Raw genomic sequence first — 144,179 nt, 5'->3', positions numbered from 1 at the left:
CCTCTAGCAGGAACGGTCTCTCAGTATCGGACCAGGTGAGAACTAAAGCAGAGGCAAAAGCAGACTTAGAGCTTAGAGAAAGCCTCTTCATCTGCTTGAAGAGTCTAGGATTGGTGTTCTTCTTAGTCAGCGCCACAGTAGGAGATAGAAGAGAGGAAAAATGTGGAATAAATTGCCAGTAATAATTGACGAAGCCCAGAAATCTCTGTATGGCACATAGTCCCACTGGGCGAGGCCACTGAAGTACGGCCAACAGAATGGCAGGATCAATCTGTAGCTCTTTGTCAGAAATGATGTATCCCAAGACTACTTTGATAAAACTTGCATTTCTAGAGCTTGTCCTTTAAGCGCCTAAAAACTTGCCGGATTTGGACCTGATGAGACTGCAGGTCAGGAGAAAACAACAGAATATCATCCTAGTAGACAACAGCACAAGTGTAGAGCAAGTCCCGGAAGATATTGTTGAAAAATTCCTGGATCACTGCTGGTGCATTGCAAAGGGCATTACGAGATACTTGTCATGAGTATTAAAGGCCGTCTTCCACTCATCGCCTTCACTGATGGGGATGAGGTTATATGCCAGCTGCAGATCCAGTTTAGTGAAAAACTTGGCACCCCAAATTCGATCATAAAGTTCAGTGATGAGAGGTAATGGGTAATGAGAGGCAAGCGGTAGTTGATGCATGGGCGGAGGGAGCCATCCTTCTTGGCCACAAAGAAGTATCCAGCACTGGCAGGGGAATAAGACTTGCGGATGAATCCCTTTTGCAAATTCTCCTTGATGTAGGCCGACATAGCAGCAGTTTCAGGCACATATAACGGGTATACCCGAGCTCATGAAGGAGATGTACATGGCAGCAGGTCAATGGGGCAGTCATAGGGACGGTGTGGTGGCAGAATCTCTGCTTGCTTCTCCGAGAAAACATCCACAAAGTCCTTTTATGAAGCTGGAAGACCTGTCAACTGCTTGGAAGAGTCCGGAGATGACATGTCGGGAACTGGATGGAGAGCCATGAGACAGCGAGCGTGGCATTCTGATCCCCAAAGAAGGATTTCCCCAGTCTACTAGTCGAGCACCGGAGAGTGTTGCTGCAGCCACTGAAGAACCAAAAGCACTGAAGACGTAGACCGGGGGAGCACAGATTTTTCTAAAAAATCTGATTCGACCTTAATCGAATCATAACGAATCACGTTAAAAAACAGGTATTTCCTGGCTGCAGAGAGCCTGAAGGGTGTTGTTGAATGTTGTGCCATGCTTAAATATGTATAGGGAGCATGGTTTGGTCTTCAAACAATGCTGTGTTTTAGTATGACACGCACATGGCAACCGCCGCTCTTAGAATCGCTTCACTCTTCATTTCCATGTGCACTTACAGAGGCCAACTACACCAAATAAGCGAAGCGGGAACGCAGCGTGATTAGGTAACGTCTGTGCCAGCTCGAAAGGACTGAGCTGAGGGCCAAAATCCCACTATAACATCACAGAGTGCACTCCTTTTACACTGACATCAGTTGATTCCATAGATTATCTTAGAGTATCCACTCCTGCTTTTGGCTATCAATCCTGAAGCTTTTCATTCCTTCTGGCAGATGAAATGAAGGGGAAAACCAAACAGTGCCAAAGTCATAGAGTGGTGGAGGGTGAAAACAGCATTATGGAAATCACTGGGTGTTCCAGGGAGACAGCGGTCAGTTGGCAGCAGCATGAGTAGGCTGCAGAGTGGCACAATAACACATTATGGAGGTGGCAGAAACATAGTAGGCCACAAAGTGACACAACGATAAGAGTGCAGAGGTGGCGGCAGCAGCATCAGCAGCAGCAACAGGAGGCCACAGGTGGCAGCTACATGGTAGCAGCAACATGGAAAGCCAGAGCGTGGTCCAATGACAGAGTGTGGAGGTTCCGGCGGCAGCAGAAGCAGCAGCAGGAGCCCTAAGGTGGCAGCAACATGGAAAGCCACAGAGTGGCACAATGATATAGTGTGAAGGTGGCATCAATAGGAGTCCAGCAGCAGCAGGGGCCCGCAGGGTGGCTCAATGATAAAGTGTGAAGGTGGCATCAGTAGCAGCAGCAGCAGGAGCCAGCAGAGTGGCACAATGATATAGTGTGAATGGGCATCAGTAGCAGCAGTAGCAGGAGCCCACAGGGTGGCACAATGATACAGTGTGGAGGTGGCATCAGCAGCAGGAGATTGCAGAGTGGCACAATGATATAGTGTGAAGGTGGCTTCAGTAGCAGCAGCAGCAGGAGCCTGCAGAGTGGCACAATGATATAGTGTGGAGATGGCGGACAATTCCAGTCCCTGGTAAAGATGGTAGGAGGCAGATGGTGAAACTGGCAAAAGATGTGTGGCATCAGGCGGGTGAAAGCATCAGAATAGTGACTGAGGCAGGTAGTTAGAACAATGACTCATTTCTCAACGTTTGGAGAAGGCGTCATCGCTGATCTAATCTGATGCATTAGGCATTGATGAGTTGAAATCCTGAGCAAACCAACCCTGATTCATCTTGACATAGGTCTGCCTCTCCACATTACGGGTGGACAAGCGGGTTCTCCTTGGTGTAACGATGGCCCCCGCCACACTGAACCACGCTCTGATGCTCTGATGCCACACTACTGGCCGGGCAGGACAGCTTCTCTACTGCAAATTCCACAAATTTCAGCCACGCATCAAGTTTGGCTGCCCAGTAGTCCAGGGGATCCTGCACCTAAGGTGGTAAAGTGCTGTCCAAGTAGGCCACAACCTGCTGGTGCAGGATCTGCTCCATGTCCTGCTGCTGCTGGCGGCTACCCTCCTCACTAGGCGGGAGAAGGAAGTTGCTCAATAAGGAATCCAGACTTAAGCTGCTGCTGCTGATGGAGCTGCTACTGCTCCTAACCCCCAGCACCCCACAGCAGCTGTGGCAGTAGTACACAAGCGATGACTGCCAGGAATCCCCTGGTCAGACCTGACAGAGGATGGATAATGTCGCACACAGGCAGTGGGCAACTGTGTGCACAGTATTTCTCTAAAGTATGCCAGTTGTTTATCCCTCTCAGCAGCTGGAAAAGTCAGCCATTTTTGACTGGTAGCCAGAGTTCAAAAGGGTGGAAAGCCCAAAGTCATCCCTATGGCGGATGTTGACTATTCGGCTGTCACTAGTTAGGCAAAGCAGCATGCTGTGGGCCATCTAAGCAAGTGACTCTGACGGACTCCCGGCCTCCATCTCCACGGTGCTTCTGGGTCATCTGCCTCGTCTTCTACCTCCTTTGGATGCTCCTGCTCCTCCTCTCTTTCACTTCCACTCACCTGAGTGAAAAAAACACTGATTTCACCAGACTCTGCTTGTGCTCCTATGTCCTCCTCCTCATCCTCCTCCAGTTCAGCCCCCACCGGACTCATGGCATGAAGCAGTGGAATGACGTTATTCATCCCGCAGTCCTGGTGACTGACAAATAACGTGGCCTCTTCAAAGGGCCTGAGCAAACGGCAGGTGTCACGCATGAGCTGCCAATGGCTGACATCAAAGTTACACAGGGGAGTACTACTGTCCGCAAAAAATCATTAATGGCATCAGACTATGTTGGGGTAGGTCGTTCTGATGCTGCAACTGTGCTTGTCTTTGTAAGATTGGCTGAAGTGTCTGCACAGTGTCCTGGCCATTTTTAGAATGCCTTGCAGATGGTTGTAAGACTTCAGAAACTTGTATAACCAGATTGAACACGTGCGCCATGTAGGGCGCATGGACCATTCCTCTTCAGTGCAGCACGGACACCATTTTCCTCCCATTGTCTGTCACCATGGTTCTGATTTTTAGTTGGCGCGGAAAAAGCCACACATTGATTTGTTGTTGCACGACATGGAGCGGTTCCTCCCCTGTGTTACTTTGTCCACCAAGGCAAACCAGGTGTTCCCTGCACTTGTGGTATGATAGAGCAGCACTTGTGGAGACTAATGTGGTGGTGGAGAAGGAGGAGGAGTAGGCGGACACTGGCGCAGGAGCAGCAGTTTGACAACGTGGAGGAGAAAGCGCCTGTCTCTTGTGGAAGTTATTGGTGTGGCTGGGCGGGAAGCACATTCACCCAGTGGGCCGTAAAGGACATATACTGGCCCTGCCCATAGTTACAGCTCCACAAGTCCGCGCTTGCGTGCACCTTTGAAGAAACTGATAGGCTCAAGGACTGGCCCACCTTCTGTTCTACATATTGGTGAAGGACTGGCACAGCCTTTTTGAAAAAAAAATTGCGGCTTGGAACTCTCCACCATGGTTTGGCACAAGCCATTATTTCTCTGAAGGGTGCATAGTCCACAACTTGGAAAGGTAGGGACTGCATTACCAACAACTTCGACAAGAGCACGGTCAGCTTCTGCACCTTAGGATGGCTGGACGCATAGAGCTGTCTCTTTGTAATCGCCTCGCTCAACGACTGCTGGCGTCATGAGTAGCGAGGAGCTGGAAAGTCTGGACCGGGAGATGATGTCAAAGACAAACAGTTCCCTTCGGCAGAGGTGCTGGAGCCTTGACTTGCTGAAACAGAATGTGTGCCACTAGGTGCTGCTGCTGCTATTGCTGCGCCTTAAGTATGGTGGTAATTTTACCACCAACACTCCGCACTGAGCGACTAATAGCGCCGCTGCCTCGCTGAGCCCCTGTGCCACTGCTTACTTGTACCTGCGAGTTGGGATTTGTATCCCACAGATGTTTTGCTCCAGTCCTCACACTGCTGCCACCCTGCTGACTCACAGACACAGTAGCAACTTGCTGCCTGCTCAGCTGACACTCTCTTCGCCTGACGATGATGAATCCCCTGCTACACCCAGCTTCCAAGTGCAATCAGCTACATCATCGTCAATTTGCGTTTCCCGGTCACTGCTTCTCTCCTCACCGGTGTCAGTTTGCACAGCCTGCCTACTGCACAAAGCAGCGGATGTCTGCCCCACCTCTTCACTGCCAAGCAGCTGCTGACTGTCCTAAAACACTTTGTCCTCGCTGAACAGTGGCGCTGAGCCCAGACCACGAGGTAGCTCTCTGGCTGCCGGGAAGGAACAGGACAGAGGCTTGTTGAGGACAGGTGAGGGCCTCTTACCTGCTCCTGGGCCATGCCAACTAATTGTTGTATCTGAGGAAACCATAGACTCTTGGCTGGGGTTGTTAGATGTTATATTTGAGCAATTGGATGACCTAGTCAACCCTTCAACAACCTTTGGGTTGTTGATCAACACACAGCCGCTAGATGACAATGGCAGTTCTGGCCTCACAGAGTCACCCCTGCTGCGATGTCCCCTGACCGTGCTGCCACCTCTGCCTGCTCCATCTGCCACCTTTTTATCTGACATAATAGTTTATAAACTATGTGGATTTCACACGTAAATCTGGCTGTAAACTATAGCCCCTAAAAAGATGTGGCAATGTGCATTATACAGATACCCCACAACTGACACCCACTGAGAGGTCCACAAATCACTACAGCAGCTGCATAATCAAATCAAAATGCAACACACATCAAAAACGCACTGCACTTGCATATGTCTGCATACAATTTCCATTCACGTGAAGTGTGACATAAACCAATGAATACATTGGGGCAGATTTACTTACCCGGTGCAGTCACGATCCAGCGGACACTGATTCGGGTCCAGCCGGAATACACTAAGGTAGTGCGCCCGATGTCCACCAGGTGTCGTTGCTACGCTGAAGTCCGCTGGAGTGTGTCGGAGTTCACGATCCTATCCTGGGTGCAGGTAAGCGCGTGTCAAGCGACACATTTTTTAAAAAAAATTCTGCGTTTTTTACGAATCCGTTGGGTTTTCCGACGGCCACGCCCCCCAATTTCCGTCACATGCATGCATGCCGATGAGCCACAATCTGATTGCATGCGCCAAAAACCCGGGGCAATTCAGGGAAAGACGGCGCAAATCGGTAATATTCGGGTAACCCGGCGAAAAATAGTGATTCGGGCCCTTAGTAAATGACCCCCAATGGGTCACAGTGCAATGCAAGTTCTGCACGTGAAATACACACACAGAGCACTTGCCTAAAAAATGCAAGTATAAAAGGGACCTTATACTGAATTTGCCTCTGTTTTGACTAGGCGAAGACCTGCAGCACAGGTGGCAGAGAATTTGGAGGCAGAGGATAAGGATTTTGAAACTCCACCACTTTGGGAATCTGGCTTCTTCTGTCTTGGTTGGTGTTAAGATGGAAAGCCAAGCTGATGAGGAATAGACTCCTGGACCATCTTCAGCTGCTTTGGAGCCTCTACAGCCCTCTGAGCAGGTGTTGATCCTGTTGAAGCTGTTTTTCCATTACCTGCTCCTCATAAAAGTCAATCAGGAAGGGATGGTCCTTGGCATGTGGTGCAAAAGACGGTTATGAATTATTTGGGGAGCACAGGAGGTCACAATAGTGACTTATCTGCATCCACATGCGACAGGTGCTTGAAGAAAATTTCCCCCTATGTCCGAGCTCCTTTTTCATTACTCTAGATGCCTTCTGCCTGCCACATGATCCTATAATCCTTATTGCCGCATTGCCTCATGGAGCCAGCCTCTGCAACCACCTCCTCCGCCTCAGGCCTACTCTGGGTATTATTTAGGCCCTTTATCCTCACCCCGAATGTACCCTTACCTGCAGCCACAGGTATTATGGGTCTGGAGCTTCCAACCAACATCTTTCCCAGCAGTATGCAGAAAGCCCCCCTATGTATCCAGCATGGCTAGCCCCTGGGGTTCTTTCTACACCTTCACCAGCATTAAGTGCACCTCAATTTCTTGGTGCAAGTGTTGAGGGGCCATAATCTCACTCAGCACCTTTAAAATTTCAAATTTTTAAAATATTTTGTTTGGTAGCTAGAGATGGGCATAATTGATCCGAACGAGTCGGAATTCTTTCCGAATTTCAGGAAAACTTCATTTCGTCACAAATAGGAAGTTTACGGTGATTCATGGGATCAAATGTTTTTTTTTTTTACTTTATTAGCAAAACGGCTGCGAGCACAACGTGTTACACGGGACAGAGAACTCTGGAAAGAAGAAAGGAACACCCTCGATCACATGTGCAGACATGTAAGCCCAATCAGTGACCGGCAGGATTGTGTGATGTCACAGCCCTATAAAAACTGACAGCCATTTTCAATCCCTTCATTTCACACTTCATGTACTGCCTGTAGCATCCAGCTGCTTTTACTCAGTAGCTGATGGAGTGTTTTTTTCTCAAAGTCCAGGTTGTCAGATTTTGGGGTTCTATGTTCCTCAAATTACAATTCTTTTTTGTTGTTAAAGTAGATATCAAGGAATCTGTGTCAAATCCACATAGTTGTTTAACCAATATGTCAGACAGAAAGGTGGCAGGTGGAGCAGGCAGAGGTGGCAGCACAGTAAGTGGACGTCACAGCATTGGTGACTCTGTGAGGCCAGAACTGCTGTTGTCATCTAGCGGCAGTGCGTTGATCAACAACCCAAAGGTTCTGGATTGGTTTACTAGGTCATCCAATTCCTCCCAAATGACATCTGACAACACCAGCCATGAGTCTGTGGGTTCGGCAGATACAACAATTAGTTGGCATGGCCCAGGAGCAGGTAAGAGGCCCTCATCTGTCCTCAACCAGCCTCTGTCCTGTTCATTTCCCTCAGCCAGAGATCTATTAGGTGGTCTGGGCTCAGCACCACTATTCAGCGAGGACAAAGTGTTTTAGGACAGTCAGCAGCTGCTTGGCAGTGAAGAGGTGGGGCAGACATCCGCTGCTTTGTGCAGTAGGTGGTAGTGATAGGAATTCCAGCACTTCTTATTGAGCTGGCTCATTAGGCTCCACTCACTTGGAAGAGCCGGCTCTTCTGGCTTGGGTTAAGCAAGGGCTTCATCATCATCGTCAGGAGAAGAGGGTGTCAGCTTGCGCGTCATATTTTTAAATATGGGCAATTCTCCTCATCCTGCTTCTTGTTTTTTCAGGCCTGCCACAACCCCTGGCCTAGATTGATGAAATCAGGGCTATAACTTTTCAGGAAAGCAATGGCACAGCTTTCATGTTTATCCATCATTAGAAAAAAACATATGTCCCTTCAGTAGTGGAATCTTGTACTGATCTAAGCAGTTCTACTCTGAATGTAACCAATAAAAAAATAGGCAAAGATAATATTTTCAGTGAAATTATAATGAATGATGAATGAATGAATGAATGTATTCGTATTAATGTAAATTCATAATAAATCAATTCTGCATTAATGGAACTTCAAATAAATTTTTTTTAAATTCTGTATTTGAATAACTGGATCTGAAGACCCATAGCACCTTTAGCTACAGTGAGAGGAAGAGTCTTTTTTTTTTTTGATCAGATATTTCTTTCTTTATTTTCAATTTTTTGAAATAACAAGAACAAGAACAACAATACAAGAAAAAACAGTCCCCCCTCCCCACATCCCCGTCCCAGCCAGGGCTACAAATTATTTATGACAGAATCAGCATATATCCCTTACACTCTTAAGTCACCACGCAGGGCTATAAAAGATTAGCACATAAATGCAATAAGCTTGACAACGTACAAAAAGACATATGTTGAATAAACATTTAAAGTGCACCTACCACCACAATTCTACCTATAATGGTAGAACTGGTGGAAGGGGGATGAATGGAACATAAGGATAGCCCTTTTTGGGCTAATCCTTACGTCCCGGCTATCCTTTTGTAAACTTTAATGTCTTTTATATGCTAATTTTTTAAGCGGCTACTGGGACGTGGAGTAGCCGGACATGAGGCTACTAGTCGCGGCTACTCCACGCCCCAGTAGCCTCGTTCCTCCGCCTACCAGGCAATCTTCGGCGTGCAGTTTCTCGTAGCGCAGAACGCCGGGTACTTGGACGCGGGCGCGCAGCTACGAGCATATCAAGGAATGTTACTATTTCCCCTCCCGATGACTGTCTCTGTGACTGGTAGATTAGGGTAGATTAGAAATCTACTAGCACCTTCATTATTCCTGCCGTATCACAATGTATTTGCCCACTATTGTCTTTCATAGCTGATATATGTCCCTTGTTGTGCCTATAGATGCCCCACCCTTTCCCCTTCTTTAAAGAAGTGCTGCTTAACATACATACTCTTCCTATTAGCTACTTCTACCAGATGATTATTTAAAGATGACTGTGCATTCCTCAATCTATTCTGTGTATCCGGGCTTGGGTTCCCAATAAACATTCTTTCTGCTAGCTCCATCTCCTTATGTATCGCCACATCTAGAGCTCAGGACCGCATTTAAGTAACACTAATATTCTTCATTAATATACCTCTTATGTGGCCTTTAAGCACTTCCCACACATTGGACAGAGATTCTGATCCCACATTCTCTTCAGTAAATCTGCTTATCTCAATTTCTAGGCCACTAGTCACACTGAAAACAGACAACTAGAGATGAGCGAGCACTAAAATGCTCGGGTGCTCGTTATTCGAGACAAACTTTTCCAGATGCTCGAGTGCTCGTCTCGAATAACGAGCCCCATTGAAGTCAATGGGAGACCCGAGCATTTTTCAAAGGGACCATGGTTCAGGAATAAAATGTGTTATTTAATTGAAAAAGAATGTCTTCTGATAAGTTAGCAGATGTATGCAAACATCTGCAATCTATTCTTCACTGTTCCGCGCGTATATTATCTCCCGACAAGTTAACAGATGTGAAGAACAGTGAAGAATAGAATAAAAACAGTGAACACAGGATCATTTAAGTGAAAAACGCAGTGAAAAACACAGTGAAGAATAGATTACAGATGTTCGGCACATCTGCTTACTTGTCGGGGTGATACGCTGTCCCGGGATCCGCTCCTCTTCCTCCACTGAAGTCTCCCCGTGCTGCCCGATGTCTCCCCGTGCTGCCCGATGTCTCCCCCGTGCTGACCGATGTCTCCCCGTGCTTCCCGATGTCTCCCCGCGCTGCCCGATGTCTCCCCCGTGCTGCCCGATGTCTCCCCGCGCTGCCCGATGTCTCCCCCGTGCTGCCCGATGTCTCCCCCGTGCTGCCCGATGTCTCCCCCGTGCTGCCCGATGTCTCCCCCGTGCTGCCCGATGTCTCCCCCGTGCTTCCCGATGTCTCCCTGCGCTGCCCGATGTCTCCCCCGTGCTGCCCGATGTCTCCCCGCGCTGCCCGATGTCTCCCCCGTGCTGCCTGATGTCTCCCCGTGCTGCCCGATGTCTCCCCCGTGCTGCCCGATGTCTACCCCGTGCTTCCCGATGTCTCCCCGCGCTGCCCGATGTCTCCCCCGTGCTGCCCGATGTCTCCCTGCTGCCGTTCCGCGCGTATCTTCCGACAAGTAAGCAGATGTGCCGAACATCTGTAATCTATTCTTCACTGTGTTCTTCACTGTCTTTTTCACTTAAATGATCCTGTGTTCACTGTGTTCACTGTTTTTATTCTATTCTTCATTGTTCTTCACTGTGTTTTTTTAATTAAATGCTCGATCTCGAGCAGGGGAAATACTCGTCCGAGCAACGAGCCGTTTCGAGTACCTTAATACTCGAACGAGCATCAAGCTTGGACGAGTATACTCGCTCATCTCTACAGACAACCAGAAGAGGTTAAGACGCCACAATCTATTCACAGCCCTGGGGGCATCATAAATAGACAGTGGAGTCAGTACTGGAGAATGGTCAGATAGGGAGTGAGGAAGGTACTGTACCTCTCCCATTATGGTCATTGCCATCGAATTCCCCAGGACAAGATCTTTGCGAGTAGAGGAGCAGCAGGAGTACTGTCTCTCTTGCGGATGTTGACGCCTCCACACATCTTGGAGATCAACCTCCTGCAGCGGAAGACCAAATGGGGTCATCCCTTGCCCCGGCTGACCTTGACCAATTCTACATCTATCTAGGTCATATTGAGGTATATTGTTAAAGTCCCAGACGATCAAACACGGTATCCCTGGGTATTTAGCGACATATTGTAATATACATTGGAGTAACACACCAGAATATGGGGGGGACATACACAGTCACAAGCAACAAAACACGGGAGCCAACTTTGCAGTACAGGCGTATATATCTCCCTTCGGCATCTACCGTTTTCTCCATACACTGAAAGGGCACGTTTTTATGTACTAGGACACTTACTCCTGTTGCGTATGATGAGTATGTCGCATGACATTCAAACCCCATCCACACCTTATGTAACTGAGACAGCCGATCTGTGATCATATGGGAGGAAGTGTCTTTGGTTTTCCCTTTTTTTTATTCCTATGTTAAAATCAACATGATTAAATTTCATATCAAACAAAATAAAATGGCAAGAAGGTAACAGAATGGACAACACCCTGATAGGGATCACAAATTGACAATTGGAGGTTAACCCTATTGTCAACCAACTGATGGTATCAAACTCCTGGAGTTGGTCTCTCCCATTATTATGGGGTGTAAGTCAGCCACATTCTGCAATTTACAAGAAAGAAGTGGAATGCGGTGCCCTCTTATCATGGTTATGTGAGGAGAACACCTGGAGGGCCAACTTTGGTAGTTTACTAGGTTGCTGATACTGCCATAGGCCAATATGACACAGAGTCTACCAGAAGTACAAGGACACCATTCAAAGGAGAACACTTTGAGAATGGTGAACTGGGTCTGAATATCAGTTACACCATTAACGGGTGTAACATAATTTTTCAAAAATGATATTTAATTAGTTTAATGGTTTTTCTTAAAAGGTTCTGTTTAGAGATGGCCACAAGCACCACATGTTACATGGGGCAAAGAACTCTGGGAAGCAGCTGTCAAATCAACTGTCAAATCAACATAGTTGATGGAGTGATTTTTTTTCTCAAAGTCTAGGGTGTCAGTTTTTTGGGTTCTGTATTCCCCAAGTCTGGAGTCCGTAATTAACCGCAGCTTCCTTCACCTGCCTAGGGAAGAGGGTAGCCGCCACCAGCAGCAGGAAATGGAGCAGACTCTGCACCAGCAGGTGGTGGCCTACTTGGACAGCACTCTACCATCCCAGGTAGATGATCCGCTGCACTACTGGGCAGCCAAACTTGATGTGTGACCGCAACTTGCAAAGTTTCCAGTAGAGAAGCTGTCCTGCCCGTAGTAGTGTGGCATCGAAGCAGGTGATCAGTGCGGCGGGGGCCATCATCATTACCCCAAGGATAACCCGCTTGTCCTTAATATGGAGAGACTGACCTTTGTCAAGATGAATTAGGTTTGGATCGGCCAGGATTTCAACTCATCACTACCTAATGCATCAGAATAGATCAGTCTCCTCCAAACGTTGAGAAATGAACTACCTGCCTCAGGCACTATTCTGATGCTTTCACCCACCTGATGCCACACACATGCTGTCAGTTGCTCCATCTGCCTCCCACCATCTTACCAGGGACTGGAATTGTCACCCACCTCCACACTCTGTCATTGTGCCACTTTTTGACCTCCTGCTGCTGCTGCTGCTGCCGGCACCTCCACTCTGTGGCCTACCAGGTTGGTCCCACCTCCAGCATTTTTCATTGTGCCAATCTCAAACATCCGTCTGCTGCCGCCACCTCCACGCTATGTCATTGTGCCACTCTGTGGCCCACCATGTTGCTGCCACCTCCATAATTTGTCATTTTGCCACTCTGCGACCTGCTCATGCTGCTGTCAACTGACCGCTGTCTCCCTGGAACACACTGTGATTTGCATAATGCTGTTTTCACCCTCCATCGCTCTATGACGTTGCCACTATGTTTGGTTTTCCCCTTCATTTCATCTGTCAGAAGGAAAGAAAAGCCTCAGGATTGATAGCCAAAAGCAGGAGTGGATACAGAACACAGAGGACATGCAAGTATCCCATTTACTGGTCAACTCTGTTTTGGATCAACTTCTGTTTGTTTTTGGCTTTAGCAATACTGATGGATTATTGACCGATTGAAAGCGGAAACTAATGGATGAAAATAAGGGCAAAATGATCAGTGACGTCAATGCAGAATTACTTATGACACCCTCTGCACTCTTTTGGGGGTTTCTACATGTATCCACGTTTAACAGAACAGGTTCTGTCATAATCTATGGAATCATCTGATGTCAGTGTAAAAAGAGTGCACTCTGTGATGTTATAGTGGGATTTTGGCCCTCAGCTCAGTCCTTTCGAGCTGGCACAGACATTACCTTGTCAGGCTGCGTTCCCGCTTCGCTTATTTGGGGAAGTTGGCCTATGTAAGTGCACATGAAAGTGAAGAGTGAAGTGATTCTAAGAGCTGCGGCTGTCATGTGCGTGTAGTACTAAAACACAGGATTGTTTGAAGACCAATCCATGCTCCCTATGCATATTTAAGCATGGCAAAACATTCTACAACACCCTACAGGCTCTCTGCAGCCAGGAAATACCTGGTTTTTAACGGCTGTGGTCCTTCCAGGCGGTTCGCCACTTCCACCCATCTATGTTCCCAGGACCCGAAACATTGCTGATACAACGGATAGGTGGGCATGGCACGCCACCCGGAACTGGTCAGAGTGGAGCTTCCCTACTCCTTAAGGAAACTTACCATTTGATTTCATACATTATGAAGCAAACATACCTTGAGACTGATGTAGCTACACTGATGCAGGATCGTTTCTTGGTTAATCCCTGAGTTGAGTGGTTTTGCTGATAAAACAATTATAACATTCAGGACCTTTGGAAAGCTGGGACAGGCTGGCTGACACATTACAAGAGCTTGAAATTACAAATGGAGGTTAGTCAACCACTAATCAACCTGAGCTGGATCACTCATACACAGCAGCAGGTGGATGGTGCAGCAATTGATTATTCTACCTCCAGGCACAACCCAGGGATTACATCATCCTCTCCTGCAGTGAATAACTAATGTGCTAGACAAGCGCTGAAGGAGCCACAGAAAGGGGACATCTTCATTATTATAATGTTATATCTGTTTTTTTCAGCAAAACCAGTCAGCTCAGGGATTAACCTAGATATGATCCTGCATCAGTGTTGCTACAGCAGTCTCAAGGTATGTTTGCTTCATAATGCATCAAATCGAATGGCAGTTTTTCTTTAAAGAAACAAGGATAAGACTCTGACAGAGTTCGAGATTGGTATTTGAGTTGTACAGTTTTGGAAAATAAATGTTTTTGTTTAAAATAAAAGTTATACAATTATATGAAATGTGCAAGAATACAAGACTTATGAAACTTGTGCCCCCATCACCTGACATTCCTATGCACACGGTCATGTAAAACCTTCTTTATATCATTATTCTTGAGACTGTAGATGATGGGGTTGATCAGAGGAGTGAACACAGTATAGAGCAGGGACAGGATCTTACTGATACTTAAGGTTTTCTCTGTTGTTGGCAAAACATAAACACCGAATAGAGACCAGAAGAATATGGAGACCACAATGAGGTGGGAGCTACAGGTGGAGAAGGCTTTCTGTCTCCCGGTGCTGGATGGGATCCTTAAGATGGTGATTATAATTTTGATATATGAAAATATGATAATTGTTAAAGGGATTAAAATTACAATTATGCTAGAAAGAATTATTTCCATCCGAACAATGTGCGGATCTGAACAGGAAAGTTCTAGTATAGGAATGAAGTCACAGAAGAAGTGGTCAATAATGTTTGGTCCACAAAAGTTTAACATCAATGTTGATAGGATGAAGTTTAAAGTAATGCAAAAACCAACCAAACAGGAGGTGACGACCAATATCACACAACATCTATGGGTCATGATTGAGTTATACCGGAGGGGGTTACAGATGGCCACATATCTGTCATAGGACATCACTCCCAGGAGAAGACATTCAGATGCTTCCAGAGAAGCAAAGAAATACAATTGAGTCATACAGTCACTAAACGCAATGGTTCCTCTCTGATGGAGTAGAACATGAAGCATCTTGGGCACAATAACTGTGGTCAATAAGATGTCAATGAAGGACAGATTTGAGATGAAGAAGTACATGGGAGTGTGGAGGTTCTTGCTGGTGGACACCAGGGTGATGGCCAATAAATTCATCAAAATTGTAAAACAGTAAATTAAAAGAAGGAGAATAAACATTACAATTCTTATTTTGTTACCAGCTTGAAATCCTAACATGATAAATTCTGTGACAACCGTCTTATTGATATTATCTAAGGCCATGTTCACAATGGAAAAACATACATGAAGTTTCTATAGATCCCTGTAGAGATAGAGACTAGTTCACAATTTTTTCTACATTGTATTTGCACCGAAGGACATTTAAAATTATTATAATGAAAAGGCAAATTGAGTAATGAAAATACTATGAGAACACCAGAATCTTCTCTTCTAGATAGTTTGTGTGACGCCGCTCCATTCCTGTAGGTACAACTGTAGGAGTCTGCTCTCCCTCTCCCTTTTTGCTTCTAGTTGGTATCTGGACCCACTAACATTCTGGATGCAACCTGCTCCTGGATCATTAGTTGTACATGTGCGCAGTTTTCAGGCCATTCATCGTGCGTAACATTTCCCATCATTTTACACCCGTTTTTCAAAGGCACCCACCCCCATTGGGACTTGCCCAAACATTGGGTTTCTAATTTGCTGGCCCATGTTTCCGCTAAATTCTAATTCTGTATTTTTGACCTTGACTTTGTTTTGACACTTTGATTGTACTCTCCAGTTTCTGTTTGTTTGTGTATCCTATTTGTGGTGAGGAATTGACCTGACGGGATCAGCCGGCGCCAACCTTTGGCCTGTGCCATTGATTCTCTCTGAATGTTGCCTTCCATGACCTACAGGTTAAACCTAACATTCTGCCTGAACACTTCCTCCTGTCTATGTCAATTCTTTGCCTGACCCCTGTAACTTTTACTAGGATCTTCTGATCCACGGGTCGGCTGCTATCCATATGCTTTATTTAGAACAGTTCCACCTGTAGTCAGAAGCCTTGTTGGGGGAATGACTGGTCCTCTCCTTCTCTAAAGCCTTTAATTTCTGGGAGGTTTTGTCAGATTTTGGTCATTGGTACTACATATGCATACAATCTCAAAGCCAAGGTGAGAGCCATGTTTTTGTGGCTGATTTTCATAGGGATTAGACATCTAAATCAGTTGGTGGAGCGTTGTATATAATCACTAGAGGAGGAGGGGCTTTATTCACTTTGTCTGGCCAAAAATACAGTATTTACTAGAAACTGCTCTGGTACTTACATTCTGTTGAATCCATTTATAAGACATATCAATCATACAATAACAAGTATATACTAATGATATCTCACAGTAATTAGACATACCACACACAATTTCCTACTGTCAAGGTCTTTGTGTCAGTAATTTAAGCTTAATTCGCAAACTGTATATATTCTTATGCACAGAATAAAAATATAAATGGAACTGATGCTAATTTCCTTAATTTTCTGACAAACCCTATGTAACTGGTGCCAAACTTTCCAGTTTTCACTGAGTTTGCAAAAATGTTGTGCTGTTCCAAAGTGACTGAAACTTTCCGGCAGCAGGTTGTCCAGATGACCCTATCAGCCATAGGAAGAACAGTTGGTCGTTCTATGTCTGTGACTTCTAGAATATTGCATCTTTACAACAACATAAACTCATTCAACCCCCAAAAAAGCTAGATACCTTTGAAAGGCAAGTGCAAGAGAGGAATGGATAATGTGGAGAAACTGCATGGGTAATCATTTCAACACTGCATATAGAAAAATTCTGCACTGAACAGGGTAAGGATCTATCTTGTCATATAGGTGCACATTTGGAAAGGGCTGTGCACCAGTTTTGTGTCAGACTTTTTCTAGTGCAAACTGCTATCATGGGTATTTAAGAAGTGCCTGCAGCACAATTGTGTGGCACACAACCCTTTTGTGGCATGGCTGCACTAGGCACCATGTGACACAAATTAAGGGGCGTTTCGGTGTTCAGTCGTACCTTGCACCAGATTTAACATGCAAATTTTGACAAAGTGATTTGCACACTCTATATTAAAGGTTCACTGAAAAAAAAGTGGTGCTTTCATGAATAATGAATCATGAATCATGAATAATGGGCACCAGGAAACATGAATCTGTACTATACACTGGCAAACTGCACATAGTGTAGTTTGCACAGTTCTTAGTAAATGTGCCCCATAGTGTGCACATTTGAGAGCATTTGGACTGAAGGCCCAGTCTAGAGTGATAAAATCTATTTTTAGAAGAATTAAATCAAACGGCTAGACCTCCCTTTGCTGAGGAGCATGTTCTGTGCACAGAGGAGAAGTGATCCATGTGACATTTTAGTGATTAAAGGAAATTTTATTTATTTGGGTTTAATAATAAACATTTTGCTTGTTGACAAGCAGGGGGAAATTTTACCCAAAGTGTGTAGAGAAGTCAGTGAAAGGAGGTGGAGGAAGTGTTATGGTTTGGGGAATGTTTCCTGCAGCAAGAGTGGCTCCTCTCACACAGCTACATGGCAGAGCGCATGCAAGTGTACAGAAAACAGTGAAACAATGAAATGGTCTCAGCTCAGAGTCCTGATCAAAACCTAATTGAAAACTTCTAGTAAATGCTTGGATATAAAAATATGGCTAAGAAGCAACAACAGTCCTAGAACTGTGGAAGAGACTAGAAGAAGAGTGTAGCAGATCTAAGCCGAGCCGTGTGAGAGACTAGTGATGTCCTGTGGCTGGTGCTGAGGTCTTGTGCTCTATCTACTGATTTGTGACTGGTGAAACCTTCGGAAAATGTCATCATAATCTTTTATTGTGCTACAGTCATTTTTTTTTAAGGTTTTATGCTGATACTTTGTTAATTATGTCAAACCCTGTTCTAGTGACCTGGTGACTCCTTTAAAAAAATCAAATCAAACACTCAACAATGGATATTATATTATTTTTGAGAAAATCAAGTGATCAGTCATTGTTCTCTGATTTTGGTCTTATACTTATATTTTTACATTTATATGGTACATAATACATTAAATATGGCTAAAGCTAAGTTGTAAATGACACCAGTATAAACTTACAAATAGTAGTCACACCCTGCATAACACATCTACTGTATAACACAATACTATAGTACTTGGCTTACAGCACAGGACTTACTGAACCTCACCTGGAATATAATATACATAGCACAGTAAACATGTGTGATGTATATGATGCTGCTATCTAGTCCTCCCCATACAGGACACATATAGTGACAACTACTACACCTGGAGGCTTCATGTCCTCATTCCCGGGGCCTCTCTCCTGTCCTGAGGAGTCAGGAATCTCCTCCCGGAGCAGAAAGTGTCAGTATTAGGATATTCCATGTAAGAAGGTCCATGGTGTCAGACACATGATACTGATCCAGAGCCCCGGCGCTGCCCCTATATATACACACATACATATATACACAGACTGATAGGTCTCATCACATCTCAGCAGCTTCTCTCATCTATATCTATTTCCAGACTTTTTTTTCCCCAGACTCAGTGATGTCACTTCTGAAAAGTTCCACAGGAAAAGTAACACTTTCTGTCTGATAAGTTTCATCCACATTCTGTAAGTTTCTTGTAAGAAAACCTGATGAAGCACCACGTGCATAAAACAGCCGCCGTTTCTCTTGCCTTTTTGGGGATGTCCTGACGTCCTCCCTTCCCTTCATGAATTTACTGTTCAACATGTTTGTGAATATAAAAAATACCTTAACTAAATGATAACTTTTTGGTGAGAGCCGTTCTACTGCTTCCTGTTTGTACTGCTCCGATAGGATCCATGCCCGGGTCATTTCAATGAGTCTAATCTTGTCCATTTTGGCTTTGTACTTTGATCCGCTTGACGGTGATAAAATCCTGGCAGTGCTGGACTCACAATCTCATAGGACAGAATTCGGTATGTTAGGCCAGCACCTAGAAGACAAAGGGATCAAGCTCTGGCCACATGTCCAGTTTACCAACTCTCCAAAATTGAGCAGGGAAGATCCCTTGTATATTAGCAAGTGAAATGTCAATAGATAATCATCAACCAAGTGAGTCCCATTCACCTTAGAGCAGCCGTTTACAAGTTGGTCTTATCACTTGGGAGGCGATGGTAGAAGCTTAGACAACCAAAGCAGCAGAGGGAGCCACAGCTGTTTTTATGTGTTTTTTTCTTTATGTTGTCATCCACCGCAGCTCATGTTTTGTTTGCTGGGGCATTGTCATACATGTGGTTCTCAAATTGTTGCTCACTTCAAGGACTAGCACCTTACACATGATTTGTCTTCTGTACATAGCTTTAAAATTTCCACACCAGGGAATGCTCATCCCTCGGCACGGTGGGTGGTGACTGGCCACATCGTGGCTATGGGCTGCCCAATGTGACTTTGCAACCTTCTGCATCTTCTGCTGGCTACCCTGGATTTTGTTACTACTCTCCCTCTTCCTCCGCACCACCACTGCCTATGATCAATGGTCATTCATCCTTATAATCAGGTGCGCCTTATACTCCGGTGTGCCTTATAGTCCGAAAAATACTGTGTACTTTCCAGAGCCTATTTTGGTCATGTTGCCTGTTCTGTTATTACCCCCATTTTTTAGCCCCCTACCCCTTACTTCTCCCATTTTACAATTTTTTTTTATTTGTTTAAATTCGGGTCCCCATTAGTTCAAAGAGGTTTGTGTTTTATTTCTAGTCTGTGACAAAGTCTAGGACCCCAACCTAATTTTCCTCAATTTTCGGATAAACCCGATGAGTCCCAATTTCACCCATCCCAATCATCACTACTAGCAGGATCTCACCTGATTTGAAAAGCTTATTGCCTCTACATCACCTACATGCTAACTTGTCTACACATCATACAGATTACTTATAGCTGAGAACCCTTAAGAAAAGGCGCTGGACTCCAGATTTTCTGAACAAGAAGTAGCACAAATACTTAGTAGACCCCTCCAGATGGATTACACTGAAGGAGACTGGTTATAAGATAGTGAGGAGGTGGCATAGGATTCCCTCTCATTACAATGTTAACCAATGCTGGAGGTGGCACCAGAGTAGAGGTTCATACTTAAATATCTGATGGGGATGCACTGAAATCCGCTCCTTTGCAGTGGAATCATTAATTCAAAGTATTCATTCAGTTGTTGATGCTCCCTCAATAAACAAGCAAATTATTCTGCTAAACCTACTTCCCACTTCTTGGCATAAAAAAATTAAGAAACCAGCGCGGCAACACAATGGGGCAGATTTACTTACCCGGTCCATTCGCGATCCAGCGGCGCATTCTCTGTGGAGGATTCAGGTCTTTCGGCGATTCACTAAGGTAGTTCCCCCGATGTCCACCAGGTGTCACTGCTGCGCTGAAGTCCATCGGAGTTCACTGAAGTTCACCAAGCCAGGCCGGGTGCAGGTAAGTGCGTGTCAAACGACACATTTAAAAAAAAAAAAATACGGCAGTTACTCCGAATCTGACGGGTTTTCTGATGGCCACACCCCCTGATTTGCGTTGCATGCATGCCGGCGCCAGTGCGCCACAATCCGATCGTGTGCGCCAGAATCCCGGGGCAATTCAGTGAAAATTGACGCGAAGCGGTAAAATTAGTGTAACCCGACGTAAAAACGCGATTCAGGCCCTTAGTAAATGACCCCCAATGTATCTAAGAATTTTGGCCCCTTGGGTTGCTACATTGCGCTCCCACCCAGGTGATCCTACTTTTTACTCTACTCTTTAGCTTGTAGTAGATCCAACTCCTCTTCGTTATCACCATTAGTGTTCTCTCAGGGTTGTGAGTATGTTTTTGGTTGTGTATTTTACCTGCCTTGGGTTTTCACACTCTCTTCTGACTTTGAGTGTGTATCCTTTTTATAGCACAAAAAAACTATAATTAATAAAATATAGTCAAGAAAAGCAGTTTAGGTGCTTCCCTTATAGTACTAACCCACAGAATCATTTTATGACAATTTGTATACTGTATGGTAGACTGTGTATATGATTTAATTAAACAAGTGGAAAAAGAGCTGTTTGTTCTTCGCCCCAATGGAAAAGAGTTAATACATTTTTGTCACTAAGCTATTTTTGCTATAAATATTGAACCATTGGAAAAAAACAACTCTGAACACAAAAAAAGCCCAAGTCAGATAATAAAATCAAAAATGATGTCCATTGGAAATTGTACATGAGAAAAAAAAGTGCTTTGTCCTGAAGACCGTTTTACACTGCGTCCTTTAAGGGGTTTTCCCATGTAAACCCCTTACTTGCTGATCAAGTAAGGGCCTAACTTTCTGATCAGTGGGGGTCTCAGTGCTGAGTACACGACAGATCATGAAAACAAGGGGTCCGATAGGGTCCCTGAGACCGCCAAAGATCGCAAAAACGAGGAGTCTGACCAACCCCTCAGCGCTCCATGAGAGTAATGGCGCAAACAGCCATGCATGACTGTTCTGCTCCATTAATCTCTATGGGGCTGCCTTTGACAATTTCCATTGTAGAGATTAATGGAGCAGAAAGGTCATGCATGGCCGTCTGCTCCGTTAGTCTGACAGAGCAGCGAGGGGGCCGACAAAGGTACGTGGGACCCCATCGGACCCCTCGTTTTCGTTATCTGTGGGGATCTCAGCACTGAGACCCCCACTGATCAGCAAGTTAGGCCCTATCCCAGGGCCTAACTTTCGTTCTTGGGAAAACCTCTTTAAGGTTCTTAAAACCTTCCAGGATTCCCCTCTGCAGTTTTTTGATGCAATATACAGAAATGTGACTCATTTCAGCATTGTACCATTAGATGGGTGAGCTGTAGATTATCTAATTTCCTGTTTATGTGGTGCCTATACACCCTGCTGGCTGCGGCTAGTCGTGGGCCCTGTGCCTGGTGCATTTCTGTCATCTGGTACCTAAATAATTCTTTTGTACATTGGATAAAAGGTCCCCTTCCCCTTTAGTTAGCGTGAAATACACAGTATAATATAATTATGGTATGGCTCTAATTGCTCATGGTAAAATATGATATTGGGGTCACCTGCCTTGCTCTAATAGTTTATAGAATAAAGGGGCAGTGAGTTGGGTACTTGACATCCTATTATTCAGTCGTGGAGTCCTTACTCTGGTCTACAATATCTTCTCATGTCACATCTGAGCCATGTAGCAGGTGATAAGTGGGTTCATCAGACAACCAAATTACTGGACCAAAACTCTGGTCGTTCGCCTGTTCTCGATCTGCCTCTTGGTACTGCTGCTCCTCCTGCCAGGTAATAACCATATGCTGACACTGACTGTATTCTGCTGTTTATTGAGGTGGAAGAAGAGTGAAGAAATCAGGCGATACCTTTTTGAGGATAACTGAGTATATTTGATGGTGGAGCTTTCGAGAATACTAGTTCTCTTCGTCAGACATGATGTTATACATGAAACAGAAAATTCACAGCATTTTATACACACTAAACAGTGATCATCAAAGGATATTAAAAAAACCTCTAAAACAACAGATTGATAAAAACAGGGACATCTTATTTACAACAGGATGGCAATAAAAACATTAAAAACCTATGAGGCGAGACACATGAGCCCTGGCTCTTATCTGCCTGTGGCCTCCAGGTCAGAGGTAGGAGGTCATGAAGCTGGCATGGATGTTAAGACCACTTTGCAAGGTGTTGAATCTCCTCATTAATTTATACTCCCATTCTTTCCTTTCCCTCTGTGTCTTAAAATGTCCCATTAAAACAGTAATCTGCAAATCTTCCATAGTGTGGTCCTCTCTGGAGAAATGTGCAGCCACTGGAAGATCTTTCCTTTCATTTTTAATATCAGCTCTGTGTGAGTTCATACGTTGATGGAGTTGATGGAGACCTGTTTCTCCAACATAAAGGCCTGTGGTTGGACACTGCTGACACATGATAAGGTAGACCACATTAGAGGACCTGCAGGAAAAGGTCCCCTTGATCTGATGTACCTGCTGTGATTGGGGTACAGGTACCTGGTCACCTGTGCGGATGTGATGGCACGTTTTACATCTGCTTTGCAGGCAGGTGAGGTACCATTTTCTGATGGGGGTCTCAGGGCACTCCGGACAACCAGTTGTTTCAGGTTTGGTGGTTGTCGGAAGGACAGGAGAGGAGGGACTGGAAATATTTCTTTTAATCTTGTGTCTTTATGCAGAATCGGTTGGAGTTCCTTGGCAATGTGACGCAGGATCTCCAGTTGTGGGCTATAAGTGACTACTAGGGGTACTCTGGCCTCCTGTTGGGTCTCCTTATATTTGAGTAAATCATCTCTGTTGATGGCTGCAGCTTTACCTATTTGGTTATCAGTCACTTTTGGTCTGTAGCCCAACTGGAGAAATTCAGACCTGAGCTCCAGGAGGTGTTTTTCCAGATCTTTTTTGTCTGAACAGATACGGTTGTAGCGTATGGCCTGGCTGTATATGATAGATTGTCTGTAGAGATGAGCGAGCACTAAAATGCTCGAGTGCTCGTTATTCGAGACGAACTTTTCCAGATGCTCGAGTGCTCGTCTCGAATAACGAGCCCCATTGAAGTCAATGGGAGACTCGAGCATTTTTCAAAGGGACCATGGTTCGGGAATAAAATGTGTTAATTAATTGAAAAAGAATGTCTTCTGATAAGTTAGCATATGTATGCAAACATCTGCAATCTATTCTTCACTGTTCCGCGCGTATATTATCTCCCGACAAGTTAACAGATGTGAAGAACAGTGAAGAATAGAATAAAAACAGTGACCACAGGATCATTTAAGTGAAAAACGCAGTGAAAAACACAGTGAAGAATAGATTGCAGATGTTCTGCACATCTGCTTACTTGTCGGGAGATACGCTGTCCCGGGATCCGCTGCTCTTCTTCCACTGAAGTCTCCCCGATGTCTCCGTGCCCCGATGTCTCCGTGCCCCTATGTCTCCGTGCCCATATGTCTCCGTGCCCATATGTCTCCGTGCCCATATGTCTCCGTGCCCCGATGTCTCCGTGCCCATATGTCTCCGTGCCCATATGTCTCCGTGCCCCGATGTCTCCGTGCCCATATGTCTCCGTGCCCCGATGTCTCCGTGCCCATATGTCTCCGTGCCCCGATGTCTTCGTGCCCATATGTCTCCGTGCCCATATGTCTCCGTGCCCATATGTCTCCGTGCCCCGATGTCTCCGTGCCCATATGTCTCCGTGCCCCGATGTCTCCGTGCCCATATGTCTCCGTGCCCCGATGTCTTCGTGCCCATATGTCTCCGTGCCCATATGTCTCCGTGCCCATATGTCTCCGTGCCCCGATGTCTCCGTGCCCATATGTCTCCGTGCCCCGATGTCTCCGTGCCCCGATGTCTCCGTGCCCCGATGTCTCCGTGCCCATATGTCTCCGTGCCCCGATGTCTCCGTGCCCCGATGTCTCCGTGCCCCGATGTCTCCGTGCCCCGATGTCTCCGTGCCCATATGTCTCCGTGCCCCGATGTCTCCGTGCCCCGATGTCTCCGTGCCGCTGCCCGATGTCTCTGTGCTGCTCCCCGGTGTCTCTGTGCTGCTCCCCGGTGTCTCTGTGCTGCTCCCTTGTGTCTCCGTCCTGCTCACCGTGTTCTGCAATGTCTTCTTCACACATATATATTGTTCTTCACATGCTATTTTGTTCGCACCGTTCCGCGCGTATCTTCCGACAAGTAAGCAGATGTGCCGAACATCTGTAATCTATTCTTCACTGTGTTTTTCACTTAAATGATCCTGTGTTCACTGTTTTTATTCTATTCTTCATTGTTCTTCACTGTGTTTTTTTAATTAAATGCTCGATCTCGAGCAGGGGAAATACTCGTCCGAGCAACGAGCCGTCTCGAGTACCTTAATGCTCGAACGAGCATCAAGCTCGGACGAGCATGTTCGCTCATCTCTAATTGTCTGGTATGTTTGGGGTGGAAGCTGCTATTTCTCTGGTAGGCCGTTCTGTCTGTAGGTTTATGGAATATAGATGTGGTTAAGTGGCTGTCTTTAATCTGTATGGTGGTATCCAGAAAGTGTATCTCCTTGTCTGAATAGCTTAGTTTCAGATTGATGGTGGGGTGAAAGTTGTTGTAGCCCTCATGGAATTGAATTAGGGCCTCCTCACCTGCAGTCCAGATGATCAGAATATCATCAATATAACGGAGATAGATCATGGGTTTTGTGGTGCATGTGGATAAGTAAGCACCTTCCAGTTCAGCCATAAAAAGATTGGCATACTGTGGTGCACACCTTGAACCCATCGATGTTCCCATACACTGCAGGTACAGATCCTCTCCAAATGAAAAATAGTTGTGGGTGAGCACAAATTGTATGAGATCTGAGACCAGTTCTGTTGGTAAGTTGTGCTTCTCCATGTGTGCCCGGCATGCTGCCATTCCATATTTATGGGGGATGTTAGTGTATAAAGATTCCACATCCATGGTGGCCAGAATTGTACCATCAGGAAGTGGGCCTACAGTCTTGAGTTTATTTAAAAGGTCAGTAGTGTCCTGGATGTAGCTAGGAGTATTTCTGACCAGGGGTTTAAGGAGATTTTCCACCCAACCTGAGAAACTTTCTGTCAAGGTGCCAATGCCAGAAATAATAGGCCTTCCTGGATTGCCATCTTTGTGTATCTTGGGGAGCATATAGAAACAGCCTGGCCTGGGATCCTCTGGAATGAGAAGGTGGACCTTGTGTTGCATCTCAGTTGAAAACTTCTTGGTCATATCAATAAGTTGCTTCTTGTAGGCCTCTGTTGGATCACTCTCAAGTTTACTATAATGAATGGGGTTAGACAGCTGTCTGTTTGCTTCCTTGATATAGTCAGAAGTATTCATTATGACTATTGCACCCCCTTTGTCTGCAGGTTTTATAATTGAGGTGGAGCAGAGGATCCGCTGTGCTCTCAGTTTGGTCTTGTCAACCAGGTTCAGCTCAAAGCTGCTACACACTTCTGGCCTTTGTTGCACACCACCTTGCTGGGCTTGAGGTTCAGAGCCTGAAACCACTCATCTGTCTGTTCCTCGATCAGTCAACAGATCCCTGGTGTCTCCTGGTCTTTCACCAGATTGATACGTTTTAGCACAGCTTGCTGTGTTGCTAAAAGTGGTGTTGCGGGCGGTGTCCTGACTAAATGAGGAAGCAGGAGAGGAGGAGGTTGAGTGGGAGACAACTGTAGGCAACAATTGATGTCTGGCAATCCTGGGTGGGGCTAGAATCTGAGCCAGAGCCTACTTCCTTGGAACCAGCTGCCACTACATTATCCCAGTGGGCAGTTATAGAGATATAATGTTCCTGCCCGTACTTACTAGTCCACGTGTCAGTTGTGAGGTGAACCTGGGGACTCACAGCATTGTTGTGCAGTGCACATTTGATCATGTCCAACCTGTTGGTGCAGGAGGGAACCACCTCCCGGGAAAAGTGGGAAAAGTAGCGTTGGTTGGGAACATCATAGTGAGCGACAGGCCCCAACAGATCTCTAAAACTGTCCATCTCCACCAGCTTGAATGTGAGCATTTCAAAGGCCAAACATTTGGAAATGGTCATATTCAGGACCAGAGCTGCAATGGGCTAAACTTTCACTTTCTCTCCATGAAAAATGTATAGCACAGCCAAACAAGCCCAGAGAGTGCAAATGCAGTTCAATTTGAGTTAGTGAGTCCTACTCACGGTCAATAAGAAAGAAACGATAAGCAACGAGTCAACAGTTCCTCCTTAGGATTTTTTGGCTGTGCTATGGCTCGGGAAAGTTTTCCAATAATACACAGTTGCTTATGCTGATTATTGCTTGTAGCTGGTATACCGCCTTATCTTAATATCCAAATAAGGTGCGTAGGCTCTTAGCTGCAAATTTCTGCTGAAATATAAAGAAGAGAAATTGTGTTTTGCATGAATATCATGAATTTCCTTCCTCATTCAATTAATTGTTGAAAAACACAAAAGGACAACTGTCCTAACTTATTCTCAACCATCCATAGTCAGTAGAGATTGAGAGTAGTTAGAAGTGTTTGTGAATAGTGTCCTGTACGGCTTTCTTTATATCTTTGTTCCTAAAACTGTATATGATGGGATTTATCAGTGGAGTGAATACAGTATAGAGCAGGGAGAGGATCTTATTAACATCTGAGGATTGTACTTTTGATGGAAGAACATAAACACTGAACACAGTCCAGTAGAATATGGAGACCACAGTGAGGTGGGAGCTGCAGGTGGAGAAGGCTTTCTGTCTACTGATATTAGCTGGGATTCTTAAGATGGCCCGGACAATGTTCACATAAGAAACAACTATTATTATACTGGGGATAATCACAAATGGAATACTTAACAAATACAATTGTAGTTTCATAGGAAATGTGTCAGAACAGGCGAGTTCTTCTAAAGGAACAAGATCACAGAAAACATGGTCAATGATATTCGACCCGCAGAACTTTAACTTTGAGGTTTTAGATGTTTCAATGTAGGCATTGCACAGACTGATCAACCAAGAACTTGCCGACAATCTCATACAGTATCCATTTGTCATGATAGAGGTATAACGGAGGGGGTTACAGATGGCCACATATCTGTCATAGGACATCACCGTCAGGATAAGACACTCAAATGTTTCTGAAACACAGAAGAAATAAAACTGAGTCATACAACCGCTGTAGGGGATGGTGCCCCCATTATTCAGTAGGACATGGAGCATGTTAGGAGCAACAACTGAGATTATCATTATATCACTGATGGACAGCTGTGAGATGAAGAAGTACATGGGAGTGTGGAGGATCCTACTGGTGGACACAAGGGCGATGATCAGGAGGTTCCCACATATTGTCACACAGAATGTTACAAAAATTAGACAGAAGATTGAAATTCTTAATTGTTGGCTGCCCTGAAAACCCAAAAGAATGAACTCCATGATATCAGTCAAATTCTCAACCTAAATTAAGTAGACAAGTTGTAAAGTAATTAGTTCAACTATTATATTGTAGAATATGATAAGACACCGATATAAATCACATTCTCTATACCAGGACACAGGTTGTGTGCCCATTACCTCCCCTAGTGTATAATAGGTGTATAGCGTGCACTTCTGTAATTCTAGGCCTGATATACTGCAGGTCATTATGGGACATTATTATAAAATACAACAATGAAATTACATACATATTTAATTGAAATAATCATGAAATGTTGAGGGTACAAAGATATCAAAAAGTCAAGTAATAATTCAGTTATAACACAGGAGCAGCTCCTCTACAGTACAGATGTACAACATGTGCCATAGATGTGGGTGTGAAAGATCTGGTCTATGGGGGACATTTATCATATGCTGGCGCTCATGGGCATATTCACAGCAGCATATATAAAGAGGGGGTATATTTCTATGCCAGGCTGCAGCCTCCTTCCCCGATACATCAGGAGGCTGCAGCCTGGCATAGAAATAAATGCAGTCTTGGCCCTCGGCTTGGCTGGCCTCACCCCCCCCCCCATTATGCCCCTTCATGCCTCATAGTCGTAAGTGCTAACAATAAGCAATAAGCTAGCATTTGCGATTATTTCAGGACCACCAACGTGGCACAGAGGTCCTGATAAATATGTCCCTATGTGTCAGTCATTATGATAATTTCATGTTTCTTAAATTCTGGGTATGTAATTTCCTCACTTTCGAGGATGGTTCATTAATGAGGCATTGGGGGTCATTTATGTTTAATTTTCTTCCAGTTTTTTCAGTATTTTTTGAGACTTTTTTGGTGCCAAAAAACTCCAGACAAAACCACACTTAAAGGGGTATTCTTGTCTGGGCATTCTCATTCAGTTTGATATATCTTCCATATATAACCATTTCTTCAATTAGATGTTATTAAAAAAAATGTTCCTGTGTGAAGATAATTTCTCATAAATGTAGTAATTTTGTCCCTTAGAAACGAGATGGCTTCCTCGGATACGACCACCTCTGCCTGAGAGATTGCACAAATAAACAAAAAGGTTTTGGTATATGAAATGTCCGGGAGTTACTGTTGTCTTGTGGTAATGATGGCTGAATCCAGGAGGTCAGGGAGGACTCAATAGCACATGTCTGGCCACTGCTGCCAGAGTGTGAGGTGGTCGTAACCGAGGAAGCTATCTCGTTTCTAAGGGACAACATGGCTACATTTATGAGAAATTATCTTCACACAGGAACATTTTTTTAATAACATCCAATTGAAGAAATGTTTATATATGGAAGATTAGTGAAACTGAATGTAAATGCCCAGACGAAACGAGAATACCCCTTTAAGGAAAACTTTAAAAATGAAAAGACAGGAACAAAACAAAACAAACAGAGATAAGATAAATGACCCCCAGTGACTGATAATATTCATAAATAAGTCACAATTTAAAAAAAGATTTGCATTTCACATTTTATTTTGATTTAAGACTGGATCTGGGGGACGCTGTGGATGTTGTATATCTGGACTTTTCAAAGGCATTTGACACTGTGCCGCATAAAAGGTTGGTATATAAAATGAGACTGCTGGGAATAGGGGAAAATCTGTGTATTTGGGTAAGTAATTGGCTTAGTGATAGAAAACAGAGGGTCATCATTAATGGCACATTCTCAGATTGGGTTGACGTTACCAGTGGAGTGCCACAGGGGTCAGTATTGGGGCCATTGTATTAATGACCTTGTAGTGGGTTTACCCAGTCAAGTTTCAATATTTGCAGATAATACTAAGCTCTGTAAAGTAATAAATACTGAGGCCGATAGTTTAGCATTACAGAGGGATTTGTGGAAGCTTGAGGGATGGGCAGAGAAATGGTTGATGAGATTTAATGTAGATAAATGTAAAGTTATGCACTTGGGCCATGGAAACAAAAAGTATAATTATGTTCTAAACAGTTAATTACTTGGTGAAACTGGAGCTGAAAAGGACTTGGGGGTATTGGTGGATGGTAAACGTAATTTTAGTGACCAGAGCCAGGCAGCTGCTGCTTAAGCAAATAAAATTATGGGATGTATCAAGAGAGGAATAGATTCTCATGATAAAGACATAGTTTTGCCCTTATACAAATCCCTGGTCAGACCACACATGGAATATTGTGTACAGTTTTGGGCACCAGTGTATAAAAAGGATATAGTAGAGCTGGAACGGGTGCAGAGGAGAGCAACCAGGATTATTAGGGGAATGGGGGGATTAGAATACAAGGACAGAATACAAAATTTGGGATTATTCAGTTTAGAAAAAAGAAGACTGGGGGAGACCTCATTACAATGTACAAATACCTGAACGGACAGTACAAGGATCTCTCCAAAGATCTTTTTATACCTAGGCCTGTGACCAGGACAAGGGGGCATCCTCTACGCCTAGAGGAGAGGCGATTCTACCATCAACATAGACAAAGGTTCTTTACTGTAAGAGCAGTGACACTATGGAACTCTCTGCTGCAGGAGGTTGTTATGGCCGACTCTATGTACATGTTCAAGAGAGGCCTGGATGACTTTCTGGAGAGAAAAAATATCACGGGTTATGGGGATAAAACATTTATTTAATTCTTAAAGGTTGGACTTGATGGACTTGCGTCTTTTTCCAGCCTTATATACTATGATACTATGATACTATGATCAGAGCCACATTTTATGAATAAAACCCCTCGTATAATTTAGATGGGTAGAATATTGTACTCAAAGGGGTCATGTATCTCTAATAATGCTTTATTTTTCTTTTCTTTTGTGTGCCTTTTTAAGTGCAGAATCGAGCAGCGCACCAGCCGCCTCCAGGATGTGATGCAGGGGCCTGATTTATCTTTGTAGCCCAGATGTTTGTTCAACTTGTGCGACTTTTGGGCTCTGAAATTGTCCCATTATTGTGTCTAATAAATCGCGAAAGAAAGCGTGCTACACCCAGACTTACTTTTGGGAGTAACTATTTGGGACTAAAAAGTTGCACACCACAAAAAATCACAAAAGTGAGACTAAACAAGGGGGAAAAACTTACAATACATTTCAATGATTAAGCAGCCGACCTAAGGAAACCTGAAAAAGTGGCAGCCGAAAAACTATGATACATGTGCCCCAATCTGCTGCTGATGGATCACTCCAGGTACTCACAGGAAAGTCCATGTTCTCAATATTCTTATTTGTGAGCTCAGAAAAGGGAAATCATTTGGAAAATCTATATCAGTTTCTGCATATTCTGTAAAATGACATAATGAGCAGCCAATTCAGTGACAGAGGAGACTCCATAACAAGACGCCTGGCAGATCTATCGTATATATCCGATGGTTTTCCCTCTGTGGAGTTGGTATCTGGGTCTCCTTAGTCTCATTTGCACAGGTCCAAAGAGAAATCTAGAAATGATTCACAGCTTCTCCCCGAGGTTAGCCGATGCATTTCAATACATAATATATATAAAAAAATGAATTAGGCATAAGAAGAGTTTTGTGCATTTTTCAATTGTTTTGGGGTGAATCTTGCTCTCATTTTTATCAGATTCACCATAAATGTTGAGCGATCCAGACTTTCTGTGTCCTTGTTAATCAAGATATCTGTTACCTCAATAATAAGTATAAATAAATAATAAAAAGACCAATATCAATCACAATTTGACCCTCTCAGAACACCATAAAAACTCTCAAGGACAACCCATGGATGACAAATGCAGCAAAATCGCTAATGTTCGTCAATCTTCCCATGAACTCTCTTTTTCAAGACATCGGCCAATACAAAGTTCCAATTGGTTTTGCCAGAATTAACAATTTACTAATCCGTAAAGATGAACAATCTTGGGAAGTCAATAACCTACCCCTCCCTGCCATTCAGGACTACCAATCAGCTCTGGCAGAGTACAGCAAAGCAATTCGACAAAGTGGAAATCCTTTACGAAAAATTTGCTTCAACGCGTATGCAGATTTTCCGGCCATTCATGTTAACTATGTTTTCCTTAAACAGTGGTAACCTGAGGGTGAAGTGGAAATGAAAAGCCTAAGTAGTCTACGTCACAGGTCAGGATATGAGAGCCCCGTGTGATGTCACTGGCAGTCACAGCACATAAGAAGGCCTGCCCCATCTTTGCCGCTTCCTGACTGACAGAGCATGGAGATAGGTTGCTGTAAGGAGGGAGAGCAAAGACTGTAGGACATTCGAAGTATAGGAAGGAGAGATGAGCGAACATACTCGTCCGAGCTTGATGCTAGTTTGAGCATTAGCGTACTCGAAACTGCCATTTTCGCCAGCTCGAGAAAATGGCATCTCCCACCGTTGTGTTTTTTGGCGGCCAGAAACAGAGCCTATCACAAGACAGGAGACTCTGCACTCCACCCAGCATGATGTGGTACCCTTACATGTCGATAGCAGTGGTTGGCTGGCCAGATCAGGTGACCCTGGAATAGACTAGCCGCTGCCCGCGCTGCTCGGATCATTCTCTGTCTGGATGCCGCTAGGGAGAGAGCTGCTGCTGGTCAGGGAAAGCGTTAGGGTGTTCTATTAGAATAGTGTTAGGCAGGAGTGATTCTACAAGAACCCAACAGCCCTTTTTAGGGCTACAATAATGTTTTATTTAACTTTTTTGGGTTTGCCTGTGGCTGGGCTTGCTGTCATTAGTAGTGCAGCTAGTACCATATAGTGAGGAATTTGCTGGGAGACTTGCGACCGTTGTGTTTAGCTCTTAGTGATACACATATCCACCTTAAACACCGAAGTGGGACAATTTATTAGGGGTTTGATTTGAATTAGGCACAGTCTGCTGATTTATTTTTTTTTACGTTTATTTCTTTTTATAACTCAAAGTCATCAGGCACAGCACAAAATCCAGTTGTGTGCTGTCAGTGTAGGTTAGAAACTAGCCATAGCAATAGGATAGCATTGTTTTGTTATAAAAAAATAAATAAATAAAGTTTACAATTTAATTTTGAAAATGTTTAACCCGAGGGCTAGGGGTAGAGGACGAGGGCGTGGACGTGGGCGTGCAACTACTGCAGGGGTCAGAGGCCGTGATCCTGGGCGGGGTGAGACACCACCTGCTGATGAGGGAGCAGGAGAACGCCGCAGAGCTACACGGTTCATCATGTCTCAAGTTACTGGGACTCGTGGTAGAGCACTGTTGAGGCCAGAACAGTGCAAAGAGGTGATGTCGTGGATTGCGGACAATGCTTCTAGCCATTTGTCCACCAGTCAGTCTTCCACGCAGTCCACCCATGCCACCGAAATCAGCACTCCTCCAGCTCCTCCACCTCAGCCTCCTTACCCCCAGTCTGCCCCCTCCCAGCAAAATTTAGCATTTGAACCGGCATACTCTGAGGAACTGTTTTCTGGACCCTTCCCACAGTCACAAACCACTTGTCCGGTTGCTGCTGAGCTATTTTCCGATGCCCATGTTTTCAACCGGTCGCAGTCTGTGGGTGATGATGACATTATTGACGTAGTGGAAGAAGTGTGTAAAGAGGTGTCGGACGATGAGGACACACGGTTGTCAGACAGTGGTGAAGTTGTTGTCAGGGCAGGAAGTCCGAGGGGGGAGCAGACTGAGGGATCGGAGGATGATGAGGTGACAGACCCAAGCTGGGTTGATAGGCCGGGTGAACACAGTGCTTCTGAGACGGAGGCGAGTCCTATAGCAGAACAGGTTGGAAGAGGGAGTGGTGGGGCCAGACGGAGAGTCAGGGCCAGAGCTGGTGCATCAGCGCCAAATGTTTCACGTAGTCAAGCTTCCGTGGCGAGGGCTAGATTTACTGAAGTCTGGAGGTTCTTTAAAGAAACACCGGATGCCACCTGTGCCAAACCAGGATCAGCAGGGGTTTCACCACTACTAGCTTAACTACCACCAGTATGCGCAGGCATATGAATGCATGGCACCAAGCCCGTTAGCCTCCGGCCAGGCACACCACTGCTCCTTCCCCTGTGTCATCTGCTAATCAGCCCCCTGACCAGGACCCCGGCCCAAACAGCTCCCGTGCGAAAACCCCATCTTCGCCTCCACGATCCTCCATAGCATCCACCAGCGTTCAGCTTTATATACCCCAGACGTTGGAGCGCAAAAGGAAGTATAGTGCAACCCACCCACACGCCCAAGCCCTCAACATCCACATCTCCAAACTGCTAGCCTGGAGATGCTGCCCTATAGGCTGGTAGAGACCGAGGCCTTTCGAAACCTCCTGGCGGTGGCTGCCCCTCGGTATTCGGTCCCCTGCCGCCACTACTTTTCCTGATGTGCCGTCCCAGCCCTGCACAAGCACGTGTCAGACAACATCATCCGTGCCCTGACCAACGCCGTTTCTGACAAGGTCCACCTGACCACGGACACATGGACGAGTGCTGCCGGGCAGGGCCACTATATATCGCTGACAGCACATTGGGTTAACTTGGTGGTGGCTTGGACCTAGTCTGACCCTGGGGCTGGTCATGTACTGCCAACGCCGAGGATTGCGGGGCCTACCTCGGTCCAGGTCTCAAAGGCCTACTATGCCTCCTCCTCCTCCCACCCCTCCTCCACCTCCTCCTCCGAATTACCATCCGTGGGTATGGCGCCATCAGTCGGTAGCTCTAGGCAAGCAGCAGTGCCATCGCTAAGCGACAGCAGGCGGTGCTCAAACTGCTGAGCCTAGGCGATAAAAGGCACACCGCCCAAGAGCTATTACCAGGCATCACGGCGCAGACTGATTTGTGGCTGGCACCGCTGAACCTGAAGCCAGGCATGGTTGTGTGTGACAACAGCCGTTACCTGGTGGCGGCTCTGCAACTCGGCAGACTGACACATGTGCCATACCTGGCCCATGTGTTAAATCTGATAGTTCAGCGTTTCCTCAAGACATACCCCAATCTGTCTGATTTGCATACGAAGGTGCGCCGCATCTGTGCGCATTTCAGGAAGTCCAGCACAGATGCTGCCACTCACAGGGCAGCGCAGCGCTGCCTCCAACTGCCCGCTCACCGACTGTTGTGCGACATGCCCACGTGGTGGAATTCAACATTAACCATGTTATCCAGAGTTTACCAGCAGCGCAGAGCGATTGTAGACTGCCAGATGTCAACTTCCACCAGAACTGGTAGTCAGGTCAGTCAGCTTCCTCAAGTCTACAATGAGGAGTGGACGTGGATGTCTGATATCTGTCAGGTGCTGAGTAACTTTAAAGAGTCAACACAGATGGTCAGTGGCGATGCCGCCATCATCAGCCTCACCAACCCGCTGCTTGGCCTGTTGAAAAACTCTCTGGTCAGCATGAAGTCAGAAGCTTTGTGCTCGTCACAAGAGACGGGGGAAGAAGATTCCCTTGTTGATAGCCAAAGCACCCTTAGGTCTGTTTCTCAGTGCATATCGGAGGAGGTGTAGGAGGATGAGGAGGAAGAGGAGGAAAATGTTGGCGAGACAGAAGAGGGGACCATTGTTCAGTCCTTCACTGTTCAGCGTGTATGGGCAGAAGAAGAGGAGTTGGAGGAGTTGGAGGAGGAGGAAATGGACATTCAGGCCAGTGAGGGGAGTGAATTCTTGTGCGTTGGGACTCTGGCGCATATGGCAGATTTCATGCTAGGCTGCCTATCCCGTGACCCTCGCGTTCAAAGAATTTATTCCAGCACCGATTACTGGGTATTCACTCTCCTGGACCCACAGTACAAGCAAAATCTTTCCTCTCTCATCCCTGGAGTGTGAGAATGCATGAATACCAGAAGGCCCTGGTGCACAAGCTGAAACAGTATTTCCCTTCTGACAGCGCTAGCGGCAGAGGGCGTACTTCTGCGGGACAAGTAGCGAGGGAGAGTAGGCGAGCAGGCAGCTTGTCCAGCACTGGCAGGGGTACGCTTTACAAGGCCTTTGCCAGTTTTATGTCACCCCAGCAAGACACTGTCACCTGTCCCCAGTCTCGGCAGAGTAGGGCTGATCTTTACAGAAAGATGGTGAGGGAGTACGTAGCTGACCATACCATCGTCCTAAATGATCTCACAGCTCCCTACAACTACTGGGTTTCAAAGCTGGACATGTGGCACGAACTGGCGCTGTACGCCTTGGAGACACTTGCCTGCCCTGCCGCTAGCGTGTTGTCCGAGCAGGTTTTCAGTGCAGCTGGTGGCATCATCACCGATAAGCGTACACACCTGTCGACTGACAGCGCTGACAGGCTGACGCTTATCAAGATGAATAAAGCCTGGATTTCTCAGGATTTCCATTCTCCACCAGGTGAAAGAAGCTCAACCTGAATAATGTATGCACTCCTTCCCCTCATTGTCCTCCTTCTCCTCCTCTTTGTACACTAAAGCAGAGGAAACCAGCTATTTTTTGCTGGCTCTAGCTATAGTACTTTATGTATTTAATTTTTCTGGAGGGCCACCTACCCGGTCCTCTGTTTTAAACATGCAGGCACACAATCTATTTAATTTTTCTGGAGGGCCACCTACCTGTTCCTCTGGTTTGAAAACTTTTTTGGACTGCCACATACAGGAACTCAATTTATTAAATTTTTCTGGAGGACCACCTACCTGCTCCTCTGGTTTGAAAACTTTTTTGGACTGCCACATACAGGCACTATCCAAATTAAATATTCTCCATAGCAACCTCCACACGTTGTCTCCATTGCTACCTCCACACGTCATCACCATAGCTGCCTCCAACAGTTGTCCATATAGCTGCCTCCATACATGGTCCCCTTATCAAACGAGCTGTGTCAGGCAGAATTTTGGGTTGTTTTCATGGCTTCCACATCAAACTTGTTAACTTTGTCGCCACCCTGCTGTGTAATCCTCAAAATATACTGGCAAACTTTTATCATTTACCGATATTATTTCAGCTCTTCTTGCGCATCTGTTTACATTCCCCTCACCCGCCATAACCCAAACTTATAAGAATACTACTACATTTGATCTTATACAAAAGGTTCTTAGAAGTGCTGTTTGGGGAGTAGCCGAGAGACAGGTGCTTGGATAGGCGAAAGCTCGCCTGGCAGCGGAGCGCCAGCTCCATCCCAAGATCCAACTAACATAGTTTTAACTGCAGCACCTTTAATCTACTACTACTTCACTGCCTCCATACATGGTCCCCTTATCAAACGAGCTGTGTCAGGCAGAATTTTCACGTGTTTCCCAAGATACATAGTGGAGCTCGGCCCATCTGTCGCCGCCATGCTGGAGACCTGAAGTTGCAATCATAGCAGCACAATATGGATGCCCCATACTGTCGCGCTTAATCATGGAACCATTTCCGAAAAAAACAATTAAAAATAGAACCACTATGCTATTCCATTATTCCTAGGTGAAATATTCAAACGAGCCCGCCTTTTTTGAAAATTATAATTTTTTCAAAGTAAACGCTTCTGGCCCCCAGGCCCATTTTGGGTGGGGAGGAGCCGAGAGACAGGGGCTTGGACAGGCGAAAGCTCGCCTGGCAGCGGACCGCCAGCTCCATCCCAAGATTAGGCAGTCTCAGAGGCATCCATGCATGCTGCCCCTGCTGTTTCCTGTCCATTTTGCCTCCACAATCCTCCACAGCGTCCACCAATGTCTCCATGCGCAACTTTCAACTCTCTATACCCCAGACGCTGGAGCACGTGAGAATCTGCAGCACATCATCCCCTTATCAAACGAGCTGTGTCAGGCAGAATTTTCAGGTGTTTCACCAGATATATAGTGGAACTTGGCCCATCTGTCGCCGCCATGCTGGAGACCTGAAGTTGCAATCATAGCAGCGCAATATGAATGCCCCATACTGTCGCTCTTAATCATGGAAGTCGTCTCCATGGCTGCCTCCACATGTCGTTCCCTTATCAAAAGAGCTGTGTCAGGCTCATTTTTCGGGTGTTTCACCAGATACGTTATGGAACTTGGTCACTATGTCGCCACCATGCTGTGTTATCGACTAAATATACCGTCAACCTTTTGTTGACATAGGAAATCATTTCAGCGCTTCTTGCTCACCTCCTTTGGTTCCTCTGCATGCCGTCATTTATAGTGTCAGGGTCAATTATTGGATGTTTTAGATGCTATCTAGCCTCATTCTGTCACTCTGTCATGGCCATGCTGTTGCCCATCATTTTGGCATAATGGTGCGATTAAGCAGCCTCAGAGGCATCCATGCATGCTGCCCCTGCTGTTTCCTGTCCATTTCCGTGGTGTTTTCATCCTTTTCTGAGGTTCCCAGGTGTTTGGCCAAGCTTCCCTGTGCAGAGCCTTGGTCCCCTTGAATGAAGCATCGGAAAAAGTTCGCCTCGAATAACGAGTACCCAAGCATTTTAGTGCTCGCTCATCTCTAATAGGAAGGGATAGATATGTGGCTGGCTTGGTGTGCGCTGGCTGGGGTGTGATCTACCACAGACTCTTTGTTCATATTGCTCTGGCTGCTGAAGAAACTGATAGTGATGGTGCTAGAAGCTGTCGGACATGATATTTTGATGTCTGTATTTCCAGCTACCATTTGCTGGGTTGTGTTCCCTGTGACTTTGTCCATTATTGCAATTTGGCACCTCCCTTTTTTTTTATGTTGTAGCAACTTAGCAAGTTTGACATCAGCTTGTTGCTTGGTTACTAACTACCAGTAGCCCGGCCGGGGAGCGCATGCACAGTAATTTTCCGTCATAGACATCTGGCAGTCACTTCCGGTCATGCGCATATGACAACTTCCGGTTTAGCGCTATTACGCCGATACAGCGGCAGTTCTGATTTGTTACACACATGCTTCGGAGACGTATTTAAGGTGGGTGCTTTCATTCATTGGGCTACTCGTCTTTTGATGACGATACGTGTGGGGAGCCGGTCACCGCCTATCATATCTACCTCTACCTGTATGCCAGCCCTATGCAGTATTTGATTCAGATCCCTACTTGTACATATGCAGTGGGTAATATCTCTACCTTAGCAGTGATTGTTTATGGCCTTTCACCAGCACTTTATAGTTCTTTATTAGCACTTTATTGTGTTTGGGTGAGTTTTGATGGAAATATTGGCACTTTTTTGATGTATTGTTTACGGCTATCGGTTCACTGCCAATATCACTGCGGACTGTGCAGATTGGGCTTATTGCCACTGAATTCTATATTGGATTATATTATTGTGGATTATGTGCAATATTGAGGTAGACATATAGACAGCAACCATTGTCTGGATAGGGGTGTGTTGGTGGTTGACCCATACCAGGGCCACCACGTTTTCTTGTAAAAATTTGTTTAATGTTTTTAACCCCTTAAGGACGCAGCCTGTTTGCAGGTTAAGGCTCGCAACTTTTTTTTGAAATTTGACCTGCGTCTCTTTATATGGTTATAACTTTTGAACACTGTTACTTATCAAAGCGATTCTGAGATTGTTCCTCACATGTTGTACTTCATTTTAGTGGTAAATTTTGGCTGATAAGTTTTGCGTTTATTTACAAAAAAAAGAAAAAAATGATAAATTTTTTAAAAAATTTGCCATTTTCGAAATTCAAAATCACCGCGTTTTCAGGCAGATAAATTTACCACCTAAATAACTTGCAGAATAACATTTCCCATTTGTCTACTTTACATTTTCATAATTTTTGAAATGTTTGGATAATTTATTTTGACGTCACGCGGCCTACAAATCGAATAGCGATTTTCCGTATTTTCGGAATTGACTATTTTGGGGATAAATACTGTTTGAAATCAAATTTTACATATTTAGCAACAAAACCCCCTATATAACCAACCCATTTTCAAATCTGCACCCCTCAAACTATCAGAAACAGCATTTACAAAGATTGTTAACCCCTTGAGATCATCATAGTAATTGAATCAAAATGGCGGTGAAATTTAGAATGGTCAAATTTTGTCGGTTATACGTTCATTTAGCCCTAAAATTTACACATTTCCAAAAGATAAAAAGAGAAAACTCACCATAAAATTTGTTCTACAATTTCTCCTGAGTGCAGCGACCCCCCACATGTGGACATTACTTGTGTTATGGGGGCACAGCAAGGCGCAGAAGGGAAGGAGCACCCTGCAGCTGCCAGGATTTTACTTTCCTCATTGGCCCATCTTGAAGGCTATAAAATTTTCGCTTTTCTGTTATTGGGGCCATGTGACGGCATTTTTTTTTGCGGGACGAGATGCTTTTTCCAGTGTTACCATTTTGGGGTTGGTATCACCTATTGTTGAAAATTTTGGAACTTTTTTTGAGGTCATGAGTAGAAAAGCATCAATTCTGTACTGGATTTTTTACTTTTTTTTTTTTGTGTTCACCGTATAGCCTAATAATCCTGTTATCTTTATTCTATGGGTCGATACGATTACGGGGACCAGACATGAATATTTTTTCTTATGTTTTACTAAATTTGCCAAATAAAACCCTAATGTGGGGAAAAATCTATCATTTTTGCATCGCTGTCTTCCAAGTGGCATAACATTGTTACGTTTTTGGCTACAGAGCTGGTTGATGGCTTGTTTTTTGCAGGACATGTTTTTCTTTGCAACAATATCATTCTGGAGTACATATGTTTTGTTGATCACTTTTTATTGCATTTTTAGTGGGATATAATAGGTAAAAATCATAATCGTTTGGCGGGTTTTTAACGTTTTTTTTTTACGGCGTTCATCATATGGGTTCAATAGTTATTTAGTTTTATTCTATGGATTGTTACGGACGCGGTGATACTATATATGTGGGGTTTGTGTTATGATTTAGACTTTTTTGAGTGTTATATGTCTCTTTATATGTTTTGGGGCTTATGGGCATTTTTAGTGATTTATAAAGTAATTTTTTATTGAAAAACATTTTTTTTTACATTTTTTTACATGATCCACCATGGGATATGAACAAGCAATCATCTGATTGCTTGTTCTTGATAATACTCTGCAATACTAATGTATTGCAGGGTATTATCAGTGCCAGCCTATGCAGATGCATAGGCTGACACTTTGCCTTTAAGATGACGTCACTGACGCCATCTTAAAGGTAAACCCTCCAGGCTTCTCTGGGGTCCCGATCGGACCCCAGAGGTGCCAAAACAGCGATCGGCCCCCCCGAAAACGGTGCGGGGGGGCCGATCGTGGGGTAAAGACCCCCAGAAGGCATGTTAAATGCCGCGGTCGCGTTGACCGCGGCATTTAACGGGTTAAACACCCGCGATCGGAGCCCACTCCGACCGCGGGTGTTAGCCGGGGATGTCAACGGTAGATTACCGTTGAAATCCCGCGGCTAACGATGCCGGTTCGGCTGCTATACAGCGCTGAACCGGCATCGTCTCTGCGCAGTAGCTGTACTGCGCTGAGCGCTATTCGCGGGACTCAGCGCAGTACAGCTACGGCGCAGAGCGCTAAGGGGTTAAATGTATGTCTTCTTTGTGTCTGTCTTTATACATGAATAAATATTGATATATGTTGTGAAGATATTTCTACTCATTTCTTCATACATGTTGGTCTGTTTTTGGTGCAAATCTTTTTTGCTTTTTGAGACATATCTATGGTATATTGCACCAGACCTGTCTTTAGACATTGTGGCTGTGCAAACTGCTCCTTCACAATAACTTTTGGGGGGTCACTATTGCATCAGTTTTTCAAAATTTCAGTTCATACTGAGCTCCTAATAATTTTGGAAGTACTTGGTATATTGGTGTTCACTTTCCCCTCAGCTAATGCAAAATACACGGCATAATCGAGATTTGTCACTAAATAGTTGATTTATGTTGAATTTGTTTTATTAACAAAGAACAAGGAAAACAAGAACAATACACGGGGGTTACACATATCCCCATAGTAGATTGAACATCAAGTACAAACTTAAATGGAAAAGAAATGAAAGGGCACGCATGACCGTCAACATAATACAGCAAGTCCATAATAATCAGCAAGACCAGGGGATTCGTTTTAAAGACAGCACATGCTCACATCACCCTTCTGATGCCCCTCTGATTCTGAGTTGGGACTTCTCACTCTTCTCCACCACAAGGGGGACATAAGAGAAATCTAGAAATACCAGTGGAAGTACCTTCAGGAGGCCATGGAATGAGCAGGAAAATAATCTGTGGATAATTCTATAACTATATAGTTGATCTAAAGGCATTAAACAAGGTTGCATGCTATTCGCTTTATTTTTTACTATTACTGTATATGCTCAAGTATAAGCCGAGTTTTTCAGCACAAAAAATGTGCTCAAAAAAATAAACTTGGCGTATACTGGAGTAAAAAAATAAAAAACTTCACTTCGGCCAGCGGCAAGTACGTGGCGCACACACTGACGTCAGCCACTTGCTGTCTATATACTTGGAGGGTAGCAGCAGGCTTCCTATATACTGAGGGGGGCAGAAGGTTGGCTATATACTAGTGGGGGACACCAGGCTTGCTATATACTGGTGGGGGCAGCAGGCTGGCTAGTTACTGGGGGCAGCAGGCTGGCTATGTACTGGTGGGGGCAGCAGGCTGGCTTCTTACTAGGGGGGCAACAGCAGGCTGGCTATGTACTGGGGGGCAGAAGGATGACTATATACTGCCAGGATGTAGGCTATATACTGGGGCAAGAGGCATGCAATATACTGGGGGCTGGCTGACCAGCTATATACTGGGGGCAGTAGGCTGGCAGGCTTTATTTTGGAGGATAGGGGGCTGGCGAGATACATAGTGGAAGGAGTCTGTGACCAATGCCTTTTCCACCCTAGGCTTATACTTGAGTCAATAGGTTTTCCCAGTTTTTTTGTGTTAAAATTAGGTATCTCGGATTGTACTTGGTTCGGTTTATACGATATACGGTACTTATTAGACATTTTTTGCTATTACAGTACACCTAGCTGGGTTTTCTTCTATAATAATCAACACAAGTATTTCAGTTCAGTTTTTATTTTTTTAGCACCAGAAAAATTATTTGTTATCTTTCTTCTCTGCGTTATTGTGATTACAGATATTAAAAACAATATTGGAAAATTTGCACTTGTTTAAGAGAAAGAAAGGGGAGGAGAGACTGGTAATAAATGTCACCTATGATTGTGGGTCATTGAAGAGGCAACTGAGGCAGTGGCACATCCCGCATTTTCCCCCAACTGATAAATAAACCAAAACAACCCATCTCACAGGGAGTAAAATTTGTTGAAATTTTCTAAAGAAGTAACTCTAGTCTGATAGTCAGAGTCATACTGTAGCTGTCTCTAAAGAGTCAGGGGATGGAAAGGCTTCCAAATAATCCTTAATCTTAGGTTGTCCTAACTGGAACTGTATATATAATGCAGGATCATTCCACTCGGAGGTCATACACCATGTCATACATTCAGACTAAGAATCCTTTATGGGTCTTCGGTCCTACCACAGGCTGCCCTGACAGATTTGTCATATAATTACCCAACTGCAGTAAAACTCCATCTACAGTATGGAATGCAGGTGCAATCAGAGTCAAAGTAATAACAATCTTCTAAAATTGCCCCTTCATCAAGTCCTGGAAGTGTCAAATCTTGCACCTGACCATCCAGAGAACTCATTTATTATGGCCAATTGATATGTCAGAACAGAATGGGAAAAAGATAGTGAGCCCTTGCACTTAACCCACCAAACTATCCCTGCCTACTTGACATCAGCGACACTGCCAACTGGGTGACATTCCCTACAGTATGTAAAGGGCAGGGAATGGGCAGAGAAATCAGCACCAGGACTTTACGTCAATAACTGAATCATTAGACACTAACCAGGCCTCTGCCCACAAGAGGCAAACATCAAAGACTCACAGCAGGGGAACCAGAACACTGGCATCTATCTGTCCAGTAACCAGCTGGGAAAAGGTGCAGGGCTGATATCATCAACTCAACACCACATTGTTTACGAGCTTCATATGGCCAACACAAGACGTGAGAGTTTAACAGATCATTTTAATTTATGACACAGGGAAATGAATTAAATCATCACCCAGCATCAGGCCAGTATAGATGGCTTTAATTCAGAGTGAACAGGTCAATTTATGGAAAGCTTTCTCAAAATCTTTGTTCCTCAAGGTGTATATAATAGGGTTAAGCAGGGGAGTCAGCACCGTGTAGCTCAGAGATAAGACTTTACTAAGTTCCAGGGAATCTGATCTTGCTGGAAACATATAAACAATCATTAATGTCCCATAAAATATGGATACGACAATGAGGTGGGAGCTACAGGTGGAGAAGGCTTTATGTCTTCCGGTACTGGATGGGATCTTCAGGATGGCGATGACAATGTTCACATAGGAGGTGACTATTACTATAAAAGGTAAAACTATAAGTACAGTTCCTATTAGTAATTTTTGAAGTATAGAAATTTGAGAACAGAAAAGTTGCATTATGGGTTCGTAGTCGCAGTAGAAATGATCTATAATATGTTGTCCACAAAAAGGCAGATTATACATGTGCATGACATCATTCAATGCAATAATAAAACTCATCAACCAAATTATGCCGATTGATGTAAAACAAAATGTATTATTAATAATGGAGTGATAACGGAGGGGGTTACAGATGGCCACATACCGGTCATAGGACATCACCGACAGGAGGAGACATTCAAAAGAGTCTGAAGCGGCATAGACAAAAAACTGGGTGATGCATTCAATGAGAGAGATGGAACTTCCTCCATACAGGACAGTGTGAAGAAGGACGGGGACAATGTCTGTAGTGACCAGTAGGTCACACAATGACAGCTGTGTAATGAAGAAGTACATGGGGGACTGAAGGGTTTTACTCACTAGATACAAGACCATGATAAGAAGGTTTCCAGATATTGTCCCAATGAAGATGAGAACCAGGAGAGATGAGAACAGCAATGTAAAGTTGTAAAGATTTGGAAATCCGAGGAGGACGATGGAAGTGATGTTATGAGCAAGGAACATAAGATAAGATAAAAGGAGGGAAGAAGGATCGTTATGAATCGTTTGCCACTTCTAATTATAGGTCTATCCTTCAAATAAATTTGTAATTATGAGAATAAGATAAAGTTTTCACCTGCCCTGTCGATTGTAGTCAGAGATCAGATACCGATATAAGGAGGCTTCAATCATTAAGGTTGAGGTCATTTTTTCTGCTGGTGTAGTACGTAGATGCACCCAATGACTTCACCCGAAGCTCAATATATATTTACACTACAAACCTACAATTCTTGCTCGGCTAAACTTGTTTTTTAAAAGGAAACTCACAAAATTGTTTCATTTTTAAATATTCAGAAGCACAAACTTATCATCTCTCAGAGCAGACGTCTCGTCCTTCTATGATAGAGTCTTCCCTGCTCCTTCTATTTTCCTTTGAATTAAGATTTGTTCAGGATTAAAGAGTGATATTGGTGGATGCCAAACTCTTGTGTTTCATATTTCACAATTAGAATAAAAATTTCAGGTAGAGAAAGGGACACTTCATCGGCATTTATTCATATGGTGTAGAGAGTTGATATTTGCAGGCGCCGAACTCCTGAGTATTATATCTATTAATCTGAGGAATACGAAATATTGTCACATTCTAGTGAGTTTTTCCAATAATTCTATGGAGCTTCTGAATGTAAACATTTTATACCTTCATGTGTGGAGTCTTATACATCTGGGGATCCCAGAGAGGCTCCAACAGTCTCCCCAACGTACAGACAGAAATGAGGTCTAATTAGTCATCCGAGAGAAAATCTGTAAGGGTTTAATGTTTGTCTTTTTGTCAAGGGTATTAGAAGAAGAGAAAACTTTGATGAAACAGGATTTTAAAAGATTATCTTAGGTAAAAATACATTTTGAACATGACTGCAGGATTTTGAAAGCCTGACTTTAAAATATGGACAATTTCAGTGATTCTACAAGAAATACAAATGATTATTAAGTCAAATGTTTATTTCTCTGGTGTAAAGTAATTTTTTTAAAATCACATTAGTCTTTTTAGCATTTTTATATGACTTTTCATTAACCTGGAACATTTACAAGTCTTTCCTAATTGACTTCACTGTAAAAATCCATACAAAATTCAAAACAACTTGCTGTTAATTTTAAAAAAAAAATATGCAAATTGATGTAATGTTGGAATTACATTGCCTTTTCGATTTTCCATAATTTTTTTTCTCAGCAACACAGGAGGGTTTTTTCCAATGCAGTATTTTTCTATTCATTTTCAAAAGGATTAAATTACTTTATAAAAATGTATTTCTGCACCCAGTTTGTGGCCATGAAAGTTCATTGTTATCTGCTGTCTAGATGTATTTCGAATTCCATAAGGAAAAAGGAGAATATGCAGCAATGAAATACTACGGTGTGCGGAGAGCTTATTGCCTGTTACCAGCTTGCACCTACCTCACCGAGACCTATTTTTCAAATGTGTCCATTTATGTGGTAATGACTTTCAAATGCTTTCACATTCCAAGGTGATTTTGAGATTTTATATTTTTTCATGTTATATTGTACATGTTTGTTGAAAAATTTGGATGATATGTATTGTGGCTATGCAAGAAAGAACTGAAATTTGGCAAAACTTGGAATAATTCTCCATTTTCAATATTTTAAATGTTCGACTTTTTAGACTTAACAAACATGTACTGTGTATCTGCTTTAACAAAGTTTTATTTTTTAATGCTGTTCGGTGGCTTGTAACTTCAACAGCGATTCTATTTTTGAAGGAATCAAAAGAGTTTGAAGTTACTTTGAAAGGCCCAAGTAATGAAAAACCCCATAAATTACCATTTTTTTTGAAACTGCACTCCTCCTAATATACAAAACAGCTTTTAGAAAGTCAATCAACCCTTTATGTTTTCACAGGAGTTAAAAATAGGTGAAATAAAATTATCTAAAATAATACATTCACTTAGTCCAAAAATTTTCCCATTCACAAGGGTTTAAAAATGCACACACCAGTTTGTTACATAATTTCTCCTGAGTATTGCAGAACCACATATGTGCCAGAACACTGCTGTAGGGGCACATGGTAGGGAACAGAAGGGATGTACAAAGGTGGTTCCATAAGTCCCCGTGTTTTACGACAGTTGGGGTTCCTGAGGGAAGTTGGTGATATCATTGTGTGCTGCCATCGATCAAGATGTTTTTGGATGGGAAAAAATGCGAGGAGATAAAAGCAAAGTTGGATGCTCTTTATGGGGACACTTCGCCATCTATGACCACAGTTAGATATTGGTTCAACAAATTTAAACGTGGGCGAACATCCGTTTTTGATGAGGAGCAACCAGGATGCCCGCAGACGTGGTTACTGAGGAAAGCAATCAAAAAGTCCATGACATGATACTCGCTGATCGACGAATGAAAGTGAGCAAAGTAGCAGAGGCCGTAGGTGCATCGAACAGTATGGCAATTAATATTTTGCATGATAAGTTGGTAATGAAAAAATTGTCGGCCTGATGGGTGCTGCAATTGCTCACGGTGGGCAACAAGCAGATGCAGCTGTTGACTTTGAAGCAGCCTTTGGAGCAATTTAAGCGAGATCCGCAGGAGTTTTTGCATCGAGTTGTCACCATTGATGAAACCTGGATTCATCATTAGACATCAGAAACTAATCAACAATCAGAACAATTAATTTCTCCAGGAGGAATCTGCTCCTGGTGAATCTGCTCCGGAGATGGTCCTATCGGCCGGAAAGGTCATGGCGACGATTGTTTGGCATGTGAACGGCGTCATCCTCATGGATTTTTTTAGAAAAAGGAAGAACAATCACTGGAAAATACTACAGTGAGTTGTTGGACCGCTTTCTTGTTCCCTAACATGAAGAAATGGCTTGTGGGAAATTTTTTTTAGCTCAAACGAGGAAGTCAGAGGCGTATTTTGGAGAGTTCGACAAATCCTATTTTTGGACGGGTTAAAAAATGACAGGAACATTGGGAGAAGTGTATGTTTCTAAAAGTGGACTATGTTAAAAAATAAAATAAAAAAAAAAAAATTAAAAATGGTGTCTTCATTTCTAATTTCAATTATTGAACCGCCCTCATAAAATTGATGATTTAAATCCAAAGGTGGAAAGTTAAATTTCTACAAATTTCTATTAAAAAAAAGGGTCGGGAGGTAAGAGTTCTCCTTACAGAGACTGCTAAGTAAGGCATCTGATGTCAGAGGTGGATGCATAATATTAGTTGCAAACCTACAAAACTTGTAAAGTTTAGTTAGTCTTTCAATACATTCTTGATAATGAACATCTCAGATGTTTGCTTCAATCTTCTCCCAAATCTATGTATTGTTGCACCATCCCTGATGATGTCAATGGAAGTGTCCAGCAACAGAAGTCAAGGTTTTATGGTTGTCGCTTAAATCTCTGCTACCCATAGAGATCGTGGAGAAATGTTTTCGATTCTTTTACACAACTCTTCGGAGGAGAACAGATGATGGCATGATGACGCTACATTTATTACAACTACAAGATTTTTGCAACTTGTAGGTTTTATTGTCCAAAGCTCCAGCCTCTTGATGACTTTCATAAATGATGGCCGCTATGGGTGATTTTCCTTACACTAGATAAAATGAAGTAGAGAGAAGACAAAAAAAACAAAGTTGTGTGTGAATCAGCCCTCAGAAACCAAGAAGAGGTAATTGAAAGGCTATGTTATGAGCTTACTGACAACAGACCCTTTGCCTACCATTCCATGCAGAGCTGTCAACCAGAGATATGACAAATTCACCCTTTTTTCTACAAGGAAACCCTTACCAAGTGGCTTGGGTATGGATGGATTGTACTGATAGAACCTCCTGATACAGGTGTTAGAATGGAAAGGCTTGGCAGACAGCAAGGGGCACCATGGACTTACCAGTGAACTAAGTATTTAATACCCCCTTGGAACATATTGGGGGTCATTTACTAAGGGCCCAAATTGCGTTTTTACAGAGGGTTACCCCAATATTTCCGATTTGTGCCGATTTTCCCTGAATTGCCCCAGGTTTTGTGGTGCATCGGCGCCGGCGTGCACGCAACGGAAATCGGGGGCATAGTCGAACGAAACCCGATGGATTCAGAGAAACCGCCGCATTAAAAAAAAAAAGTGTCGCTGGACACGCGTTTACCTGCACCCAGCAACGGATTGTGAACTCCGGCGGACCTCGGCGGAATTCAGAGCAGCAGCGACACCTGGTGGACGTCGGAGGAACTGCCTTAGTGAATCGCCAGAAGACCCGAATCCACCGCAGAGAAGTCGCCGTTGGATTGCGAATGGACCGGGTAAGTGAATCTGCCCCATTATTTTAAATAAAGTCTCATGAAAAATATTATAAATCTTAAAATCTTTAGGCAAAGCAAGACAAAAAGATCACAGGGTTGATACATTTTGCAAACTTTTTGGGACCAATATACTTTTCAAATTTACACAAAAGATTCTTAAACAGGTTTTCCCACGAAGACAGAATTGTTAAATATAATCAGGATAGCAAAATAACACATTTTCTAATTCACTGTTATTAACTAAAATCCAGCATTTCAGAGATATAAGTCCAACCTGTGTCTATCACAATTGCATTTGCCCTGGGATCCGACTGTATTTCAGAAGTCTAGTCTTGGGCACAACGGATTTTCCTCTGGTCTGATGCTGCACTGAGCTCTTCTATGCATCGACACCCCCCCCCCCGTGCTTTCCAATATGAGTACACACACACAGAATTCCTGCCAACAAGCAGCACAAGGAGAGTAAAGCTACAAGCTACAGACAGGTAAGGTCTTTATCCAGTTGAGGGGGAGGGAGACACAGCTGACACGGTCAATGTATGTTATATGCACATTATGGATCTCATCCTCTCTGAACTGTCTCATCTCTCTTTTTATATGTGTCAGATACTAGTAAATGTTCAGAACCTCACTGAAAGTGTATATAAACCTGTACCCTGGTAATCTAAGCACATTGTCAGAACACAGTATCTCATAGTGCCTGTTCAGAGAGTCTCTGCTCACACTCTGAAATCTTACACTGACCATCACCATTATAGGAGCAATAAAACTGAGTAACATTGTAAAGTAAGGGGTAAAAAGGATGTAGGTGATTCAAATTTGAGAATTTACCCATAGAGAATTTGAGAATTTTCTATGGGTAAACCCCTTTAAGCTGAAAATTAATGGAAGACATAACACCTCCTTCCCGGCAACCTCCCCTTGTCAGAAAATTTAGTTAGAAAGGTGTGGGCTTTTTCAGAGTCTATGAGAACCTGTTCCCAAGCTGTGTACTGCTCTTGAACTTGAATCTCCATCTAAATCCTGTGGATATTTCATAAATATTCTAGATGGGAAAACCCCTTCATCAGAGCCCGCCGCAAAGCAGGATGGTCTTGCTGCGGTGGGGTGCCACCAAGTCATTCCACGGGTGCGACTAGGCCACGGAGGCAGCCGCGGTAGGAGTACAGAATGAGAGTCCAGGCTCAGGTCAGGAACAGGCAGACAGTCAGGGCAGGCGACAGAACAGGAATTTAGGCAGAACAGAACAGAGAACAAGCGCAGGGAACAGTAAGCTTTCTCTAAGGCTATAGAGCTCAAAGATCTGGCAGGGAATCCTTGCTTGTTGGAAACCATTTTTTAATAACTCTCTCAACAAAAAACTTAATGGGGGTGATGCATCATTGTTTTGGTTTTATTTGTCTATGTTTGGCATTGTTTTGGTGCAGTTGTGGTACACTTCGGTTTTGCAAATTTCGATGAGCGTAGGACAGTGCAAAGTTACTCTGACATAGACCCTACTTCACAAAATTCTTTAACTCTGAATAGACTAGTTTTCACAATAAAACCGAAAAAAGAAACCAAGAGGATAAGGAACAAAGGCTTCACACAACAGAAATATAAAAGAAATCTTTATTAGACGTACGAATAATAAAACATATCATAAAATTGAGAAGATACATGCACGCCAGGTAATAGGTCCAAAAATGATTGTACAGTACTGTAGTATAGTAATAAAGTACTATGGCCAACATGTGTAAACATCACAAAGGGAATAAGATTTGAGAACTTTCTTTCATGGGCAAACCCCTTTAATAAATGAAGCAAAAACAATATATACAGTAGCAGAAAAAGGACTTTACCCATAGTTGATGATCATCCTTTTGTTGAAAGACATAAATATTCTCTGTCTACTGATATTGGTTGGAATGGTAAACATGGTGGCAATATCTGGGGCTATCATGACAATGACTGCGATGAAAACTTCAATATGACTCAACATTTCAGGCTCCTGTTCTGAATTATAAATACTTGACCTGTCAATGTCTGGCAAAGGAACAAGATCATAGAAAAAATATTTCCAAATAACTTTTTGTTTTGTTTAGTTTTTCAAGTTTTTGCAGCTCAGGTCCTTTTGGCAACTCCACACATTTACGAGCTTGGATTCCAAACTAGGCGGCAATTCTCCAAGGAAAACCATTCTGTCTCCAGCAGCATCAGGGGGACTACATTGCACCCCCTCTCTTCTCTCAGGTTAAGCACTAACATTCAGTGCTGGACTTGATCTGCCTTGACAAGAGCAGACAAGTAGGTGAGTGGCTGATGGAGGTTGGATGTCGTTAGAGCTACAAAGGTACCAAAACAGTGTCCATTCCAAACCCAGGACAAATTACATACATGCTGTATGGCGCATATAAAGAACCTTGTGGTCCACTACTTACTGAATAACGCACTGACCTGCTAAACGTGCAGGAAAAGTGAGGAAAGTGTCTCGTAGACATGCAGAAAAGTTGGGGACATGTGTAATGTAGACATCCGGCAGGGGAAGCTGGTCCTAGATGCCTGTAAGGTACTGTCACACTTAGAAGACACCACACAATACTCTTTGGAATAAATTACAGCAGTAGAAAATTCAGAGCGACGCTGACACAGGTTTGTTTGAATGTGTTAAAAAACACAAAATGTGCCGATTTATCATGAGTGTTATAAATGACAGTGAATAGTGATGAGCGAGCACTAAAATGCTTGAGTGCTCGTTATTCAAGACAAACTTTTCCTGATGCTCGAGTGCTCGTCTCGAATAACGAGCCCCATTGAAGTCAATGGGAGACTCGAGCATTTTTCAAAGGGACCATGGTTCGGGAATAAAATGTGTTATTTAATTGAAAAAGAATGTCTTCTGATAAGTGATCAGATGTATGGAAACATCTGCAATCTATTCTTCACTGTTCCGCGCGTATATTATCTCCCGACAAGTTAGCAGATGTGAAGAACAGTGAAGAATAGAATAAAAACAGTGAACAGAGTGAACACAGGATCATTTAAGTGAAAAACGCAGTGAAAAACACAGTGAAGAATAGATTGCAGATGTTCGGCACATCTGCTTACTTGTTGGGAGATACACTGTCCCGGGATCTGCTCCTCTTCTTCCACTGAAGTCTCCCCGATCTCTCTGCCCTTCCCGATTTCTCTGCCCTTTCCTATGTCTCTGTCCTGTTCCCCGATCTCTCTGTACTACTCCCCGATGTCTCTGCCCTCCCAGATGTCTCTGTCCTGTCCCCGAATTTCTCTGTCTTCCTCCCCGATGTCTTTGTTCTGTTTCCCGATGTCTCTGTCCTCCTTTATGTCTCTGTGCTGCTCCCCGATGTCTCTGTGCTGCTCCCCGATTTCTCTGTGCTGCTCCCCGATTTCTCTGTGCTGCTCCCCGATGTCTCTGTGCTGCTCCCTGATGTCTCTGTGCTGCTCCCCGATGTCTCTGTGCTGCTCCCCGATGTCTCTGTGCTGCTCCCCGATGTCTCTGTCCTGCTCACCGTGTTCTTCAATGTGTTCTTCACACATATATATTGTTCTTCACATACTATTTTGTTCACACCATTTCACGCGTATCTTCCGACAAGTAAGCAGATGTGCCGAACATCTGTAGTCTATTCTTCACTGTGTTTTTCACTGCGTTGTTCACTTAAATGATCCTGTGTTCACCGTGTTCACTGTTTTTATTCTATTCTTCATTGTTCTTCACTGTGTTTTTTTAATTAAATGCTCGATCTCGAGCAGGGGAAATACTCGTCCGAGCAACGAGCCGTTTCGAGTACACTAATACTCAAACGAGCATCTAGCTCAGACGAGTATACTCGCTCATCTCTAACAGTGAACAGTTTGACAAGACTGGACCAGATTTCTCAGAGTGTGTGATAATCAATCTGGTGTACAGAGTTTTAGTCTGTGTCTACTTTGCTCCTCCGATCAGTTTATAGCAGAAAGCTGTGCCAAAATTCTGGCATATTATCATTTTTTGGTGCACCAACTAAGCTATGCCCCTTTTTTGGAGATCACAGCCCTTCGTTCATATTCATCTTAAAGTATCAATGACATGTGATCCTTTGGTTCAACTTTTTAATGAAAGGCGCAGTTTGATTTTAAATTTGGGGAGAAGAATTTTAAATTGTTTGATCCATGCCATGGAGTTGTCTTGCTTTGTCTATCCTCAGCCTTGGAGATCGCGGTAACATGGAGAAGAGTGGAAATTGTGATTCCAATTAGTGTGAATGGGCTCCAAGTGGATACATTCTGGTAAAGTGCTGGCAGGTTCAAGCTCTTCTGTGAACTAATTTTCACACATGATGGTAGGTTGGACATTTGTCATCGATTTGATGGAAAAAACACATTGGAGTTAGTAGCTCGCTACTATTGGACTTCTGCTCCCTCACCTGTAATGAATACACAACAGTACGGAATGTTACATTTTATCCAGTAAATATTCAAACTCAGTATGGTCCTGGGAAAATTCCATACTTGTATTGAAGCAACAAATAGATTTGCACATCTATAATTTGGAGCATAATGTGGACAATATCTGAGGTCAGTAAGATGTCACTGATGGACAGTTGTGAGATGAAGAAGTACATGGGAGTATGGAGGATCTTACTGGTGGACACCAGGGTCATGATCAGGAGAATTACACAACATTATGCTTTCTTTACTGACTTGAGAAGGACACATAACTCATCATGGTACCTACTGGAAAATGTATGTCTGTGGTGTTTTACCCTTTCTATTATATCATCAATAACAGTGGTGGTCTAATACTTTCATCCTACAGATCAACTATTAACAGAAGTCAGAGAAGAGAGTCAGAAGTGCAGTCCAGTTTTGGGGACCTGCGGCTGAGATAGGCTCTTATTTGCAGTTTCCAGTTTCTAAACAGAGAAGAGGTGGCATTTTTACATGATCATGGATGTCAGGGTTCGGGGTCAGAGGACCCCTGGACAACCGTGGGAGATGGTGCTAGCCGACACCTGGGACCTTAGTCTAAGTGGCACCTGGTTTTCACCAGAGCCCGCCGCAAAGTGGGATGGTCTCGGTGCGGTAGGATGCCACCAGGTCATTCCAAAGGTGCGAGTAGCCCGCCGTGGCAACCGAGGTAGGGGTACAGAATCAGAGTCCAGGCTCAGGTCAGGAACAGGCAGACCGTCAGGGCAGGCGACAGAGATGCAAGGTCACAGGTCAGGTCACAACAGGAATTTAGGCAGAACAGGGAACAAGCGCTGGGAAGGGGAAGCTTTCTCTAAGGCTATAGAGCTCAAAAATCCGGCAGGGAATCCTGGGAACAGCCGGCCTTTAAGGAAACCTGGGAGTGCAACCGAAATCAGCAGTGTGCTGGCCCTTTAAATCTTTGAGTGCCAGCGCACGCGCCCTAGAAAGTGGAGACATGCGTGTGGTCTAGCCGGGAGAAGAGCAGGATCTCGGAGAGGTAAGAGTGGGCCAAGGACTGGGGCAGCGGAGAGAGGCATTGGTGTGCCCGCGATCCACAATGTGGATTGCGGGGGTACCCGTGACAATGGGTTTTATTCCATAGTCAACTTATTATGACATGAAATCCCTAGAAGAAGTATTTGCTTCTTTCAATAATCTGTATACATCAGAAATTGTGGGTCATTAATCTTTTTTTGTGAATAGTGTCCAGTACGGCTTTCTTTATATCTTTATTCCTAAAACTGTATATGATGGGATTTATCAGTGGAGTGAATACAGTATAGAGAAGGGAGAGGATCTTATTAACATCTGAGGATTGTACTTTTGGTGGAAGAACATAAACACTAAACATAGTCCAGTAGAATATGGAGACCACAGTGAGGTGGGAGCTACAGGTGGAGAAGGCTTTCTGTCTACTGATATTAGATGGGATCCGTAAGATGGCCCGGACAATGTTCACATAAGAAATAACAATTATTATACTGGGGATAATCACAAATGGAATACTCAGTAAATACAATTGGAGCTTTATAGGAAATGTATCAGAACAGGAGAGTTCTTCTAAAGGAACAAGATCACAGAGAACATGGTCAATGATATTTGACCCACAGAACTTTAGTTTTGATGTTGTTGAGGTGTCAATATATGCATTAAACAAGCTGATCAACCAAGAACTTCCCGCCAATCTCACATAACATCCACTTGTCATTATAGAGGTATAACGGAGGGGGTTACAGATGGCCACATATCTGTCATAGGACATCACTGACAGGAGAAGACACTCAAATGTTTCTGAAACACAGAAGAAATAAAACTGGGTCATACAACCGCTGTAGGTGATGGTGCCCCCATTATTCAGTAGGATGTAGAGCATGTTAGGGGCAACATCTGAGATTATAATTATATCACTGATGGACAGCTGTGAGATGAAGAAGTACATGGGAGTGTGGAGGTTCTTGCTGGTGGACACCAGGACGATGATCAGGAGGTTCCCACATATTGTCACACAGAATGTTACAAAAATTAGATAGAAAAGTGAAATTCTTAGCTGTGGGCTGCCCTGAAAACCCAAAAGAATGAACTCCATGACATCAGTCAGATTGTTGACCTACATTTTAGTGGACAAGTTGTAAAGAAATCAAATTAATTTGACTTCAATAATGTACAAGATGATTAGACATTGATACCATCTACACAACCATCCCACCATCGTCTCACTACCTCCCTTACTAAATAATACGTGTTTAGGTCTAATAAACTCGGAGTCGGGCAGTTGTACCGAGCGTGTTTTTATATATAGGGCCTTTTTATCTTTTACTCTTGTGAGTATTTCCAATAAAATAGTTTTTAAGAAACTGGAAAATACTGCACTATCGTTTGCCTTTTCTTTTCCCTTCGAGTAGCAATCAGGTGAAGGAACTAGGAGAACGGAACGAAAGTGGAGGAACAAGTCCCCCGGCGGGAGGAATTGGGAGTAGCACAGAAGCTACGGGTTACCTCCGAGACTCCTAGGAGAGTCGCCGTGCCGAAGCATCGTACTCCATAAGAGGACTTGAATGCCCTATTCATAGAAAATCGAGGACATTAAGTATGAGTCAAAGACTGCTTCCGTGAGTACCAAACGTTTAGATCTGAAAGGTACCACGTTTTTTTTCTTTCCTTGGAGTAGGTAAACGTAGAGGCGGAGGATCAATCGAATTGTATTATTAACATAAGGTTTTTTTGGATCTTTTAACCTTCATCCTTCTTACGCCGTTCCCTCCATTTATTTGCCAGCACGGGTAACTATATTGTTGGTTATTATATCTCTTCAATAGATGTCAGACATACACAGTATGGGGTGGGGAAGGATGTTCTCCACGGCCTGCTATGTGGAGAAATAGTCCAACTTACCTTCCAGAATGGGACATGGAATATTCATCAATTATATTATCAATAGTCACAATTTACATTTCACTTTTACCAAATTAGAAGGCTCATTCAATATTTTGTTTTGATTTAAAATCTAAATTTACAAGTGTGATATTATTATATGACATTCCCCCAAATGTGATGAATAATTACAGCTACTCACATCAGGAATGTCCATGTTATTTTTACTCTTAGTCCTCGAGAGGTAAATCTCCTGGAAGAGAAAATCTTTATCAGTTTTAACAAATTCTGTAAAATTACATAATGTAATGGAAATTCAGTCAAAGCGCAGAGACTATGCCCGGCCACCTGCAGACCTACTGTATATATCCTGTGGTTGCCTCTCTATAGACATATTATTTGTGTCTCCTCAGTCTCTTATGTATAAATCCAAAGAGAAATCTTGAAATAATTCATAGCTCCTCCCTGAGGTCATTCCATGCATTTAATAAAATAAGAAAAAATGAGTAAAGAATAAATAAATTTTAGTAATATCTTAAATATCAAATTAGAATTCTTTTCCCAGACTCGTGCAAACTCCCCTCACTCTGACCTTGGCCTTACGCTTGGTCATGACTCTGCCCATCCCTTTGGTACCATGTTCTACCATCGCTAGTCCTGCTTTATCCCAGTGATAAATATGAGAGGTCAAGTCCTGGTGCTTTCCCAGCAGCAAAGTCCTGATCCCTTATTATTCATAACAGAACAGTGGAGCAAATTCCCTGTGGGTCCATATAAAATTCGGAAAACAAAAATCGGACTCTAAGGCGCCACTTCCACATAAGCCTCAGAATCCGATTTTTGTTTTCCGAATTTCATGAAGCCCTACTGGACAGTACTATCCAGGTTACAGGACAGTGTGCAGCCATCACCACCATAGCGTACCATCTAGCCTATCTCAGGTAATTCCCCACCTATTGGACCAAGGAACCTTGTGGGATAGTCCACCTGATTTGACTCCTCTTACTTCTCTACAGGAATGCGATCTCTATTTTTTTCTATTTTTTCCAGTGGGTGCATAGACAACCCATTATAGTTATATATCACAGGTCCCTTAGTTTAGTGGGAAAACCCAATAAACGATTTCACGCGGCAATGCTGAGACACTTCACTTATCGATTTAACCCCTTCAGGACGCAGTCATTTCGGCATCTCTATGTGTAATCTGGTGTGTGTAGTTTGTATGGTTATAACTTTTGAACACTTTAACTCACCAAAATGATTTTGTGGCTATTTTTTTTTATAACACATTGGGGCACATTTACTTACCCGGTCCATTCGCGTTCCAGTGGCGGCTTCTCTGACGAGCGTTCGAGTCTTCCGGCAATTCATGAAGGTCCTGCGCCCGATGTCCACCAGGTGGCGCTGCTGCGCCAAGGTCCGCCGAGATGCCCCGGAGTTCATCGTCTTCATCGTGGTGCATGTGAGTATGGCCCATGCGACCAATTTGTTTTTTTTAAATGCGGCGGTTTTTCCGAATCCGTCGGGTTACCGTTCGGCCACGCCCCCCGATTTCCGTCGCGCGCATGCCAGCGCCGATGCGCCACAATCCGATCGCGTGCGCCAAAATCCCGGGGCAATTCAGGGAAAATCGCCGCAAATTGGAAATATTCAGGTAACAGGTCGGGAAAACGCGAATCGGGCCCTTAGTAAATGACCCCCATTGTACTTCATGATAGTCGTAAAGTTTGGTTGATATGTTTTGCATTTATATATTTTTAAAAATTACTGATTTTCAAAATTTGAAATTATCTGCTTTTGACACTGATAGTTTTATCGCCAGAATGAGTTACTAACTAACATTTCCCATATCCCAACTTTATGTTTTCCAAAAATTTTTAAAAGTCCTTTTATTCGTATATGATGGTAGACAGTTGACAAATCGAGCAGAGATTTTTATTTGTTCATAAAATTTCTACATTTCAATTTTTGGAATCATTTTTAAAATGAGTTTGAAATGTAAATGATTAGAACCGCCCTATGAACCGCCCATTTTCAAAAGTACATCCCTCAAACTACTAAAAACTGCTTTAAGGAAGATTTTTAACCGTTCCAGCGCTGCATAAAAATTTACACATTTCAAAAATAAAAAAAGGAAAAAAACAATCTTAAAATTTGTTGTGCAATTGCTCCTGAGTAAAGAGACCCTACATGTGGACCTTACCTGTTGTACGGGTGTACAGCGAGTTCCTCATTAGTGCTCTTTCGTTGGCTATATTTTAGTTTTTTGTTAGTGGGGCCATGTGACGGCATTTATTTTGCGGGATGTGATACAATTTCCAGTGTTACCATCTTGAGGTTACTATTCCCTGTTGTTGAAAAATAATTAATTTTCTTTTGGGGGGGGGGGGGGGCAAGGAGTAGAAAAGCATCAATTTCATAATGGATTTTTAGCTTTTTTTTAAGTTTACTGTATAGCCTAATAAACATGTTGGCCCACCTTTACTAACAGTGTAGTGTGGAGAGGGCACCAGATTCAGGATTTCTGGCGCCCGTTTTTAATGAATTTGGTGCCTCTGCACTGCCCTGACGGAGTGCGCCACTTTTATTTTGGTACACCTTTAACATGGGCTGTGCAACATTATTCTGTTGGATTTTGCATGATAAATCTGACACATGGGGGCAGATTTACTTACCCGGTCCATTCGCGATCCAACGGCGCGTTCTCTGCGGTGGATTCGGGTCCAGCCGGGATTCACTAAGGCAGTTCCTCCGATGTCCACCAGGCGGCGCTGCTGCGCTGAAGTTCCCTGGAATGCACTGATCTTCACTAAGCCGAACAAAGTGAAGTTAAGCGCGAGTCCCGCAATACTTTTTGTTTTTTAAATGCGGCGGGTTTTCCGAATCCATCGGGTTTTCGTTCGGCCACGCCCCACGATTTCCGTTGCGTGCATGCCAGCGCCGATGCGCCACAATCCGATCGCATGCGCCAAAATCCAATCCAATTCAAGGAAAATCGGCGCAAATCAGAAATATTCGGGTAACACGACGGGAAAACGCGAATCGGGCCCTTAGTAAATGACCCCCAAGGTCCGAATGAGCACTGAAACGCCCCCTTCAGTGCAGAAATTTGTGTCGTATGAAGACTAGTGCAGCCGCGTCACAAAACAGTCCCGTGTGACACATTCATCGCACAGACACTTCTTAAATATATGTGCAAGCAGTTTACACATGAAAGAACGTTCAAAGTCCAACGGAAAACTGGTGCACGGCCCTTGGTAAATATGGGCTGTTATCTTTACTCCACAGGTCAATATGATTACGGTGATACCAGACTTAGATATTTTTTCTTAGGTTTTACATAATTTTTTAAATAATAACTAATGGGGGGAAGAATCTATCATTTTTGCATTGACATCTTCTAAGTTGCATAACATTTTCATTTCTTTGGCTACGGAGAGGGTTGGTGGCTTATTTTTTTTTTTTGCAGCCATTTTGTACTTTGCACCAGTATCATTATGGAGTAATAATGTTTTTTTGCTCACTTTTTATTGCATTTCATGTGGAATTAAGTAGGTAAAAATAAAAATTTTATTCAACAGGTCATTACAGGTGCCGTGTTATGATTCTGACCTTTTCACATTATATGTCTCTTTATATGTTTATGGGGCTTATGAGCATTAAGCGGTCCTGATTAAATCTCAGGGCTGCCATAGAAATGATTGGCGCCACCCAAAGACGGCACAGAAGAGGGGCAATTGTGGGGGAGAGACCCCCGGCAGGCAATTTAAATGCCATGGTCGCACTGACAGATGCATTTAACTTCTGCTGTGGGTGTTAGCTGTTAGTTACAGCTGACACCCCTTGTATACCAATGCCAGCCCAGCTCCGATTTCTAGCTGAATTTCTATGCCACATTAAAACTGTTATGAGCCAAGTGTGGTGGAGTTTAAACCCCTGAGAAATGCAATGGCATTGATTAGAGATGAGTGAACCACCCAAGTTTCAATTCACAGAACTATCAAATTTTTCACTTTGGGTCCAAATTAAATAATTCCAAACTGCTGTTGCTCCAGTTGCACTAGAAATTGGTACATAACCCCTTCTACTCCTCTAAAACACAGATTTTTCATTAAATGATCTGCTTTTGTATTTTTTTTTTTTTTGCTTTTTTGAGGGTCAGAGTTTAATGCCTCATAGTCCCCAACATCCGCCAAGACCAGCAACCACATATAGCAAAACTAGTCTGGACATATCACATTTGTTTAATCCTCTCTAGGCCATTCCCCAAGTTTTGGGATAATTGCCAGTGTTATCAAACCACCATTTTGAATTTGCTTAAAGCAAATCTGAAAATATCTAGATTCAATTGGGTGCCGGAAGAATCCCAACCGAGCGACAAATAGATTTACTCATTTCTAGTTCCTGCTTTCTACAAGTGTATCTTCTAGATGAGAGGGAATGTGTCTGGAATCCGTTGTGGTTCCAAAAGTTAATTGGACAGACATATAGATTAGCCCCTTTGAGCTTTGGGTTAGTAAAAAATTTGTTATATATACTGTATATACTGGCGTATAAGACTACTTTTTAACCCCTTAAAATAATGGCTACAGTGGGGGGTCGTCTTATACACCGGATATACGGGGGCCACACTGTGTGAGGTGTTTTTTTTCCCCGTCAGCGCGCAGAGAGCCGCTTCCTGGGACCGCCGCGCATGCGCGGCAGTCCGCCTCTCACAGTCATTAGAAGAGGCTTAGTACGCGCTGACGGGGCGGCGCGCTGTATGCTAATGCAGCCGCCCTGTCACAGCGGTCAGCGTCACAGAGCTGGGGGTCACAGGCGGCACTTACAGAAGCATGTCGGATCTTCATTAATATCGCAGCTTACAGTTATGATCACCAGGCACTTGCTCTCTTGTTTGTTTTGCAAAGTTTTAAGCAGACTTTTTTTCATTTGGGAGAGGGGTAGTCTTATACAGTGAGTATATACCAAATTCTATATTTTTAGGGCAGAAGTTGGGGGTCGTCTTATACGCCCAGTCGTCTTATACGCCGGCATATACGGTACTTACAAACATCCATAGTGTGACGTTTCAACAATCAGTGATGGTTTGGGGTCCATGTCATCTGCTGGTTTTGGTCCACTGTGTTTTATCAAGACCAAAGCCACCGACGAGGAAATATTTTTCCCTCTTCTGACAAACTTTTTGGATGAGAAATTTTTGCACAAATATTCTATTGTGCCAAAAAAGGCGGAAAAATAAGAGCAAAAAAAGAAAAAAACAAACTTAAATGACCCCCTTTATGATGCATGCTGCTCTCAGGGTAGTTCCTATTTGATTCTGTTTTCTTAACAACTTAATGACATGTGACCAGTACTTCAATGATGGGTACTGCCATGTTTGATCTGGCTAGCGTCCCTGTGGCGGGCGTGTCGACCAGTTGCAATGACTGCCAAGGCGTTTAAGAAAGGTCCCGTGCCTATCCAAAAAATGTCTGTAAAGCCTAAAAGAATACGGCGCTTTTGAAATTTTTTCCAGCTTCCGAGTAAACGGCATGGGAAATAAAATTCAATCACTATGAAGTACATTAGAAAGTTATGGATTTTTGAAGTTTGCAAAGTAAAATTTGAAAAAGTCAATCGGTGGCAAGGGGCTGATACAAAAGATTTGAACAGTTAAAGACATAATAATGGATGCAAATTGCAGATTTCCTGCAATACACCAAACACCAACTTCAAAACAGAAACAAACAAAAATAGTAACGGCGCTAGGAAAAAAAAAAAAGGTTTATGTCAGTCCCCTGCATCTTATCTCAAATAAGATTATCAACGTTCCTCCAATTAGATAGGGAAAATCGATCAGATCTGACCACAATACCCTCCCGACAGCTGAAACAAACACCGACAAACACAGACAGCTGAAACTCTTCCTTGTAATCCCAGCCTTGATGCATCTGCTTCAGGATATCTCCAGGAAACAAGGATCCACTTGGAAAGACCCACTTAGTCGGGTCTAATAGTGTGTGTATCATTTCAAATTGTCTAAAATTTCCAACATTTTTGGTGCAACAAACTCCAGACGATACCAACGAAAACATTTATCAAAGGAAAAAGTGAGATTGATAAATTACCACAGTAGCAGATGGAAGAAAGACCCAGCCAAAACAAACTAAGTGTCAGGATCGGAGGCAGCGGATCCTCTAAACCACGATGACACAAACCAGCACCTGGGACCAGATTTTAAGTAGCACCCGGTCTTCACCAGAGCCAGCCGCAAAGCAGTATAGTCTTGCTGTGGCGTGGTACCACCAGGTCATTCCACAGGTGCGACTTGTCCGCAGTGGCAGCCAAGGTGGAGGTACAGGAACGACAGGCAATCTCGTAGTCAGGGACAGGAGGTAAGACGGGCTTCACGGGATCAGAGTTGGGGACGTAGCAATAGGTCAGGGCAGGCAACAAAGAAAGGAACGGAAACGGGTCACAACAGGGCACAAGGCACGAAGATCTGGTGGAGAATGCTGGGAGAGGCCGGCTTGAATCAGTTTCCTGTGAATGGCCAGCACCAATAAATGTTGCACTGGCTCTTTGAGTTCTCCAATGCTAGCGTGCGCGCGTCCTAGGAAGTAGGAACGCGTGAACATGGCTGCTGGAGCAGGAATGTATTGAGGGGAGCCGGGGGCCGATGGTAGATATAGACAGAGATAACATTAATGACACCCATGGTCTCCTTACGGTCTGTATAAATAAAGAATTGTATGTGACCTTTTTTTTTACGACTTTTTGTTCATATTCCTTTGCGGCCATTTTCTCTATAATGACATTTCTAAACACCATAATATAAGAAGCTTTTAGATGATGTAGAAAGTTAGAAATACACAATAAACAATATACAATATGAAGGATACTGCAGCAGAGATATTTGAGTATATGTATATCTAAATCAGCCTTCATTTGCCATGAATATCTTAACCAGATAAGGTCAGAATTCTGATGACATGTTACTACAAGTAGCTAAGGGACTAAGATGACGTTAGACCATGTTAAAATCGGAGGGTTACAATCCAAATAAAATTAGTTTTTCTGTATTTTAAAAAATTATGCAAATGAAAAGATCTAATTTCCCATTAATGCCGGCCTCTTCCTGGCGAGGCCGATTTGGGACAAAGTGTGAAGCTACTTCATCTATAAATTGTGTCCTGTACAGCTTTCTTGATATCTTTATTTCTAAAACTGTATATGATGGGATTGAACAATGGAGTGAATACAGTATAGAGAAGGGAGAGGATCTTATTAACATCTGATGTTTGTACTTTAGGTGGAAGAACATAAACACCAAACATACTCCAGAAAAATATAAAGACCACAGTGAGGTGGGATCCACAGGTGGAGAAGGCTTTCTGTCTACTGGTGTTAGACTGAAGCTGTAGAACAGCCCGGACAATGTTCACATAAGCCATAACAATGAATATACTGGGGATAATCACAATTGGAACACTGAGTATAAAGGTTAGTAGTTTTGTAGGAAATGTATCGGAACAAGAAAGTTTCTGTAAAGGAACAGGATCACACAGAAAGTGGTCAATGACATTCCGGCCACAGAACTTCAGCTCTGATGTTGTTATGATTTCAAGGAATGATACAAAAAAACCAAGTAACCAAGAACTGGCGGACAATCTTATACAATAATCATGTGTCATAATGGAGGTGTACCGGAGGGGGTTACAGATGGCCACATATCTGTCATAGGACATCACTGTGAGGAGGAGACATTCAAAGGTTTCTGATGCAGAGAAGAAATAAAATTGAGTCATACAGCCGGTATATGTTATGGTTGCCCCATTATTTATTAGGATGTGGAGCATATTAGGGACAATATCTGAGGTTAGTAAGACGTCACTGATGGACAGTTGTGAGATGTATAGATACATGGGAGTGTGGAGACTCCTATTTATAACCACCAGGGTGATGATCAGGAGGTTCCCACATATTGTGACCAAGAATGCTACAAATATTAGACAGAAGAGAGAAATTCTTAGCTGTGGGCTGCCCTGAAATCCCAGGAGGACAAACTCCATGATATCAGTCAGATTGTCAACCTGAATTTAGGAAACAAGTCGTAACAAAATCTCATTATTGAATTGATTAATGGACCAAATTCTTAGACACCAATAAAATTAACTTCTTCTATAAGAATACTCTGGTGGTCGCCAACCCACAAACCAGAATTACTAAACAGTGTGGGGCAGATTTACTTACCCGGTCCGTTCGCGATCCAGCGGCGCGTTCGCTGCGGTGGATTCGGGTCCGGACGGGATTCACTAAGGTAGTTCCTCCGCCGTTCACCAGGTGGCGCTGCTGCGCTGAAGTTCCCCGGAGGTGCGCTGGAATGCCCTGAAATTCACCGGCCTATACCTGGTGAAGGTAAGTGTAATTTTCGCGACACATTTTTTTTCTTAAATGCGGCGGTTTTTCCGAATCCGTCGGGTTTTCGTTCGGCCACGCCCCCCGATTTCCGTCGCGTGCATGCCAGCGCCGATGCGCCACAATCTGATCGCGTGCGCCAAAATCCCGGGGCAATTCAGGTACAATCGGCGCAAATCGGAAATATTCGGGTAACACGTCGGGAAAACGCGAATCGGACCCTTAGTAAATGACCCCCTATATGTTTTGCATGGGAAGAAATATAGGCAGCATTTACATGTTGGCACTACTCAAACACAGACATGAAGAAAGTATCCTGGTACACAATGGACCATATGAAATACAGAACTTTGGATTTTCAGAGATGCAATTACCTTGTACCGGTTGCTAGCTCCGTTAAATTAGAAGTAGCATCAACAATTCTCCAATATCGAAAGAGGAAAGCACAGATGGCATCACCAATTCCCAAGGAGTATTTACTTCTTATTACAGCATAGTAGGCAGAGGTGAAGATGCCGGCGCGCCACAGAGACGGCCGTTAGGTCAACCGGTGACCAACCGGTGCCGGCATCTGAACCTCTGCCTGCTATGCTGCAATAAAGAGAAAATACTCCTCGGGAATCGGTGAGTGCCGTCTGTGATTTCATTTTCAGCTCACCCTCAGGAAGGTCGTAGATGCGGCGTTTACCAGTGATTTTAAAGGATTTTACACATTTTGGATAAACTTCCATTGTTGTGTTCATACACCTATCAGAGGCTGCCTTTTACATGTATTACTATGTTGCTATCTGTAGACTTAGGTTATAGCCTTACACTTCAGTCAGGCTGCCATCTTTGCCATGTTAAACTGATGAAGAACATATAGGGGCACATTCTTTCTATTGTAAACTGCTTGCACAGGTATTTAAGAAGTGTCTGAACCACATTTGTGTCACATGTGACCCTTTTGTGGTGCAGCTGTTTTATTAGGGGGGCGTTCCGGTGCTCAGTCGGAGCATCTGCCAGATTGAACATGTAGAGTCAGACAGAATTGTGTCTCCCACCCTATGTTAAAGGTGCACCAAAAAAAGTGGTGCACTCTGTCGGGGCAGTGCAAGGGGCACCAGATTCATGAAGAACAAGCACCACAAATCCTGAATCTGGTGCCCCCTGCACACTACACAGGACACTGCATGTAGTACAGACTGCACTGTTCTTAGTAAACGTGCCCCATAGTGTACAGGACATTGCGGAGAATGGGACATGGATCAGAGATAGAATCATAATCTTCATCAATAACAATTTAGTAAATATGATTCAGATACTCACATCAGGAATCTCCATGTTCTTGTCCTGAGCGCGGAAGAGATAAATCACCACCTGGAAAAGGAGATCTGTATCAAGTCTGTATCTGTATTTTAGTCAATTCTGTAAAATAACATAATATTCAGCACATTTAGCCTGAGAGTAAAGCCTGTGAGCGGAGCCCCCGCACATCTGCTGTATATATCCTGTGGATTTCCCTCCATGGAGATGTTACCTTCATCGCCACAGTCTCCAGTGTTTGATTCCAGATCTAGAAATAATTTGCATCTTGTCCCTGAGGTCGGCCAAGGCATTGCAGAAAATAAATAAATCATTTAAAATCCTGTATTTTTTTTATTGTATAAGTAAAGATTAGGAGAATGTAGAATATTTGAATTTAATTCACTTCATGGACTTGATTATTTGATATCAATGGGCTTTGTCCTCCTCTCTCTCGGTGTTGCACTGCTGTTATAACATAGGGGGTTTGGGCAGCATCCTGGGGCCCAAGACTTATGGGGGGCTCATGGCCACTGAAACACCCCACCAAATTTTGTATTCAGAACAAACTTTACCCATGAAATTCTTGTACATTTGTTCCTACACTCAATAAACACGTACACAAGAGCCAATTCAGGATCTTTGCAAGTTATCCAACGGTCCTGAAACCACAGACTGGAAGGAGCTGAAGGAACACATCCTACATTCACCAAGAAGCTGATTCTAGTACCACATGTAGGAAGTGACTTCCAGACTAGTAGAGGCTATAAAACTCATACAGTCCAAGACCCATGGCCGTCTTCATCCACCCCTGTGCTGTCCCAGTCCAGAAAGTAAGGACTGATGACGAAGACCACAATCGTCCTGTGAATCACAGATCAGCAGTTCATTTTTTCCTTCTAAATTTTGGATTTGGAAAATATTTTTAATATTGGGCTCTACTTAATAATTTAAGAGGATATCTCTTTGAACATTTCAGCCATGTTGCTAAATGTTTTCTTAACATACGTTTGCATGCAGATGTTATAAGACTGGTGATTAATCTTTCGACACATTAAGGTGATTCGTTCTTTACTATTTGACATCGTACAGGAAGTTCCCTGCTCATTTTGAGTTCAGATGATTAAAGTTTTCGAGAAGTTCACACAGCGCACTGCGAGGAGCTAGAGTGGCAACTATGCCCCCAACTAAAAGAAGGATACTCCATCTTGGGGTGGTAGATGTTCTTATAGGAATTAGGTGGTTGGAGCTTTTCCTGGCTTCTGGGGTTGGCAACGGCTGAATGGAAAGATTGTTTGTATTTGGTCCTGCTGAAAACCCAGAACATTAATTGCCCGACCATACCTGGAACCTCATTCTTTTACTTCCCACCTGATAAGTGCCTGACACTCCTCCGAACCCTCTCCCTCACCGACAGCCGGTAGGCATATTTTTGGACCTGATGTAGGAAGGCGTCCAATTCTAAAACATGTTGGCCCCTGCTTACAATTGCTAATCTATTACTTTAATGAAAATGATCTCTTCGGGTCAGCGTGTTTTCCTAAAAGCTTGTATTTTGCACAAATTCACACAGATAATTAACCCCTTACTGCCGAGGGATTTATTCATTTTATGTTTCATTTGTTTGCACCCGACCTTCAAAATTCTTTTCGATTTTTCCAGCGCAGAGCCATGTGTGGGCTAGTATTCTGCGTAACAAAAAATAATTAAAAATAATTCCTAGTTATGGTATTTAATATTCCATGCTGTGCACTGGAAAACAGGAAAAATAACGTATTTCAACATAGAAAACCACATTTCAATGTTATAAATCATCAAAATATTGATACATAGAAGGTATTAACAGGTCATAAAAAATCAGTCAATAAATAAAATATAATAAATTATTGATTGATTTTATTTTATATACTGATTTTTGACCTGTTAGTATCTGCTATGCATCAATATTTTGATGATTTATTACAATGAAATATGGTAGATACTAATATACTGTGATATCTTACAGTCATGGTTACTACTAATTTCGTTTACTCTTGATAATTCTTCATATATTTTCATAGAAGTGCATTTTGACATTTTATTAATTATCTGTAGTAGGATCTGTAGAGTGCAGATTCTTCACACATATTGTTCTTCACATACTATTGTGAAGAACACCGTTCTGCACTCGTGTCTTCTGATAAGTTAGCACTGCAGATGTAAGGAAACATCTGCAATGTGTTCTTCACTGTGTTCTTCACTTAAGTGATCCTTAATGATCCTTAAATGATCCTGTGTTCACTGTGTTCTTCACTGTTCTTCACTGTGTTTCCTAAATTGAATGCTCGTTCTCGAGCTGGTGAAATACTCGTCCGAGCAACGAGCCGTTTCGAGTAGGCTAATACTCAAACGAGCATCAAGCTCGGACGAGTATGCTCGCTCATCTCTACAGCTTACATATTTTCATGCCATACCATGCCCTCTCATTTGGCAGATACTGGCGCAAAGTCTCCATTTGAAATGTACCAGGGACTTGTCAATAGATATGTGCCCCTTGGGGGTATACACTTCCATAAATTTTGTACTCAGATAGTCTAATAGGGGTCTGACCTTATATAATCTATCATATCCAGGGTCATCTCTGGGTGGGCCCTGTGTTTTACCAGCATAATGTAAAAATTGATGGATGGCTCTAAAGTGTATCCTGCTCATTGCCATGCAGAAGATCTGGATGAGGTACAGTAGGTCTGTGCTCCAATAGTACTTGATTGTGGGCTTTTTTACCAGTCCTATAAGCAGTACTATGCCGCAATATTTCTCCATCTCTGCTGCACTGACTGTGTTCCACCTGTGTGTAAATTGGGGTTTTGGGAAATATGTTGTGCAGCATAGTGATTGGTATGGGATACTATCATACCAATTAGGTCCTCACTAGAAAACCCTAATCAGAGGCCATATATCTGTATGCCTCCAATTCTGTGTAAGTTTTATGGGCCATTTTTTTCTCCTTCATATGACTACTACTACTCCACACGACTACTAGTTCTTCATACAACTACTCCTCTTCCACAAGATTACTCCTCCTTCAAACAACTACTCCTCCACATGACGACTTCTCCACAGGACTACTTCTCCACACGAATACTACTGGTGAGAGCGGGTAGAGGTTAAAGGGCTATTCTCCCCTGGATATTCATATTTAATTCATCTGCCATAAATATACATTTCCTCATTTAAATGCTATTTTAAAAAAATTACCTGGGTGTAGATCATTTCTCATATGACCACCCCTGTACACTGATATCGGTGACAAGGCAGGTTTTATTGTGCCCTACCTGACCACCTGGATTCAGTGTTCATTACCTAAGGACCGCTGTGGGACATACAGTAACTTCTAGCCATTTCATATGCAAAAACTATGAAAGCAACACAAGAAAAGAAGAGTGCATTCAAAGGCTCATATGTAGTACAAAATGCAAATCCAAGTTTATTAGACAAAAAAATTCATAATGACAGATAATCAAAGAAATACACACATTTAAAATCATTTAAAAATACTATATACATAAGATCCTACAGTCACCTGGTGTGGTGAATCTGTAAACATCAAAGTTTCCACCCCCAACATCTCAAAGCCGGCATACCGATTGGCCAATTTATCCGTCTCAAGAGGAACTGTACTTTGGACGAGGACTTCAGGGCTAATGCACGGGACCTAACAGAAAGATTCAAAGGTAGAGAATATCCAAGGAAAGTCATCTCACAAGCCTTTCAAAGGGCTTGCTCTACCCCTAGATCGGACCTCCTGACTCCTAAGCCAAGAAGATCGAACTCGCAACTGGGTATTTACACCAAATACAATAACCAGTGGAAGGATATTTGGAGGATCTTGAATAAAAATTGGCATATTTTGAACTCGGAGCCAAAGGTGAGACCATTCATTGACAACAAGCCCAAGCTCATAGCCAAAAGGTCTTGTAACCTAAAGGACCAACTATCAAGGAGCCACTTCTCCCGTCCAATAAAACCTTTGGGAAGAGGCCTGAAACTAAGAGGATCGTTCCTGTGTGGCGACTGCTCGGTGTGTGGTCTAGTGAGTCCAACAGGTGAATTCACAAATCCCTTGAATCAAGAAAAGTTTTTCCTTCCAAACTACATTAATTGTAAATCTAGGAATGTCATTTATGCTTTGATTTGCCCCTGTCATAAGGTATACGTTGGACAGACAACACAAGAACTAAGAAGGAGGGTTCAGCAACATCTGTCGAGTATCAACAATGCCCATGCCCACTTCTCACAAGGCAAACTTCTTTCTTCAGTTGCCACGCATTTTCGCAACCATCATAACGGTAAGATCAAGGGTTTACGAGTGGTGCGTCTGGACAAAATTCGTCCCAATATTAGGGGAAGGAACATTTGTTTGGAGTTACTACGGCGTGAAGCCCAGTGGATCTTCAAACTTAAATGTCTCTCCCCCTTGGGCCTTAACGAAGAACTTTTATATACAGGTTTTTATAAGCAAAGATGATGACTTTTCGTCGCCTTGTCTCGTGAGAAATTCTCAAGATCTCTATTTGTGATATAAAGCGGGTAAGTGCCTCTACCAGTTAATACCTTTGTCTATCCTGATCACTTTATTCCTACAGCACTCATTCTTTCCACACTCTTTCACTTTTCCTTTATCACTCACACATTTCCCATTACGAGTCTAGGTCACTTGCTCTCACCCCCAGTAGCTTGGATCCTTACGATCCCTTATGTTTTCCCATCACGTGTCCCGGGGTCATTTTCCTTCACCCCCAGTAGCTTGTACCCCTATGGTCCCCTATATTTGTGCACAATCACTGCTCACAATTGCACTCACTATCCAGACTCCCCTTTCTACACTTCATCTCCACTTTCATTTCTTCACTTCATAATTTCATATTAGTAATACACTTATTCCTTGGCATATCAAGCTTTTATTCACATAGCTCTACTCCACTGATAGCACTGCACTATTGGACTTATTTTATAATTCTTTTCCTTTTTTAATAGAAATCAGATTATGTGTCATAATTACTCATTCATTCTGCATTTTCTTGGACATAACCTTTTTTGGATGTGATGGGACCTTTCAAGCCACTTACCTGCAATTCTTCCAACTCAATGATCTACTCAACCCCTCCGGACATGAGATGTGTTTTTTCAAAGTTCTTCTGCTGCCATTTTGAGACTTTTTATGCAAAGACCCATTGACTCTGTATTCTGCTGCTCGTTTTGAAAGATAGTGAGAAGGGTCTCATTATCCCCTGAGAATTATACACTTTTGGCTAGAACCTCTCTGTTAAGGATAATAGGAACTCCTGTATAGACCTCATGTAGCTCCCGTGTCTCATTATTGCAATAATACCATGCCAACATACTTTTGATTTAATAGTTGCTTCTTTATCTATGACACAATGTACTGGTACCTGGTAAATTGAAGCTCTATACAGACGGATATTCATTGTATGTAATTTAAATTTAATTGTTTATTGTACTTTAATGATTGCTTCATTCGCCGTTTTTTAAGTCCCTACATTATTGTGATGCTTGTCACAAACGTTTGGTAGTTCCAATTATTCACATAGTTTTGATTGCACCTTAGATCTATATGTATTGACCTTCTCTATCATTCAAATTTTGGCGCCGTTGTTTTGCTCATTTTTGGGCGTTCTTCATCTTGGTAACTTTTGTTATTTCGCTGTCTGGATGAGCCACAGGGTCTCTATAGCAACCTGTGCAAACACAAATCCCCGGCCGGGGTTGCGCATGCGTTTATACGTCACTTCCGGTTTTCCGGATCAACTTCCGGTTTTGCGCCGGATCGTAACAGCACGCCACAATCGTTATTTCATTCAATGTAGGGGCTATAAAAGGTGAGTTGCAATCATCATGGGCTACTTACCCCTGAGGAAGTCGTTTGTATACGACGAAACGCGTGGGGAGCCTGTCACCCCCGTCCACTTGTGCGCTCCTTGACTGCTCATAGGTCCGCCGCTCACATCAGAGACCTCTTCTCGGTATCCACTCATGTTTTTGTCATGCTTACCTGTCAGCAATATCTTTGGATTTTGTATGGAGCCTGAGGTTGGCACTTGTTACCTGGCATGTTTGTTTGGTTAGAGGACCTATTTATTCCATTGTTTATTGGCATCTAGGAATTGAATATTCACCTTAGTCTTGGGTAGTCAGGTTGGCCTTGCATCACTTACCTAGTGTTGGTCGGGGGGTTGTTTACAGATTCACCACACCAGGTGACTGTAGGATCTTATGTATATAGTATTTTTAAATGATTTTAAATGTGTGTATTTCTTTGATTATCTGTCATTATGAATTTTTTTGTCTAATAAACTTGGATTTGCATTTTGTACTACATATGAGCCTTTGAATGCACTCTTCTTTTCTTGTGTTGCTTTCATGTTGATATTTGTGCATTGGCTCAAAAAAAAAATTATTATTCTTGGCTGTGCTACATCCACTTCTGTCATTTCATATGCAAAAACTATTTTGCATTCTCACTCCAGTAGAGCAGGTTGTATCCAAGGGCAACAATTTTGTTTCTAAACAACAACATGGATACATTAATGTGAAATCATCATCATACAGGTAAATTTTTAGTGGCATCCAATCGAAGAAATGTATCTACATGGAAGGTGAAGCAAATGTAATGTCAAATGCGCAGATGAGAATAGCCCTTTAACCCCTTACCTCTCAGCGCTGTAGGGGCTCCCGCTATTCGCACTCAGCTCAGTATTAGTGCAAAGCTGAGCCAATGCTGGAGTCCGCATCAAGAGTCACGGTGTGTCAGCAATAATCTACCACTGACATCTCCTAGTAACACCCGCGGTCGGAGTGGGCACCGATTGTGAGTGATTAACCTGTTAAATGCAGTGGTCAGCGTGACAGCTGAGTTTAATGGGTTAAAGACCTGCGATAATTACTCATTATTAGGCTATAAGGTGAACACCAAAAAAAGAAAAGTAAAATATCCAGTACAGAATTGATGCTTTTCTATTCCTGCCCCCAAAAATAAGTTCCTAAATTTTCAACAATAGGGGATAGCAACTCCAAAATGGTAACACTGGAAAAAGCATCTAATCCCGCATAAAGAATGCCACCACATGGCCCCAATAACGAAAGAGCTAAAATTTTATAGCCTGCAAAAGGGGCCAATGAGGAAACTAAAATCCTGGCAGCTGCATAAAACAAGTAATGGCCGCATATGGGGGGTTCATGCAGAAATTGCAGAACAATTTGTCAGATGAGTTCCCTCTTTTTATTTTGGAAATTTGTAAATTTTAGGGCTAAATGAACGTATAACCGACAACATTTGACCATTCTAAATTTCACCTCCATTTTGATTTAATTACTATGAAAATCTCAAGGGGTTAATACTATTCCTCAAAGCTGTTTTCTGATAGTATGAGGGGTGCAGACTTGAAAATGGGTTGATATATAGGGGTTTTTGTTTTTTAAAGGTTAAATATTTAAAATTTCATTCAGTAATTATCAAATCTGAAAATACGGAAAACCGATTTGTAAGTCACGTGACATCAAAATAAATTATCCAGACATTTCACATCTTATGAAAATGTAAAGTAGACAAATGGGAAATGTTATTCAGCAACTTATTTAGGTGGTAAATCTATCTGCCTGAGAACACGATTATTTCAAAATTCGAAAAAAAATTCAGCATTTCTTCTTTTTTTGTAAATAAACTCAAAACTTATCATCCAAATTTTACCACTAAAATGAAGTACAATATGTGAGGAAAAAACAATCTCAGAATCGCTTTGATAAGTAACAGTGTTCAAAAGTTATAACTAGAGATGAGCGAGCACTAAAATGCTCGAGTGCTCGTTACTCGAGACGAACTTTTCCCGATGCTCGAGTGCTCGTATCGAATAACGAGCCCCATTGAAGTCAATGGGAGACTCGAGCATTTTTCTCTGAAAGAACACATGTTTCTGTACATCTGCTAAGTTATCCGAAGATACGCATACTGAATGGTGTTCTTCACCATAGTATGTGAAGATCACATTGCAGATGTTTCCATACATCTGCAATGTGTTCCTCACTAGAGATGAGCGAGTATACTCGTCCGAGCTTGATGCTCGGTCGAGTATTAGCATACTCGGACCGGCTCGTTGCTCGGACGAGTATTTGCCCTGCTCGATAACGAGCATTTAATTTAAAAAAAAAAGTGAAGAACAGTAAAAAGATACAATTAAAACATTTAATTTAATTGTTTAATTGAAGAAAACAGTGAAAGAACACAGTGCAGAACAGATTGCAGATGTTCGGGAACATCTGCAATCTGTTCCGGAGACATGCGTGCAGAACGGTGTTCTCCGCAATAGTATTTGAAGAACAATATGTGTGAAGAACACATTACAGATGTTTGGCAACATCTGCAAGTTGTTCTCTACACATATTGTTCTTCAAATACTATTGCGGAGAACACCGTTCTGCACGCGTGTCTCCGGAACAGATTGCAGATGTTCCCGAACATCTGCAATCTGTTCTGCACTGTGTTCTTTCACTGTGCTCGTTAAGTTTATAATTTTACTGAAAAATGCTCGGGTCTCCCATTGATTTCAATGGGGCTCGTTACTCGAAACGAGCACTCGAGCATCTGGAAATGTTCGGCTCGAGTAACGAGCACCCGAGCATTTTAGTGCTCGCTCATCTCTATTCCTCACACATATTGTTCTTCACATACTTTTGTGAAGAACACCTTTCTGCACTCGTGTCTTTTGATAAGTTAGCAGATGTACGGAAACATCTTCAATATGTTCTTCACTGTGTTCTTCACTTAAATGATCCTGTGTTCACTGTTTTCATGTTATTCTTCACTGTTCTTCACTAAGTTTTCTTAAGTAAATGCTAGATGTTGAGCAGGGGGAATACTCGTCCAAGCAACGAGCCGTTTCGAGTATGCTAATACTCAAACGAGCATCAAGCTAGGACAAGTATACTCGCTCATCTCTAGTTATAACCATATAAAGCAATGCAAGTCAGAATCCAAAAAAATGTGGCTGAGCCTTAAGCTATAAACTGGCTGCGTCCTTAAAGGGATATGAATTACATTCTAGATCAGAATTGTATGAAGGGTTTCCTGTAAGGCTTTCTTTATATCTTTATTCCTCAGGCTGTATATGATGGGGTTGACCAAAGGAGTGAACACAGTATAAAGCAGGGAGAGGATCTTACTCATGGTCGATGATTGTCCTTTGGTTGGAACAATGTAAACACTGAACATCGACCAGTAGAAGATGGAGACCACAATGAGGTGGGAGCTACAGGTGGAGAAGGCTTTCTGTCTCCCGATGCTGGATGGAATCCTTAAGACTGTAAGAATGATATAGGTATAAGACACAACAATTATTGTAGTTGGGATTATTATAGCTGTAAAGCTCATTAAATAAACTTCTAAGTGAACAATGAAGGTGTCAGAACAGGCAAGTTCTAGAAAAGGAACAAGGTCACAGAATAAATGGTCAATGATATTTGCCCCACAAAAATGTAGTTTTCCTGCTGTTACGATCAGGAACAAAGTACTGGAAAATCCAAAGAACCAACAGATGACAATCACTGTGACACAGTGTGTACTGGTCATTATAGAGGTGTATCTGAGGGGGTTACAGATGGCCACGTATCTGTCATAGGACATCACTGTGAGGAGATAGCACTCAGATGCTTCAGAGGCGCAGAAGAAAAAAAGCTGAATCATACAATCTATAACAGAAATGGTCCCCCCATTGCTAAGCAACATCTGCAGAAGGTTGGGGACAATATCTGTAGGTAACAAGATGTCACTGATGGACAGTTGGGAGATGAAGAAGTACATGGGTGTTTGGAGGCTCCTGCTGGTGGACACCAGGGTGATGATCAGGAGGTTCCCAAATATTGTCCCACAGTAAATCAGCAGGAAAAGACAAAACAAGAAAACTCTCACACATGGGCTGCCTTGAAATCCTAAGAGTAAGAATTTTGTGACCAACGTCTTATTGTTCTTCTGAATACATAAAAAAGGTGAATGGGTTAAACAGCATAAAGATACAATTCTTTACATAAAACAAAAGCCCTCACATAGAGAACATACAGTAGCTTAAAGCACCACCAGAAGGATGACCTATGCCTTGTGCAACATTTTTGTGTGTTGTTGACACCTCTAGTCTTTTGTAGTCAAAGGGAACCTACCACCACATATCTACCTACAAAGGTAGATCGGGTGCTGGGAACATATATAGAACGTGAGGATAGCACTTTTAAGGGCTAATCCTCACGCCCCCACAATCTTTTGCTAACTTTTATTTGGCAAATATGTACATTTTCTAAAGTGGCTACTGAGGCGTGGAGTAGCCAGAGCTGAGGCTACACGGCACGGCTACTCCACGCCCCAGTAGCCTCTTTGTACCTCCTACCAGAAATCTTCGGCACGCAGCTCCTCGTAGCTGCGCGCCCTCATCCGAGAATCCTGCCGTCTGTGCAAGCGCAGAACAGCAGGCCCACGGCTGCGCGGTCACTGCTCTGAAGCCGGAGCCACTACGCATGCGCAGATGGCAGGATTCTTGGACGAGGGCTTGCAGGTACAAGGAGCTGCCCGCCAAAGATTTTTGGTAGGAGGAACAAAGTGGCTACTGGGGCGTGGAGTAGCCATGCCGTGTAGCTTTAGCTCCAACTACTCCACGCCCCAGTAGCCACTTTAGAAAATTTACATATTTGCCAAATAAAAGTAAGCAAAAGACTGCGGGGACTTGAGGATTAGCCCTGAAAAGGGTTATCCCCCTGTCCTATAGATGTACCTACCACCCGGTTTACCACTATAGGTAGATATGTGGTGGTAGGTTCCCTTTAAGTGGGAAAAACCACTTATGGGGGCACATGTTTCATTATATTTCTGCTGCCTCTATTTAAAGTTGTCTGCTGTCACCACACTTGTGTGTTCTTATGTACTTTCTTATGTATGTACTTCCCTCAAAAATAGCAGGTGAAGAAGTTGCAAATCAAAGATCTATCTTGGAAAGATACATTAGGAACACTGCATCAGACATACAGGGGGGGATTGATGAACACAAAATGCGAAGCCTCCAAAAAGGGCACAAAGAATTTAAAAATTAACAAAAAGAATAGATAAAAGCAATAAAAAATAAAATACATTCCCTCATGGAGGTCCAAGAATAATCAATTGGTGCTAAACCTGAGACTAATGATGCCCACTGAAAATTATTTTAGGGGCTAATGTAGAATATTGACCACTTTTTAGCTGTTTTTTCAGCCGCACTATTACTTAATTTTGATGCTACTAAATTTTATTTTTCCATCTTTAATTTGAATATTAAATGTTCAAAATGTATTTGAAAACTGGTGCCCGCTTTAGTTTTTTTCAGTAATTTCTCCACAACAACATTGCCCAAAACAACAAGGGATCGAGGTGTTACAATAAAAAAAAACACTTTAGTGGGAAACATTTTTGAAATTTTTTATCATTAAAGAAAGCAAAGAAAAAAATGCAAAAAGTGTAAGACCTGAGGCTTGGAGACACAATAGGATATATACACTCATCGAGTGTCCCCCTGCATGAAGCCACCCAGACCCAACAGTTCTGATTCAGTAGTGGTCATATCTACAATATACTGTATACACTGATGTCACGGCTTTACTATTTTGGAGGGGTAAATACAAGATATCATTTACTGTCATATCTGTAGACGCATCCATGTAAATATCTGTGATGATTTAAATCTCCCGGAATAGAAACAAGTTTTCTTCTGAGTTTTTTGTCTCTTTCTTGAGAACCATCTTTAAGAAGTCTCCTTCATTGTCACATTGGAATAACTTACATCAGATAATTCTTTCATTTCACTCATTTGCAGAATGCCAGATATCTGGGGGGAGATTGATAATGTCCAAAGACACCAGCACAGACCACCACCTCTGTGGCCAAGTGAAGACACACGAAGCTTTGCCTCGAGTATACAGTATTTATATGTGAGCTGCTACACAGAAGAACTCGGGGGAAATCTCTCTGTTTTTGACTAATGAATCTCCAGTGTTTTTGTCAATAGAGAAAAATAATAAAAATAAATGTGTAATTTATAAGAATCTTTTAAGATACTCAGAGTTGATGAAGATTCTCCTTGATAAAATGTATCATTATATTTTTATTCATAACTTTGTAGTAGAGTGGAGGAGCGGTGGACGAGGGGTCATTTTTTTTACATCTCTACTGTAACCGAGCAATCACTGCGATGCCAAAAATAACATAATAAATGACAAAGTTGCACAATAGCCAAATATTACTGACAAAGCCAGTGGCTCACTGTGACATATAAGGGGTCATTTACTAAGGGTCCGAACGCCGCACTTTTGTTGGGTTTCCCGTCGATTTCCGCTTCGCGCCGAATTGCCCTGGGATTTTGGCGCACATGATCGGATTGTGGCGTATCGGCGCTGGCATGCACGGACAGAAATCGGGGGCGTGGCCCTCGGACAACCCGGCGGATTCAGACTGAGCGCAGGATTTAACATTTAAAATTGTGTTGCAAGACACGCACTTACAAGCACCGGGAAGAAGCAGGTGAACTCCGGTGGACCTCAGCGCAGAAGCGACGGATACTGGAACTCGGGCGCATGAGCTTAGTGAATCGCGCCGGACCCGAATCCTTGTCGGACAACATGCTGCGGGATTGCAACAGGACCGGGTAAGTAAATGTGCCCCATTATCTGTAAAATTATCTTATACTGTGTCATAAATTATGGATTAAAATGCCTCCTCTTTGACAGGAAATCAACTTGCCCTTATGAGATAACATAATTAGTACCTGGTCTGTAGACCAACTGCCCCGACTCCCCCTCTGTGTTTCCTGTCCTCTGTGATCATCAATAGAAATGTAAATTGGTTTCCTGGGTCCGTTGGATGGGATGGTTGTCCATGTGTCTTAACATAGCTACTTAAGAAAATGAAAAAATAAATCAAATATTTCAATTTCTGTTTAACAAATTTGTGATTGCCATCCTCTAATAGTCCTGGGGTGTCAAGCACCAAGGATTTTGCAGTTGGGAAACCAAAAAAAATGGCTATTAGACAATTGGGACAACATTTCATAATGGTGTTTGATATTGTTATATTTGTTCATTCATGCTGGGAAATGTGGTGGCCAGATCTTCTTCTCAGGAGAAGATATGACATAAATTAGGAAATATGTCCTGAACTTTCCACCTTGATTCAGATGTAGCCACGCCCCTCTCAGAATCCAGGGTCGGATTCGGTGGTTAGTTAAAGTAACATGCCACCATTCAATTCTTGTCTATAAATGGAGATGCATTGAGTTTGCAGGGTGGTCCAAGAATTTTCATTGGTTTCTCTACGAGGATCTCTATGCCAATTCAATTCATAAGAGGTCTGTATTTTCTTTTCTTATGTGTGTGTTATCTTGGTGTGGGCGTCTCGTGAGCCGTAATTATGAGTGGTGGCAGCTGTAACAAAGCGTGGGCATATGGCTGTATCAGGGTGCAGAGTGGCTCTATGCAGTAGCATTCCATAGGCACATAAATGCTAGGGGGTACATATTGTGGTTTTGCTCCCCCTAGGGCTGTGTGTGCATGGTGTGTAGTGTCAGGGATTCGGATGCGTTTGGTTTCCCTGACATTAGAATTGATCTGAATGGGTGTACTGTGTGTTATGGGAGTAGGAATTAGCATAAGGACGCCATTTTGTGTAAGTGGCAGAGCTTAAGGGCTAATTTGCGTAAGTGCACCCCATGCTTGGACTCTGGTGTGTGTGTTGTTCGTAAGTGTTGTCGTACAGTCCTAAAAATGATAACATTGTAAACGGCATCGACATCCGCAAAAAACAACACCTCCCAAAGATCCGTACGCTAAAGTATAAAAAAGTTATTAACACCAGAGTTATTAACACCCCCTTAAAAATAAATAACTATTATTTTTCCATGTAAAGAGCTGTGTGGGGGCTTGTTTTCTGTGTAACAAATTCCACTTCATAGAGACGGTATCTTATATTCCATGCCGTGTACTTGGAAGCAAAAGAAAAATTCCAAGTGCAGTGAACATGGTGAAAAAACGCATTTGCACAGGCATCTGGAAACGCTCAGGAGGCTTTCTCTTCAGCATAATTACCTGAAGATCCAGCAGGGGATGCTGGGAGTCGCCAGGCTTTATCGCTAAGCCGGGAATTCCAGCGCCCTCTAAATTCTTAGAGAGTAGGCGCGCACGGCTTGAACGGGACCGCTATGGAGCCATCAGGAGCCGGGAGAGGTGAGTACTGCCCTTGGCAAGTGGGGAGCAGACAGCGGAGCACTGGTGCACCCGCGATCCGCAACATGGATCGCAGGGGCACCTGTGCCGTGACTCCAGACCGGGGCTGGGCAGCGCACGGGTGCACCTGCGATCCAAGACATGGATCACGGGGTCACCCATGTTATTGGATTTTACGGATTTAACTGTGGGCCCCAAATGACAGGTCTACTTTATTCTTTTGGTTGGTACGATCACAGGGATACCATATTTGTACAAGTTTTATAAAGTTTTCATATATTTACAAAAATTAAAACCTCCTGTACAAGTGCCCGGAGCTGTGGGTGGTGTAATTTTTTGCGACTTTTGATGAGGTTTTCAATGCTTCTATTTTTCACACTGTATGGCCTTTTGATCACTTATTATAGAATTTTTTATATTTTTCAAAATAGTCAAAATTTTTTACTTTGGGTTTTATTTTCTGTTACAGGGCTAAACTGAAATACGAAATATGAGTTTTGATAGATCAGGCATTTTCATACGCGTTGATGCCTAACGTGTTTATGATTTTTACTGTCTATTTATATTTATATCGACTCTAGGGAAAGGGGGGTGATTTGAATATATATATTTAATTTTTTTTTTACTTTTTTTGGCTTTGAAAGGCTTCCATGGAAATCACTGAACCACAGACAAGTAAAACAATGCCAGTTAGGGGGAATTATAATTGTAAAGAAATATATAACCTGGAGGGGATTGGTTCCTGAAGAAGGAGAGGAATTGAGTTGGTTTCACAAATAAAGGCAGTCTCTCCGGGTTACGTATAAGATAGGTTCCATTGGTTTATTCTTAAGTCGCAAACTCTATATTTTATCATTGTAGATCGAGACAATTTTTTTTTGCCCCAGTGACAAATAATTATTACAGTCTGGGGCTAAAGGAAAGCATCTAGAGAGCTTCACCAGAGGTCACAAGAGGCAGAGGGGTCCATCTTTAACTATGGGTCGTCTGTAAGTCGGGTGTCCTTAAGTAGGGGACTGCATGTATATAAAAATGGGGAATTTATTCCTATTAACATATTAAAAAAGAAGACGACTGTCGGCCAACAAGACTACTTAAGATACGTGCAAATTGTTCACGCAGTTAGTAGGGGGAAAAAAAGAATTATTTAGGAAGGAAACTCACATAAGTTTGGAGGTTGTCTTTAATATAAAAGAGGGTAACAAGTAAAATTTATCATGGTTGTATAGAATGATAAGGAAGTGTCTGGATCTTCATAGGAAGCACATAAACCAGGAAAGATGGATACAAGAGCTAGAGGATATTGGTGCATTACAATGGGATGATATATACAGAAATATTGGGGTATTGTCTTCAAATAGGAATCACAGATTTCTACAGTTAAATATTTTACACAGAGAGTATTATTCTCCATAGAAATTTAAAACGAAGATTGGGAAATAAAATTGGAAACAGATGACAAGAAGTAAGAGTTCTAGTTACAGAGTCTGCCAATTAAGGCCACCATGTAGGCGTGCTGAGACTTATAGCCGTTGTGCGTTGTCCACCGGAATCCCCATGAAGATCGTGCGCTCGATTTCCTGCATGTTTTGCTTCCCTGATAAGCTCCGCCGGAGTTCACCTTCTTCCTCTCGATGCATGTAAGTGCATTGGATGCGACACAAATTGATTTGTTAAATCCCCTGCATCGTCGGCCCGCCACCCAATCATGTGAAAGCCGGCGCAATTGTGACACAATCTGATCACATGCGTCGCAATCCCCGGTTCGACCCCCAAAAACGGCGGAAAGCCCAAAGGAAATGCGGCCGCTGGAATTTAGTAAATAAGCCCCAATGAACCAGGAGATTTCTAACATACAGATATAAAATAAGGACACAACTATCATAATTATTAAACAACTGCATTAGAAATTCCATTTATAACAAAAGCCACAAAAGATTCACATAAAATTTCAGAAATAAAACACAAACACTGGCATTTACTCCAATATGAATGTTCCAAATATGGACGGCACCCAAACTACTTCTTACCTCGTGCTCGTGGATAGTAGCAGTGTAACAAATAAAAGAAATGGTCCCAGAACTTTCAAGTAGCTTTTAACTTCTTTTTATTGTAGGTAAATTTGTTATAAAGTTTAGCATCCATTTAATATTTTGGACGCGTTTTGGCTCTCCTGAGCCTTTTCCAACAGTTGGCTATAGCTATCATAGCTGTTGCAAAAGGCTCAGGAGATTCGAAACGCGGCTGGAATATTAATTGGATGCTAAACTTTATGACAAATTGTACCTACAATAAAAAGAAGTTAAACGCTACTTGGAAGTTCTGGGACCATGTCTTTTATTTGGATTTTCTCCGATATGATCCGAAATTTGGAGATAAACTGCCATCCAGGCCGAGAATTACACACAAAGTAATGGATATATTAATAAATGAAATAGTCAGTAGCATAATTATGTCAGCACAAAGAGAGAGTTATACAGAAGGAGTTTTTTTTGCTGGTCTCCATTGTAGACCCTGTAAAAAAAAGGGTAAAGCCCAAACAAACTTCACAATCATGACCTGATGGTACTGGGTTCCCACCAAGCTGTGGACAATTTATCCAGCAAGCCCCCGGCTCAGTGCACTTTATATGGTGGCAATACCCTCCTGGGTACTTGACAGGTCTTTGTATCAATAATGACTCGGCTCCGGTATTGCTCTCTCTGCCGCCTCTCTTACTGGTCAGGGCTAATCGCTCCTTGGTACAGTATATGCTAATCGCTGCTAGGACAATAATCCCAAGGCTGTGGAAGACCACGAGAATTCCTTCCATTACTTATTTCTTTAATGAGATTCTCCATTGCATGGCAGAACTTGTGGCGGATGGGGCTGACTCTAGTGACCTTTGGAAAGCTTTTAAGCCAACTCCAGCATTTTCTGCTACCACATGATCTACCCTACCCCTGATCTACCCTTCCCCTGTGCTTCCCTCTGACTTCCCTTCCTCCTTTCTATGAATCCTTCTCCTACCATGTAGACACTATTTGCATGGATCACTAGTTTTTTTCTGGTCACCTCTTTCTTTCTGCGATCGGTTTGAAGAGTGACAGATTTACTCCTGAAATCTCTTATTTTTCCCTTTCATTACTGATGTTGTTTTTTGCCTGTTTCCTGTTACATACGATGATACTATTATCTGATGAATATGTATTCTGCTGCCTATTAGGTGCCTGCATGCATCCAGATGTGCCATGCCTGTTTATTTATCTGTCTTCTTCTACAGAAAAGGAATGGTATATATACACCAGTGTGGGCAGCTCGGTGTGGATCGGAAGCCGTGAGCTTCTCAACCCTAGTTGCTTCTTCTCTGAAGTTATAAGACATTATAAAGAGATATTTTTCTGTTGGTCGTCTAAGACTTACAGACATGGTAGCAAAAGTTTCATCTGTAGTCCTACAGCTCCACTGGAATATGAATATCCTTACACATTCAATCATCAACTTCAAAAAACATGGACAACCTGTTAGAAGTATTGACCTCATTTTCAACAATCCATAGTCAGTAGGATTGAGAGTAATTAGAAATGTTTGTGAATTGTGTCCTTTACGGCTTTCTTGATATCTTTATTTCGAAAACTGTATATGATGGGATTTATCAGTGGAGTGAAAACAGTATAGAGCAGGGAGAGGATCTTATTAATGTCTGATGTTTGTACTTTTGGTGGAATAACATATACTCCGAATATTGTCCAGAAAAATATAAAGACCACAGTGAGGTGGGATCCACAGGTGGAGAAGGCTTTCTGTCTACTGGTGTTAGACTGGAGCTGTAGAACAGTTCGGGCAATATTCACATAAGCGATAACAATGAATATACTGGGGATAATCACAAATGGAACACTGAGTATATACATTTGTAGCTTTATAGGAAATGTTTCGGAACAAGAAAGTTTCTGCAAGGGAACAGGATCACACAGAAAGTGGTCAATTACGTTTCGGCCACAGAACTTCAGCCTCAATGTTGTTATGGTTTCAACGAATGCAACAGAAAAACCAAGTGACCAAGAACTGACGGACAATCTTATACAATATGAAGTTGTCATGATGGAGGTGTACCGGAGAGGGTTACAGATGGCCACATATCTGTCATAGGACATCACCGTGAGGAGAAGACACTCAAAGGTTTCTGATGCAGCAAAGAAATAAAATTGTGTTATACACCCACTATAAGTAATGGTCCCCCCATTATTCAGAGTTATGTAGAGCATGTTGGGGGCAATATCCGAGGATAACACAATATCACTGATGGACAGTTGTGAGATGTATATATACATGGGAGTGTGGAGGCTCCTATTTATAGACACCAGGGTGATGATCAGAAGGTTCCCACATAGTGTGACCCAGAATGCCACAAATATTAGACAGAAGAGTGAAATTCTTAGCTGAGGGCTGCCCTGAAATCCCAGGAGGACAAACTCCATGATATCAGTCAGATTGTCAACCTACATTTAGGAAACAAGTTGTAAAAAATAGGATACAGGTCAACGTCCCACAATATGATTTACTGAAAAATAGGAGTCTATAGGAAAATAGACAAGGGGGCACATTCACTAAGGACCTTGGGGCAATTTTCTGTCAGATTAGGGGGTGTTCCGGTGCGCATGCTAGTCCGACAAAAATGTGTTGCATGCCCTATGTTAAAGATAGACCAGAAAAAAAGTGGTGCAGTCTGCCGGGGCATTGCAGAGGGCACCAGATTCATGAAGAACAGGCGCCAGAAATCCTGAATTTAGCGCCCCCTGCACACTGCACAGGTAACTGCACATAGTACACACTGCAGTGTTCTTAGTAAATGTGCCCATATATCTTACATTTCCACCTAAATATTATTTATTGCTCATTGTGTTTATAGTTGTTGATATTTGCTATAGTTGTATTCTGGAATAGAAAATTTATTATCTTAGGCATTTTAATAAAATCATGAAAAAATATAATAGTAATGATGAAATTTTCTGTGAAAACAAGAATTGATAAAACATTGACGAATAAATCACTTACGGCAATATAAAGTAGTTCCCTTTACAATACAGCACACGTATACAGACACAACATGTACGGGACATGTGGATGTGCAGCTTCTCCAGGGACCGGTATGTGATGTATCTGCCTCCATCATCTGCTCACACCTTCCAGAATCGGGCCTGGGGTTAAGGATTTTATCATAATATTCCCAGATACATCACAATTTCTATTTAACTTACAAGCAAAAAGAAGGTAGATTAAATGTTCCATTTATTTTGATGAAAAAACTAATTTTTAACGTAAATTGAATTCAGATACTTACATCAGGAATCTCCATCTTATTTTTACTCTTAGTCCTGCCCTCAGAAGTGATAACTCACCAGGAAGAAAAAATTTGTATAAGTTTTAGCAAATTCTGTAAAATAATACAACATACAGCAAAGAAAAGTCTGTGAGCTCCGGCTTATGATCGGCTTTATATACCCGGTGGATTTCCCTCCATTGAGTTGTTATCTCATTCTCCTTGGTCTCCAGTGTTTAATTCCAAGGAGAAATCTAGTAATAATTCACAGGTTTTCCCCGAGGTCGGAAGCTGCATTACAGAGAAAATAAATAACAATAAATCATTTAACTCAAGTATTTACTGTCACTGTGTAAGTAAAAAATATAGAACATGTCTTGTTAGGTTTGGGACTGCTGTCCCAGTCTAGAGAGTAAGAGCCAATCCAGACTACAATATTTGGTTCGTGAATCAAGTGTAATGTCCTGGCGTTGGGCCAGTTCTAAAATAATTTGGCATTCAAGTTATCAAGTGGATCTAGATGGGAGTGATGACCTCACTGGTCCCGGGGTCTCTTCCTATTGGCCCACGCACAACCAGGAATATAGACACACCTTCATTCCTTAGCTAAACTGCATATTCATCCTTATACCATTTGTCGTCCAATCATATGAAATGTTATTGATTGTTGTATCCAACTTGTGCAACACTAACACCAAGGGGTGGAAATCAGTATTGTTCCTTATAGATACATGTGTACTATTTTAAGAATAATAGACATAAGAATATGTAACTTGGGTGAGTTGACGATGTGAGCAGGTGAACAGTGAGGGCCTGGCACAGCAATGTAAAAGTTGGATGGGGGGTTGAAGAAAGACGCCAATGTCTGTATTGCTGAAGGTGTAGCTATGTAAAGGACAATCTATATGTGATCCAGGGTTCCCAGGTCTTCTTTGAAATGGGCCCAAATACGACTGATTAATCCACTGGCCCCAGAAACCCAGGAGTCTTCTTATTGGCCCACACTCACTCAGGAAAATAAATACACCTCCATCCCATAGCTAAACATTAGAGATGGGCGAATCAATTCTAACGAATCAAAATTCATTCAGACTTTCAGGAAAATTTACAGAAAATCTGAAGCTTACGGTGATTTGTGGGATCAAATTACTTTTTCCTCTTCATTAGCAAAATGGCCACAAGCACAACGTGTTACATGGGGCAGAGAACTCTGGGAAGAAGAAAGGAACACCCCCGATCACATGTGCAGGCATATAAGCCAATCAGAGCCTGGCATGCTTATGTAATGTCACATCCCTATAAAATCAGACGGCCATTTGCAATCCCGTCATTTCACACTCCATGTGCTATATCTAGCGTCCAGCTGCTTGTACTCACTATCTGAGTGATTTTTACTCAAAGTCCAGGACGTCCATTTTGGGGGATGTGTATAAGCAAAATTTCAATTCTTTTTTGTTGCTAAAGTTGATATCAAGAAATCGGAGCAAAAAAGCATTCTATCAACAATGTTGATTTGACACGATGTCCAGGATGTCAGCTTTTAGGGTTCTGTATTCCCCAAATTTCAAAGCTTTTTTGTTGCTAAAGTTAATATCAAGAAATCAGTGTAATTTTACCATCAAACTGGGAAAACCTATTGACTTGAGTATAAGCCAAGGGTGGGGAATGCATTGGTTACAGCCCCCTCCCCCCCCAGTATATAGCCAGTAAGTCCCCAGGAGTGGATACAGAACACAGAGGACATGCAGTAGTATATAGCAAGCAAGTCCCCAGTGGTATATAGACAGCCAGCCCCCTGTAGTATACAGCCAGCCTGCCCCCTGTAGTATACGGCCAGCCTGCCTCCTGTAGCATACAGTCAGTCTGAACCCCATAGTATACAGCCAGCTTGCCCCCTGTAGTATACAGCCAGCCTGTCCCCTGAAGGATACAGCCAGCCTTCCCCCTGTAACATACAGCCAGCCTGCCCCCTGTAGTATACAGCCAGCCTGCTCCCTGTAGTATACAGCCAGGAAGCCCCCCTGTAGTATACAACTAGCCTGCCCCCTGTAGTATACAGCCAGCCTGTCCCCTGAAGGATACAGCCAGCCTCCCCCCTGTAACATGCAGCCAACCTGCCCTCTACAGTATACAGCCAGCCTGCCCCCTGTAGTATACAGCCAGACAGCCCCCCTGTAGTATACAGCCAGCCTGCCCCCTGTAGTATACAGCCAGTTCCCTATAGTATACAGCCTTCCAGCCCTCAGTAGTATACAGCCAGCCCACACAGCACTTAAAAAAAAATAAACTTATATACTCACCCTCCGGCGGCTCCGATGTTCAGCGTGGCTCCCTGATGTTGGCGCGGCTCCTCTTCTGTCTTCCCTGTGGCTCCTCTTCTTTCTTTGGTCTTCTGTAACAGCCGGCATAGAAGCGGGCAGGTTATCTGCTGGCCGGCGCATACTATGATGCAGCTGCTGATGATGTCATAGTATGCACCAGCTGGCAGATAACATGGCCGCGTTTATGCCGGCTGTTACAGTAGTCCGAAGAAAGAAGATGAGCCGCATTAACATCGGGGAGCCACACTGAGCATCGGGGCCGCTGGAGGGTGAGTATATAAGTTTATTTTTTTTATTGACTGATGTATAAGCCGTGGTGAGGTCTTTCAGCACATTTTTTGTGCTGAAAAACTTGGCTTATACACAAGTATATACAGTAGTTAATGGAGTGATTTTTGGGATATCAGTTTTTGGGTTCTGTTTTCCCCAAATTTAAATCATTTTATGTTGATAAAGTATTATCAAGAAATCCTTGTAAAATCCACATAGTTGATGGAGGGTGTCAGTTTTTGGGCTTCTGTATTCCCCAAATTTCAATTCTCTTTTGCTGCTAAGGTAGATATCAAGAAATCAGTGTCAAATCAATGTTAACCAATATGTCAGACAGAGAGGTGACAGGCAGAGCTGGCATAGGTCGCACCACAGTAAGGGGATGTCGCAGCAGGGGTGACTCTGTGAGGTTAGAACTGCCGGTGTCATCTAGCGGCAGTGTGTTGATGAACAACCCAAAAGTTCTTGATTGGTTTACTAATTAATCAACTTCCTCCTAAATGACATCTGACAACCCAGCCAAGAGTTGGTACGTCAGATACAACCCTTAGTTGTAATGGCCCAGAAGCAGGTCAGCGTCTGCTCGAAGGAATAAAAAGTTTCAGAATTGATAGCCAAAAGCAGGAGTGGATACAGAACAAACAGGACATGCAAGTATCCCATTTGCTGCTCATCTCTGTTTTGGATCAACTCCTGTTTGTTTTTGGCTTTAGCAATACTGATGGATTATTGACCTATTGAAAGCGGAAACTGATGGATGCAAAAAAGGGCATCAGTGACATCAATGCAAAATTACTGCCGACATCCTCTGCACTGTTTAGCGGGGTTTCTACATCTATCCTCGTTTAACAGAAAATGTCCTGTCATAATCTATGGAATCATCTGATGCTCAGTCCTTTCGAGCTGGCACAGACGTTACCTTGTCAGGCTGCGTTCCTGCTTCGCTTATTTGGTCAAGTTGGCCTCTGTAAGTGCCCATGGAAATGAAGAGTGAAGCAATTCTAAGAGCGGCGGCTGTCATGTGCGTGTCATACTAAAACACAGCATTGTTTGAAGCCCAAACCACGCTCCCTATGCATATTTAAGCATGGCACAACATTCTACAACACCCTACAGGCTCTCTGCAGCCAGGAAATACCTGTTTTTTTTATGTGATTTGTTGGAAAATTTGGCGAACTTGGCAAATCAAATTTTTGAAAAATGCGTCCTTCTCTAGTATAGACTATTACCGCATGTGCAGGTTTATCCTGTCGTCACGGATACGCTTGATTCACGGGACAGTCACTCCGCCTCTGATGATGATGCGATGGTGTCTGAGTCCACAGCACATTATTTAAGAGGCATATGCACAGTAATGATTTGCGCATATCAAACACACACGCTTGCCATACTGGCCAGGTCTATCAAGCAACAGGCCTCTGCTTGGCTCATTAGTGTCACTCTCGCCCCAGAGAGGACAGCTTCCAGTCTTTTGTGTCCCCTGATGAAACCCACATACCGTGGGAAGAAATGTGTTGGGACTTTCACTATTTTCGAAAGTTATACCCTTACTTATCAGGGTCAGTGTGGTACTGCCTAGTTCAGGGCGGGAGCTAATTTTTCTCTTGGGGGCTAGGTGCAACACCTGGACCCCCTTTGATGCTCCCGAAAGCTCTGGAGCTGGAAGATTCTGAAACGTTGGATTGGATGAGATTGTTCCATTTTATTCTTGAACTTACCCTTGTGTACAATATACCTAATTTGTTAATTCTGTCCCATACATGCTGAATCATTTATAGTACCCTTATAGATGTGTATCTAGAGGTACAACTGTACAGGTGTGGTGGCGGCACTTTGTTGTTGCTGATGTATGTGGTTGGCCTACAGATGGCTTTTGTAACATCTTCTTTTTAAACTTTTGTAAGTAAACGTTATGTTTTATATACCCATCTTGCTTTTTTTATCATTATTTACTATTTGATGGTCAGTGTTGGTCATTGGCAGATGCACTTGGAAGGACTAACTGGTTTAGTCTTATTGCCCCTGTACTAAGTGGTAATTTTAAGAGTGAGTGCTAATCTAAGAGTTACTGGGTAGTTGTTACCATTACGAAATCTTTTACCACTTATTTTCCTGACCTTTGCTATTTATTTATTGTCATGTATGATGATATAGATTGTCTTTTTGCGTGAAGTACCCGCTGAAAAAGACAATTTATATCGCCTTGCGTCTTTAAGCTGTTAACATGCAAAGTCCAACAGAATTGTGTCACACAGCCCATGTTAAAGGTGCACCAAGAAAACAAGTACTGCCCTCTGTCGGAGTAGTGCAGGGGGCGCCATATTCATGAAGAATGTGTGCCAAAAATCCTTCAACTATCAAAGAATAGGATCTGCTGGGAGAAACAACAAGTTTTACTGTTGTATCTACACCATGAAATGTGCAGTTATACAAGACCTGTTGAAGAAATGAAGACCCTTCTGATAAATTACTGTAGATTAATAATGGTTGGTGCATTTCTAGTTCTCACGGTTTAATTTCTGAAGCAAGAAGTCGACAACACTCATTATAGATCAAGTGAGAACTGCCATTATAGGAAAATGTTGAGTTGAAACACATCTAGGACATGACTTTCGAACACTGCTCGTCCACTCCATTTCCAAGCTCCAATTGCTACTCTGAGAGCAGAACTGGCGCTCCCGTTGTCCTGCTCCGCCATCCGCCATCTGTTTGTTTACAGAGGCAGACACTCTCCGCTACGACAACTTCAACTACTTGATAGGGGACGGGTCGGCATACCAAGTGGGCAAAAGTTGTTAGTGTGAACTTCTGTACATGCTTCTGTAAACAAAAACAGCACAGACCAATGGTGGAGCACCTTTGAAAGTATTTTTTTCTACACCCTCCCCATAAGCTACCTTTATCATTTTGAAAACAATCAGACAACCCCTTTAACTGAAAAAACTGAACATTGCTATTAGAAGTATTGACATTTTTTTCAACAATCCTTAGGAGAGATTCAGAGTAATTAGAAAAGTTTGTGAATAGTGTCCTGTACGGCTTTCTTTATATCTTTATTTCGAAAACTGTATATGATGGGATTGAACAATGGAGTGAATACAGTATAGAGCAGGGAGAGGATCTTATTAACATCTGATGTTTGTACTTTTGGTGGAAGAATGTAAACACCGAACATTGTCCAGAAAAATATAAAGACCACAGTGAGGTGGGATCCACAGGTGGAGAAGGCTTTCTGTCTACTGGTGTTAGACTGAAGCTGTAAAACAGCCCGGACAATGTATACATAAGCGATAACAATGAATATACTGGGGATAATCACAATTGGAACACTGAGTATATACATCTGTAGCTTTATAGGAAATGTATCGGAACAAGAAAGTTTCTGCAAGGGGACAGGATCACACAGAAAGTGGTCAATGACATTCCGTCCACAGAACTTCAGCCTCGATGTTGTTATGGTTTCAAGGAACGAAACAGAAAAACCAAGTAACCAAGAACTGGCGGCCAATCTTATACAATAATCGCGTGTCATGATGGAGGTGTACTGGAGGGGGTTACAGATTGCCACATATCTGTCATAAGACATCACTGTGAGGAGGAGACACTCAAAGGTTTCTGATCCACAGAAGAAATAAAATTGAGTTATACAGTAACTATAAGTAATGGTCCTCCCATTATTCAGAGTAACGTAGAGCATGTTGGGGGCAATATCGGAGGTCAGCACAATATCACTGATGGACAGCTGTGAGATGTATATATACATGGGAGTGTGGAGACTCCTATTTATAACCACCAGGGTGATGATCAGGAGGTTCCCACATATTGTGACCCAGAATGCTACAAATATTAGACAGAAAAGTGATATCCTTAGCTGTGGGCTGCCCTGAAATCCCAGGAGGACAAACTCCATGATATCAGTCAGATTGTCAACCTACATTTAGGAAACAAGTTGTAAAAAAGAAATCTCATTTTTAGCTGATCACTGGTCCAAATCATTATACATGGATGTAATTTACTTCTTTTATAACTGTGAAGTATTTTTTATGTTTAATGAAAATGCTTTTATTTTTATATACTTGCTAAATGCCGAAAACTAAGAGGACGCTCAACTGTGGATGAAGATTGATAACACACTCCTGTGCAGTGAAAGAATGTGGGATTTGGCTGATTTACAATATTACCAATTCCAGGGAATTGTTTCTGGGATCCCCGTGTGATAATTTACTAACCAATGAACTATGGACATTACTTCTTATCTTTCACTAACCAAGCCCAGGTCATGCCCCACTGAAAATTCTGTATAATCCATTATGAAGCAAATGAAGCATCTCACATCTGCCTAGCCTTTCATGGCATCGCTTCACAGAGATTGAGATATTATACCATATTTTGTCTTGGTGTGATTTCTTTGAGCTCACTCTGTAAATTTTATTAGTCATTAGAGAACCTGAGGTTGTGTGAACAGGGGCAGAACTTGACATAACTGTATGCAGATCATCTCTCCACAATAGGATTTTCTAAACAATAGGGCATTTTATGGACCTTTCATATTAATAGGAAAATAGACACTGGCCCTCATTTATTAACCCTCCTGTGCCAGATTTTTAACTGGCTGAACACAATCTTTATGTATTTATAAAGTGTCTGGACACATTTGTGTTGCGGTTGGACTGTCCCCCGACACAAATTTTCTGCACTGAAGGGGACGTCTAACAGAATTGTGTAGCACCCCCTATGTTTAAGATGCACCACAAAAAGTTGGTGCACTCTGTAGGAGCTGTGCAAGGGTTGCCAAATTCATGAAGAAATCATAAATCTGGCACCCCCTACAAACTACACAGGAAAACTGCACATAGTACGGACTGCACTGTTCTTGATAAATGTAGGCCAATATCTTGGCTGACGTCCAGTGGTATAAATGCTAAGCCCATCAGAGACTTCCATTGTAATCACATATTTTAGTATCACACTGTACTCTTGCTGCCATTAATGTGAGATCCATGATTAGTAATGAGTGGATCAGAACTACAATGTTTTGGTCAATGTCAAACATTGTGGATTCAGGTCCACTTTACTCAGACTTCAGCCAGAAGATCAAGCTAAAGGGAGTATTCCTATTTGTACATTCACATTTCATTTAATTCATTTGCCATATGTAAACATTTCTTCATTTGGATGTTATTAAAAAAAATGTTCCTGTGTGAAGATAATTTCTCATAAATGTGGCCCATGTTGTCCCTTAGAAATGAGATAGCTTCCTCGGATACGACCACCTCACATTTTGGCAGTGGTGGCCAGATATGTGCTTTTGAGTCCCGCCTGACCACCTGGCTTCAGAAATCATTACCACAGGAAAATTAAATTGAATGTAAATGCCCAGAAGAGAGTAACCCTTTAAGTGTTTAGAGTCAACCTGCGTTCCAGGGATTGATGCTGGATGGGGTTAAACTTTCAAATGCCTCTGGCTATGCTTGTAAATCCTGCAATGTAAATACCAACAATGCATGAGCAGCACTATTTTAATGCCGAAGCCACATGCCTATCATCACTTTCCCAAATGCAATCCTAAGGATCCTTGAGAAAAAAGTGGAGCTTGTAGCTGGTGAGATTTAAAGAGTCCACTTACTCATGATGAATAAATAGAATACAGGAAGTTGACCCTTTAATACATTATGAAGTTCATGTTTGCCGTAATGTGCTAGGGATAAATCAAGTGGGCTCACGGGCTGAAGTCTGTGGGGCACATTTACTAAGGGTCCGAGCAGCGCATTTTCGTCGGGTTTTGCGATTTTTTCCATTTTTCCCAGAATTGCACAGAGGTTTTTGTCTCATGCAATCGGATTTTGGCGCATTGGGGCCGGCTTGCATGCGACACAAATCAGGGGGCGTGGAGGTCAGACAACCCGACTGAATCGGACAAACCGCAGAATTTAAAAAGCAAATTGTGTCGTAAGATCAGCACTCACATACACCGGGAAGAAGAAGGTGAACTACAGCGGACCTCAGCGGGGAAGTGACAGATACAGGAAATTAGACGCGGCAGACCCGAATCCTCGTTGGTCAACGCACAGCGGGGATCGCGATGGGACGGGCAGTTTGCACTGAAAACAATGGGCAAAGTAATTAAAAAATGTTGCAGGGGCTTTAATAAATGTGGGCCAGTATCTACTACAAAGATGGAGAACACAGACATCGATAAAACGTGTAAAAAAAATCAAGACACTAAAGAAGGAGCCTCCATAATACAGCACAGTATACAGACACAACATGTACGGTACACGTGGATGGGCAGGTTCTCCAGGGACCGGTATGTAACGTGATGTATCTGCCTCCACCATCTGCTCTCACCTTACAGAATGGGACACGGGGCAGTGATTCTATCCGAATATTCACAGATACATCACAATTTCCATAAAATGTTTTACCAAAATGAAGGTTAATTAAATATTTATTTTGATGAAAAAGAGAAAAATTATTTTTGTATATAGGATTCCGATACTTACATCCGGAATCTCCATGTTATAATCACTTTCGGTCCTAAAATAAAAAATCACCTCCTGAAAGAAAAGATCTTTATGAGTTTTAGTCATTTCTGTAAAAGGACATAATAAACGGCAAATTCAGGCAGAGAGTGAAGCCTGAGAGCGGAGCCCCCGCAGATCCACTGTATATATCCTGTGGAGTTCCCTCCATGGAGATGTCTTCTTTAATTTCTCCATCTCCAGTGTTTAATTCCAAGGAGAAATCTACCAATAATTCACAGGTTTTCCCCGAGGTCGGCCGCAGCATTACAGAAAAAAATAAATAACAATAAATCATTAAATTCATGTATTTTATCATTGTATGAGTAAAAATAAATGTAGTATCATTGGATTTAATTCTCTTCTTAGACTGAATTAGTTTATAGAATCTACTGTCCATGGCCTCCTCTCTCTGCTGCACTGCTGTCCCAGGCCAGAAAATAAGTCAACCATGTTCAGTCCACGAATCACAGACCTTGTGTAATGTTGGGCCATTACTAAATTAATTTGGCATTCAAGTTAGCAAGTGGATCTAGATGGGAGTGATCACCTCACTGGTCCCAACATCTCTTCCTATTGGCCCACACTCAAGCAGGAATATAGACACACCTTCATTCATTAGCTGAAAGGACTTTTACCACCAGGATGAAAGACTGTATGCAAATGAGCGTGGAGCCAACCTATGTTGTTAATGGAGCGTGGAACCCCTCAGGCTCGTTTGCATACAGTCCTTCATCCTCGTGGTAGATGCCCTTTAACTGCATGGCCGGGGGTTAAAAAAAGACACCAATATCTGTATTGCTGAAGGCCCGGCTATGTAAAGGACAATCTATATGTGATCCAGGGTTCCCGGGTCTTGAGAAAGATGGAGTAATATCTGAGTTTTGCTAATTAATTCCTTGGATCACACATGAAGATGATGCCATGCAAAGCGACGGCCTGTATATTCTTTTCTTTCTTTTTTACGAATGTTCTCAAGAGGGTCAACACATTCACCACTTACCAAACACTCTCATCAGTAAAATGCTGTCGCCAGAGCCTCCCCCATCATCGCGGAGCCCCGGCACCCACAACTATTCAGCAGATCTGCATCACCTGACAATGGAAGTGCCCCAGCACCCAGTGGTTGGTCACCTCTGAGGATCTTTAGAAGTGTCCACCACCACCAGCATCACGGGGACCCAGCTGAGCACACAGCTATACCAGGGGCATGTCAACCTACAGCTGCTGAGAATTGTGAATCTTCTGCTGCTGATGATTATGATGATGAAAGGAAAAGGCGCTGGACACTCACTTCCTGATGGAAAAGGAAAGGGGTGAGCGCTGCTCCGCTCTCCTGCAGACGGCTGCGCTATGGCCCAGGCAATCATACGTTGGCAAGGGACCTTACATATAAACACAAAAAGATTTTTTAAAAAAACTCCTTCTGCCACATGGAGGGGGATGATAGTCAGAACTTATGATGAAATGGGACTAGAGATGAACGAGCACTAAAATGCTGTTTCCGTACATCTGCAAAGTGTTCTTCACACATAATGGGGGTCATTTACTAAGGGCCCGAATCGCGTTTTCCCGACGTGTTACCCGAATATTTCCGATTTGCGCCGATTTTCCCTGTATTGCCCCGGGTTTTTGGCGCACGCGATCAGACTGTGCCGCATCGGCAACGGCATGCACGCGACGGAAATTGGGGGGCGTGGCCGAACGAAAACCCGACGGATTCGGAAAAACCGCTGCATTTAAAAAAAAAAATTGTCGCTCGGCACGCGCTTACCTTCACTCAGCCCGGTTCGGTGTACTCCACTGCGTTCCGATGCTCTTCAGCGCAGCAGCGACATCTGGTGGACAGCGGAGGAATTATCTTAGTGAATCGCCGGAAGACCCGAATCCACCGCAGAGAACGCGCCGCTGGATCGCGAATGGGCCGGGTAAGTAAATCTGCCCCATTGTTCTTCACATACTATTGTGAAGAATACCGTTCGGCACACGTGTCTTCGGATAAGTTAACAGATGTACGGAACATCTGCAATGTGTTCTTCACTGTGTTCTTCACTGTGTTTTTCACTTAAATGATCCTGTGTTCACTGTTTTCATTGTATTCTTCACTGTTCTTCACTGTGTTTCCTTAAGTAAATGCTCGATCTTGAGCAGGGGAAATACTCGCTCATCTCTAAATGGGACCAAATACAGTAGATGTGACCTCTTTTTTGCCCACTTTTCCACAGGAAACTCTACAGAGATACTCTGACAGCCAGGCCCTTGTGTGCCTTAGCTCAAATTTTTTGCTATACATTAAGGCCCTTAGAAGGTCACATGACATTATCAGATCATGTGATTGGCTCATAACATAAGCTCATTCCTGCAGCCTCCTTGATCTGTAAGGAGCAGTCGGCAGCAAACCCTAGGACTCTGGTCCAGCGCTGTAGGCAGTAATCAGCTGTGTCTGCAAAATCTGCGCCTCTAGACATTCGGGGAATTAAAGAAAAGGCCCTGAAACTTTTACCCTAGCAACGCCACTGCTTCCAGGACTATAACTGTTTGAGAAAGACACTGGGAACAATATATAATTTTCTCTTTTCTCTATGTGTGGTGTTGCTTTGGCGCAGTTATGGTGCAATTGCTGTTTTGCAACCTTCCATTGTGCCAAATGGACATAAGACAGTGCAAAATCACATAGACCATGCTTCACCAAATTCATTAAAGGGGTATTCTTCCCACAAAGACACGATTCTTAAATATACTCAGGATAACAAAATAACACACTCTCTAATTCACTGTTATTACCAAAAATGCAGTATTTCACAGATATAATTCCATCCTGTCTCTATCAGTCCTGTTGTACACAATTTTGGTTCCCCTGGGATTGGACCATAAAACCGTGCTCGGGCAGGGCAGGCTCTTCTCATGAATAGCTTCTCTTGTCTGCACACTGCAGTGCTTTCTGCTTCCTGCACCACCCCCCTGCGTTACAAGACCAGTTCAGACGAAGGCGCTTCCTGCCAGCAAGCAGCAATACTTTACAAACTACAGATAAGATATAATCTTAAGGGAAGGAGGAATAGCAGAGCTGACCATGTGAGGGAGATTAATCAGAAGTGTCTGAGAGCATAACTGTTATAGCTGCTCATGGCAACCAATCAGAGCTCAGCTTTCATTTTTTTAAACTGCTGTGAAATAATGAGAGCTGAGCTCTGATTGGTTGCCTTGAGCAGCTATAACAGTTTTGCTCTCAGACACTTCTGATAAATATCCCACCGGGTGTTATAGTTGAGATCATGCAGAGAAGTAGCAGAGCTAGAGTGTGTCATTGTGTGTTATATCTCATTTCTGATCTGTCTCATCCCTCGTTCTATGTGTCACATACTAGTACAATGTTCAGAAGCTAAACTAATGTGTAGATAAACCCTGATTATCTAACCACACTGTCTGCACACAGGGATCATAAAGTGTCTGCTCAGAGAGTCCCCGCTCACACTCTGGAATCTTACACTGACCATCACTGAGTTAAAAAGCTAAAACAGCAATAACACTGAGTACAATTGTAAAGTAAGGAGTTAAAAATGATCTTTATTGTGTAAAAATCTGTAAAGGCAGGACACAAATGAGAACAGTGAGCCCCCCAATCTATCCCTGCCTATCCACAACCCAATTAGAGAAGTCCAAAACACAAGCAAGAGATCAGATATGAAGGAGGTAGACAAAGCAGGAGAAAGAGCTAGTGTGAACGAGGCTTGAAAGCAAGGAGTGAAGGCTTAGCTGGACACTTATAGGGAGACTGCCGCAGGTGGAAAGAGCAAGCAATTACAGATCCACCGGCTTAACTCTTGGAAGACAATGGCAGATTACAGAGAGAGGGATGTGGCAGACATCAGGTGAGTCAGCCCCTAGATCCCAGTTCAGACTGCAGGATGAGACACAACTCATTGGGGCACATTGGTGCAATGCACCTGTCGGACTTTGCATGTTCTTTGCTTGTGCAGGTATTTAAAAAGTGTCTGCACCGCATTTGTCTCACATGTAACTCTCATGTGTTGCGGCTGCACTAGTCTTCATGCGACACACAAATTTCTGCTCAGTCGGACCATGCACCAGATTTATAATGCAAAGTCTAACATGGACCATGTTAAAGGTGCACAAAAAAAGGTTGGCACACTCTGTTGGGGCAGTGCAGGGGGCACTAGATTCATGAAGAATGTGCACCAGAAATCCTGAATCTGGTGCCCCCTGCACACTACACAGGTAACTGCACATAGTACAGCACTGTTTTTAGGAAATGTGTCTTCAATGTCTTCTAAACCAGCTGAGACTTTTAATGTTTTTTATTACAACTTTTTATGTTACTTATTGCAAACAAACAGCATCACCTAAGACACGGCCAACAGATTTATCAAGGGCCAAAAGCCACTTTAATGAACCTGAAGGCAGAGAAGCTCCAAAGACAAACCTAGAAGTGTCATCAGGAGCCTGATGATATTTTACCCCCAATGTTTTTAGAAAATGAAGTAGTAGAGCAGTAAAATACACATATTTCTTACTTTGCTCAGATAGTTTATACTTCATTTCTCAATGTTCTTCACTTAAAACTTTTCTAACCATATGATTAACCTCAGATATTCTCACAGTTATCTTATTAGCAAAAGTTTTATGTTTCTAAATTGCCAAAGCAAATAAGACTCAAGAGAAAAGGTGAAAAGACTCCAGAGAGGCTTCCGATCCTGGCACCTCGCCTGCATTCAGCTTATAATATCAGTTACATCTCATCCACCTGCACAACGTGACCACAATCCCATCTCATTCCATAATCATCCACTCTGGGACTTTTCTTTACAATAAAATTGACATTTATGAAATAAATTAAAAATATTATTTTTCAGAGGGAAGAATATCTGATATAAGAAACAACACGTCGCTGCAGGATTTCTCTTGGATTTCTTGAACTGTAGTTACATACATTTTGTAAACCTGTTGTAGACGTCTATATGTATATATGTAATATACAAGCAATGGATCTTATCTCCGGAGGTCTGAAATATTTACAGTTTTCTGTTTCTGCTCTTTTATCTCCTTTTTTATTGTTTTATTGGAGGCTGAACTTATTTTGTTCTGATAATTTGTGTTATTTCTTTGACACCAGAGAGACATGAACTATATGTGGGTAACATCTATTCTGTTAGATTTGTAAACCTGGTATTGATTATTATTTAGCTCCTTCTTGTTTCAAATGCAGGAGACTAATCTGACCGACGTCATGGAGTTTTTGCTTTTGGGTTTTCAAGGTGGCCCTCAGCTAAGAGTTTCCCTCTTCTCTCTGCTATTCGTTGTGTTCTGGCTGACAATATGTGGGAACCTCCTGATCATCGCCCTGGTGTCCACCAGCAGGAGCCTCCACACTCCCATGTACTTCTTCATCTCACAGCTGTCCACATGTGATATTATGTTGACCTCAGATATTGTCCCTGTGATTCTTTATACTTTGCTGAATAATGGGGTGACTATTACTTTTACAGGGTGCCTGGCTCAGTTTTTTTCATTCTGTGTTGCAGAAGGATCTGAGTGTTTCCTCCTCACGGTGATGTCCTATGACAGATATGTGGCCATCTGTAACCCTCTTCATTACGTCTCAATCATGACAGCCAAACGTTGTGTGATGTTTGTCATCCTCTTTTGGGCGGTCAGTTCTTTCTTTGCATTTTTTGACATTTTTGCATTATCCCGGTTAAAGTTCTGTGGACGGAATATCATTGACCATGTGTTCTGTGATCTTGTTCCTTTACAGGAACTCGCCTGTTCTGATACATTTCCATTGAAGTTACAAGTATATTTACTTAGTGTTCCCATAGTTCTTATTCCCAGCATCATAATTATTATTTCCTATTATAACATTGTCTCTGCCATCCTACGGATCCCATCTAACATCAGTAGAGAGAAAGCCTTCTCCACCTGCAGCTCCCACCTCATTGTGGTCTCCATCTTCTACTGGACAATATTTAGTGTTTATGTTCTTCCAAGAAATGAACAAACATCAGATATTAATAAAATCCTCTCCCTGCTTTATACTGTGTTCACTCCTTTAGTAAATCCCATTATTTATAGTCTCAGGAATAAGGACATAACAAGAGCTGTACAAGAAGCTGTTAGGAAATATTTCTAGATTGTTCTGTACATCCAGTGTTCACAATAGTACAATGTCTAACTAGCATCACTAAATCATTACTAGCCTATAGGAAGACCTTATAGGCATAAACTGGGACAATGTTCTCAAAGACAAAAACATCCCCCAAAAAATGGGACTTTTTCACAAATATTCTAAAAAAGGACTTTGAGAAACACATACCATATGGGAAAAAGCGAAACAAGAAAAAGCCAATGTGGTTAACTGATCTTGTAAGAAGAGCAATAAGCGAGAAAGATAATGCGTTTATGGTGCTAAAACAAGAAGGTAGCGATGAGGTTTTACAGGATTATAGACATAAAAATAAATCCTGTAAAAGAAAGATAAAGGCCTCAAAACAGAGACTGAGAAAAATATTGGCCAGGAGAGCAAAAATAATCCAAAATTATTTTTTTAAGTATATAAATAATAAGAACCTAAAAACGGAGAGTGTGGGCCCTCTGAGTAATAACCTGGGGGTCATGGTGGAGGGAGATGAGGAAAGGGCCAATCTTCTGAATGTCGCCTTCTTGACTGTCTTTACCCAGGAAAATCCCCTGATTGAAGACACATTGAGGAATCATTTAAATTCTCTTTGGAATGTCAACAGTTTAACCCAGGAAGAGGTACGGCGCAGCCTCACAATGACTAAGATAGATAAATCACCGGGGCCAGATGGCATACACCCCCGGGTTCTGCATGAATTATGTACCGTGATAGACAGACCGTTATTTTTAATATTTGAAGATCCCCTGAGGACCATTTATGTTCCACACGACTGCTGCATAGCAAATGTGGTACCAATATACAAAAAAGTATCAAAAAGTGATCCTGGAAACTACAGACCTGGGAGTCTAACTTCTGTTGTAAGGAAAATATTTGAGGTGCTATTCTGGAGTATCTCACTGTACATAACCTTATAACCTAGCATCAGCATTTGTTTATGAGGGATCGGTCCTGTCAGACTAATCTGACTGACTTCTATGAGTAATTAAGTTCCAGACTGGACCTGGGGGACTCGGTGGATGTTGTATATCTGGACTTTTCCAAGGCATGTGACACAGTGCAGCATAAAAGGTTGGTACATAAAATGAGACTGCTGGGACCAGGAGAAAATCTGTGTATTTGGGTAAGTAATTGGCTTAGTGATAGAAAACAGAGGGTCGTCATTATTGGAACATTCTCAGATTGGGTTGATGTTCCTAGTAGAGGACACAGGGGTCAGAATTGGGGCCACTTCTTTTCAATATTTTTATTAATTACCTTGTAGTGGGTTTACACAGTCATAGCTTCATAGTTTCATAGTTTATACGGTTGAAAAAAGACACTTGTCCATCAAGTTCAACCAAGGAAGGGAAGGGATTGGATGAGGAAGGGATTTAGGGGAAACAATTCTATATAACATAACCATCAATGTTATTTAGGTGTAAAAAGGCATCTAGACCCTTCTTAAAGCTCTCTGCTATCCCTGCTGTGACCAGCGCCTGAGGCAGGCTATTCCACAGAGTGACAGTTCTCATAGTAAAAAAGCCCTGTCGCCTCCGGTGATTAAACCTTGATTTCTCCAAACGGAGACAGTGCCCCCTTTTGATTTGATCTAATCTGAAACAACTTACCACCATATTTTTTGTATGGACCATTCATATATTTAAATAAATTAATCATGTCCCCTCGTAGTCGTCTCTTTTCCAGACTAAATAAATCTAGTTGTTTTAATCTTTCCTCATAACCAAGACCCTCCATACCCCTTATCATTTTTGTGGCTCTACGTTGAACCCTCTCCAGCTCCAGGGCATCCTTTTTATGGACCGGTGCCCAGAACTGGACAGCATATTCCAGGTGTGGCCGAACCAGTGCCTTGTATAGTGGTAATATTACATCCCTATCACGAGAGTCCATACCACTTTTGATGCATGACAAGATCCTACTAGCTTTAGAGGCAGCTGATTGACATTGCATGCTGTTATTCAATTTATGATCTACTAGTACCCCCAGGTCCTTCTCAACAAGGGACTCTCCCAGATTTACTCCCCCAAGGACATATTTTGCCTTTGGATTATTGGCCCCCAGGTGCATAACCTTACATTTATCCACATTAAACCTCATTTGCCAAGTGGATGACCAAACATTCAGTTTGTCCAAGTCACCCTGCAGCCTATGAACATCCTCCATAGACTGTATTACACTACACAGTTTGGTGTCATCTGCAAAAATAGACACAGTGCTATTAATTCCTACCTCATATCAATAAATATGTTAAATAGTAGTGGGCCAAGCACAGAACCCTGAGGTACACCACTCATAACTGGTGACCATTCCGAGTATGAATCATTGACCACAACTCTCTGGATACGATCCTTCAGCCAGTTTTCAATCCAATTGCAAATGATTTCTGCCAAACCAATAGCCCTAATTTTACCCATCATGCGTCTATGAGGGACAGTTTCAAATGCCTTTGCAAAGTCCAAGAACACAATATCCACAGCTGCTCCTCCATCCAGGCATCTGCTCACCTCTTCATAAAAGCAGATAAGGTTAGTTTGACAACTTCTATTCTTAGTAAACCCATGCTGGCTATCACTTATTATTCTATTTGATGTCACATACTCCAGTATGTAGTCTTTTACTAACCCTTCCAATACTTTCCCCACAATGGAAGTTAAGCTTACAGGCCTGTAATTGCCAGGCGAAGTTCTAGAGCCCTTTTTATATATTGGCACCACATTTGCCTTGCGCCAGTCACTTGGCACCACACCAGACATTACGGAATCCCTGAAGATTTTAGACAGTGGTACAGCAATAACAGAACTGAGTTCTTTAAGAACTCTGGGGTGTAACCCATCTGGTCCAGGAGCTTTGTACACATTGATTTTATTGAGCTTAGATTGGATAATGTCTACATTTAGCCAGTCTAGTATATTACAGGGTGCATGACCCGCACTGGCACCACCGAAGTCAAAAGTTCTCTCTTCTATTGTATAAACGGAGCTAAAAAACCTATTAAGTAACTCCGCCTTCTCTTGGTCTCCAGTCACCGATGCCCCATTTTCAGAATAAAGGGGTCCAACCTGTTCTGACCCATTTTTTTTTGCATTGATATACCTAAAAAATTTCTTGGGATTTGTTTTGCTATCTTTAGCCACCTGTCTTTCATTTTGTATTTTGGCTGATTTGATTTCTTTTTTAAAGATTTTGGTAAGTTTTTTGTAAGTGTTGAAAGCCTCTGGTGACCCGTCAGATTTATATTTTTTAAATGCCCTCTTTTTCTCATTAATTGCCCTTTTAACTGTAACTGTAAGCCACGCGGGGTGTAATCTAGCCCGGCTATACTTGTTACCTATTGGAATAAATTTAGAAGTATAAAAACCCAGGATAGATTTGAATTTCTCCCATTTAACATTAGTATCATCTTTTGACAGAATCTGATCCCATTCTATATCCTGTATTGCAGCCCTGAATTTTTGGAAATTAGCCCTCTTAAAATTCAAAGTTTTCGATTTTCCCACCTGTTTCTGCTTTTTAAAGTTTAAGAGGAAAATAATTATATTATGATCGCTGTTCACAAGGGGTTCCCGGACACTGACATTTTGGACAAGCTCCTCATTGTTAGAAATCACAAGGTCCAACAATGCGTCACCTCTTGTGACATCTTCTACAAGCTGCACCATAAAATTATCCTGAAGAATGTTCATAAAATGTCTCCCCTTCATAGATGAAGACGAGCCCTGACCCCAATTTATATTTGGAAAGTTAAAGTCTCCCATTATCACAACGGTCTCCCCCTGTGCAGCCCGCTCCATCTGTTTATATAGGTGACCCTCTATTTCCTCAGAAATGTTAGGGGGTCTATAAATTACACCAAAAATAATTTTTTCAAAGCTCGCTTGGCTTTGGATTTCAACCCACAAAGTTTCAGCCTCCTCACACTCTGAGACCACTGTCTCATTCACAATCGCTTTTAAGTCTCTTCTGACATACAGACATACACCACCCCCCCTCCTATTTGCCCTGTCTTTCCGAAAGAGTGTAAAACCTTGAATATTAACAACCCAATCATGCGATGCATCAAGCCATGTCTCTACTACACCAACAACATCTAACTGTTCCTCTAATATCAGAGCCTCAAGCTCACCCATTTTGCCTGTGATACTTCTGGCATTTGTGAACATACAATTTAATTTTCCACAGTTGTTTATCTGATTTAAAGTAATTTTACTGGCACATATATCCTCACCACTGTTCTGCAACTTGTGGATCTCCTTATCCACCGCCTTGGTCCCACATACACCGCCCACCTCAACACCCACCAACATAACCTGCCCCCTCTCTGACCTGTCTACCCCTTCAGTGTCTTCCTTTTCCTCCTCCCCCGATCCTAGTTTAAATACTCCACCACCCCTGCTAAGATCTTTTCCTCCAGCACAGCAGCCCCCCTTCCACTTAGCTTAGCTTATCTGCAGAAAACAGCTTGTACCCCAGTGAAAAGTCAGCCCAATGCTTTAGGAACCCAGATCCCTCTGCTCTACACCAGGATCTGAGCCATGCATTTAACTCCCTGAGCTCCCGCTGTCTGCTCTGTGTAGCGCATGGCACAGGTAGGATTCCGGAGAATACTACCTTGGAGGTCCTTTCCTTAAGCTTTGAACCTAGTTCTTTAAAATTATTCTTCAGGCTCCTCCACCTACCATCTATTCTGTCATTGGTAACAACATGGACCACGACAGCTGGGTCATCCCCAGCCCCTTCCAGTAATGTATCCACCCTTTCCACCACATGCCGAACCCTGGCACCAGGGAGACAGCAAACCATTCGGTTGAGGCGGTCTTGGCGACAAATTATTCTATCCGTCTTCCTGATTATAGAGTCCCCTACAACCACTAGCTGCCTTGGCTTGCCTGCACTCCCATCCACCCTACTACTAGCTGGTCTGCTCCCCCGGCTGTGAGGGAGAGCAGGATCCGCTAGGGCTGCCATTTCTGACACTGACGTCCTTACATCATTGCACAATTTAGCAATTTTGCTTGGATGTTCAGAATCAGAGTTGGCCTTCCTTTTCTTTGACCCCTTCCAACTCCCTCTATTTATAGTAACCCAGCTACCCACCTGGCCCTGCTGGCTTTCCTCTCCACCCTCCACTTCTACCCCGCTTATTGCTTCAATATTTGCGGATTATACTAAGCTGTGTAAAGTAATTAATACTGAGGTCAATAGTTTAGCATTACAGAGGGATTTGTGGAAGCTTGTGGAGCGGGCAAAGAAATGGTTGATGAGGTTTAATGTAGATAAATGTAAAGTTATGCACTTGGGTCATGGAAACAAAAAAGTATAATTATGCTCTAAACAGTCAATTACTTGGTAAAACTGGAGCTGAAAAGACTTGGGGGTATTGGTGGATGGTAAACGTAATTTTAGTGAGAAGAGCCAGGCAGCTGCTGCTAAAGCAAATACAATTATGGGATGTATCAAGAGAGGAATAGATTTTCATGATAAGGATATAGTTTTGCCCTTATACAAATCCCTGGTCAGACCACACATTGAATATTGTGTACAGTTTGGGGCACCAGTGTATAAAAAGGACATAATAGGACTGGAATGGGTGCAGAGGAGAAAAAATCAAGATTATTAGAGGAATGGGGGGACTAGAATACACTGACAGATTACAAAATTTTGGATTATTCAGTTTAGAAAAAAGACGGCTGAGGGGAAACCTCATCACAATGTACAAATACCTGAGCACAGGGATTTCTCCAAAGATCTTTTTATACCTAGACCTGTGACCAGGACAAGGGAGCATTCTCTACACCTAGAGGAGAGGCGGTTCTACCATTGCCATAGACAGGGGGCATCCTCTACACCTAGAGGAGAGGCGGTTCTACCATCACCATAGACAGGGGGCATCCTCTACACCTAGAGGAGAGGCGGTTCTACCATTGCCATAGACAGGGGGCATCATCTACACATAGAGGAGAGGAGGTTCTACCATCACCATAGACAGGGGGCATCCTCTACACCTAGAGGAGAGGAGGTTCTACCATCACCATAGACAAAGGTTCTTTACTGTCAGAGCAGTGAGACTATGGAACTCTCTGCAGCAGGAGGTTGTTATGGCGGACTCTATGTACATGTGCAGGAGAGGCCTGTATGACTTTCTGGAGAGAAAAAATATCACAGGTTATGGGGAAAACATTTGTTTGATTCTTAAAAGTTGGACTTGATGGACTTGGGTCTTTTTCCAGTCTTATATACTATGATACTATTAACATATATCCAGCCACCTCTTCATAGACTTCTCTATTATTTACACAAATGTATGTGATTTCTGTAAATTTACCCGTTGTCTGCTGTATTTCATGGCATGTACAGTATGTGGTTGATTCACTTTCTTGGTGCATTTTCTGTGGCAGCTTAGACCAGATAAAAGGTGCTATCAATTTCTGACTCCTTTAGAAATAGCGGCATATTCATGTAGGAACATGGGTCAGTATAATGAATAAAGAAACATTGGTTAAAAAAATTGCAAAGTACGCTGACCAAACAGGCGCCAGAAATAATTTATCTGCCACTACGTCTGCAAGGTATTTCCAACAAAAGAAATATGTCAAATAAAACAAATTAACAAGGTCAAGATTTTCCCTTTATTCAGGAGATACATGTTTTTTCTTCTTGTATTTTACACAGTTTTAACACTTTTTTAGTATGAAATAAAGTGTGAGACACTGAAGGGGTTAACTGTGGGTGGGCAATATGTTTCCCCTGGGTTTCCTATTAAGGCGGTGGTTGTGTTTGTCCTGTTACAATCACTGTAAATCCGGGAAGTATGGGTCAAACAAGTTATTTGTTGGAGCAGTTGTTAAAAACTGTCCTGGGCCGGATTTATATGTAATGGATTTGCAGACTGGTAGTGGGGCGGTCCATTCCACCTCCCTATTGGCCTAGGTCAGGTATTGTGTTGCTCAGCACGTTGGACACAGGTGGTGGGAGCAGCCTAATTGGGCTGCATAAAGCTGCTGTGCAGAACTGAGAGAGTTGGCTCTGAAAGGAGGCTGGAGAGCACACTACAGCCCTGATTTCCATGCGTGGAACAAGCGATGTCCTTTCAGGTGACTTTATATGTTAGTAGTGATTTAGGCAAACTCTCTGTCTAGCTAGCACCCAGTCGGGTGGGGTTTTGTTTATGTTTGATGCCTGTATGTGAAGGCTGTTTTATTTTGTAATTGCCACTTGAATAAATGCAGACGAGACCTGTTTTGGACTGTACTTTGGTGTCACTGTCTTGAACTGCATCACAATCTCTGCTACCACGGTCTCTACCGGGCCAAATCTCCCACAGTAGCTAAATTGTTATTCTAATTTCATTGTATTATTTTTCTTATGTATGAAAATCTTTTTCTGTCCTGCAACACAAGATAAGATAAAATAAGCTTGATGAGAAAGTACAAATGGCGGAGAACTATGTTAAAAAGTAACTTTTATTTGAATCAAATCAATAAAATCCAGGAAATGTGGAAGATCAAAAAGATCAGTGAGTCAATACCCTACCGGAATTACCTCAACTCGGGGCCGCAGCCCTAAACGACTGCCACCCCGACTGGAACCTTACCCTCCACTTGGTCTCTTAACCCTATGATAAACGGGGAGAAATGCCGAGGGTAAGGGATGTGCCAGGGTGCATAGGGGGGAATCGCCTCGCGTCAGACGAGGTGATGGGTGTCGAGGTTAGAATATTATTCAAGTGTGCCCAAGCACAGAAGGTCAAGTCCTGAGCAGTCAAAGAACAAAAGGTTGAGTCCTAAGTGGTCAGAGGACGGAAGGTCAAGTCCTGAGTAGTCAAAGGACGGTGTTGGAGACAAAAGGGCCGTACAAGTCCGTGGAAAGACAGTACTGGTCTAGATATCCAGATAAGGAGAGTAAATTATGTGAGTTAGTGATTCTCCAAAAAGACACAATGTATATGGTGTTCTTGTAGGTCAGGATTCCCGAACACACTTTGGCGCAGGTACTACTGGTTCCCATCTGACATTGAGATCTCAGTGGCAGCTCGAGGAGGAGGAGGAGAATGCACCAATGCAGCAAGAACACCAGCAAAGTGAGCATGGCGACTATGTGGAATACCATGTTGACTTCTCAATCTACACCACCTGGTCCATGATACCGAGAGGCAGAATGTGACTCACATGGTAGAGGATTATGTGTCAGCACATCTCTTGGTACTGGAGTATGGGTCCGACCAGTTAAATTTTTGTTGGTAAAATTGGTCATGTGGCCATAGCTTGTCCTCTATATTTTGCAGGTGCTGTCCTGCCCTGCAGCTAGTTTGTTTTCAGAGCTTATGTTCAGCAAGGCCGGTGGTGACAGCCACTGCCACTTTACAGCCAACATGGATATCCTAACATTTATTAAGAAAAAAAACACATGGATGCCACGCAACTTGGTTTTGCCAGTTTCTGGAAACAGAGCTAGGAAGCGGTAGCTGCTTGCCGTAGCTTCATTCACATAGATAGGCACTTCTTAAAAAAACAGCAGTTGTCTTTTTCATGGAACTTAGATTACAGAGGAGGCTGCTGAAATAATAGATCTGAAATAATAGACCTTTTTAGGCCACTCTGAAGACCTACATCAGGACACTTATAGGTTGCTACATTAGACTACTCATAGGTTGCTCATATCATGCTAAGGATATTTCTACGGAAAGACCAGACAGGTATATTAGCATTTGCTGCTGTCAGGCACTAGGGATAATGGATCAACTGTACCACCGTGGACAATTAAGAAAGCCGACCCCTGGGACCGGAATGGTACCCGGTTTTCATCAGACCCCGACCCAAAGCAGATTGGACTTGTTATGGCGTGGTATCACCAGGTCGTTCCACAGGCGTGACTTTGTCTGCAGTGGCTGTTAAGGCGGAGTACAGAATAGTAAGGCAAACTCGTGGTCAGGAACAGGCAGCACAAGATCAGAGACGGGGACGTAACAGTAGGTCAGGACAGGCAGCACGGGATCAGAGTCAGGAACTGAATCGAGGGCACAACGGGAAATCAGGAAATCGCAAAGGGCATGATACCAAACTATCAAGGCACAAAGATCCGTCAGGGAACCCAGGAAGGGGCTGGGAATTTAACAGAATTGGCAGACGTCCAGCACGGGGGATGCCTGCGCCAGCCTGCTGGATCCAGCACTGGATTGTGGATAGGTGAGAGCCGGGGGCAGAGAGAGGAGCACTGGTGTGCTTGCGACATGATTCATGGGTCGTAGGAGCCTCCTCTTCTTCTTGGACTAGATGTATTTATGCAGAAGGCCACAGTCAAAGATGTTATCTTCTGGCTCCCAGGATCTCTCCTTGGGCCCGAACTGCTACCAGTTGACAAGATAGAATCGCTTCTCTCTGACCATCTTCATATCAAGTACTACTTTTATCTCAAAGACGTCAGTAGTGGGAGGAAGGCGCAGCTTATAGGCCACAGGGTTGATGTGTTTCAGCACCTCAAATAGCGAGGACCAGGCTTGTAGCTGGAAATCTTCAGCCGGACATATCTAGAAGACAGCCACACTTCATCACCCGGGGAGAAGACTAGAGGAGTCCTGCGTCTTTTGTCAGCCTGGGTTTTGGTGCGGTGGATGCCCAAATTAGAGACTGCCGTGTTTGCTCCTATATGGACCTGAGGTCTTGAACCAATTCCTCCATGGCAAGAACATAAAAAGGCACTGACAGAGTAAGAGGTGGGTGTGGATGTCATCCAAAGACAACAAAGAAGGGAGCGGCACCTGCACATTCAGAGTCCAGAGAATTATATGAGAACTCTTCCCAAGGCAAGAGGGTAGATCAATTGTCCTGATGAGCAGAGACAAAGTGTCATGGTTGACACTTGCCCGTTAGTCTGTGGATAATAGGTAGAAGAGAAGTCCAGCTTAACTTGTAGTTGGCTGCAAAAGGAATGCCAGAACCTGGAAACAAACTGGACCTGTCAGTACAAGACAATGTGTTGGGGAAGCCCATGAAGTCGAAAGACGTGAAGGAAAAACAAGCTGGCATGACATGGAGCTGATGACAGACCTTGCAGGGGCACAAAGTGGGATATCTTGGAGAACAGATCCATTACCTTCCAGATGACTGTATTACCGGCAAAGGATGGGAAATTTGTAAAAAAAAAAAAGTCCATGGCTATGTGACAACGGGCAATTGGGTATCGGCAATGGCAGGAGCAGACCTGCTGGCTTGAGACATAACGACTTGTTACAGGAACAGGAAGCACATGAACTCACAAAATCTTGACTGTACTTGACCAGATCTGGCCACCAGTAGTGATGAGATATGAGAGCGATAGATCTCTGCAGCCCAGGGTGCCCAGCCACATGAGGGCAGTGTCCCCAAGTTAGTATCCACTTCCAAAAAGCTGGTCGGACATAAATCTTGCTAGGAGGAAGCTGCTGGAGGTCCATAGGAGCAGCAACAACAAGACATTCCAGAGGAACAATATAAAGAGGAGCCAGTTCTTCCCCAGCAACATCAGAGGCATGAAAGAGGGCATCAGCTTTATTCTCTGCTGGATGGAAGTGAATCAAAAAGTTTAACTGAGAAAAGAAGAGGGATCAACAAGCCTATCAAGGATTGAGATGCTAAGTGGTCTGGCGGTACAAGAGATTCTCGTGGTCAGTGTAGATATAGACCGGATGATGAGCTCCTTCCAGAAGATAGCGCCATTCCTCCAAATCTAGCTTTATGGCCAGAAGTTCTTGATCACCAATGGAATAATTCCTCTCTGCAGCTGAGAAGGTCTTAACGAACCCCCAGGTGAGGGTTCAACATTTGGGCCCCTTTTGGTTGAGAATGGCTCCAGCACCAGCGGATGAGGTGTCAGCCTCCAGCTGTTTAGGCTTCTCCGTATCAGGCCATGTCAGAACTGGGGTAGAGGCAAAGGCAGACTTCTGCTTAGTGTAGTCTGAAGTCTGAAGTCTTCTTCAGCCGCCAGAGGCCAGAGTCTAGCATTAGCGTTCTCCTTGGTCAGTTCCACAATAGGAGACACAAGAAAGGAGAAATGTGGAAAAAATGGCTGGTAATAATTAGCGAAGCCCAGAAATCTCTGTATGGCACATAGTCCTGCTGGGTGAGGCCACTGAAGTACGGCAGACAACTTGGCAGGAGCCATCTGTAGTCCTTTGTCAGAAATAATGTATCCCAGGAAAGGAAGACTACTCTGATAAAATTGGCATTTTTCGAGCTTGGCATATAAGCAATTGTAATTTAGGTGCCTGAGAACTTGCCGGATGTGGATATGATGAGACTGCAGGTCAGAAGAAAACACCTCAATATCATCCGAGTAGACAACGACACAAGTGTAGAGCAAGTCTCTGAAGATATTGTTAACAAATTCCTGGAACACTGCTGGAGCATTGCAGAGTCCAAAGGGCATAACAAGATACTGAAAATGTCTGCCACGCGTATTGAAGGCTGTCTTCCATTCATCGCCTTCACAGATGCGGATGAGGTTAAATGCCCCCCACAGATCTAGCTCAGTGAAAATCTTGGCACCCCATAGGCGATCAAAAAGTTCAGTGATGAGAGGCAAAGGGTAGCGGTTTTTCACCGTGACTTTACTGAGACCGCGGTTATTGATGCACAAATGGGAACCATCCTTCTTGTCCACATAGAAGAATCCAGCACAGACAGGGGACGACTTGCGGATCAATCCCTTCTGCAAATTCTCCTTGATGTAGGACGACATATGTGCAGTTTCGGGCACAGATAACAGGTATACCCAAACTCGTGATGGAGATGTACCCGGCAGCAGGTCAGTGAGGCAGTCATAGGGAGGGTGGCGTGGCAAAATCTCTGCTTGCTTTTTAGAGAAAACATCCGCATTGTCCTTACAAGAAGTGGGAAGACCCGCCAGCTACTTGGAGGAGTCCACAACAGATATGGGGGACACTGGATGGAGAGCCATGAGACAGCGAGAATGGCACTCCGGTCCCCAACTAAGAATTTCCCCAGTCTGCCAGTCGAGCACTGAAGCATGTTTCTGCAACCATGGGATGCCCAAAAGTACTGCAGATGTAGATAAAATGACAGTCTCTCCTTGTGCAACTACCAATTTGCAGAGACAGAGGATCCGTACGATTCCTGACCGGGTCATGGGTAATCTGTCCACTGATGGAAGAGAAAACCAGCGGCTTTTCTAGGTGAACCACAGGAAAGTTATGCTGGGAGACCAATGCAGCATCCATGAAATTCCCTGCAGAGCCAGTGTCCAGGAAGGCAGAGACTTGAACTTTGTTACAATGTAGCAAATCTAACTTATTTTATTGACTTCAGGATTAAAAAGTTTCTTCTTGTGATCAGACTTTTACTTTGTGATCTTTTTTCCCTTGATGTTCGGTTACCTTTCTATGAGGATGGAAATAACTAAACTCTTCTTCCTGAAGAAAGTTCTAGTTATTATAACTAAGTTTACTTTAATATCCCCCAATCCACAGGAGACAAGAGGAATATCACCCTGTACTCCTCCAGTGAGTATATATACAGGGCGTCCATTGTGTTATATGCAGGACTGTGTGTCTGATCACCATATACTCCATCACACAGGGATCCCAGATGCATCCTGGGATATTTTATCATCAGTATTGAAAGAAACCAGAAACCAGTTATTTTATCTTCGAGACAATGTTCTTTCCAGAAGGTGGAAATAAACCACATGTAAGTTCTGATAATGAAAGCATCTTTTAATTTTTGCCTTATTATTGCATTTTTTTTGTGAATCAAACCAGATAGGGGCACATTTACTAAGAACAGTGAAGTGTGTACTATGTGCAGTGTCCTGTGTACTATGTTTAGTGTGTACTATGTGCAGTGTCCTGTGTACTATGTGCAGTGTGTATTATGTGCAGTGTGTACTATGTGCAGTGTGTACTATGTGCAGTGTCCTGTGTACTATGTGTAGTGTGTACTATGTGCAGTATCCTGTGTACTATGTGCAGTGTCCTGTGTACTATGTGCAGTGTCCTGTGTACTATGTGCAGTGTGTACTATGTGTAGTATGTACTATGTGCAGTGTCCTGTGTACTATGTGTAGTGTCCTGTGTACTATGTGCAGTGTCCTGTGTACTATGTCCAGTGTACTATGTGCAGTATCCTGTGTACTATGTGCAGTGTACTATGTGCAGTGTTCTGTGTACTATGTGTAGTGTGTACTATGTGCAGTGTGTACTATGTGCAGTGTCCTGTGTACTATGTGTAGTGTGTACTATGTGCAGTGTGTACTATGTGCAGTGTCCTGTGTACTATGTGCAGTGTCCTGTGTGTTATGTGCAGTGTGTACTATGTGCAGTGTCCTGTGTACTATGTGCAGTGTCCTGTGTACTATGGGCAGTGCGTACTATGAGCAGTGTCCTGTGTACTATGTGCAGTGTGTACTATGTGCAGTGTCCTGTGTACTATGGGCAGTGTGTATTATGTGCAGTGTCCTGTGTACTATGGGCAGTGTGTACTATGAGCAGTGTCATGTGTACTATGTGCAGTGTGTACTATGTGCAGTGTCCTGCGTAGTGTGCAGGGGGCCCCAGATTCAAGATTTCAAGTGTATGATCTTCTTGAATCTGGTGCCCCCTTCACTGCTCCGACAAAGTGCATACTTTTTTTTTTTTGTACACCTTTAGCATGGGGTGTAGATACACTTCTGTTGGACTTTGCATGATAAACCTGGTGCACGGTCCGACTGAGCACTGGAACATCTGCTAATTTGTACTGCATGATGACTAGTGTAGTTGCAAAACAAAAAGTTCCCGTGCAACAAACATGTGGTGTCGACACTTCTTGCACAATACCTGTGCAAGCAGTTTGCACAGGAAAATCTAGACCTGCAAAGTCCAACAGAAAACTGGCGCAAGGTCCTTCGCAAAAAGAAGTCTTGACTTCTACAAAAAGTCTCACAAAAGTCTCAAAGTCACTCCAGTCCCCTGCTGGTTGATATGCTAAGACTTTTTATGCATTTGAGACTTTTTTGGGACTTTAAAAAAAAAAAACCTAGACAGTAAATAGAACATAAGAACATTTATTAAAGGGGCAAATATACTTTAATGAATCTGATGGACAGGCAAGCTCCAAAAATGGACATAGAACAGTTCTCAAGAGATGTCTAATGATAAATAACCCCATGTGTGTCATTTATTTTTAGTCAAGACATTTGTGTGTGTGTTTTTTTTTTTGAGCTTGGACTTTTTAAATGTATCTTTCAGGTTTATCTTGAGCTATCCAAACTATTCTACTGCTTACGTCTGCTCAATGCAAAAATATGTGACTTTTTCATATGTCCACATCTGGAAATACTAGGTGTAACACTGTGTAGATAGAATAGAATATAAAGGGTCTTTTGCTTTGGACTATTACAATTTTTTTTACCAGTAATTCTTGACAATCAGTAGTTGACAAAGTTTCCCCTTTGATTTGACCCCATCTATCTGCCGCAACCTCGAGGAACCTGAGAGTTTGTGTTCTAATGCCAGGTCTGATGAAATGAAGCTTCACAAGGTGCCCCTCCTTGTCTATGGGATGTTTTAGTAATTCTGGGGTCGAAAGGTTCTCCAGAGAGGTCTCCCATCGAACTATGATATCTTCAGTGAGGACACCCCCTATTTCTTCAGAATTCCTTAAAAGGGCAAATAAAAATTGATTTTCTAAACCAATACCAATCAATGTATTAGAAATCACTCAGATGCCTTCACTTATAGCAAGAAATTTGATGACTCACTACGATTTAAGGTGGAGCTAATTGGCTTGCATACAATACAATCCTGACCAATAACCATAGAGAGAAAATATTGATGTCCAACATCAATTCTGGGACCCAGGATACAGGTATAGCGACTCTTATGGTGCTCTAAACCCTTAAAATGGTCACTCCCGACCTCCCGTGCCGCCATTTTGCTGGTCTGTGTTTGATTGTATATAGGCCCACTCGTCCCTATATCTTACCATCTGCACTGGAAATAGGGATGGGTGGGTGGTTGTGGCCGGCTGGGAGCTGTTCTCAGTACACCTTTCATGCCCCTGTAAACAAACAGGGGCACGGACTGGCGATATGGTGGCTGGGGACCTACAGAGGAGGTGAGTACAGATTTGCTTTTTTAATAATCCCTCCCCTGCCTGGCTCCTTAATTTTAAGAACAATCGGAGAACCCCTTTAAGAAAAGTGATCATAGACAATAATGACAATAAGACACCACAGCGACGAGGAAACACTCTGATGATTCTGCTACACAGGAAAAATATATCAAAGGCGACGCTCACCATCAGTAAGTGTCAACTTTGATGTTATTTCTCTATCTTTTGTATATCTGGAGATGTCCATCTGAATGGTACGTTCTGAGCAAATCCTTTGTTTATGTAGTCCTCTCTACTTTTGTAGCACCAGATGTTTGTGCTCTTCCAAGTCCGCCTTTGAGAGTGCACATAATAGAAAGATTTTTAAAAAATTTAAATTAAAATGAACATGTTGAAATATTTAAAATTTTTTCAGGATATGTGAACCTGTTCTATTTCATAAACATCATAACATGTCTGGTCCTTGATATTGAAATGAGGTCTCACATTTTATTTCCTCTTTTTTTCATCAGAACAACTTAACTGCGGTCACAGAATTTTTTCTTGTAGGCTTCCAAGGAAGCAGATTTTTAAGGATTTTCTTGTTCTGCCTTTTTCTTATTATTTACTGTGGGACAATATGTGGGAACCTCCTGATCATCGTCCTGGTGTCCACCAGCAAGAACCTTCACACTCCCATGTACTTCTTCATCTCACAACTGTCCATTAGTGACATCTTATTGACCTCAGATATTGTGCCTAATCTGCTCAATATTCTTCTGAGTAATGGTGGAACAATTGGTTTCTTAAGTTGTATGACCCAGTTGTATTTTTTCTGTGTAGCAGAATCATCGGAGTGTTTCCTCCTCACAGTGATGTCCTATGACAGATATGTGGCCATCTGTAACCCCCTCCGTTACTCCACCATCATGACGAGTGCATTCTGTGTGAAATTTATAGCTATCTGCTGGTTGGCGGTTCTCACCATTTCATTGACTGACAGCGTAACCATACCAACGTTTACATTTTGTGGACCCAACACCATCCACCATTTCTACTGTGATCTTGTTCCATTGATAGAACTTGCCTGTTCTGACACCTTAATTCTTCAAATCGAAGTTTTTATATTAGTCGTTCCTTTGGTTATTACCCCACCAATAATAATTATCTTATCCTATATGAAGATAATTGTTTCCATCCTAAGGATCCCTTCTACTACCGGAAGACAGAAAGCCTTCTCCACCTGTAGCTCCCACCTCACTGTGGTCTCCATATTTTATTGGACAATATTCAGTGTTTATGTGTTTCCAACAAAAGGAGAAACCTTGATCATTAGTAAGATCCTCTCCTTGATATATACTGTATTTACTCCTTTTATAAACCCAATTATATACAGTCTAAGAAATCAGGACATAAAGAAAGCTGCTCAGGAAAAATTCCATAAACGGGTAACATTGTAATAATGTATACATGGTGCCAACTAACAATTTGCATAGCAAAATAAATTCCATGGTAATTGTCTCTGCTCTAATCTGTCCTAATCTTTATTTCAAATTGTTATTGTTGAGGAAAATGGACACTCGAGCTGAGGTCAAGGCTCCTTAAAGGAAATCTCCCATCAAAATCAAACATGGTAAACCAAGGACACCATCCACCGTGACTGTGGATATCAAAATAATAATAATTCTTTATTTATATAGCGCACACAGATTACGCAGCGATGCACAAAGCTTGTCAAAGTGGTCCCTGTCCCCATGGGGCTCACAATCTAAACAACCTAACAGTATGTTTTTGGAGTGTGGGAGGAAACCGGAGTACCCGGAGGAAACCCACGCAACCACAGAGAGAACATACAAACTCTTTGCAGATGTTGACCTGGGTGGGATTCGAACCCAGGACCCCAGTGCTGCAAGGCAGAAGTGCTACTCAACGTGCCGCCCTATGATATCTTCATATTTTTATTATATATGTATAAGGATCTATGATTGAGTGGTGCATAAAGTTGTTCCATTAGATATCTAATGTACATCACTACCAGAGAAACAAGAGTAATACATGTGCGCTGTAGAGGGATGTCCAATCATCAAAAGCCTGGACACCATTTTATTTATTTGGTCACATCCTTCACAACTGAAAGAAATCACAAATAAGTTCAGAGCAAAACCCATAGAATGGAATTGGCCCGGAAGGTTGGCAAACTCCAAAGCAGCATTTACAAGGATCAAAGGTTCAAAAGATGAACCAGAACATTGGGTTATCTAGATATGTCATCAATGTCACTTATAGGACAGATATAAGGAGTAAAACTCCTAAATATCATGAACATACTGGGGCATATTTATCAGGACCTCTGCGCAATGCCAGAGGTCCAGCTTATTGCTAGCACTTGCAAATATTTGCCCCAATCCGCCACCTTCACGTCAGTGGGGCGTGAAGGGGCGTGAAGGGGGGGGGGGCGCGGCCGGCCAAGCGTAGGGTGCGGGCGGCCAGGAGGTGGGCCGGCGCGGGGCATTTCTTTCTCCGCACCGGCGCACTCGCTGCTGTTGCGACTGGGATAGGATACAGGCTGCCTGGCGTAGGATAAATGCTACGCAGGCGGCTGCCCTCGATACATCAAGATGCAGAAGCCTCTTGATGTATCGGGCTGCGACTATGCAGCGGCGGGGCAATCATACGCTTGTGCGCCAGCGTATGATACATATGCACCACTGTATGTATGTAGGTCACACATTGGATACCAAATTAAAGCATGCATGAAAAGAGGATGTAACAAATATGTAAATTGTATTTTTTTTATTTCAAGAACATACACAGACTTAATAAAATAAAAGGGACCAGGACTGAGGTCCGAAGGTCCTCCAAACCCCAAACACTTGGAATTACATGTTGTTGGTATTGACTTCTTGGTGCTTGGTAATATATTTGGTTCCTGTTGAGCCAACAGTGGCATCTTTACACCATGGAGAAAAGTGATAATCCACTGAATATGAGATTTGTGTTTTGTGGGATTCGTGTTTTATATTATTTTTTATAATATTTGTAAAAATCTGTCACAAGGAACTTTTGGGCCCTATACAGATATTATGGGGCAGATTTAATTACCCGGTCCCGTCGCAATCCCGCGGTGCGCTGTCCGACGAGGATTCGGGTCACGTGCGATTCACTAAGATCGTGCGCCCTGAGTTCCTGCATGTGTTGCTGCTGTGCCGAGGTCCGCTGGAGTTCACCTTCTTCTTCTCGGGGCATGTGAGTGCTTGATCTTGCAACACAAATCCTTTTTTAAATTCCACGGTTTGTCCGAATACGGCGGGTTGTCCAACGGACCGCCTCCCCCCCACGGCGATGCGACAAAATCTGATCGCATGCACCAAAATCCAGGGGCAATTCTGCGCAAAACGGAACTCGTAGGGAAGCCCGATGAAAGTGTGTCCGAAGGACCCTTAGTAAATTAGCCCCTATATGTCCCTTCCTCCACTCCACAACATATTACCATATATACTCGAGTATAAGCCGACCCGAGTATAAGCCGAGACCCCTAATTTCAACACAAAAAACTGGGAAAAGCTATTGACTCGAGTATAGGCCGAGGGTGGGAAATGCATTGGTTACAGCCTCCCAGTATATAGTCTGCCAGCCCCTGTAGCATACAGCCTGCCCAACCCCTGTAGCATACAGCCTTCCCAGCCCCTGTAGTAGGAAAAAAAATAACACTGTACTCATCTTTCCGACGTCCCCCATAGGTCCTCTTCTGTCTCAGACTGTCTCAGACAGAAGAGGACCTATGGGTGACGTCAGAAAGGTGAGTTTTGTCTTTATGTTTTTAGTTGACTCGAGTATAAGCCGAGTTAGGGTTTTTGAGCACAAATTTTGTGCTGAAAAACTAGGCTTATACTCGAGTATATAAGGTACAGTTTACCCCTATTGTACCATTTTAGGAAAAATACAGTATCTATGCATTTTTTTAGCCAAAACATTTCCACACCCATGAATGTTTATGTCACGATAAATTTACCTTTGACAACATTAAAAACTTGGCACCCGACACGTGAAGACTTAGGACATCTGACAGAATATGATTAGTGTGAATGATGGCAGGCCCCGGTGGGTGCACATGGCAGTTACTTATGAGAACAGACTGAGCCCCGATATTAGCTGTTTAATCCTTTCGAACAAAGAAGTTTTAGATAAAATCTGTTGTGGTTATCCGGTCACTACCATTGTGGACCACACAGGCTACTTTTTTGTTCTTAGAAAGAAAAGGGTTGGAATGGTCCAAAAAATTGCTATAGATTTTACTTTTATCTTTTTGTGTTTAATTGATGTTTTAACCCACTTTCTAAAGCCTTCTTATCACTATGGGTCTCCACTTAGTTTGTGGACTCCTTTATAGCCGCACTAGCGTTTGAATTTTTTTGGTTCACAAAATGCCAGGAGCATCAAAATCCATTAAGAAATGACACTTCTTGGATGAAATATATATGGGAGAACACGGTTTGGGTTATTTCCACTCATTTACCTACTTCTTCATGGTGGGGACTTCAGTTGAGCTGCCAACAAGTGATGACACAAGATGAGATCCTCTGACAAATGAGTATTGGACCTTTGCTGGAGAAAATTACCAGGAATAACAGACAGCAGTTTAGATTTCTAAAATGAACCTTACTCTGCCTCTTCTAATTCCCAGTTTCCTTGTTTTGCATGGATTGGATATAGAACAAGAAATATTTTTAAAAAGCATGGAAAGTTATTTTCATCTCTTTTAAACACCCAGTTATTGAGTTAATCTAGAACTGTTTACCTTTAGATCTGTCAGACTAATGTTTTTGAGTCTTTGCCATTGAGGGCTTTTTTACATCCTAGTTGAATGTGTTTCTGGTACTAAAATGTTCAGCAATATGAGGGAACCAAGATGGCTGAACAAGGACATATAGAATATATTAGACCTAAGCAGAAGGCATCTAAATCCCAATGCAATCATACTGAAAGCCAATGCTATTAAAAAGGCAACAAAGACTTAAAGGAAACTTACCACTATAAAGGTAGATCCGGTGGTAGGTGCCTCTAATGTATGTAATAATAGCCCTTTATAGGGCTAGTCCTTTAGTCCTCTTTATCATTTTTCATCTTTAATTGTGGTAATATGATAATTTACCAAAGAGGCCACTGGGGCGTGGAATAACCGGAGCTGAGGCTACATGGTGCGGCTACTCCACACCCCAGTAACCTCCTTTATCATCCTAGCCAGATATCTTCAGTGCACAGCTACGAGGAGCTGGACGCCCTCGTCCACAAAGCTAGTGTTCTGCGCATGCGCAGTAGCTCCGACTTTGAACCGAAGAACGCCGGCTTCGCAGACGAGGGTTCTCAGCTCCTCGTAGCTGCGCGCTGAAGATATCTGGGTAAAAGGATCAAGGAGGCTACTAGGGCGTCGAGTAGCTTCACCGTGTAATATCAGCTCCGGCTATTCCACACCCCAGTAGTCTCTTTGGTAAATTAGCATATTATCACAATTAAAAATTAAAAAATATAAAGGGGACTAAAGGATTAGCCCTAAAACGGGCTAGTCTTACATACATTAGAGGCACCTACCACCGGATCTACCTTAAAAAATCACCAGAAGTATAAACATTAACACACTAGCAAAATGTACCTATTTCCCATGAGCTCTATACTTCCCTAGTGCAATATGGTAATTACGCCCCGGAAGAAGCTGAGAACGGCGAAACCCAGGGTCGGGCGAGAGAGTGGAGCTGGCGTCCCGTTTTGTATACTGTTTTATGCGCATTTTAAACATACTCTTGTGCGTATAACTTTTAAGAATAAAATCCAAGGTTTTAAGAACGTACTATGCGATTTGGTGCCTACTTTCTCTTTTAGTTTTTGCTACCACACGGTTGAGTGAGTTTAAGGAGAAAACTGCACCTTAAGGACGTTCTGAATAGTGACCTACATCTTGTTGCAAAACTTTCCTCATCGGTAGAATATAATTGAAGATCTTTGAAGGAATTTTGAACAACAGCCGTATTGGAATCATTGGGAGCTCCGGTCAGGGTTTTTTATACTCCTTTTTTATTGTTTAAAGTGGGACTTGTTGGATCGGTCTGTGGTGTAAGCTCCTGTGGTATGGAAGTGTGCTGCACTGTGTTTTTATAATTCCTATAAAATGCATCTTATACACAAACCAATGAAATTATTTATTAATATCTGTATTTCCTTTCAAACATATATATATTTTATTATTTTGTTTAATACAACTCACAGACCTGATAAAGGGGGTGGTCTACCCCCAAAATGCGTAGTCCATTATCCATATGAATAAACTGTAAACCAACTTAATTAAGGGCAGCGCGTCTTGCACCAACCCGGTTATTCGTTACCCTATCCATGTGAAGAATAATTTTATGTCATCCTCAATCTAAACCGTTGACAAACCACTAAGTTTAGATCTGTGCCAAAGTAGGAGGAAGGAGGATTGGGCCGGTCACGTGACCTTGCGGCTGCCACATGCGCAGTCGGTCGGAGCAGACGCTGACTACCATAAAATTTGCAGCTTCATGCAGGTGAGAAATCTGTCCAGCTTTAATCTATGGTATTGTATAACAGCCCTAGCAGGTTCGGGCCATTTTCTTTGGGTAACAACAGTAGAGAGAGAGTGGTCAGCAACCAGCCACAGACAACATAAGTCACACGGATCAAATTATGCCACAATCCCTATCAAACCTCAATTCCAGATAAATATAACATCCACAGATAATATAATCTATTGTAACAGTCAGTAAGTCAGTAGAGCATAAGTGACACATTAACCAATGAACTTACTGAATTCAACCAAGATAAAAGGAATGAGACAGAAGGGATTATATATCGGGACCTCTACACCCCCATAATATGATTTTTACTGTTTATTTATATTTATGTCAGTTCTAAGGAAAGGGGGGGATTTGAAATTTTAGGTTTTTTTATTATAATTTTTTTTTTTTTTTAAATTATTTTTCTTTTTACTATTTTTCCGACTCCCTAGGCTACTTTAACCCTAGGTTGTCTGATCGATCCTATCATGGCGATCCCAGGTAAGATGGCGCCGCCCATGCGCCGCTATCTTTTTGAGGCTGCCGGCTTTGCCGGCAGCCATCGCTGTGATAACACCCGCGATCGGTGCTAGCAATATGCAGCAAAGACTTACCGGCTATGGAGAGGGCTCAGCCCGTGAGCCCTCTCCATGCAGCGCGACCCGACTGCCGCTGTGATTACACGGCGGGTGGTCACGAACCGGTTAAAGATATGTCAAGGTCATTGTGCAGCTAACTTTGCCAGGCGAGTGGAAAATTTGCAAGTTTAGGCACAAATATACAAATTAGACAAAAAGTCTCAAATATAAGAGGGAAAAAAGGAAAAAAAATCCTAATAGAAACAACCCCCTAAAAATCAGTTGCAATTAATTACTTCAATGCACTTTTTTCTGTCGCACGTTCTTTTAGGTGTAAGCTGCTTGTACAGTTATTTAACCTCTTGGCGCTCTGCGTCCGATATATCGGATGAGATCGGAGCTGAGCCAGCATTGGGATACAAGTTTAACACCCACGTTGGAGTGGACTCCGATCGTGGTTGTTTAACCTGTTAAATGCTATGTTCAGTGCAATCACAGTATGTAAACTGCCTTCTGGGGGGTCTCTGCCCCACGATCAACCCCCACGCACCATCTTCAGGGGGGCACTGATTGTTCTTATGGATGCCCTGAGGTATGATCAGGACCCCAGGGCTGTTCACAAGTATTGCCTGTAAAATGCCATCCATGATGTCATCTTAAAGGCACAGTGCCAACCTCTATCACGATGTACCTCAGCCAGAGGTGGGGATGTTAAGCGTAGACTTTGAAATAGAGAGACAGACTGGATGTTTGTTTTGGAAAGTCGTGTCCCACAGGGTCTAAATATTAGACAGGATCTCATTAGCTTATTCCTATTAGCATGACCTATTACTGGGCTTACATTTTGTACTCCAAAGCGCTCAATATTTTGTGCTATGATTCCTGATGATGCAATGTGACACCTTTGGTACTTTGTGATATATTGTAACATGCAACACAACACGCTACTGCTGTATTCATAATGGTGTATGTTTTGTTCTTAACGATACATTCTAATCAGTTGATTTACAGTAACATTGGCTTTTTTATTAAAACTTCATACCATGATTAAGGCTTTTTGCTGAAACTCGTAGGTCGTACTACTGTAGCATGTCCAGATTTGTATGCTTTTACATTCACCAATAAAGAAAGAAATACACCATACCTGGTCGTGGACTTGTGCCGGGATCTTTTTGCTTTTCCACAAAAAAATGCCATAACATGGCCCCAATAACAAGAAAGCTAAAATTTTATAGCCTACAAAAAGGGCCATTGAGAAAACTTAAATCCTGCCAGCTGTAGAGCACACCTGCCCTTCTGTGCCTCGCTGTGCACCCATAAAACAAGTAACGGTTTAAATGCTAAATATATAAAATCTCATACAAAGCAGAAATTGTCCCCAAAATAGTCATTTTGGAAAATACGTAAAACCGATATTCGATTTGTAGCCGCGTCAGATGTTTCAAAAACTATGAAAATGTAAAGTAGACAAATGGGAAATGTTATTCAGGAACTTATTTAGGTGGTCAATCTATTTGCCTGAATACTCGATGATTTTGAAATTTTTTGAAAAATCGGCAAAAATTTACCACTAAAATGAAGTAAAACATGTGAGGAATAAACAATCTCAGAATCGCTTTGATAAGTAACAGTGTTCAAAATTTATAACCATATAAAGAGACGTAGGTCAGAATCCAAAAAATGAGGCTGAGCCTTATTGCTCAAACTGGTTGCATCCTTAAAGGAAACCTACCATCTCAAATCTACCTAGGTAGTAATAAAGGTAATAAATGCCATCACAATCCTTTTTAGGGCTAATCTTTCAGTGCCCAATAAGTTTGTTAATGTTTTATTGCCCTGATATGCAAATTAGTGAAAGAGGCTACTGGGGCGGGGTGTAGCCGGAGCTGAAGCTGCATGATGCTGCTACTCCATGCCCCAGTAGCCCCTTTTGATCCTCCTACTATCTCTTCAGGACGCAGCTCATGGTTGCTGCGCGCACTCATTCACGCTTGAGCTGGCGGCTGGGTGTGCTGGGTTCCAAGCCAAACCTACTGCGCATGCGCAGTAGCTCCAACTTCAGAGCCGAGTATGTGCAGCTGCCAGATCCATGCCCTCCACCAGCAGCCAGTACTACAAATAAAGTAACTTAAAACACAAACACTGCTGAGTATATGATAAAAATTGTCGGGGCAAACAATGGCCCGTTCCGTGTAGATGTGGTTTTCACCAAAAATGCCTATTTGCAGCAAAATGCCTATCAAAAAAATTATGTGAACAACTAGATAATAACAACAATAATATTCTTGAGGAATAACCAGAGTTTCAAAATTCTAAATTAAGTAATTTTGCAGATAAGTAAACACAGGGAAACAAAAGAAAGAGAAAAATTACTCTGACCGGAGCTCCAACAATCCTTTATAAATTCTTTATGAATCCAACACGGTATATTGCTTGATGCATCGATCCTTTTCAATGAGTATTGCGGCCATAGCTTCTTACGGGCATTGGAACGAACGCCCCGGAAGAAGCTGTGTAGGCGAAACCCAGGGTCGGGTGGACATGTGTGACTGGCGTCCTGCTTATGTCTAGATATGCACATTTTTACAAACGTTTTGTGAGTATATTTTTGATAAAATTTTAAACTACAAAGAATAGGCTACACTATCCATATGCATATTTCTTCTAGTGAAATTGTCTTAAGAGAGATGGCAATGAAGGAGGATTAGGAAACGCAAAGGAGCTGGTCTGAATGGTGACCTATTCTTGTCAGAAACCTGTGGAGACGTGCAATACTCATTGAAAAGGATCGATGCGTCAAACAATATACTGTGTTGGATTCATAAAGAATTTATAAAGGATTGTTGGAGCTCCGGTCAGAGTAATTTTTCTCTTTCTTTTGTTTTAATTGTGGACCGGTCCTGAGCCATTGTTAGCTCCTAGGAGCCAAGTGTGCAACACATTAAGATTGTTCTAAAGTAAACACAGGGGCCTAAAATCCCCCCCTATACACATTCTAAGGTTAAAATTCATTGCAGTTACCATGCACTGGTTGACTTGAAAGCGTTTTTCTACATAGCTGGAAGTGTAAGCAGCTGTGAAAATGTTATTGCAGCTGCTAACACTTCCAGCAATTAAGGAAAATGCTTTCAAACCAACCGGTACAGGAGCATGCGTGTGACCACACCCTGAAAATGACTAAACCTAAAAATTACAATTTACATATACACACATATTTGTCCACAAAAAAATAGTGAAAGCAGGCAGAATTTACAAGTAACCAATACATTCAAAAAACTGTGAATGCTAAATATTTAATATTAAAAAAAATTTTTTAAGCATTTAAAGCCTGTAAACTAATTACAATTGACATGTTAAAATATGTCCAAAGCAAAAAAAGAACTTTCATATCCTGCCATAGGCAGTATAATGTCCCTGGTGGCAAGTATCTGTGCAGCTGGACTTCAATAGTGTACACAGGCGCTTGGACCAGGTGCAGATTTGTGCCAGAAAAAGTCACAAATACGTAAATAAAAAAGATACATAAGGCAAATGTTGCACAGAACATCTGGAAAATAAAGATACATGTCCCTCATTGATCTCTTAATACATCAATCCAGGAAAATAGACAAGTAAACAATAGGTAGTTGACAGTCAAAGCTATCTATCTACTTCTATCTCAGTTTTAACTTAAGTATAACATCTGTGAAGAAACTGTCAGTACCTGTCAAGCAACCGCGCAACTACACCCAGGCTTGGCGCTAGCTGTCAGACTAGGTAGGTGGTGGCGAACTCACCCTGCAACGTCCCTGCTGGCTAAGGCCCTGCCTAAAGCAGATAAACCGCCCTGGTAAGGGCGAACCCACTATCAGGAACCTAACTGACGGTCCATGAGTGACCCTACAAGATGACAGGAAAAACCTACTTCGTCTGGATGGTGGAGTGGACAGGTAACCGGGATACTGGTATAGGTCAGTGTTCACACTGGTAACAGAAAGTGACACAAGACTGACAGGAAGGTGGGGTCACACTAGGAGATAAAAGATACTGAGGGACAAACAACAAATACAGACAGACAAGTGGAGTCAAACAAACCGGTTCAAAACCAAGATGGCGACAAAGGAACAGATTCGTATAGCAAGTAGAATGGTCAGTAGGCAAAGCAGAAGTCAATACACAGAATAGCAAGAAACACAAGAGCAAGAGCACTAGATACACAGATAGTCTGCAATAACCAGTGCTAATTGAAGGGGCTGGGCAGAATATAGGGCAGTAATGGACACCGCCCCGAGCACTGACTGGCTCAGCCGTCCATCAGTCAAACTGCAGCTGCAGACAAAATCATTGCATAGGCACACCCAGCTTTCCCAGGATCAGAAATGCAGCTGTCAATCACAGGCAGCTCGGGGTGTGGTTTCCATTAACCCTGAAACCTGATTCCATCAGTAAAATTTGCGAGTTCTGACAGAACCTTTTACTATGAGTATTGTAGATTGCGTCTAAGAAGATGTTCCTGTACGGCTTTCTTGATGTCCTTATTCCTTAGACTGTATATAATGGGATTGATCAGAGGAGTGAACACAGTATAAAGCAGGGAGAGGATCTTACTGATAATCAACAATTGTCCTTTGGTTGGGACAATATAAACAGCGAATAGAGACCAGTAGAATATGGAGACCACAATGAGGTGGGAGCTACAGGTGGAGAAGGCTTTCTGTCTACTGGTATTAGATTGTATTCTTAATACGGCCCGAACTATATAAGTATAAGACACGATGATGATTGTGGTTGGAATTATAAATGATGGAACTGCCAAAAGATAAATTGTCAAGTGGATGGTAAATGTGTCAGAACAGGAAAGTTCCAGTAAAGGGACGAGGTCACAGAAAAAATGATCGATGATATTGGGTCCACAGAAAATCATATTGGCAATTTTAATAATGTAACTCAAAATAATAGAAAATCCAAGCAACCAAATGGCTACGGACAATATCACACAATGTCTAGTGGTCATGATGGAGGAGTAGCGTAGAGGATCACGGATGGCCACATACCTGTCGTAAGACATCACTGTGAGGAGGAAACACTCAAAGGCTTCAGAAGCACATAAAATATACATCTGAGATATACAAGCTAAAAAACTAACGACCCCTCCATTATTCAGTAGGATGTGGAGGAGGTCGGGAACAATATCTGTGATCACCAAAATATCACTGACGGACAACTGTGAGATGAAGAAGTACATGGGAGTGTGGAGGTTCCTGCTGGTGCACACCAGGGCGATGATCAGGAGGTTCCCACATATTGTCCCACAGTAAATCACCAGGAAAAGAGCAAAAAGTAAGATTCTAATTCTTTGGCTGATTTGAAATCCTAAAAGCAAAAACTCGGAGACCGCAGTCAGATTATTCTCCTGTAACGAATAAAAAACAAAAACGCAGCAATTTCAGCTACAGGGTTAAGTGTTGATGCTCAATCAGTATATTTCTGATAGAAGCCGTTGCCCTCTCATAAAGCCGGTTATATCAAGATATGACAATTGTTTCACATTGGTTTCAAAAATCAATTCCTCTCCCACAGACTTCATCATGTGGTAATCGAGAGAATTTTTGTAATAGTACTTACCACATTATCATGGTTTGTCGGCCACATGAATATGAGCCACAACTGGATGAAGACTAAATATTTATACATTTCACATGCAAAGCAAATGCCAAGTAAAATTCCAGGGAGTTTTTTTTTTTGCTAGTCTCATGTGTCCTTTGTTTTGGATTAATGATGTGTATAAATATAAAATTTATATTAATTGTTTGCCTAACAGGCAATTCTCCATGTTCTTGTCCATTATTAACTTTTAAACAAGAATAATTTAATCCATAACTTAAAAAGTTGCCAAATGTCCTTACGCGGGATAAGTAGACCAAAGCCACAATGTTCAGGTCTACTCAAAACATCCAGAAGTCTTGGTACAGGTTCATCATTAGGGCTCACCCTTCACCCTACCCCCTGCCGTGCTGGTGGCCATTGCTCGTTGTGGCCATTGTCAATATACCATGGACTCCCCAGTCAGGTGGAGCACTGAGCACGAGAAAAATGGCGACATGCACAATGGTGGTGATCACAATAATTATCATTTTGGTAAGATACTTTTAGTCAGCATTTAAGACACAATTTTGGTAATTGAGCTTTAACCTACTAAGGAATTAGTTTACACTATTTTACTGAAAGAATCTAGAAAAAGTGACCCTCCTGTGTCAACATTATGGGAGTGATACTTAACCCTTCGCACACCGGGACATACTATAATGTCTTGGTGCTTCTGGGGGTGTATGGAGAGAACATACTGGCTGAGCTCTCTCCATACAACTTGGGTGTCAGCTGTTTAACACAGCTCATACCCACCTCTAACCACTGAGGTCGGTGCCGGCACCAAACACGGCAGTTAACCTGTTATGTGCCACCATAAAACCTGACGTGCTGACAGAGCTGTCTTTAGCCATTGCCAGCACCCCCCATGATGTCTTATTGAGACTCGTAGGCCTGCCATGGACAGTGATCTCTTATATCCTGCTAATAAGGATCATAAGTAAAATTAATATTTACTGCAATACATATTACTGCAATATATATTACAGTATATAGTATGAGCAAACAGACCCTGCATGGTTAAAGTTTCAAAGAGAGTTTGAAAGAATAATAAATAGAGATGAGCGAACATACTCGTCCGAGCTTGATGCTCGATTGAGCATTAGCGTACTCGTAACTGCTCGTTGCTCGGACGAGTATTTCGCCCGCTCGAGAAAATGGCAGCTCCCGCCGTTTTGCTTTTTGGCGGCCAGAAACAGAGCCAATCACAAGCCAGGAGACTCTGCACTCCACCCAGCATGACGTGGTACCCTTACACGTCGATAGCAGTGGTTGGCTGGCCAGATCAGGTGACCCTGGGATAGACTAGCCGCTGCCCGCGCTGCTCGGATCATTCTCTGTCTGGATGCCCCTAGGGAGAGAGCTGCTGCTGGTCAGGGAAAGCGTTAGGGTGTTCTATTAGCTTACTGTTAGGCAGGAGTGATTCTCCAAGAACCCAACAGCCCTTCTTAGGGCTACAATAACGTTATACTTTTTTTTTTTATTTGCTTGTGGCTGGGCTTGCTGGCTCTAGTAGTGCAGCTAGTACCATATTATGAGGAATTAGCAGGGGGACTTGCTACCGTTGTGTTTAGCTCTTAGTGACACACATATCCACCTCAAACACCAAAGTGGGAAAATTTATTAGGGGTTTGTTTTCAATTAGGCAAAGTCTGGCAGTTTCTTTTTATTTTACGTTTATTTTTTTAATAACTCAGTGTCATCTCATCTGGCATAGTAGTGTGCTTTAATACTTGGCTAGAAAATAGCCATAGGAGAATCCAAACGGCTTACTTACGCCTACAGTAGCGTTATATATATTTGATTTCTGGTTGATCTGCTGGTGGCTGTACTTTCTGCAGTGCATCTACTAGCAAATTGTGAGCAATTAGGAGTGAGACTTGCGACCACTGTGTTTTGCGCTTAGTGACGCACATATCCATCGCAAAGACCGAAGTGGGAAAATTTATTAGGGCCCGGGGTTGGATTTCAATTAGGCACAGTCTGGCATTTCCTTTTTTATTTTACGTTTATTTTTTTCATAACTCAGCGTCATCTCATCTGCCATAGTAGTGTGCTTTCATACTTGGCTAGAAAATAGCCATAGGAGAATCCAAACGGCTTACTTACACCTTCAGTAGCGTTATATATATTTGATTTCTGGTTGATCTGCTGGTGGCTGTACTTGCTGCAGTGCATCTACTAGCAAATTGTGAGCAATTAGGAGTGAGACTTGCGACCACTGTGTTTTGCGCTTAGTGACGCACATATCCATCGCAAAGACCGAAGTGGGAAAATTTATTAGGGCCCGGGGTTGGATTTCAATTAGGCACAGTCTGCCATTTCCTTTTTTATTTTACGTTTATTTTTTTCATAACTCAGCGTCATCTCATCTGGCATAGTAGTGTGCTGTAATACTTGGCTAGAAAATAGCCATAGGAGAATACAAAGAGCTTACTTACGCCTACAGTAGCGTTATATATATTTGATTTCTGGTTGATCTGCTGGGGGCTGTCATTGCTGCAGTGCATCTACTAGCAAATTGTGAGCAATTAGGAGTGAGACTTGCGACCACTGGGGCACATTTACTTACCCGGTCCAGTCGCGATCCAGCGGCGCGTTCTCTGCTCTGCATTCGGGTCTGGCCGGGATTTATGAATGTAGTTCTTCCGCCGTCCACCAGGTGGCGCTGCTGCGCTGAAAGTCATCTCATCGCGCCGGAATTCACCACCTCGGACCAAGTGAAGGTAAGCGCTCCCCAAGCGACACTTTTTCGGTTTTTAAATGCGGCGGTTTTTCCGAATACGTCGGGTTTTCGTTCGGCCACGCCCCCCGATTTCCGTCGCGCGCATGCCGGCGCCGATGCGCCACAATCCGATCGCGTGCGCCACAATCCCGGGGCAATTCAGGTACAATCGGCGCAAATCGGAAATATTTGCGTAACACGTCGTGAAAACGCGAATCGGGCCTTTAGTAAATGACCCCCACTATGTTTTGCGCTTAGTGACGCACATATCCATCGCAAAGACCGAAGTGGGAAAATTTATTAGGGCCCTGGGTTGGATTTCAATTAGGCACAGTCTGCCATTTCCTTTTTTATTTTACGTTTATTTTGTTTAATAACTCAGTGTCATCTCATCTGGCATAGTAGTGTGCTTTCATACTTGGCTAGAAAATAGCCATAGCAATAGGATAGCATCGTTTGGTTTTAAAAACTAAAAAACACACAAAAAAAAAAAAAAACACAAAAAAAAGTTTAAAAAAAAATTAAAGTTATACCTCTCATTTTCAAAATGTTTAACCCCAGGGCTAGGGGTAGAGGACGAGGGCGGGGACGTGGGCGTCCAACTACTGCAGGGGTCAGAGGCCGTGGTCCTGGGCGGGGTGAGACACCACCTGCTTATGAGGGAGCAGGGGAACGCCGCAGAGCTACACTCCCCAGGTTCATGTCTGAAGTTACTGGGACTCGTGGTAGAGCACTGTTGAGGCCAGAACAGTGCGAACAGGTGATGTCGTGGATTGCCGAAAATGCTTCGAGCAATTTGTCCACCAGTCAGTCTTCCACGCAGTCCACCCATGTCACCGAAATCGGCACTCCTCCAGCTCCTGCACCTCAGCCTCCTCCCCCCCAGTCTGCCCCCTCCCAGCAAAATTTGCCATTTGAACCGGCATACTCTGAGGAACTGTTTTCTGGACCCTTCCCACAGTCACAAACCACTTGTCCGGTTGCTGATGAGCAATTTTCCGATGCCCAGGTTTTCCACCAGTCGCAGTCTGTGGGTGATGATGACCTTGTTGACGTACTGGAAGAAGTGTGTAAAGAGGTGTCCGACGATGAGGAGACACGGTTGTCAGACAGTGGGGAAGTTGTTGTCAGGGCAGGAAGTCCGAGGGGGGAGCAGACTGAGGGATCGGAGGATGATGAGGAGACAGACCCAAGCTGGGTTGAGAGGCCGGGTGAACACAGTGCTTCTGAGACGGAGGAGAGTCCTCGACCAGAACAGGTTGGAAGAGGCAGTGGTGGGGCCAGACGGAGAGGCAGGGCCAGAGCTGGTGCATCAGCGCCAAATGTGTCAACTAGTGAAGCTCCCGTGGCGAGGGCTCCTGCGGCGAGGGCTAGATTTTCAGAAGTCTGGAGGTTCTTTAAGGAAACACCGGATGACCGACGGACTGTGGTGTGCCACATTTGCCAAACCAGGATCAGCAGGGGTTCCACCACTAATAGCTTAACTACCACCAGTATGCGCAGGCATATGAATGCTAAACACCCGAATCAGTGGCACCAAGCCCGTTCACTTCTGGCCGTGCACACCACTGCTCCTTCCCCTGTGTCAGCTGATAGTCAGCCCCCTGCCCAGGACCCTGCCACAAAAACCCCATCGTCGCCTCCACGATCCTCCACAGCATCCACCAGCGTTCAGCTCTCCATACCCCAGACGCTGGAGCGGAAACGCAAATATAGTGCAACCCACCCGCACGCCCAAGCCCTTAATGTGCACATCTCCAGATTGCTAAGCCTGGAGATGCTGCCCTATAGGCTAGTAGAGACCGAGGCCTTTCGCAGCCTCATGGCGGCGGCCGCCCCTCGGTATTCGGTCCCCAGCCGCCACTACTTTTCCCGATGTGCCGTCCCAGCCTTGCACCAGCACGTGTCAGACAACATAATCCGTGCCCTGACCAACGCCGTTTCTGACAAGGTCCACCTGACCACGGACACGTGGACGAGTGCTGCCGGGCAGGGCCACTATATATCGCTGACGGCACATCGTGTCTGACCCTGCGGCTGGTCATATACTGCCGACACCGAGAATTGCGGGGCCTACCTCGGTCCAGGTGTTTCAGGCCTACTATGCCTCCTCCTCCTCCCACCCCTCCTCCACCTCCTCCTCCGAACTACCATCCGTGGGCATGGCGCCATCAGTCGCTAGCTCTAGGCACAGCAGCAGTGCCGTCGCTAAGCGACAGCAGGCGGTGCTCAAACTGCTGAGCCTAGGAGATAAAAGGCACACCGCCCAAGAACTATTACAGGGCATCACGGCGCAGACTGATCTGTGGCTGGCACCGCTGAACCTGAAGCCAGGCATGGTTGTGTGTGACAACGGCCGTAACCTGGTGGCGGCTCTGCAACTCGGCAGACTGACACATGTGCCATGCCTGGCCCATGTGTTAAATCTGATAGTTCAGCGTTTCCTCAAGCAAACCCCAATCTGTCTGATTTGCTCACGAAGGTGCGCCGCATCTGTGCGCATTTCAGGAAGTCCAGCACAGATGCTGCCACTCTCAGGGCAGTGCAGCGCCGCCTCCAACTGCCCGCTCACCGACTGTTGTGCGACGTGCCCACGAGGTGGAATTCAACACTGACCATGTTATCCAGAGTTTACCAGCAGCGCCGAGCGATTGCAGACTGCCAGATGTCAACTTCCACCAGAACTGGTAGTCAGGTCAGTCAGCTTCCTCAAGTCTACAATGAGGAGTGGACGTGGATGTCTGATATCTGTCAGGTGCTGAGTAACTTTGAGGAGTCAACACAGATGATCAGTGGCGATGCCGCCATCATCAGCCTCACCATCCCGCTGCTTGGCCTGTTGAAAAACTCTCTGGTCAGCATGAAGTCGGAAGCTTTGCGCTCCTCACAAGAGACGGGGGAAGAAGATTCCCTTGTTGATAGCCAAAGCACCCTTAGGTCTGTTTCTCAGCGCATATCGGAGGAGGTGGAGGTGGAGGAGGATGAGGAGGAGAATGTTGGCGAGACACAAGAGGGGACCATTGTTGAGTCCTCCACTGTTCAGCGTGTATGGGCAGAAGAAGAGGATTTGGAGGAGTTGGAGGAGGAGGAAATGGACAGTCAGGCCAGTGAGGGGAGTGAATTCTTACGCGTTGGTACTCTGGCGCATATGGCAGATTTCATGCTAGGCTGCCTATCCCGTGACCCTCGCGTTCAAAGAATTTATTCCAGCACCGATTACTGGGTGTTCACTCTCCTGGACCCACGGTACAAGCAAAATCTTTCCACTCTCATCCCTGGAGAGGAAAGGAGTGTGAGAATGCATGAATACCAGCAGGCCCTGGTGCACAAGCTGAAACAGTATTTCCCTTCTGACAGCGCTAGCGGCAGAGTGCGTAGTTCTGCGGGACAAGTAGCGAGGGAGAGTAGGCAAGCAGGCAGCTTGTCCAGCACTGGCAAGGGTACGCTTTACAAGGCTTTTGCCAGCTTTATGTCACCCCAGCAAGACACTGTCACCTGTCCCCAGTCTCGGCAGAGTAGGGCTGATCTTTACAGAAAGATGGTGAGGGAGTACGTAGCTGACCATACCATCGTCCTAAATGATCACACAGCTCCCTACAACTACTGGGTTTCAAAGCTGGACATGTGGCACGAACTTGCGCTGTACGCCTTGGAGGTTCTTGCCTGCCCTGCCGCTAGCGTCTTGTCCGAGCGGGTTTTCAGTGCAGCTGGTGGCATCATCACCGATAAGCGTACACGCCTGTCGACTGACAGCGCTGACAGGCTGACGCTTATTAAGATGAATAAAGCCTGGATTTCTCCTAATTTCCAATCTCCACCAGGTGAAGGAAGCTCAATCTGAATAATTTATCCACTCCTCCTCCTCCTCCTCATTTTCCTCCTTCTCCTCCTCTTTGTACAGTAAAGCAGAGGAAACTGGCTATTTTTTGACAGGGCCCACTGGCTCTAGCTATAGTACTTTATGCATTTAATTTTTATGGAGGGCCACCGACCCGGTCCTCTGTTTTAAACAATTTTTGGGAGTGCCACATACAGGCACTCAATCTATTCCATTTTTCTGGAGGGCCACCTACCTGCTCCTCTGGTTTGAAAACTTTTTTGGACTGCCACATACAGGCACTCAATCTATTCCATTTTTATGGAGGGCCACCTACCTGCTCCTCTGGTTTGAAAACTTTTTTGGACTGCCACATACAGGCACTCAATCTATTCAATTTTTCTGGAGGGCCACCTACCTGCTCCTCTGGTTTGAAAACTTTTTTGGACTGCCACATACAGGCACTCAATCTATTCAATTTTTCTGGAGGGCCACCTACCTGCTCCTCTGGTTTGAAAACTTTTTTGGACTGCCACATACAGGCACTATCCAAATTGAATTCTCTCCATAGCAGCCTCCACACGTTGTCTCCATTGCTACCTCCAAAAGTCGTCCATATAGCTGCCTCCATACATCGTCCCTTTATCAAACGAGGTGTGTCAGGCCGAAATTTGGGTTGTTTTCATGGATTCCACATCAAAGTTGTTAACTTTGTCGCCACCCTGCTGTGTTATCCACAAAATACACTGGCAAACTTTTACCATTTACGGATATTATTTCAGCGCTTCTTGCGCATCTGTTTACATTCCCCTCACCCGCCATATCCTAAACTTATAAGAACGCTACTACACTTGATCTTATACAAAAGGTTCTTAGAAGTGCTGTTTGGGGAGTAGCCTAGAGACAGGGGCTTGGATTGGCGAAAGCTCGCCTGGCAGCGGAGCGCCAGCTCCATGCCAAGAACCAACTAACATAGTTTTAACTGCAGCACCTTTAATCTACTACTAGTTCACTGCCTCCATACATGGCCGCCTTATCAAACGTGCTGTGTCAGGCAGAATTTTGGGTTGTTTTCATGGCTTCCACAACAAACTTGTTAACTTTGTCGCCACCCTGCTGTGTAATCCTCAAAATATACTGGCAAACTTTTACCATTTACGGATATTATTTCAGCGCTTCTTGCGCATCTGTTTACATTCCCCTCACCCGCCATATTCCAAACTTATAAGAACGCTACTACACTTAACTTGGTGTAGGCTGGGACCGAGTCTGACCCTGGGGCTGGTCATATACTGCCGACGCAGAGGATTGCGGGGCCTACCTCGGTCCAGGTGTTTCAGGCCTACTATGCCTCCTCCTCCTCCCACCCCTCCTCCACCTCCTCCTCCTCCTCCGAATTACCATCCGTGGGCATGGCGCCATCAGTCGGTAGCTCTAGGCACAGCAGCAGTGCCGTCGCTAAGCGACAGCAGGCGGTGCTCAAACTGCTGAGCCTAGGTGATAAAAGGCACACCGCCCAAGAGCTATTACACGGCATTCCGCATCAAACTTGTTAACTTTGTCGCCACCGTGCTGTGTAAGCCACAAAATATACTGGAAAACTTTTTTCATTTACGGATATTATTTCAGCGCTTCTTGCGCAGATGTTTACATTCCCCTCACCCGCCATATCCCAAACTTATAAGAACGCTACTACACTTGATCTTATACAAAAGGTTCTTAGAAGTGCTGTTTGGGGAGTAGCCTAGAGACAGGGGCTTGGATTGGCAAAAGCTCGCCTGGCAGCGGAGCGCCAGCTCCATGCCAAGATCCAACTAACATAGTTTTAACTGCAGCACCTTTAATCTACTACTAGTTCACTGCCTCCATACATGGTCCCCTTATCAAACGAGCTGTGTCAGGCAGAATTTTGGATTGTTTTCATGGCTTCCATGTTAACTTTGTCGCCACCCTGCTGTGTAATCCACAAAATATACTGGCAAACTTTTATCATGTACCGATATTATTTGAGCGCTTCTTGCTCACCTCCTTTGGTTCCTCTCTGCCACCCATTGGTTTGAAGCCTGAGTCCATTTAGGGTATGTTGCCATGCCACTCTCTAGCCTGCCGCTGCTGCCGCTGCCTCTGCATGCCGTCCCCTATAGTGTCAGGGTCAATTATTGGATGTTTTAGATGCTATCTAGCCTCATTCGGTCACTCTGTCATGGCCATGCTGTTGCCCATAATTTTGGCATAATGGTGCGATTATGCAGCCTCAGAGGCATCCATGCATGCTGCCCCTGCTGTTTCCTGTCCATTTCCGTGGTGTTTCCATCCTTTTCTGAGGTTCCCAGGTGTTTGGCCAAGCTTCCCTGTGCAGAGCCTTGGTCCCCTTGAAAAATGCTCGAGTCTCCCATTGACTTCAATGGGGCTCGTTACTCGAAACGAGCACTCGAGCATCGGGAAAAGTTCGTCTCGAATAACGAGTACCCGAGCATTTTAGTGCTCGCTCATCTCTAATAATAAACATTTTTTAAAAAAACTTACAAAACATTTTGAAAAAATTTAAAAGTTAAAGTTTAAACCACCCCCTTTCCCTAGAACACATATAAAAATAAATGATCAGTAAAAACCATAAACATGTTACGTATTGCCACATCCCAAAATTCTCTTTCTATCAAAATATAAAAAAATATTTTTCCCAACATTGAACACTATTCCATGAATATTTGAATAAAAAATGAGTCACATACAGTCATATACGTCCAAAATTGAAATGAATTTTGGACCCGTGCACCAAAGTTATTGGCCTCAGAATTTGACAAAAGGACAATTTTTGTTTTGTACAAAAGATCAAAATATTTTTTTCAAAACTACTAAACAGAAAAATAAATACATTATCGCTATTATTACCACAAGCAAGGGAGCGGCACAGCAATAAATAGGTGCGTACCTAAACCAAAAGAGAACAATAAATACACAAAAGAGAAAGCAATGCAAATATATGGCCAATACAAAATATCTTTATTAGAAATAATTGATAACAGAAGAGGGACACATACAAGGAAAATCAATTAAAAATGTGCAACAATCCAGCACAACATCCCCTAATTGGACAAGTCCCATGCCAAAGGACACCCCACAACCCTCATTCACCCTCCCTACAATGAACCCCAGTCACTGACAAAATACAAAAATGTGCTTGATAAGAATAAGAAGACCAATGTATACAATACTTTGATGGGTATGAAAGGCAAGTAAACCTATAAGAAAACAATGGAAATAAGGCAGATCATGCGGGGGAGGGAAGGTGAGTCGGATGTGGGTGAGGAACCCTTAGTATTATGGTGCATGCACCAAGCGGAGACGATCCGCTGATAATGCTCAACAAAGTCATTTAATTCTTTGAGGGATGACTGACACCTGAACATAAAAGGAGGATGAGGACTATGTAGGAGGACGCCGAGAAGAATGATCAACCTGTTTTCTCACGTGGATGTGGCTGAATAAATAAACCAAAGGAATGGAGAAACCACTAGCAACTAAATATAATAAAAAATGATATTTCTTTAAAAATGTCTCTGTTCACTCTTTGCAAAAGTTATACCGAGTAAGGAACTCAATGGGGGGGGGGGGGGGTCAATGGGTTCGAGAAAGAGATTAGTCGGTTGGTCAATGGGTTCGTCCAAGAAAATTTGGTCACATCTGATAAAGGTGCTCAGCTTGTTCTGCTGGCTGTCTGAGGCTTCCATGCAGCACCTCAGCATCCATGTTGGATCTATGTTGGACCTCTTTATCACCCCTCACTATTCTACCTCCGACCCCTCACTACTGCCCTCCTTCTCCATCTGAACTATTTATGCTACTGGGGCGTGTAAATGGGCCCCCTAATTCAAGCTGACATAGTCATTATAGAGCTTGACTGGCTGCTTCACAACTTGTGGCTGAAACGGCTTTGCTAGTTTAACCCCTTCTTGCAGCCTGACATTATTTTATGTAATAGGATGCTGATAGTTCCTTGGCGATCGCCACGGCTCAGAAGCTGAGCTTGTGCAATCACCGCGGGATCCCGGCAGTACCCCTTAGCCAAGATACCGCAGTAACAACCGTGATTGCGGCTATTGTGATCCCGTCTGTTTAATCCTATAGATGTCGTGGTCATAGTGACCGCAGCGTCTATAGTGCATTGCTGCAACACAGAGTGCAGGGCATGGGGGTGCTGATCATTGTCATGGCAACCCTGGCATCCTGGGACAAAATAAAATATAAAAAAGTGCAATTAAAAAATGTATCATAATAGAAAAGTACCCTGAAGTCTCACCCCATGCAATAATCAAATAAAACATAAAAAGTCGAAATCACCCAAAAAACACAACATCACAACTTCCGTAACAACCCATACAATACAATCAAATTGTCACTGAACCTGTACGGTAAACGCCGCAATAAAATGTTCACATCTGACCTCCTAAAAAGTGCATAAAAAGTGATCAAAAAGTAACATATACCCTAACTTGATACCAAGAAAAAGTAGAGCTTGTCCCGCAAAAAATAAGCTCTAAAACAGCTCTGTAAACAAAAAATTATAAATGTTCTACCCATTGTTACATTTCGACGCAAAAACAAGCAAATTTCTCACAAAATGGGGCAGATTTACTTACCCGGTCCATTTGCGATCCAGCGGCGCATTCTCTGCGGAGGATTCGGGTCCGGCCGGGATTCACTAAGGTAGTTCCTCCGACGTCCACCAAGTGGCGCTACTGCGCTGAATTTCCCCGAGATCCGCCGAAATGCATGAGCCTATTCCTGGTGAAGGTAAGTGCAAGTCCTGCGACACTTTTTTAAATGCGGCGGTTTTTCCGAATCTGTCAGGTTTTTGTTCGGCCACGCCCCCCGATTTCCGCCGCATGCATGCCATCGCCGATGCGCCAAAATCTAATAGCGTGCACCAAAATTCCAGGGGCAATACAGGGAAAATCGATGCAAATCGGAAATATTTGCGTAACACGTCGGGAAAACGCGAATCAGGCCCATAGTAAATTACCCCCAGTGAGTTCTATATTCTGCAAAACAAGTTACCATTAAAAAGCCATATAAATGGAGTATCACCATAATCGTGATGACCCATAGAATAAAGATAACACATTGGGGGTCAATGTGGGGGTTGGAAAAACTACTGCATTTTTTAAAAAAAATTGTCGCGTTTACCTGCACCAGACCTGGCTTGGTGAAGTTCAGTGCATTCCGATGTAATTCAGCGCAGCATTGACACCTGGTGGACGTCGGAGGAACTAACTTAGTGAATCCCGGCAGAACCGGGAATAATTAAAATAATTACAGTTTGTTAATTACACCTCCATTTTGTTTCAAGCCCTGTGAAAATCTAAAATGTTAACACACTTCTTAAAATAGATTTTTTTATACATTTAGGGGTGTAGTTTATAAAATGGCATAATTTATGAAGGCCTCTTAAAGTCACTTAAACCTGAGCAGGAGCCTCTAAATAAGGGTTTTGGCGATTTTCATAAAAATATTAAAAATTGCACCCAAAATTCGGAACATCCTAACAACCTAGAAAAGAGAAAGGAGGCATAAAAAACCCATGATGGTATAAAGCAGACATTTCGGAAATGTTAGTTATAAAGTTACTTGGGTGCTGCGACTATCTGCCTGAAAAGCAGAAAATTTTTAGAAATTTTGGCCAAATTTACATTTTTTTCATAACTAAACACAAAAGATATCATCAAATTTTTTTCTATTACTTTGAAGTACAATATGTGCTGAAAAAAAGTCTCAAAATCCCCTGGATATGTTAAAGCGTTACAAAGTTATAACTTGAAGCAAGCCGGAACATGTCCTCTCCATACAGATCCATCTTCAGGATGGTCACATCTCTGTCACATAATTCCTGTTTTTCTCCTTTTAAAATTATTGCAGAACCAAACTATACTTTTACCTTTATGATCAAGGTATTACTGGTTGCTATTCACCGACAGGAACACTATCATGATTCGCATATTGATGTGCGCTCTTCACTGATAGAAGCACTTTTATGGTCCACATATAACATAGACAGGAGCAATCTTTTGATCCACATATTAATGCACACTATTGACTGACAGGAGCACTTTAGTGATCCATGTATTACTGCACACAATTCACTGACAAGCACAACTTTACAATCATGTTATGACTGCTGATAATTTATGATTTTTCTGAAACTAAATAGTAAACAGAGACAGGACCTTCAAGATATTTATGGATGATGCAGAACATGCTAAAATTTGTGTCTGGGCTTTCCAAATATCGCTGTATAATCGTGTATAAGCAGTAAAAATATCTTTGCTCTACAGTGACCCATGAGTAGCCTAACACAGATCTTCAGAATGCCCAATTATTTCAGATTTTCACCAGTCCCTAATAACAGCAGTCACCTCCATAACCAGGGCAATTCACTGGGCAATCTGTACAGGGCAATCAGTGGTGTTAGAAGTCCCTGACTTTCTGACTGACCCTGGGATGAGCAGCAACCTCTTTCTAATTCAGTCTCCTGTGTGTATTGGGATCTGGACCCTTTTCCCGGTGGAGCCATTTTTGTGGTGATGCAAGTTGGGGCACATCGCCAACCTGGACCACAGATGTAGGTTAGTGTATGTCTCTTTATAGACACTTTGCTCTGTTAACCCTTGATATTGTAACCTTGTACTTCATCATTTTCATGCATTTCATTGTTTTAGTTATGCAAGCAGGTATTGGACCTTCCCATGGATTTTGTAACGACTTTGATATAATCATGTACATGCAGTCCCCGGGATATGAACAAGATTCTGTAGGTGTGTTCTTAAGTTGAATTTGCATGTAAGTCGGAACTGTATATTTTATCATTGTAAACCCAGTTTTTTTGGTCTCTGTGACAATTGGGTTTTAAAAATGTTGGGTTGTCGTAAGAACCAGGATTAACAAGCTTCATTACAGATGCCTTTTATAACTATTACTTATAGCCCAGGGCTAAAGTACAGTGAATTACCAGCATCCAGAGGTCTGCTTGTAACCTGGGGGTGTCTGTAAGTCGGTGTTCTAAAGTAGGGGACCGCCTTTGAACTTCCCTAAAGCAGAATAAATTAGGAATATTTGCATGGATTGACCTTTGTTGTATTATTTATATTATTTAATCAATCACAACAAACTGTGTACAATGTTATCATATACATCTTTACCAATGAACATGTTTCTAAGTTAGATGTCCGCCCTATATTTTTTAGTGGGTAGTAGTTTGATGGGTGTTCAATATCTCAGATTTACAATATTCTATTTTTTGGGTGTGAATATGTACTCAAGAGTTCATCAAGCACAACATGGTCAATGAGATACGAATGTGAACAAAGGAGTGTTCTTCATTTGCCACTACCCTGTACTAGGAAATGTTCCCTGCCTTTTTCATGTGATTCCTCACCTGTGCAGCGAGTGAAGGAGTTCTTTGAGCGCAACCACGAACACAAGGATCCAAAGAAAGAGTATTATTGGGACGCTCTTGCGGTGTGCTGCTCCTCCGATAACAATCTTCCTCTTGTCAGTAAATTTGTGAAATTTCTAAGCTCTTGTGTCCCCACTTCATCCTCATAGACTGTAAGTTATTGTTTCATCCCCTCATCCTCATAGACTGTAAGCTCTTGTGTCAACCCCTCATCCTTTTAGACTGTAAGCTCTTGTGTCACCCCCTCATCCTCATGGACTGTAAGCTCTTTTGTCCCCCCTTATTCTCATAAACTGTAAGCTTCTTCATAGATTGTAAGCTCTTGTGTCCCCCTCATCCTCATAGACTGTAAGCTCTTGTGTCACCCCCTCATCCTCATAGACTGTAAGCTCTTGTGACACCCCCTCATCGGCATAGACTGTAAGCTCTTGTGTCACCCCCTCATCCTCATAGACTGTAAGCTCATGTGTCACCCCCTCATCCTCATAGACTGTAAGCTCTTGTGTTCCTCCCTCATCCTCATAGACTGTATGCTCTTGTGTCACCCCATCATCCTCATAGACTGTAAGCTCTTGTGTCACCCTCATCCTCATAGACTGTAAGCTCTTGTGTCACCCCCTCTTCCTCATAGACTGTAAGCTCTTGTGTCCCCCTCATCCTCATAGACTGTAAGCTCTTGTGTCACCCCCTCATCCTCATAGACTTCATAAAAAGGACTATATTATTAAAATGTTTGAGCAAGCCACACGGTCCTAGTCCGGGTTTTGCCCAATTTCAGCTTCTTCTGTGGCATGACCTTGGCTTCATCCCTTTTAGAGATGGGCAAAACAATAATTACGAAGTGGAATTCATTTAGTATTTCAGGAAAACTTTGGTTTGGCACAATTCCAAAGTTTACGGTGATTCATGGGAACAATTTTTTCCGCCTTTATTAGCAAAATGGCCACAAGCACAACATGTTACATGGGGCAGAGAACTCTGGGAAGAAGAAAGGAACACCCTCGATCACATATGCATACACACTGCATGTGCTGTCTGTAGCGTCTAGCTGCTTGTACTCAGTAGCTGATGGAGTGATTTTTGCTCAAAGTCCAGGATGTGCATTTAGGGGGATCTGTATAACCCAAATTTCCCCATCTCCACACTTTGCCATTGTGCCACTCTGTGGCCTACCATGTTGCTGCCAAATGACCGCTGTCTCCCTGGAACACCCTGTGATTTCCATAATGCTCTTTTCACCCTCCATCACTCTATGACACTATGTTTGGTTTACCCATCTATTTAATCTTTCTGAAGGAATGAAAAGCTTCAGGAATGATAGCCAACAGCAGGAGTGGATACAGAACACAGAGGACATGCAAGTATCCCATTTACTGCTCATCTCTGTTCTGGATCCACTCCTGTTTGTTTTTGGCTTTAGCAATACTGATTGATTATTGTCTGATTGAAAGAGGACACTGACGCGTGAAAAGAAGGGCAAAATGATCAGTGACATCAATGCAAAATTACTGCCGACACCCTCTGCACTCTTTTGGGGGGGGGTTCTAAATGTATCCGCGTTTAACAGAACAGGTTCTGTCGTAATCTATGGAATCATCTGATGTCAGTGTAAAAAGAGTGCACTCTGTGATGTTATAGGGGGATCTTGGCCCTCAGCTCAGTCCTTTCGAGCTGGCA

General features: G+C 43.0%; 6 protein-coding genes and 1 pseudogene across 6 annotated transcripts; 1 reads left to right on the top strand and 6 right to left on the bottom strand.

Moving 5' to 3' along the window:
* Nucleotides 1-14,124: 14,124 nt before the first annotated feature.
* Nucleotides 14,125-15,063, bottom strand: LOC140128702 (olfactory receptor 10A7-like). The gene has a single exon (XM_072150401.1). It carries the CDS (start codon nucleotides 15,061-15,063, stop codon nucleotides 14,125-14,127), a length of 939 nt encoding a protein of 312 aa, XP_072006502.1.
* An 11,734-nt stretch (nucleotides 15,064-26,797) lies between these two features.
* On the bottom strand, nucleotides 26,798-30,886 carry LOC140128701 (olfactory receptor 6B9-like). Its single transcript, XM_072150400.1, has 3 exons — nucleotides 30,875-30,886; nucleotides 27,574-27,721; nucleotides 26,798-27,405 (listed from the first exon to the last, which is right to left on the bottom strand). Exons 1-3 carry the CDS (start codon nucleotides 30,884-30,886, stop codon nucleotides 26,798-26,800), a joined length of 768 nt encoding a protein of 255 aa, XP_072006501.1.
* Nucleotides 30,887-54,426: 23,540 nt separating this feature from the next.
* LOC140128700 (olfactory receptor 5G9-like) lies at nucleotides 54,427-55,374 on the bottom strand (annotated as a pseudogene).
* Nucleotides 55,375-63,289: 7,915 nt separating this feature from the next.
* LOC140128699 (olfactory receptor 6B9-like) lies at nucleotides 63,290-71,851 on the bottom strand. Its single transcript, XM_072150398.1, has 4 exons — nucleotides 71,774-71,851; nucleotides 69,379-69,510; nucleotides 65,841-65,891; nucleotides 63,290-64,207 (listed from the first exon to the last, which is right to left on the bottom strand). The coding sequence occupies exons 1-4, from the start codon at nucleotides 71,849-71,851 to the stop codon at nucleotides 63,290-63,292; spliced, it is 1,179 nt and encodes a 392-aa protein (XP_072006499.1).
* A 3,059-nt stretch (nucleotides 71,852-74,910) lies between these two features.
* On the bottom strand, nucleotides 74,911-112,385 carry LOC140128698 (olfactory receptor 6N1-like). Its single transcript, XM_072150397.1, has 6 exons — nucleotides 112,248-112,385; nucleotides 111,067-111,234; nucleotides 110,053-110,196; nucleotides 95,808-95,898; nucleotides 94,496-94,584; nucleotides 74,911-75,837 (listed from the first exon to the last, which is right to left on the bottom strand). Exons 1-6 carry the CDS (start codon nucleotides 112,383-112,385, stop codon nucleotides 74,911-74,913), a joined length of 1,557 nt encoding a protein of 518 aa, XP_072006498.1.
* A 935-nt stretch (nucleotides 112,386-113,320) lies between these two features.
* On the top strand, nucleotides 113,321-121,124 carry LOC140128696 (olfactory receptor 1500-like). The gene is made up of 3 exons (XM_072150396.1): nucleotides 113,321-113,353; nucleotides 116,269-117,183; nucleotides 120,981-121,124. Exons 1-3 carry the CDS (start codon nucleotides 113,321-113,323, stop codon nucleotides 121,122-121,124), a joined length of 1,092 nt encoding a protein of 363 aa, XP_072006497.1.
* Nucleotides 121,125-127,338: 6,214 nt separating this feature from the next.
* On the bottom strand, nucleotides 127,339-129,361 carry LOC140128695 (olfactory receptor 2A7-like). The gene is made up of 3 exons (XM_072150395.1): nucleotides 129,271-129,361; nucleotides 128,487-128,539; nucleotides 127,339-128,274 (listed from the first exon to the last, which is right to left on the bottom strand). The coding sequence occupies exons 1-3, from the start codon at nucleotides 129,359-129,361 to the stop codon at nucleotides 127,339-127,341; spliced, it is 1,080 nt and encodes a 359-aa protein (XP_072006496.1).
* Nucleotides 129,362-144,179: the final 14,818 nt, after the last annotated feature.

Source organism: Engystomops pustulosus, chromosome 4, assembly GCF_040894005.1.
Source record: "Engystomops pustulosus chromosome 4, aEngPut4.maternal, whole genome shotgun sequence".
NCBI lineage: Eukaryota > Metazoa > Chordata > Amphibia > Anura > Leptodactylidae > Engystomops > Engystomops pustulosus.
Note: the sequence above shows the minus strand (reverse complement) of the source record. Positions and strands in the feature narration are given on the sequence as shown.

Bases quoted from the DNA above. Each gene is read 5' to 3' on its own strand.
- LOC140128702 (XM_072150401.1), bottom strand. From the start codon at position 15,063: ATGGCCTTAGATAATATCAATAAGACGGTTGTCACAGAATTTATCATG.
- LOC140128701 (XM_072150400.1), bottom strand. The intron at 27,406-27,573 runs GTAGGATCCTCC...TCTGTGTTTCAG, and splicing joins CATCGCCCTTGTGTCCACCA to AAACATTTGAGTGTCTTATC.
- LOC140128699 (XM_072150398.1), bottom strand. From the start codon at position 71,851: ATGAGTGGATACCGAGAAGAGGTCTCTGATGTGAGCGGCGGACCTATG. The intron at 65,892-69,378 runs GTGACTGTAGGA...CTCCTTTTCCAG, and splicing joins TTACAGATTCACCACACCAG to GTGGTGATTTATCTCTTCCG. The intron at 64,208-65,840 runs GTGAGTATCTGA...TCCTAAATTCAG, and splicing joins AGAACATGGAGATTCCTGAT to GTTGACAATCTGACTGATAT.
- LOC140128698 (XM_072150397.1), bottom strand. From the start codon at position 112,385: ATGTCGTCCTACATCAAGGAGAATTTGCAGAAGGGATTGATCCGCAAG. The intron at 111,235-112,247 runs GTGAAAAACCGC...TTCTTTTCTCAG, and splicing joins GCGGTCTCAGTAAAGTCACG to TTAAACTTTTTGATTCACTT. The intron at 75,838-94,495 runs GTAAGTATCGGA...TTATGTATTCAG, and splicing joins ATAACATGGAGATTCCGGAT to AAGAACAATAAGACGTTGGT.
- LOC140128696 (XM_072150396.1), top strand. From the start codon at position 113,321: ATGTTCTTTCCAGAAGGTGGAAATAAACCACAT. The intron at 113,354-116,268 runs GTAAGTTCTGAT...TTTTTTCATCAG, and splicing joins AAGGTGGAAATAAACCACAT to AACAACTTAACTGCGGTCAC. The intron at 117,184-120,980 runs GTAACATTGTAA...CATCCTAGCCAG, and splicing joins AGGAAAAATTCCATAAACGG to ATATCTTCAGTGCACAGCTA.
- LOC140128695 (XM_072150395.1), bottom strand. From the start codon at position 129,361: ATGGCTAAAGACAGCTCTGTCAGCACGTCAGGTTTTATGGTGGCACAT. The intron at 128,540-129,270 runs GTTAGAGGTGGG...ATAAATATTTAG, and splicing joins TGCCGGCACCGACCTCAGTG to TCTTCATCCAGTTGTGGCTC. The intron at 128,275-128,486 runs GTAAGTACTATT...TATTCGTTACAG, and splicing joins CGACAAACCATGATAATGTG to GAGAATAATCTGACTGCGGT.